This window comes from Scyliorhinus torazame, chromosome 24 (genome assembly GCF_047496885.1).
Source record: "Scyliorhinus torazame isolate Kashiwa2021f chromosome 24, sScyTor2.1, whole genome shotgun sequence".
NCBI lineage: Eukaryota > Metazoa > Chordata > Chondrichthyes > Carcharhiniformes > Scyliorhinidae > Scyliorhinus > Scyliorhinus torazame.
Window position 1 is genome coordinate 6,916,682 of NC_092730.1, and position 119,304 is coordinate 7,035,985.

The window sequence follows — 119,304 nt, forward strand, 5'->3', positions numbered from 1 at the left end:
AAGCCGGGAATCGAACCTGGGACCCTGGAGCTGTGAAGCAACAGTGCCAACCACTGTGCTACTCACATTTATAGTGGGAACTAGTGGTGCCTCTAGTGGTTGTGTTACACGGAGATGTAATAATTCACCCTTTACTTGTCGACATATATACATATTACAGAGGCTATTCAAACACTGGGGGCATTGGACGAGCTTCACCCTGCCTCACCTGACACGTAAATGCCGTGGGTTACTGGATAGCGATTGGGAACCAAAGGCGTTGGCCAATTTCACCCTTCCCAATCCTGCAGAACCGAGGGGTACTCGTCACGGTGCCTCCGTCATAGAACTAACTCAGTGCAGATTGGGAACAGTAATTGGCACACTTCTGGTCTGTGTCTGCAGTTATGAAGTGTCAGCCAACTGAGCCTTAGGAACATTGGCTCAGGAGCAAGAATTTCAGCCCCACATTCCACTATTCAGTTAGATCATGCCTGATCTATAACTTACCTCCATCTCCCCACCTTGGTCCTGTAACCCTTAACAACCTTGCCCAACAAAAATCTATGTCAATCTCAGCTTTGACATTTTCAATTCACCCTCAACCTCGACAACTTTTACACTTGGGGGGGGGGGGGGGGGGGTTGTTCCAGATTTCCACCCCCTCCCCCTTTATGAGAGGAAGAGCTTCCTGAAATCCACTCCCCCAGACGGTCTGCACCATTTTTGAAGGTTCTGCACCCCTCCCTCCCCCCCAGAGGAACCAGTTTCTGTCGAGCCTGATCGAATCCGTTAGCCATCATTAAAACCCTGATTAGACCACCTTGGTCTCGTTCACGCAAGGGACCAGAGAAACCAAAATTGCACAATTTAATAGAACACAAGAATCGAACAACTTAAAATGACTCTGATAATCTCTTCACCCGTTGCACATTAAAAACCACTGCAGCCCTCCCGTCGTCGCAGGTTCCTGAACCACTTTTGGATGCTGTTGGACGAGACCTCCTGTGGGATCTCCATCTTCAATATTCCCAGTGACCTGGCAGGGTAACAGGTGGCTGCACACTGTGCTTTAGGCTGTAACGCAACCTCAACATCCAGATGGCCTTTTGTAAAATGTTCGAGGGACAGAGCCCGCAGTCTGTAACGTTCCATCTCAATCCATTTGCCTGCGCCGCAGAGTCCGTTGATAATACTTTCCGCCACATGCTTGGTATGAGACGCAGACACGGGGAGAACATGCAGACTCTGCACAGACAGTGACCCAAGCCGGGAATCGAACCTGGGACCCTGGGGCTGTGAAGCAACAGCGCAGGTAGAGGAGCCTCTGACCATTAAAGCAGCACGGTGGCGCAAGTGGTTAGTGTTGCTGCCTCACGGCGCCGAGGTCCCAGGTTCGATCCCCGCTCTGGGACACTGTCCGTGTGGAGTTTGCACATTCTCCCGTTGTTTGCGTGGGGTTCGCCCCCACAACCCAAAAGATGTGCAGGTTAGGTGGATTGGCCACGCTAAATTGCCCCTTAATTGGAAAAAATGAATTGGGTACTCTAAATTTGTTTTAAAAAAAGAAACCCCCCCCCGTGTATCCAGCATCCCCCCCCCCCCCCCTCAGGACGTCCAAAGTGTCAGTACGGTCACACGGCGGTTAGTATATTAGTATATTAATATACTTAGTATATTTTTGAGTCCGATGTCTCTTTGTCAAAGACAGAGAAAGTGGGGAATATTTATACTGTAGTGTGAGAGAATGAAAGATGAGTCAGAGCCACAGAAATCTTTTATTCGTGTTGGTTGAGGGACAAATATTGGTCCCCAGGGAGAATTCTTCACGCTGCTTTATTTTATGGGACGTGGGCTTCGCTGGCTAGGCCAGTATTTATTTATTTAGATATTTCCGATTCAGGGGCAATCCGCCAAGCCTGCACATCTCTTTGGGTTCTGGGGGTGAGACGTGGGTAGAATGTGTAAACTGCACACGGATAGTGACCCGGGTCCTCGGCGCCATGAGGCAGCAGTACTAACCACTGCGCCACCGTTCCGCCCCTCCAGACCAGTATTTATTGCGGCCATCCCTAATTCCCCTTGAGGGGGCAGGTAAGAGTCAACCACATTGCTGTGGGTCTGGAGTCACATGTAGGCCAGACGGGGTAAGATTGACAAGATTTCCTTCCCTAAAGGACATCAGTGAAACAGATGGGTTTTTACAACAATCGATAATGGTTTCATGGTCATCGCTTGACTTTTAATTCCAGATTTTTATTGAATTCAATTTTCACCATCTGCAGTGGCGGGGTTTGAACCGGGGTCCTCGCGGTCTCTGGTTTACCAGTCCAGTGACAATACCACTATGCCACTGCCTCCCCCACTTGAGAAGGTGGTGGTGAGCTGCCTTCTTGAACCGCTGCAGTCCATGTGGTGTAGGTACACCCACCGTGCTGTTAGGGAGGGAGCTCCAGGAATGCTTCCCCCACAACCAGCTAAGAGCAAAGCCTCAGCCATAGTAGGGTGCGCGGGGGAAAGATGGGTATTGGATTCACGGCCTGAAAGCCTGAGGCAAAAGCTGTGTCTCATTCCTCCCTCCAACCTCGCTCAGTCCCAGGTTGCGCTCGCTCCCGCCGTGGCCGAGGTGCGAGGGAAGGGACGCTGCTTTCTTTTCGCTGGACGAGAAATTTAAAACACCGGAAGTTTGGAAATTAAGTCAAATTTTCCAAACGCTTGGAAAAAAAATCGCCCGAGGGAGTTGCGAAATATTCTGCAAAGAGTTAGATTTAAAAAATTCCAGATGGCAACTATCTGAGACCATAAAGCATTAATTTAGAACATAGCACAGATTCTCAGTAAACTCCCTAGTGGTTGAATTCCACATTTGTTCAGATTATATTTTTATAATTGACTGGTCTCCTTTCGAGTAACACCCCCCGCCCCCCCGATAGTTTTCCACTTCCTTTTTGAAAGCCAAACTCTCAGGCAGCGTGGCAAAGTCTCCCCCCTCGCTGCTTTTGCCGATCAACTCAAACCCGGTTCCCTCGCCTTCCCGATCCTCCCACGGCCGAGTGCAGCTTCTCCCGCTCTCCCCTGCCCAGACCCCTCAAGGTTTTGAATCTCTCCTTCAAATCCCCTCTCGAATCTCTCTCTTCTCCGTGGCGGACAGCCCTAGCTTCTCCAATCTGCCACGCAACCAAACTTCCTCATCCCCAGGACCGTTCTCATGAATCGCCTCTCCTAAACTGTTGATCCCAGAACTGGACACGATTTGAGGCGGAATCAGTGTTTTATAAACTTTACCACAACTTCCTCGTTTTTGTACTCCATGCCTCAATTTGACAATCCCAGGATCCCATATACTTTGTGAAACACTTTCTCAACCGGTCCAACCAGCGTGTGCAGATGTAACTCCAAGGCATTCTACACTTATGTGAGAAATAAGAGGATGATCAGAGTGAGAGTAGGGCCGATCAGGGATAGTGGAGGGAACTTGTGCCTAGAGTCTGAAGAGGTGGGAGAGGTCCTAAATGAATATTTTGCTTCAGTATTCACTAGAGAGGGACCTTGTTGCTCGGGAGAACGGTGTGAACCAGGTTAATAGACTCAAACAGGTTGATATTAAGGAGGATGTGTTGGAAACTTTGAAAAGCATCAGGATAGGTAAGTCCCCTGGGCCTGACAGGATATACCCAAGGTTACTATGGGAAGCGAGGGAGGAGATTGCTGCTCCGTTGGCGAAGATCTTTGCGTCCCCACTCTCCACTGGAGTAGTACCGGATGATTGGAGGGAGGCGAATGTTGTTCCCCTGTTCAAGAAAGGAAATAGGGAAATTCCTGGGAATTACAGGCCAGTCAGTCTTGCATCCATGGTGAGCAAAATACTAGAAAGGATTCTGAGATAGGATTTATGATTATTTAGAAAAACATAGTCTGATTAAAGATAGTCACCTTGGCTTTGTGAGGGGCAGGTCATGCCTCATAAGCCTCATTGAATTCTTTGAGGATGTGACGAGACACATTGATGAAGGTCGAGCAGTGGATGTGGTGTATATGGATTTCAGTAAGGCATTTGATAAGGTTCCCCATGGTAGGCTCATTCAGAAAGTCAGGGGGCATGGGATACAGGGGAATTTGGCTGTCTGGATACAGAATTGGCTGGCCGAAAGAAGACAGCGAGTGGTAGTGGATGGAAAGTATTCCACCTGGAGGTCGGTGACCAGTGGTGTCCCGCAGGGATCTGTTCTGGGACCTCTGCCCTTTGTGGTTTTTATAAATGACTTGGATGAGTAAGTGGAAGGGTGGGTTAGTAAGTTTGCCGATGACATGAAGGTTGGTGGAGTTGTAGATAGTGTTGAGGGTTGTTGCAGGTTACAACAGGACATTGACAGGATGCAGAGCTGGGCTGAGAAGTGGCAGATGAAGTTCAACCTAGATAAACGTGACGTGATTCATTTTGGAAGGTCGAATTTGAATGCTGGATTCTTGGAAGTGTGGAGAAACAGAGGGATCTTGGGGTCCACGTACATAGATCCCTCAGGTTGCCACCCAGGTTGATAGGTTGTTAAGAAGGCGTATAGTGTGTTGGCTTTCATTAACAGGGGGATTGAGTTTAAGAGGTTTTGCTGCAACTTTATAAAACCCTGGTTAGATCACACTTAGAATATTGTGTCTAGTTATGGTCACCTCATTATAGGAAGGATGTGGATGCTTTGAAGAGGGTGCAGAGGAGATTTAACCAGGATGCTGCCTGGACTGGAGGGCAGGTCTTATGAAGAAAGGTTGAGGGAGCGAGGGTTTTTCTCACTGGAGCGAAGAAGGAAGAGAGGTGACTTGATAGAGGTGTACAAGGTGATGAGAGGCATGGATAGAGTGGACAGCCAGGGCGGAAATGGCTGTCACGAGGGGACATAATTCTAAGGTGATTGGAGGAAGGTATAGGGGAGATGTCAGAGGTTCTTTACACAGAGAGCGGTGGGTGTGTAGAATGCACTGCCAGCAGAGGTGGTGGAGTCAGAGTCATTAGGGACATTTAGGCAATGCTTGGACACATGGACAGCAGTAAATTGAAGGGGTGGAGGTTAGGTTGATTTTAGATTAGGATAAATGGTCGGCACAACACGTGGGTCAAAGGGCCTGGACTGTATTGTACTGGTCTATGTTCTAAGTACTCCCCTCATCCTTCTAAACTCCAAAGAGTACAGACCCAGAATCCTCAACTATTCCTCATATGACAAGCTCTCCATTCCAGGGATCATTCTTATGAACCTCCTCTGGACCCTTTCCAAGGCCAGCACATCGTTCCTTAGATACGGGGCCCAAAACTGCTCCCAATACTACAAGTGGGGTCTGACCAGAGCCTTATACAGCCTCAGAACATCCCTGCTCTTGTATTCTAGCCCTCTCGACGTGAATGCTAACATTACATTTGCCTTCTTAACTGCCGACTGAACCTGCACGTTAACCTGAAGAGAATCGTGAACAAGGACTCCGGGGGACTTATACATCCACCAGCACCAATCGGAGGAGCACAGAATTCTCCTGGAGTCCAGGCCAACATTCATCCCTTCACTGACATCACCACAAACCTACTGACGAATCACTGCTCATGTTCCGATCGTCACCATGTTTCCCGATGTGGTAGTAACTTACTTCGAAGTGATCCATGTGCCTTGGGATGTCCTGCAGACGTGATAAAGACTTCTGAAAGGAATGCTGTGTGAATACAGTGCTGGGCTATCAATGGGATTTAACTGAGGGACCCTCGCATGCCAGTTAATCATTCAAGGGTATCACCCTGTCATACACTTTCCGCAAAGCAGAAAGTTGGTTCATGTACCAATTGCTTGATCCAATAGCATTGCTCCCACCCCCTCTCTCCTGGACAGAGGGGATGGTCACTCTGAAGCTGGGTTATTACTCTGGGACATGGCGGAGAGCCAACAGTCTGAGCTTCTGTTTATTTGTTCACAGATTCCTACAGCAGTAATAATAATAATAATCACTTATTTTCACAAGGAGGCTTCAATGAAGTTACTGTGGAAAGCCCCTGGTTGCCACATTCCGGCCCCTGTTCGGGGAGGCTGGTCCGGGAATTGAACCCGCGCTGCTGGCCTTGTTCTGCCCACTGTGCTAAACCAGGCCCAGTAATTACAGAGCGCACCCCAGAGCGCGCGTCTCTGGGTGGTGAATTTTGTCCGACGACGAGGTCAAAGGCGCTGTACAAATTCAGGTTACCGGTTTCGCTCGTCCCAACATGCCCGCCACCTGACAGGAGCTGCATGTCGCGAGCAGCGGTTTCTCCTGCTCCCTGGGACCTGACAGCAAGCTGTCCCGCCCCAGGAGACATGAGCTCACCCTTTGACTCACAGAGAAATTAAAACGCAAGCCCTCCTGGAACCAGCGGCAGAGAAACGGGAACAATCAAATCATTTTATTTACATGAACAAAACTCTGCAGGAGGAAGAGGAAGAACAAAAAGTGAGACAGACAGAGAGATCGGGACTGAGGTGGGTCTTGTTTCAACAAGTACTTTGCATCAGGCAATGGGCGTGTCTGTTTGATGGTGAATGAATTTCCGCTGTGTTGGCTGAAGGGCCCACAGAGGAACGCCAAGAACAACCTCCAGCCGAGTCCGCTGCCTTTCAGGAAGGCCTGGCCCATGCCGCCCACATTCTGACCCAGGGGAGGCAAGGGTCCACGTGCCTGGTGAGGATCAGATTTTCACCACTTGGACAGCCCGGCAGGGAGTCTGCCGATGAGTCTCGTCGCTATTCTGTTTCTGTACAAACAGGCGGCCGTAGGTCCCACCAACCTGACCCTTGGTTAACCTGCCGGGGTTGATGCAGATGCAGCCCAGCACATCCTGATGTCGGGAGAAAACACAAAGTGGCCGCCAGAGATTAACACAGTGCGTTCTCAGATAGCACCTCCCCCCCAGCCCAGCGTATCCATGTAAACCCAGCAGATGGCACTCCCTCCATTCCTTCCAGACAGTCGAGGGAGAGCAAACGCAAAACCAGTCCCCTTGCAAAACGCCAAGCGATGATTCCTGGAGCAGAGGTGATCTTCCGAGGATGATCCGGCCCATAGTGGGGCTGTACCTTCGCGGTTGCCTCTACACTGACAGCTGTTACACTCAACACGTCAACCTAAACAATGCCCCCCCCACCCACCAGTCAGCAATCGTTACAGGGGGCGCCACAGTGCCGGTACCCAGGGAGCGCTGCACTGCCGGAATCCAGGGAGCGTCGCACTGCCGGTACCCCGGGAGCGTCGCACTGTCAGAGGGGCGGTACCCAGGGAGCGCTGCACTGCCGGAATCCAGGGAGCGGCGCACTGCCGGTACCCCGGGAGCGTCGCACTGTCAGAGGGGCGGTACCCAGGGAGCGCTGCACTGCCGGAATCCAGGGAGCGTCGCCCTGCCGGTACCCAGGGAGCGCCGCACTGCCGGAATCCAGGGAGCGTCGCACTGCCGGTACCCAGGGAGCGTCGCACTGCCGGTACCCAGGGAGCGCCGCACTGTCGGAATCCAGGGAGCGTCGCACTGCCGGTACCCAGGGAGCGCCGCACTGTCGGAGGGGCGGTACCCAGGGAGCGTTGCACTGCCGGAATCCAGGGAGCGTCGCACTGCCGGTACCCAGGGAGCGCCGTACTGTTGGAGGGGCAGTACCCAGGGAGCGCCGCACTGTCGGAGGGGCGGTACACAGGGAGCGCGCACTGCCGGAGGGGCAGTACCCAGGGAGCGCCGCACTGTCGGAGGGTCGGTACACAGGGAGCGCCGCACTGCCGGAGGGGCAGTACCCAGGGAGCGCCACACTGCCGGTACCCAGGGAGCGCCGCACTGTCGGAGGGTCGGTACCCAGGGAGCGCCGCACTGTCGGAGGGGCAGTACCCAGGGAGCGCGCACTGCCGGAGGGGCGGCACCCAGGGAGCGCCGCCCTGTCGGAGGGGCAGTACCCAGGGAGCGCGCACTGCCGGAGGGGCGGTACCCAGGGAGTGCCGCACTGCCGGTGCCCAGCGAGTGCCGCACTGCCGGAGGGGCGGTACCCAGGGAGCGCCGCACTGCCGGAGGGGCGGTACCCAGGGAGCGCCGCCCTGTCGGAGAGGCGGTACCCAGGGAGCGCCGCACTGTCGGAGGGGCAGTACCCAGGGAGCGCGCACTGCCGGTACCCAGGGAGCGCCGCACTGCCCGAGGGGCAGTACACAGGGAGTGCCGCGCTGTCGGAGTGGCGGTACCCAGGGAGCGCCGCACTGTCGGAGGGGCGGTACACAGGGAGTGCCGCACTGCCCAACGGGCAGTACACAGGGAGTGCCGCGCTGTCGGAGTGGCGGTACCCAGGGAGCGCCGCACTGTCGGAGGGGCGGTACACAGGGAGCGCCGCACTGCCGGTACCCAGGGAGCGCTGCACTGCCGGAGGGGCGGTACCCAGGGAGCGCCGCACTGTCGGAGGGGCGGTACCCAGGGAGCGCCGCACTGCCGGAGGGGCGGTACCCAGGGAGCGCCGCACTGTCGGAGGGGCGGTACCCAGGGAGCGCCGCACTGTCAGAGGGGCGGTACCCAGGGAGTGCCGCACTGTCGGAGGGGCGGTACACAGGGAGCGCCGCCCTGTCGGACGGGCGGTACCCAGGGAGTGCCGCACTGTCGGAGGGGCGGTACACAGGGAGTGCCGCACTGCCGGAGGGACTGCTTATCGAATGAAACATTCACCCAGAGGTCTTACCTGCCATCTCAGATCAACTAAATAGGCGCTGCAGCCACTATTTGAAAAAGAGCAGAGGGCCTCTCCAGTGGGACCTTTGCAGACGGATTGAGGGCCGAGTCCCTGACAAAACTGAATACACAGCCTGAAAGTACCTCAATTGTTTTGAAGGTCTTTGGGGTACTTCAGGGTGGTGAACTGCACTGTCGAAATACGACGTTTCTTTGTTTTCTAAGGTTTTATGAGATATGGGCAGCCACCCAGGGCATTAAGGACCGATGTTGTGTTGCCAAAGTGGCCTATGTCGTTAGCCACAGCTCTGAATAGGCACAGCTTGGTAATTGCTGTTTTACTGAGTTGTAATCTCAACTTGCAAAGTGAGATGAGATGCAGGGAGGGACTTCCAAACCTATTGAAGCTTCTTTATCGGAACCACAATGGCTCCTGCTGTACCTGTGCGACATCCGTTGCGGCACCAGACAATAGTCTAGGCTGTAGGATCGTTTCTGTTAGGGGCATTGCTCTGCTGTGTACACTTGTCTGCTGGGACCTTGCTAAAACTGACAACGTCACGCCGCGTGCAGCCAGTACTGGAGAATACCAGGGTATCTCTGAACTAAGGGACACGGTCAGTATCCACCGAAACGTACCACCCTCCAGCTTTCACTTTAGCTGTGGTTTAAAGATCAAACCGCACCACCCACAGCCCACCGAGCCAATACCGAGTCGACAAGCAGTCAGACGCCAAGGGTTACCGGTTACTCAGGCAGTTAGTGCTCACCTTAATGAAGTAGCGCAGTTCAGAGGGCACAATTAAAACATCAGGGGTGACGGGGGTCTGTGCGTACAATTGGAAACACTCGTAATCTATGTTCATCTCCTCTGCAGGTGGGTAGAGGGGATAGTAACTGTGGGGTGGGGGTGGGGAAAGAGAATAAAAAGTTGTTAACCAAACATCCAGCACCCTTCAATAAACATACATTCAAACTTCCAGCATGTTCGTCAATCAGAATGAAAGATATTTGGCAAAATCCTCAGTCTTGCGTGCTATTCATTCTCGGGAAGGCACTTACTGCCAAGCAGCAGCCCCCCCCACCCACCCGGCCACTGCTCGACAAGATGGCGGTGAGCATTCCGCAGTCTGTGTGGGTGAAGTCGTTCCCACTTCGCTGTCCGATCACGGGTCCCAGGATTTGGATCCGGTGGCAATGAAGGAAAGGCTGATGTATGCCCGAGCTGGGGAAGTGTGTACGTGACTCGGAGGGGATCTTGGGGGTTGATGCTGTTCCCACATCCTGGCGCGGAATTAGCAATTCCTCGGCAAGGCAAAATGCGCCACGTAGCGGGACATCCTCCCAAAAACTCAACTCACAGATGACATGGAAATTGGTGGTTTGATAAGTAGCAAGGAGGACAGCGTTAGATTACAGGACTGTATAGACGGGCTGAACGGCGGCAAATGGAATTTAACCTGAAAAAGTGTGAGGTGACGGATTTTGGGAGGTCTAACAAGGTAGGACAGTCGGAAATACAAGGGACCAGAGGGACCTTGGGGTGCAGGTTCACAGGTCCCTGAAGGCAGCATGACAGGTAAGGTGGTTCAGAAGGCCTATAGGATTCCCGCCTTTATTAGTCGAGGTAAAATATACAAGAGAGGGAGGTTATGCTGGAGCTGTATAAAACACTGGTTAGCCACAGCGGGAGCACTGTGTGCAGTTCTGGTCACCGCACTACAGGAAGGGTGTGATTGCACTGGAGGGGGTGCAGAGGAGATTCACCAGGATGTTGCCTGGGCTGGAGCGTTTCAGCTACGAAGAGAGGCTGGTTAGACTGGGATTGTTTTCCTTAAAGCAGAGAAGACTGAGGCAGGAGCCTCATCGAGGCGCACTAAATGATGAGGGACAAGGATAGGGTAAATAATAAGGAACGTTTCTTGGTACTAGAGGGATCAATGACCAGGGGGCACAGATTGAAGGTGAGGGGCAGGAGGGTTAGAGGGGGTGTGAGGGAAAACCTTTTCACCCAGAGGGGGGTGGGAGCCTGGAACTCGCTGCCTGAAAGGGTGGTGGAGGCAGAGACCCTCTTAATGTTTAGGAAGTATGTAGATGTGCACTGCTGGAAAATGGGGTTAGGATAGGTGCAGTCGCGATGGGCCAAAAGGCCTCCTTTTGTGCTGTAAAACTTTGACTGTGACTCACAAGGGGCAGAGTGGAAGAGGACAATGGTTATCTCATTAGGGCCCGAGGTCACATCCTTACAGATTAACAGCTCCCTTTCCCTGCATCATCAGCCACACTGACAGTGAAGGGGATACAACTGAACTAATTCATACACGATTCTCGCTCTCCTGGTAGTCTGTGACCCCTATGATAGATGGTGGGGCCTGTGGAACAGGAGGAGCCCACACTCTCTAGGAATTGGCATCTGGTAATTTTTTTCATTCATTCATGGGCTTTGGGCTCTGCTGGCCAGGCCACCATCCCCAAATACCCCTCGAGAAGGTGGAGGTGAGTTAGTCGCCACAGGATTCCCAGCCTCTGACCTGCCCTGGTAGCCACAGTATTAATGTGGCTGGGTCCAGTTCAGTTTCTGATCAATGGTAACCGCCAGGGTGTTGATTGTGGGGGGATTCAGCGATGGTAATGCCATCGAATGTCATGGGGCGATGGTTAGATCCTCTCTTGTAGGAGATGGTCATTCGTGCCACACAAGTGCCAGGCAATGTAACTTGCCACTTGTCAGCCCAAACCTGGATATTGTCCAGGTCTTGCTGCATTTGGACATACATAGAACATACAGCGCAGAAGGAGGCCATTCGGCCCATCGAGTCTGCACTGACCTACTTAAGCCCTCACTTCCACCCTATCCCCGTAACCCAATAACCCCTCCTAACCTTTTTGGACACTAAGGACAATTTATCATGACCAATCCACCTAACCTGCACATCTTTGGACTGTGGGAGGAAACCGGAGCCCCCGGAGGAAACCCACGCAGACACGGGGAGAACGTGCAGACTCCGCACCTACAGTCACCCAGCAGGGAATCGAACCTGGGACCCTGGCGGTGTGAAGCCACAGTGCTAACCACTTGTGCTACCGTGCTGCCCTAAATGGACTGCTTCATTATCGGAGGAGTCGCGAATGGTGCTGAACATTGTGCAGTCATCCGCAAACAGCCCCACTTCTGACCTTATGATGGAAGGGAGGTCATTGATGAAGCAGCTGAAGGTGGTCGGGGCCGAGGACACGACCCTGGGGAACTCCTGCAGTGATGTCCTGGAGCTGAGATGATTGACCTCCAACCACCACAACCATCTTCCTTTGTGCCGGGTCTGACTCCAACCAGCGGAGAGTTTTCCCCCTGATTCCCACTGACTCCAGTTTCGCTCGGGCTCCTTGATGCCACACTCGGTCAAACGCTGCCTTGATGTCGAGGGCAGTCACTCCCACCTCACTAGGTGGGCAGGGGGCCCCGAAACAAAGCATCTTCACCAGATTTGGAGGGGCAACGGGAAGGAGGAGAGGAGAGACTGAAAATTATTCCCTCACCTTCGCTGGGTCAGAATGTGCTTGAGGATTCTGGTAAATCGATCCGATCCCCCCGGGGGACTGTGGATAGAAAGATGCACAATATTACTGGGTTAACGGAGACGGTGGCACTGCAGGTTTATAAACACAACTTAATCTTGGGGCAGCACTGTGGCGCAGTGGTTAGCACTGCGGCCTCACGGCGCCGAGGTCCCGGGTTCGATCCCGGCTCTGGGTCACTGTCCGTGTGGAGTTTGCACGTTCTCCCCGTGTCAGCGTGGGTTTCGCCCACACAACCCAAAGATGTGCAGGGTAGGTGGATTGGCCACGCTAAACTGCCCCTTTATTAAAAAAAAAACAGAATTGGGGTACTCTAAAATTATGTTAAAAAACTCAACTTTCAAAAAAAAATTTAGAGTACCCAATTAATTTTTTTGAATTAAGGGGCAATTTAGCGCGGCCAATCCACCTCCCCTGCACATCTTTGGGTTGTGGGGGCGAAACCCACGCAGACACGGGGAGAATGAGCAAACTCCACACGGACAGTGACCCAGAGCCGGGATCGAAGCTGGGACCTCGGCGCCGTGAGACTGCGGTGCTAACCACTGCGCCCCCGTGTTGCCCTCAAAAAAACACAGAACAAACGAAGGGCCAGGAATGCCCTCCAAATTAAAGGACACCCAATGCCAGCTCTTCAATGGAGCTGCCAACTCGGAATCCTATTTTCTGTGTCTTCGCACATTCTGACAAATACATTTTAAGTGATGTTTCTAGGAGCTTGTAAAATATTCTGCGCTTTCGCTCTCAGTGTGAAACACATTCTCCTGCCTTATATCGATGGCCGCCTACGTTCTGGCCGTCCGCACTGCAGCCCCCACCCCTGGAAACATCATCTTCTACGCCGACCCTATTGAAACCCCCCTTCATCCTCTTAAAGACCTGAATTGGGTCACCCGCTCTCCTTTCGAGCCTTCTCAATCTTTCTGTGCAACAGGTCCCTGCGCCCAAAGTGAATTGATTAGATTGTGAAGCGTTCACGGATCCAGCACAGTCGGTGCTTTGGCACCTGAAGCTGCCGCAGGAACTCGGCCGATCCTCGGCCTAGATACAGGAAGCAGCTGTTTGAGGATGGATGGGGGTCGCCTCTCCAGGAACAGCGACTCCGGAAGCTTGTGACTGCAGATAACCTCTCCCAGAAACGTCAGGAGATTCTCCAGCTTTTCCGAATGGACCGATTCCAGCACATGCCAGGGTTTCCAGCTGTGCGAGAGAGACCCAAAAATGGGAAATCTAACTTTCCTGGCTTCAGCTGTGAAGTGGAGCTGCACAGATGGCTGTGAATAAAAGGGCGTTACCCTCATCAATGCTGACCACAGGATCCCAGGAGCTATTCCTGGTTTTCCAAGCCAATGGCAGGCATGAAGGAGGCTGCCATGCCTGTCAGCTGGGTGAAAGAAGTGAGGGGAGAGAAAGAGAGAGAAGGAGAGAGAGAGAGAGCGAGCGAGTGAGCGCAAGCGGATTTAATCAAGGTTACTGAGCCCACCATGGCGCACTGGGTTGGAAAGTCGCGAGTTACAGCCTTTCTCGAGAGACTTGAATCACATAGCCCAGATTGACACTCCCGGCGCAGTGCTGAGGGATGCGCAGTGCTGAGGGAGTGCTGCACTGCGGGAGGCGCAGTGCTGAGGGAGTGCTGCACTGCGGGAGGCGCAATGCTGAGGGAGTGCTGCACTGCGGGAGGTGCAGTGCTGAGGGAATGCTGCACTGCGGGGAGGTGCAGTGCTGAGGGAGTGCTGCACTGCGGGAGGTGCAGTGCTGAGGGAGTGCTGCACTACGGGAGGTGCAGTGCTGAGGGAGTGCTGCACTGCGGGAAGCGCAGTGCTGAGGGAGTGCTGCACTGCGGGAGGCGCAGTGCTGAGGGAGTGCTGCACTGTGGGAGGCGCAGTGTTGAGGGAGTGCTGCACTGCGGGAGGCGCAGTACTGAGGGAGTGCCGCACTGTCAGAGGGTCAGTGCTGAGGGAGTGCTGCACTGTCAGATGGTCAGTACTGAGGGAGTGCCGCACTGTCAGAGGGTCAGTACTGAGGGAGTGCCGCACTGTCAGAGGGTCAGTACTGAGGGAGTGACGCACTGTCAGAGGGTCAGTACTGAGGGAGTGCTGCACTGTCAGAGGGTCAGTACTGAGGGAGTGCCGCACTGTCAGTGGGTCAGTACTGAGGGAGTGCCGCACTATCACAGGGTCAGTACTGAGTGAGTGCCGCACTGTCAGAGGGTCAGTACTGAGGGAGTGCCGCACTGTCAGAGGGTCAGTACTGAGGGAGTGCCGCACTGTCAGAGGGTCAGTACTGAGGGAGTGCCGCACTGTGGGAGGCGCAGTGCTGAGGGAGTGCTGCACTGCGGGAGGTGCAGGGCTGAGGGAGTGCCGCACTGTCAGTGGGTCAGTACTGAGGGAGTGCTGCACTGCGGGAGGTGCAGTGCTGAGGGAGTGCTGCACTGCGGGAGGCGCAGTGCTGAGGGAATGCTGCACTGCGGGAGGTGCAGTGCTGAGGGAGTGCTGCACTGCGGGAGGTGCAGTGCTGAGGGAGTGCTGCACTGCGGGAGGTGCAGTGCTGAGGGAGTGCTGCACTGTGGGAGGCGCAGTGTTGAGGGAGCGCTGCACTGCGGGAGGCACAGTGCTGAGGGAGTGCCGCACTGTCAGAGGGTCAGTGCTGAGGGAGTGCTGCACTGTCAGAGGGTCAGTACTGAGGGAGTGCCGCACTGCGGGAGGCACAGTGCTGAGGGAGTGCTGCACTGTCAGAGGGTCAGTACTGAGGGAGTGCCGCACTGTCAGAGGGTCAGTACTGAGGGAGTGCTGCACTGTCAGAGGGTCAGTACTGAGGGAGTGCTGCACTGCGGGAGGCACAGTGCTGAGGGAGTGCTGCACTGTCAGAGGGTCAGTACTGAGGGAGTGCTGCACTGTCAGAGGGTCAGTACTGAGGGAGTGCCGCACTGTCAGAGGGTCAGTACTGAGGAAGTGCCACTCTGCCAGAGGGTCAGTACTGAGGGAGTGCTGCACTGTCAGAGGGTCAGTACTGAGGGAGTGCCACACTATCACAGGGTCAGTACTGAGGGAGTGCCGCACTGTCAGAGGGTCAGTACTGAGGGAGTGCTGCACTGTCAGAGGGTCAGTACTGAGGGAGTGCCGCACTGTCAGAGGGTCAGTACTGAGGGAGAGCTGCACTGTCAGAGGGTCAGTACTGAGGGAGTGCCACACTGTCAGAGAGTCAGTACTGAGGGAGTGCTGCACTGTCAGAGGGTCAGTACTGAGGGAGTGCTGCACTGTCAGAGGGTCAGTACTGAGGGAGTGCCGCACTGTCAGAGGGTCAGTACTGAGGAAGTGTCACTCTGCCAGAGGGTCAGTACTGAGGGAGTGCTGCACTGTCAGAGGGTCAGTACTGAGGGAGTGCCACACTATCACAGGGTCAGTACTGAGGGAGTGCTGCACTGCGGGAGGCGCAGTGCTGAGGGAGTGCTGCACTGCGGGAGGCGCAGTGCTGAGGGAGTGCCGCACTGTCAGTGGGTCAGTACTGAGGGAGTGCTGCACTGCTGGAGGTGCAGTGCTGAGGGAGTGCTGCACTGCGGGGAGTGCTGCACTGCGGGAGGTGCAGTGTTGAGGGAGTGCTGCACTGCGGGGAGGTGCTGTGCTGAGGGAGTGCTGCACTGCGGGAGGTGCAGTGCTGAGGGAGTGCTGCACTGCGGGAGGTGCAGTACTGAGGGAGTGCTGCACTGCGGGAGGTGCAGTGGTGAGGGAGTGCTGCACTGCGGGGAGGTGCAGTGCTGAGGGAGTGCTGCACTGCGGGAGGTGCAGTGCTGAGGGAGTGCTGCACTGCGGGGAGGTGCAGTGCTGAGGGAGTGCTGCACTGCGGGAGGTGCAGTGCTGAGGGAGTGCTGCACTGCGGGGAGGTGCAGTGCTGAGGGAGTGCTGCACTGCGGGAGGTGCAGTGCTGAGGGAGTGCTGCACTGCGGGAGGTGCAGTGCTGAAGGAGTGCTGCACTGCGGGAGGTGCAGTGCTGAGGGAGTGCTGCACTGCGGGGAGGTGCAGTGCTGAGGGAGTGCTGCACTGCGGGAGGCGCAGTCTTCGTTTACGCTGAGGTGCTTAGCCAAGGCTCTGCCTGTCCTCCCGGGTAAAAGATCGTACTATTAGAAGAGGAGATTTATCCGACTCCCCGCCCTCCTCCTCACCAACACCAATAAAAGCAGATGATCTGGGTCATTATCGCATTGCTGCCGGTGGGATCTTCCTGTGGACTGGCTGGCTGCTGCGTTTCCTACGTTATAGCAGTGACCGCACTGCAAACGTAGAGAGATCGAGAATGATCCCTCACCCTGTGTCCATACAGACAGTATTCCAGCTAATAGCACGGTGGTTAGCACTGTTGCTTCACAGCTCCGGGGTCCCGAGTTCGATTCCCGGCTTGGGTCACTGTCTGTGCGGAGTCTGCATGTTCTCCCCGTGTCTACGTGGGTTTCCTCCGGGCGCTCCGGTTTCCTCCCACAAGCCCCGAAAGACGTGCTGTTGGGTGAATTGGACATTCTGAATTCTCCCTCTGTGTACCCGAACAGGCGCCGGAATGTGGCGACTAGGGGATTTTCACAGTAACTTCATTGCAGCGTTAATGTAAGCTTACTTGTGACAATAATTTATTTATGTATTTATTTTATAAATTTAGAATACCCAATTAATTTTCTTCCAATTAAGGGGCAATTTAGCGCGGCCAATCCACCTACCCTGCACATCTTTGGGTTGTGGGGACGAAACCCACGCAGATACGGGGAGAATGTGCAAACTCCCCACACGGACAGTGACCCAGGGCCGGGATCGAACCTGGGACCTCAGCGCCGCAGTCCCAGTGCTAACCACTGCGCCACATGCCGCCCTGTACTTGTGACAATAATAAAGATTATTATTCAAATCTAGGATCACAAGGTGGTGAGGAGGGGGATTTGAACAATCACACAAGGGCTCTGCATTGTGCATCTGACCCTCCTTTCAGAGTTTCCCAGCCTGAACAGTTATACATTCTGGTGAAGAGCTTGCTGCCCCCCCCACCTGAATAGAAAGCTGCGCTCTGCGGGGAGACCCCACCATGGGTGGGCCGAGAGCTCCTCATTAGGCTGCGTTCCCTTACTGAGGGGAGTTTCTCAGTGGGATTCTATCCAGCGAGTTCACTTGGGAGAAGTACAGGAATAGTATTCCTTCCCCTTCCTGCTCCTCCCTTGGTAAATATAACCTGAACTCTGACCAGTTGGAACGATGAAGAAAGGGAAATTGCTCCCCCCAAGCTACAGGGCCCAGTTTCGTGGCGACTTTTGTTGAGCTGACCGCGGCAGTAAAGACACCAGGAACAGCAGCGGGGACCCTCGGCTGCAGGCAGGTTAACGAGGCCGTGGTAAACTGCGAAGTGGGGGGGTGCTGAAAAAAACGCCTGGATTCCCACGACCGGTCGCCAGTGCAGTCGCCCACGTTGGAAGCTGCACATCTGTCGAGGACAGGCTCAGCTCGACGACCTCGTGCTTTCAGGTGTCACCCTTCTCCGTGGGGAGAGCACGAGCACCAAAGGAATCAGTCATTTCTCTGCAGCCAATCGGAGGTCCGTTTCTACGGTTGCCGACGGGAGCTGGAGCTGAAGATTTACGAGCACTCGGCCTAACATCGGCGACGATTAACCTGCCCCCCCCCCCCCCCCCCCCCCCCCCCGGACCAAGCCGAGGCCACCCTCCCCGCCCGGAAAAGGCAGCTGAACTCAATCCCTGAGGCGTGGATGCTGGACAATCCGGGAGGTCAGCGAGCAGATACTCCCGCCCCCACCGTCTCACCACAACAGCACCGGCTTGTCTGGAAGGCCAGTCACAGACTCCTCTGTGAACCTCTACTCGCGAATGGATCATCCCATTGCTCATCCCTGCTTTCTTTCATCAACATTAAACTGTCAATAGGAGGCTGGAAACAAACAAGCTCGACCAAAAGTTCTGTTAATGCAATGTATTTACCACACTCCTCACACCATCAATTATCAGCTTAGTGCAGATTGGGAAGGACAGGCTGGAACTGGCAGCCTCTCAACATTAGTCATATTGTGGTGGCAGCTCAGCCCTTTCTGCATCTGTTTCCGATCAGATCCTTCTTCCTTTCCCCATGATTTCTTTTGTTAATTAGGGACAGTTTGACATTGCAACATCAGCCACTTTACCCAAACACCGGAGAGGGGAGGCAAACAAGGAGGCTTCGCAGACTCCATTATTTCACACCCAGAACTGTGACGATTTCGCCAGCCGCTCCCCGTGAAGCTTGAGGTTGGGTCATCGACACCAGCTGTTTGCAAAGTCAGGGTCGTCGGGAGGGTGGCGGGGCCATCGGTCACGACGTTCCCAATCGCGGGAAGAAGTGCCCAATGGCCGCGACTGGCTTTCAGAATGCCGGCCATCCTGCACGTACATGCCCCCTCAGCAGTGCGCAGGCCCGGAGCCCAGCGGGGCAGACATGCCCCCTCAGCAGTGCGCAGGCCCGGAGCCCAGCGAGGCAGACATGCCCCCTCAGCAGTGCGCAGGCCCGGAGCCCAGCGAGGCAGACATGCCCCCTCAGCAGTGCGCAGGCCCGGAGCCCAGCGACACAGACATGCCCCCTCAGCAGTGCGCAGGCCCGGAGCCCAGCGAGGCAGACATGCCCGCTCAGCAGTGCGCAGGCCCGGAGCCCAGCGAGGCAGACATGCCCGCTCAGCAGTGCGCAGGCCCGGAGCCCAGCGACGCAGACATGCCCGCTCAGCAGTGTGCAGGCCCGGAGCCCAGCGAGGCAGACATGCCCGCTCAGCAGTGCGCAGGCTCGGAGCCCAGCGAGGCAGACATGCCCGCTCAGCAGTGCGCAGGCCCGGAGCCCAGCGAGGCAGACATGCCCCCTCAGCAGTGCGCAGGCCCGGAGCCCAGCGACGCAGACATGCCCGCTCAGCAGTGCGCAGGCTCGGAGCCCAGCGAGGCAGACAGACCGTCTCTTCCTGACAATCAGCGCGCTGACCCACGAGCAGATTCTTTTAAAAAATCAATGGTGTCTCCTCTCCAGAAGCGGCAGCAAGGAGCAGGTGACGTGCCCCGTACACTGGCGTCAAGTGCTCTGGGGGCGAGAGATTTATCCATTTTGTAGCTACCAGCAGTGCTGGTGAGAGCTCCAGGGCCTCAAGTGATCAACCCATGAAGAAGCAGCAGAAATCAGGAACAAAGCAGCATAAAGATGATTTCTGGGGGTATGGCTGTATTAATTGCGCTGATGCAAATCAGGAGGTATGTGTTACATGCAGGGAAGTGTTGGCAAATGAAAGATTAAAACCCTCAAAAACTTCAAAAGGCTGAAGTTGGACTGCGAACACCATGGGGGAGGGGGGAGAGAGAGGGAGAGACAGACAGAGAGAGAGAGAGAGAGAGAGGAGAGGTCCCAGGTTCAGTCTCTGGTTAACTACAGTTAGCCGGGGCGGCAGTTGATCTCTGCCCATTTCCTAGTCCGTGCTGCCATCAGGCAGGACCTTCTCTCATCACCAAGCAACCCCAGCTGCAAAGCATGTCTGAATGGACCCGGCATGCTGGCAAGAAGGAGCTCGTCTGGTCACACCCCCTGGCTCACGGTTTAGGCACTCACAGTGGAGACAGCCGACAAACTGTAAATCCCACCACTGACAGCACCTTTAGGAGAGGCACACAGTAACTGAAGGGTGTCGGGAGTCGAGCATCTTCCGCTGTCCATTAAATATTAGGACTGGGAACAGATTGTTCCCATCTAATCTCAGGAATTTAGATGGCGTCACTGCCTTGTAATTTATTAATGGCGACTTGTTTATCTTCTCTGTGTTGAGCTGAAGATTAAACCTGATAACAAGGAGCTTGCTCACAGCACAAGAGGCATCGTTTAATCACGGGGCCCTGGAGGTTTGCGGGAGTTAGGGTTTGTTGCCCCGAGTTTGAAGACTGAACCCAGATCTCTAATCCCGACAGCAGAATCCGGGACCCGTTGAAAACCCGAGGTGTGGGCGGGGAGTATCGATCAGCCACGTCACTGCTCCGACACATTCTTCACAGGCCTCAGATTGAAGGACAAATTACTCCACCTGAATTGTTGCTCTCCCTCAAGAAACCTGCGTTAATAATACTCATTTGTTTATTTAGATATAATCCGGGCCCGGTGGCACAAACTGCAAGGTTAACCATCCCCTCCGAGCACCAGTAAACCAGATATTAAACAGCTGCAATATCCACGTTGCATCTCTATAAAGAGATGAAGGCAGGGAGCAGGAATGTGGTAAACAGGACAGGGATGCACAGCCAGAGTGCCCTCCAGCAGCGTCACAGGCATTGGAAAACACAGCTGCCAAAATGGCTACTTCCCCAAAATACTGGAGCCAATTCTGGCTTATTGACGGTCAGGATTTACCCAGATGTTAAAGAGAGGGAGAGGGAGAGAGGGGCCCCGAATAGTAAACTGCAGCCAACATGGACTCATAAGGAAAGAATCCTGCCTGACCAGCCTTCGTCATTACTCAGAGTTCGATACTGGAACACATATGGGATCTGACTAAATTAGATGCTTTTTCCTGTATTCTGAAACACACACATTGAATTTTTTGCACATAAGGGCTTCTCATTTACTTTTCCCCGATTTTCAAATCACAATACCGTGCCGAACTTTACCACATTAACTTGCTATGTCAACAACGGCCATTCAATTTTGTCACGTCAAGTGTCACAAAGCAACTTCAGGCTCTCGCCACAAGGTGGCAGCATGGAATGGCTTTCTGGCGGGTTCCCGCAACACCATCGCCGCCCTGGTCCACAAAAGGTCTTACACTCACTGACAAGAGTTTACCAGATTGCTCATATTGATTGACTTTTAATTAGATTTCTATTGGATTCATATCATCTGCCGTGATGGGATTCGAACCCCGGGTCCCTGTATTGTCTGGTGACAATACCACGAGACCACCACCACCTCCCCTATTTATGCAGCAGCTTTAACGTAGCAGAAGCTCTTCCAATGAGCGACATGGGACAAAATGTGACACCAAGTCAAAGAACGTGACAGAGAGAAAGACAGGGGGAGAGAGAGAGAGACAGAGAAAGAGACGGAGAGAGAGAGAGAGAGACGGAGAGAGAGAGAGAGAGACGGAGAGAGAGAGAGAGAGACGGAGAGAGAGAGACAGAGACAGAGAGAGAGACAGAGAGAGAGAGAGACAGAGAGAGAACGAGAGAGACAGTCAGAGAGAGACAGAGAGAGAGAGAGAGAGAGAGAGAGACAGAGAGAGAGAGAGAGAACGAGAGAGAGAGAGACAGAGAAGAGAGAGAGAGACAGAGAGAAAGAGAGCGCCTCCAGTGGTGGAGTGACGACAATAAGGACACGCAAGAGATTGGAATTAGTGCAGAGATCCCTCAGGGTTGTGGGACCGGTGGAGATGGGGAGAGGGCGAGAGCGAGATGGGAAACAAGAATGAGAATTTGAAAACGGAGGTGTTGCTGGACTGGGAACACAGGAGGGCGACGAGGGGGGAACGCGACTCTGTGCAAGTTGGGGACAAGCTTCAGGAATGGCTTAAATTTGTTTACGTTGCAAGACGAGGAGCTAAGCAAGAGCGAGTGTTGGGAGGGTCAAATCTGGGGGGGGGGAACACAACGACATAAACAATTTGCCTCGACCATTGAAGGGAAATTCCATGGGATTCAGTGTTACATTTCCAGCTTCTCTTTGTAACGTAACGCGCTGGCCACATACCTGTTAATCTCCTCTGCGCCCATATGAAAGAGAACATCAGTCGATGTCACTCCAAAGACCACCCCATTGATGATCAGCGTGCAGGGATCAGAAACAAAATGGACACGCTGTCGAAAAAAGCAAATGCACAAGTTGGATCCAGACCTTGGTTGCTCCTCTCCCCATCTCATTATTCTCCCCTCCTGTCCAGGTACCGGCTCCTAACAGGGGTTACAGTTACTCAGGCACAAAGCTCCCTCTGGCACCTTCAGGTACCTTCTCTCAGAAAGGAAGAATTTGCGGGGGCGGTGGGCAGCACGGACAGGATGGGGCGAATGGCTTATTTTCTGCTTTTAATCTAAGTGGGGTGGGGAAGGAGTGCGAGAAAGGAAGGACTATGTATCTACATACGGGAACTCACGACGACCAAGAATTGGGTCTGGATCCAGGCTGCCCAAGTAAATCACCACAGGTGGGTTTCCGGGAAGTGGCCAGGAGGTCACTACCTAATTTGGGATTACAGCGGGAATGGGAAAACCTTCTGAGGCAGGAGGAAGGAACTGGTCACGTCCCCCTGACCAGCAGCCGGTCAGGAATGCCAGCTGGCACAGGAATAACAACAGCTCACGCTGAATAGCAGCTGGGGTCAGCCTGCAAATAAATCTTTCCAATGAGAGTCCGCTGGAACAGAAAGCTTGGCTTCCACTGATGAGCTGCTGCAGTTTATGGAGTTCAATGGCCCCCATACTCCCCCCTGTGTTACTGTGAGTGAATCTCCAGGGAGCACAGCTGGGAGGGAGGCTGGGCAATGGGTCAGACTCGGACCTTGTACCTCTGGACGCAGGTTCCAGCCTCACTGGAGCTGGAGGTGTCCGCGCTTTGCTGATGACACAGCGAGAGGTCACAATGAATGAAATTCAGCTGGGAAAAGCTTCAGTTCCCACTGGATTTGGGAATGTGGGTTGAAGCTGCACTGTTGCAGAGCTGGGCGTAAGTGGAAGTTCGTGACATGCTCAACCCAGCCTGAACGAAGCAGCAAGGGATTACATTTTCCACGTTTAATTCCAGAATTTTTACTTGTTGCCTGAGAAGGTAGAAGGAGCCTCTAAGTAGGAGAGAGAAAATGTAAAAGGAGAAATAATTCAGGCACGCTGACTTTCACCCCACCCCCAAAGCACGAGGGTAATAAATCAGGTCTGGGTTCCATCACAACTGCAGGAACGCGAGCACGAAAGACAGCGCCACCACTCCATGCACGGAGGGCCGAGGGAGCCCCGCCCTGCTGGAGGGAGCGCCGCCCTGTCGGAGGGAGCGCCGCCCTGTCGGAGGGAGCGCCGCCCTGTCGGAGGGAGCGCCGCCCTGCCGGAGGGAGCCCCGCCCTGCCGGAGGGAGCCCCGCCCAGTCGGAGGGAGCCCCGCCCAGTCGGAGGGAGCCCCGCCCAGCAGGAGGGAGCCCCGCCCAGCAGAAGGGAGCCCCGCCCAGCAGAAGGGAGCCCCGCCCTGCCGGAGGTAGCGCCGCCCTGCCGGAGGGAGGGAGCCCCACCCTGTCGGAGGGAGGGAGCCCCGCCCAGTCGGAGGGGGGAGCCCCGCCCTGCCGGAGGGGGAGCCCCGCCCTGCCGGAGGGGGGGAGCCCCGCCCTGCCGGAGGGGGGGGGAGCCCCGCCCTGCCGGAGGGGAGGGGGGGAGCCCCGCCCTGCCGGAGGGGAGGGGGGGAGCCCCGCCCTGCCGGAGGGGGGGGGGAGCCCCGCCCTGCCGGAGGGGGGGGAAGCCCCGCCCTTCCAGAGGGGGGGAGCCCCGCCCTGTCGGAGGGGGGGGGAGCCCCGCTCTGCCGGAGGGAGCCCCGCCCTGTCGGAGGGAGCGCCGCCCTGTCGGAGGGAGCGCCGCCCTGCCGGAGGGAGCCCCGCCCTGTCGGAGGGAGCCCCGCCCAGTCGGAGGGAGCCCGCCCAGTCGGAGGGAGCCCCGCCCAGTCGGAGGGAGCCCCGCCCAGTCGGAGGGAGCCCCGCCCTGCCGGAGGGAGCCCCGCCCTGTCGGAGGGAGCCCCGCCCTGTCGGAGGGAGCCCCGCCCAGTCGGAGGGAGCCCCGCCCAGTCGGAGGGAGCCCCGCCCAGTCGGAGGGAGCCCCGCCCAGTCGGAGGGAGCCCCGCCCTGTCGGAGGGAGCCCCGCCCTGCCGGAGGGAGCCCCGCCCTGCCGGAGGGAACGCCGCCCTGTCGGAGGGAGCCCCGCCCTGTCGGAGGGAGCCCCGCCCTGTCGGAGGGAGCGCCGCCCTGTCGGAGGGAGCGCCGCCCTGCCGGAGGGAGCCCCGCCCTGCCGGAGGGAGCCCCGCCCTGTCGGAGGGAGCGCCGCCCTGCCGGAGGGAGCCCCGCCCAGTCGGAGGGAGCCCCGCCCAGTCGGAGGGAGCGCCGCCCTGCCGGAGGGAGCCCCGCCCAGTCGGAGGGAGCCCCGCCCAGTCGGAGGGAGCCCCGCCCTGCCGGAGGGAGCGCCGCCCTGTCGGAGGGAGCGCCGCCCTGTCGGAGGGAGCGCCGCCCTGTCGGAGGGAGCGCCGCCCTGCCGGAGGGAGCCCCGCCCTGCCGGAGGGAGCCCCGCCCTGTCGGAGGGAGCCCCGCCCTGCCGGAGGGCGTGAGGGAGCGCCGCCCTGTCGCAAGGAAGGGAGCCCCGCCCTGTCGCAAGGAGCCCCGCCCTGTCGCAAGGAGCCCCGCCCTGTCGGAGGGAGCCCCGCCCTGTCGCAAGGAGCCCCGCCCTGTCGCAAGGAGCCCCGCCCTGTCGGAGGGAGCGCCGCCCAGTCGGAGGGAGCGCCGCCCAGTCGGAGGGAGCCCCGCCCTGTCGCAAGGAGCCCCGCCCTGTCGCAAGGAGCCCCGCCCTGTCGCAAGGAGCCCCGCCCTGTCGCAAGGAGCCCCGCCCTGTCGCAAGGAGCCCCGCCCTGTCGCAAGGAGCCCCGCCCTGTCGCAAGGAGCCCCGCCCTGTCGCAAGGAGCCCCGCCCTGTCAGAGGGAGCCCCCGCCCTGTCGGAGGGAACGCCGCCCTGTCGGAGGGAGGGAGCCCCGCCCTGTCAGAGGGAGCCCCCGCCCTGTCAGAGGGAGCCCCCGCCCTGTCAGAGGGAGCCCCCGCCCTGTCGGAGGGAGCACCGCCCTGTCGGAGGGAGCGCCGCCCTGTCGGAGGGAGCGCCGCCCAGTCGGAGGGAGCGCCGCCCTGTCGGAGGGAGCGCCGCCCAGTCGGAGGGAGCACCGCCCAGTCGGAGGGAGCCCCGCCCAGTCGGAGGGAGCGCCGCCCTGTCGGAGGGAGCGCCGCCCTGTCGGAGGGAGCGCCGCCCTGTCGGAGGGAGCGCCGCCCAGTCGGAGGGAGCGCCGCCCTGTCGGAGGGAGCGCCGCCCTGCCGGAGGGAGCCCCGCCCAGTCGGAGGGAGCCCCGCCCAGTCGGAGGGAGCCCCGCCCTGCCGGAGGGAGCCCCGCCCTGTCGGAGGGAGCCCCGCCCTGCCGGAGGGAGCCCCGCCCTGTCGGAGGGAGCCCCGCCCTGCCGGAGGGCGTGAGGGAGCGCCGCCCTGTCGCAAGGAAGGGAGCGCCGCCCTGTCGCAAGGAAGGGAGCCCCGCCCTGTCGCAAGGAGCCCCGCCCTGTCGGAGGGAGCCCCGCCCTGTCGCAAGGAGCCCCGCCCTGTCGCAAGGAGCCCCGCCCTGTCGCAAGGAGCCCCGCCCTGTCGCAAGGAGCCCCGCCCTGTCGCAAGGAGCCCCGCCCTGTCGCAAGGAGCCCCGCCCTGTCAGAGGGAGCCCCCGCCCTGTCGGAGGGAACGCCGCCCTGTCGGAGGGAGGGAGCCCCCGCCCTGTCGGAGGGAGCACCGCCCTGTCGGACGGAGCACCGCCCTGTCGGAGGGAGCGCCGCCCTGTCGGAGGGAGCGCCGCCCAGTCGGAGGGAGCGCCGCCCTGTCGGAGGGAGCGCCGCCCAGTCGGAGGGAGCACCGCCCAGTCGGAGGGAGCACCGCCCTGTCGGAGGGAGCCCCGCCCTGTCGGAGGGAGCGCCGCCCTGTCGGAGGGAGCGCCGCCCAGTCGGAGGGAGCGCCGCCCTGTCGGAGGGAGCGCCGCCCAGTCGGAGGGAGCCCCGCCCTGTCGGAGGGAGCCCCGCCCTGTCGGAGGGAGCCCCGCCCTGCCGGAGGGAGCCCCGCCCTGTCGGAGGGAGCCCCGCCCAGTCGGAGGGAGCCCCGCCCTGCCGGAGGGAGGGAGCCCCGCCCTGTCGGAGGGAGCCCCGCCCTGTCGGAGGGAACGCCGCCCTGTCGGAGGGAACGCCGCCCTGTCGGAGGGAGGGAGCCCCGCCCTGTCAGAGGGAACGCCGCCCTGTCGGAGGGAGCGCCGCCCTGTCAGAGGGAACGCCGCCCTGTCGGAGGGAACGCCGCCCTGTCGGAGGGAGGGAGCCCCGCCCTGTCGGAGGGAGCCCCGCCCTGTCGGAGGGAGCCCCGCCCTGTCGGAGGGAGCCCCGCCCAGTCGGAGGGAGCCCCGCCCAGTCGGAGGGAGCCCCGCCCAGTCGGAGGGAGCCCCGCCCAGTCGGAGGGAGCCCCGCCCTGTCGGAGGGAGCCCCGCCCTGCCGGAGGGAGCCCCGCCCTGCCGGAGGGAACGCCGCCCTGTCGGAGGGAGCCCCGCCCTGTCGGAGGGAGCCCCGCCCTGTCGGAGGGAGCGCCGCCCTGTCGGAGGGAGCGCCGCCCTGCCGGAGGGAGCCCCGCCCTGCCGGAGGGAGCCCCGCCCTGTCGGAGGGAGCGCCGCCCTGCCGGAGGGAGCCCCGCCCAGTCGGAGGGAGCCCCGCCCAGTCGGAGGGAGCGCCGCCCTGCCGGAGGGAGCCCCGCCCAGTCGGAGGGAGCCCCGCCCAGTCGGAGGGAGCCCCGCCCTGCCGGAGGGAGCGCCGCCCTGTCGGAGGGAGCGCCGCCCTGTCGGAGGGAGCGCCGCCCTGTCGGAGGGAGCGCCGCCCTGCCGGAGGGAGCCCCGCCCTGCCGGAGGGAGCCCCGCCCTGTCGGAGGGAGCCCCGCCCTGCCGGAGGGCGTGAGGGAGCGCCGCCCTGTCGCAAGGAAGGGAGCCCCGCCCTGTCGCAAGGAGCCCCGCCCTGTCGCAAGGAGCCCCGCCCTGTCGGAGGGAGCCCCGCCCTGTCGCAAGGAGCCCCGCCCTGTCGCAAGGAGCCCCGCCCTGTCGGAGGGAGCGCCGCCCAGTCGGAGGGAGCGCCGCCCAGTCGGAGGGAGCCCCGCCCTGTCGCAAGGAGCCCCGCCCTGTCGCAAGGAGCCCCGCCCTGTCGCAAGGAGCCCCGCCCTGTCGCAAGGAGCCCCGCCCTGTCGCAAGGAGCCCCGCCCTGTCGCAAGGAGCCCCGCCCTGTCGCAAGGAGCCCCGCCCTGTCGCAAGGAGCCCCGCCCTGTCAGAGGGAGCCCCCGCCCTGTCGGAGGGAACGCCGCCCTGTCGGAGGGAGGGAGCCCCGCCCTGTCAGAGGGAGCCCCCGCCCTGTCAGAGGGAGCCCCCGCCCTGTCAGAGGGAGCCCCCGCCCTGTCGGAGGGAGCACCGCCCTGTCGGAGGGAGCGCCGCCCTGTCGGAGGGAGCGCCGCCCAGTCGGAGGGAGCGCCGCCCTGTCGGAGGGAGCGCCGCCCAGTCGGAGGGAGCACCGCCCAGTCGGAGGGAGCCCCGCCCAGTCGGAGGGAGCGCCGCCCTGTCGGAGGGAGCGCCGCCCTGTCGGAGGGAGCGCCGCCCTGTCGGAGGGAGCGCCGCCCAGTCGGAGGGAGCGCCGCCCTGTCGGAGGGAGCGCCGCCCTGCCGGAGGGAGCCCCGCCCAGTCGGAGGGAGCCCCGCCCAGTCGGAGGGAGCCCCGCCCTGCCGGAGGGAGCCCCGCCCTGTCGGAGGGAGCCCCGCCCTGCCGGAGGGAGCCCCGCCCTGTCGGAGGGAGCCCCGCCCTGCCGGAGGGCGTGAGGGAGCGCCGCCCTGTCGCAAGGAAGGGAGCGCCGCCCTGTCGCAAGGAAGGGAGCGCCGCCCTGTCGCAAGGAGCCCCGCCCTGTCGGAGGGAGCCCCGCCCTGTCGCAAGGAGCCCCGCCCTGTCGCAAGGAGCCCCGCCCTGTCGCAAGGAGCCCCGCCCTGTCGCAAGGAGCCCCGCCCTGTCGCAAGGAGCCCCGCCCTGTCGCAAGGAGCCCCGCCCTGTCGCAAGGAGCCCCGCCCTGTCAGAGGGAGCCCCCGCCCTGTCGGAGGGAACGCCGCCCTGTCGGAGGGAGGGAGCCCCCGCCCTGTCGGAGGGAGCACCGCCCTGTCGGACGGAGCACCGCCCTGTCGGAGGGAGCGCCGCCCTGTCGGAGGGAGCGCCGCCCAGTCGGAGGGAGCGCCGCCCTGTCGGAGGGAGCGCCGCCCAGTCGGAGGGAGCACCGCCCAGTCGGAGGGAGCACCGCCCTGTCGGAGGGAGCCCCGCCCTGTCGGAGGGAGCGCCGCCCTGTCGGAGGGAGCGCCGCCCAGTCGGAGGGAGCGCCGCCCTGTCGGAGGGAGCGCCGCCCAGTCGGAGGGAGCCCCGCCCTGTCGGAGGGAGCCCCGCCCTGTCGGAGGGAGCCCCGCCCTGCCGGAGGGAGCCCCGCCCTGTCGGAGGGAGCCCCGCCCAGTCGGAGGGAGCCCCGCCCTGCCGGAGGGAGCCCCGCCCTGTCGGAGGGAGGGAGCCCCGCCCTGTCGGAGGGAGCCCCGCCCTGTCGGAGGGAACGCCGCCCTGTCGGAGGGAACGCCGCCCTGTCGGAGGGAGGGAGCCCCGCCCTGTCAGAGGGAACGCCGCCCTGTCGGAGGGAGCCCCGCCCTGTCGGAGGGAGCCCCGCCCTGTCGGAGGGAGCCCCGCCCTGTCGGAGGGAACGCCGCCCTGTCAGAGGGAACGCCGCCCTGTCAGAGGGAGCCCCGCCCTGCCGGAGGGAGCCCCGCCCTGTCGGAGGGAGGGAGCCCCGCCCTGTCGGAGGGAGCCCCGCCCTGTCGGAGGGAACGCCGCCCTGTCGGAGGGAACGCCGCCCTGTCGGAGGGAGGGAGCCCCGCCCTGTCAGAGGGAACGCCGCCCTGTCGGAGGGAGCGCCGCCCTGTCAGAGGGAACGCCGCCCTGTCGGAGGGAACGCCGCCCTGTCGGAGGGAGGGAGCCCCGCCCTGTCGGAGGGAGCCCCGCCCTGCCGGAGGGAGCCCCGCCCTGTCGGAGGGAGCCCCGCCCTGTCGGAGGGAGCCCCGCCCTGTCGGAGGGAGCCCCGCCCTGTCGGAGGGAGCCCCGCCCTGTCGGAGGGAGCCCCGCCCTGTCGGAGGGAGCCCCGCCCAGTCGGAGGGAGCGCCGCCCTGTCGGAGGGAGGGAGCCCCGCCCTGTCGGAGGGAGGGAGCCCCGCCCTGTCGGAGGGAGCCCCGCCCTGTCGGAGGGAACCCCGCCCTGTCGCAGGGAGCCCCGCCCTGTCGCAGGGAGCCCCGCCCTGTCGCAGGGAGCCCCGCCCTGTCGCAGGGAGGGAGCCCCGCCCTGTCGGAGGGAGCCCCGCCCTGTCGGAGGGAACGCCGCCCTGCCGCAGGGAACCCCGCCCTGTCGCAGGGAGCCCCGCCCTGTCGCAGGGAGCCCCGCCCTGTCGCAGGGAGCCCCGCCCTATCGCAGGGAGCCCCGCCCTGTCGCAGGGAGCCCCGCCCTGTCGCAGGGAGCCCCGCCCTGTCGGTGGTGGAAGTAAAAGACTTTGAAAAAGAGCAGGCGGGAAATGTCCACAATGTCCTTGGGTCAATATTGCTCCCTCAGAAAGCTGAGGGAAACACATGAACTGGTCATTATCACACTGCTGCTCAATGGGCCTCGCTGGGCAGGCACTAACGCCAGTTATTCTGGATGCATCTTTAAAGCTGCTTCTGAATCACTCCCTGAGGAAATCGAGTTAAATGTACCGGAACCCCCTGTGGGGCAAGGAAACCACTAAATCAAGTGCAACTTCCAAGCCAGAATGTTAAATGCTGTTTATTTATAGTAATTGGGGTTTAGTCATCTAAAAGAGAAAGAGCAAGTATATAGCACGGTTAATGTAGCAAAGGACATCCGATCGGAGCAGAATAACGCTCGGAGAGAAAGATGGATCAGTCACAGGTGCAGTGGTGTGTGGAGCGGACACTGTAACTGGTGCACACACTCACTATCAACAGCCCATCACCCTGTTGTGCATCTACTTTGAAGAATAAAACTGAGCTGAGCAGCCAAGCTGGACCTCTGGGTGGGCGGGAGGGCGAGGGCGAGGGGCTGAGGGCGAGAGGCCGAGGGAGAGAGGCAGAGGTCGAGGGCGAGGGGCCGAGGGCGAGGGAGAGAGGCAGAGGTCGAGGGCGAGGGGCCGAGGGCGCGAGGGAGAGAGGCAGAGGTCGAGGGCGAGGGGCCGAGGGCGAGGGAGAGAGGCAGAGGTCGAGGGCGAGGGAGAGAGGCAGAGGTCGAGGGAGAGAGGCCGAGGGAGGGAGGCCGAGGGCGAGAGGCCGAGGGCGAGAGGCCGAGGGAGAGAGGCCGAGGGAGAGAGGCCGAGGGAGACCGAGGGAGAGAGGCCGAGGGAGAGAGGCCGAGGGAGAGAGGCCGAGGGAGAGAGGCCGAGGGAGAGAGGCCGAGGGAGAGAGGCCGAGGGAGAGAGGCCGAGGGAGAGAGGCCGAGGGAGAGAGGCAGAGGGAGAGAGGCAGAGGGAGAGAGGCAGAGGGAGAGAGGCAGAGGGAGAGAGGCAGAGGGAGAGAGGCAGAGGGAGAGAGGCAGAGGGAGAGAGGCAGAGAGAGAGAGGCAGAGGGAGTGAGGCAGAGGGAGTGAGGCAGAGGGCGAGAGGCCGAGGGAGAGAGGCAGAGGGCGAGAGGCAGAGGGAGTGAGGCAGAGGGAGAGAGGCAGAGGGAGAGAGGCAGAGGGAGAGAGGCAGAGGGAGAGAGGCAGAGGGAGAGAGGCAGAGGGAGAGAGGCAGAGGGCGAGAGGCAGAGGGCGAGAGGCAGAGGGCGAGAGGCAGAGGGCGAGAGGCAGAGGGCGAGAGGCAGAGGGCGAGAGGCAGAGGGCGAGAGGCAGAGGGCGAGAGGCAGAGGGCGAGAGGCAGAGGGCGAGAGGCAGAGGGCGAGAGGCAGAGGGCGAGAGGCAGAGGGCGAGAGGCAGAGGGCGAGAGGCAGAGGGAGAGAGGCAGAGGGAGAGAGGCAGAGGGAGAGAGGCAGAGGGAGAGAGGCAGAGGGAGAGGGGCAGAGGGAGAGGGGCAGAGGGAGAGAGGCAGAGGGAGAGGGGCAGAGGGAGAGAGGCAGAGGGAGAGAGGCAGAGGGAGAGAGGCAGAGGGAGAGAGGCAGAGGGAGAGAGGCCGAGGGAGAGAGGCAGAGGGAGAGAGGTCGAGGGAGAGAGGCCGAGGGAGAGAGGCCGAGGGAGAGAGGCCGAGGGAGAGAGGCCGAGGGAGAGAGGCAGAGGGTGAGAGGCAGAGGGTGAGAGGCAGAGGGTGAGAGGCAGAGGGTGAGAGGCAGAGGGAGAGAGGCAGAGGGTGAGAGGCAGAGGGTGAGAGGCAGAGGGTGAGAGGCAGAGGGTGAGAGGCAGAGGGTGAGAGGCAGAGGGAGAGAGGCAGAGGGAGAGAGGCAGAGGGAGAGAGGGAGAGAGGCCGAGGGAGAGAGGCAGAGGGAGTGAGGCAGAGGGCGAGAGGCAGAGGGCGAGAGGCAGAGGGTGAGAGACAGAGGGTGAGAGACAGAGGGTGAGAGGCAGAGGGAGAGAGGCAGAGGGAGAGAGGCCGAGGGAGAGAGGCCGAGGGAGAGAGGCAGAGGGAGAGAGGCAGAGGGAGAGAGGCCGAGGGAGAGAGGCCGAGGGAGAGAGGCAGAGGGAGAGAGGCCGAGGGAGAGAGGCCGAGGGAGAGAGGTCGAGGGAGAGAGGCCGAGGGAGATACAAAATGATCAGGGGGTTGGATAGGGTGGACAGTGAGAGCCTTCTCCCGCGGATGGATATGGCTGGCACGAGGGGACATAACTTTAAACTGAGGGGTAATAGATATAGGACAGAGGTCAGAGGTAGGTTCTTTACGCAAAGAGTAGTGAGGCCGTGGAATGCCCTACCTGCTACAGTAGTGAACTCGCCAACATTCAGGGCATTTAAAAGTTTATTGGATAAACATATGGATGATAATGGCATAGCGTAGGTTAGATGGCTTTTGTTTCGGTGCAACATCGTGGGCCGAAGGGCTTGTCCTGCGCTGAGAGGCAGAGGGCGAGAGGCCGAGGGAGAGAGGCCGAGGGCGAGAGGCAGAGGGCGAGAGGCAGAGGGCGAGAGGCCGAGGGCGAGAGGCCGAGGGAGAGAGGCCGAGGGAGAGAGGCCGAGGGAGAGAGGCCGAGGGAGAGAGGCCGAGGGAGAGAGGCCGAGGGCGAGAGGCCGAGGGAGAGAGGCCGAGGGAGAGAGGCCGAGGGAGAGAGGCCGAGGGAGAGAGGCCGAGGGAGAGAGGCCGAGGGAGAGAGGCCGAGGGAGAGAGGCCGAGGGAGAGAGGCCGAGGGAGAGAGGCAGAGGGAGTGAGGCAGAGGGAGTGAGGCAGAGGGAGTGAGGCAGAGGGAGAGAGGCAGAGGGAGAGAGGCAGAGGGAGAGAGGCAGAGGGAGAGAGGCCGAGGGAGAGAGGCAGAGGGCGAGAGGTAGAGGGCGAGAGGCAGAGGGCGAGAGGCAGAGGGCGAGAGGCAGAGGGCGAGAGGCAGAGGGCGAGAGGCAGAGGGCGAGAGGCAGAGGGCGAGAGGCAGAGGGAGTGAGGCAGAGGGAGAGAGGTCGAGGGAGAGAGGCAGAGGGCGAGAGGCAGAGGGAGAGAGGCCGAGGGAGAGAGGCAGAGGGTGAGACGCAGAGGGAGCTACAACGGGCCAGAGGAAAATACAGCCCGGATCCTCGCGCTTTGGAAGGCCGGTAAAACATTGCCCCGTGTATTATCAACGGTTGGGGTTTTTGACCTCCCCTGCCCACACCAATCACTCCCGCACCAACCCGACTGCCCTCTGAAACTGCTTTCCGGGTCACGGGGAGTGTCGCTAAACGTCAGCCTCGGCAGCAACACTCCACACCCCGGGAATGAGTCAGGTCCGAAGGCTCTGCGTCGATGCTGAAGCAATGGCGTTCCGGACAGACAGACTGACACAGAGGAGGGTAAACAAAAGGTTAAAATACCTCCTTGTCTTCTTTCAGTGGCTCAAAGCAGTGGAACGGTGCCTGAGGATACACAAAGTCGTGATGGACATCCCTCAGTGACGGCACGAACACGAGACGTGACCCTGAGCTGCACAGGAAACCGGAGAGTTAGAGAGGGGCACAGCCGCCTGTGACAGAGTTTGTCACCGGGCCGTTGTACAAGGGGAGGGAGGTTCTTCAGCGTTGCAAGTGGAAAGAGAATTCTCCAGACATAGCAAGAACACAAAGCTGAAGAAAGTGGATTTCCCACAGCACCAATGAAGAGAGAACAATTAGCATTTATGCAGCAATGTTTAATATCATGTATTCAGCCTGAAACCGGTGCACAAGTAAAGGTGGAGACACCAAGAGTTACGAGGAGAGTCTAAGGCGACCCTGAGGCTGGTACGGGAGAGATGGGTTTCTGGCCCAGATCACAGCAGGTGGCAGGAACAGGCCATTTGCCTTCTCGAGGCTGCAGCACGGTAGCACAGTGGTTAGCACAATTGCTTCACAGCTCCAGGGACCCGGGTTCGATTCCCAGCTTGGGTCACTGTCTGTGCGGAGTCTGCACATCCTCCCCGTGTGTGCGTGGGTTTCCTCCGGGTGCTCCGGTTTCCTCCCACAGTCCAAAGATGTGCGGGTTAGGTGAATTGGCCGCGATAAATTGCTCTTAGTGACCAAAGTTGCCCTTAGTGTTGGGTGGGGTTACGGGGATAGGGTGGAGGTGTTGACCTTGGGTAGGACGCTCTTTCCAAGAGCCGGTGCAGACTCGATGGGCCGAATGGCCTCATTCTGCTCTGTAAATTCTCTGAAATACGATGAGGGCTGATCTCCATTTTCCTGCCCGTTTTCTCTCTCTCAGCCCGAGGTCCATTCAACGGAGGAGTAGAGAATTCTGGGGTACAGAAGTCCCAAGATTCACAACCCTTTCAAGTAAAATTTCTCCTCATCTCAGTCCTAAACGCTCGGCCCCCTTACCCCGAGACTGCGCCCCCGGCCATGCCACTGAATGACCAGTCAGAGGCACTGAGTGAGGGCCAGCGTTCATAAAGTGCGGGATACACGGAAATCTGATAAAGGAATAAAGGGAGGAGGATCAGAACCAGAAAGTATGATAAACGGGGAGGAGGCAGGGAGAGAGAAACAGAGATAAACAGAGAAGGAGAGAGAGGAGAGAGAGAGAGGGAGGGAGAGAGAGAGAGGGAAAGGAGAGAGCGGGGAGAGAGCGAGAGGGAGAGAGAGAGGGAGAGGAGAGAGCGGGGAGAGAGCGAGAGGGAGAGAGAGAGAGAGAGAGGGAGGGAGAGACAGAGAGGGAGAGACAGAGAGGGAGAGAGAGAGGGAGAGAGAGAGGGAGAGAGAGAGGGGGAGAGAGAGGGGGAGAGAGAGGGGGAGAGAGAGAGGGAGAGAGAAACAGAGACAGAGAGAGAGAAACAGTGATAGAGACAGAGAGAGAGTGAGACAGAGAGAAACAGAAACAGAGAGAGAGAAACAGAGAGAGAGAGAGAGAGAGAGAGAGAGACATACAGAGAGAGAGAGAGAGAGAGACAGAGACATAGAGAGAGAGAGCTCACAGCGCCCCGAACTGGTCACTGTATCATTGATTTTTTTTGCAGTTGAATATACAAGCGCAAACTCCAAATTCAACCCTGATCCTACTGACTGCAAACACAGCGGGGGCACCCTTACAGCCGGGGAGGAGGGGGGACCCTTACAGCCGGGGAGGAGGGGGGCACACTTACAGCCGGGGAGGAGGGGGCACCCTTACAGCCGGGGAGGAGGGGGCACCCTTACAGCCGGGGAGGAGGGGGGACCCTTACAGCCGGGGAGGAGGGGGGGGCCGGGGAGGAGGGGGCACCCTTACAGCCGGGGAAGAGGGGGAACCCTTACAGCCGGTGAGGAGGGGGGCCGGGTAGGAGGGGGCACCCTTACAGCTGGGAGGAGGGGGGCTGGGGAGGAGGGGCCACCCTTACAGCCGGGGAGGAGGGGGGCTGGGGTGGAGGGGAGTCCCTTTCAGCCGGGGAGGAGGGGGGGGACCCTTTCAGCAGGGGGGGAAGGGGGGCTGGGGAGGTGGGGGGCTAGGGAGGAGGGGGACTGGGGAGGAGGGGGGACCCTTACAGCCGGGGAGGAGGGGGGTCCCTTACAGCCGGGGAGGAGGGGGGGGTCCCTTCCAGCCGGGGAGGAGGGGGGACCCTTACAGCCGGGTTGGAGGGGGAACCCTTTCAGCCGGGGGGGGGGGGGGGGGGGGTTCCCTTACAGCCGGGGAGGAGGGGGGGTCCCTTACAGCCGGGGAGGAGAGGGGGGGTCCCTTACAGCCGGGGAGGAGGGCGGTGTCCCTTACAGCCGGGGAGGAGGGGGGACCCTTACAGCCGGGGAGGAGGGGGGGTCCCTTACAGCCGGGGAGGAGAGGGGGGGTCCCTTACAGCCGGGGAGGAGGGGGGACCCTTACAGCCGGGGAGGAGGGGGGGTCCCTTACAGCCCGGGAGGAGGGGGGGTCCCTTACAGCCCGGGAGGAGGGGGGATCCCTTACAGCCCGGGAGGAGGGGGGGTCCCTTACAGCCGAGGAGGAGGGGGGGGGGGACCCTTACAGCCGGGGAGGAGAGGGGGGGTCCCTTACAGCCGGGGAGGAGAGGGGGGATCCCTTACAGCCGGGGAGGAGGGGGGTGTCCCTTACAGCCGGGGAGGAGGGGGGGTCCCTTACAGCCGGGGAGGAGGGGGGGTCCCTTCCAGCCGGGAAGGAGGGGGGGTCCCTTCCAGCCGGGGAGGAGAGGGGGGGTCCCTTACAGCCAGGGAGGAGGGGGGGGGGGGTCCCTTACAGCCGGGGAGGAGAGGGGGTCCCTTACAGCCGGGGAGGAGAGGGGGGGTCCCTTACAGCCGCTGAGCCCGACAACTCAGTCGATTTCTGCCGGGAAAATCCAAACTCTGAGCCAGGCAGCTGCACAGCTGCCCCGGTGGCCCATCGCCTGGTTGAGTGACTGGAAGCTACACTGCCGCAGGAGGCTTTGCAGTTCCTTCTCCCTGGGGACAGAGAGCCCTGTGGGCCCCAACAGCAAGCCCACAGTTTTAGCAACAATAGCAAAGATGCTGCCCACCCCTCAATCTGCCATCACAGAACCTGCACTGTTGCCCCGGCTACTGCAGTCCCTGCTTTCAACCCAAAAAAGCATGCTGAATACACAAGAGGAGGTCAGCACGGAAACATACCCCCTGGTTCCTTCGATGATTCCCTTCATGCATTGTTTAAAAACCTCCTGGAAGGTCACAGTCAGCTGGCAAGTCTAGGAGGAAAGAGGTGAAAAACAATGAGAATGGGGCAGCACGGTAGCATGGTGATTAGCACAATTGCTTCACAGCTCCAGGGTCCCGGGTTCGATTCCAGCTCGGGTCACTGTCTGTGCGGAGTCTGCACGTTCTTCCTGTGTGTGCGTGGGTTTCCTCCGGGTGCTCCGGTTTCCTCCCACAGTCCAAAGATGTGCAGGTTAGGTGGATTGGCCCTGATAAATTGCCCTTAGTGTTGGGTGGGGTTACTGGGTTATGGGGATAGGGTGGAGGTGTTGACCTTGGGTAGGGTGCTCTTTCCAAGAGCCGGTGCAGACTCGATGGGCTGAATGGCCTCCTTCTGCACTGTAAATTCTATGATACTATGAAGTGTGTCAGCTTAGCGAGTTCCCAGGCGAGCTGGCTTCTTACCTCGACTCTCATTTCAGCCGCGGATTTGGTGGTGACATCCTGGCGTTGGGAGGGACACTCCGCGGGCGCCGCTGACAGTGCGGCACTCTAACCGTCGCAGACTGGAGGTGCTGACCTAGATGCTGTGCTTGCATCTCTGAGGTGGAACCTGAACCCAGAGCCACCTGGCTCACAGATAAAGAGAGGCGGCCTGACGTCCTGTCAGGGCTGACACTCCAGCAACAGGGGGAGCGTAACTGGCGAAACCCACGCAGACACGGGGAGAATGTGCAAACTCCACACGGACAGTGACCCAGAGCCGGGATTGAACCCGGGACCTCGGCGCCGTGAGGCAGCAGTGCTAACCCACTGCGCCACCGTGCTGCCCCTGTCTTACGACATTCATAGAATGAAGCCATTCAGCCCATCCTCTCTGTGCTAGTTCTTTGGAAGATGTATCCAATCAGTCCCCCCGCTCTTTCCCCCACAGCTCTGCAGATTCCTCCTTTCCCAGTATTTCCCCAATCCCCCCTTTTGGAAGTTCCTGTTCAATCTGCTTCCGCCGCCCTTTCAGGCAGAACCTTCCCGATCACAACAACTCGCCGCGTCAAAAATACACATCCTCCTCACGCCCCCCCCCCCGCCCCCCCCCCCTCCCGGGTTCTTTTATTGATGACCTTAAATAAAAATGAGATTTATCGTTAAACAATATCTTACCTCAATCTGCTCGTGTCTGCTGTCCACAAACGGACCCAACTAAAAAGGGGGGGGGGGGGGGGGGGGTGGAGAAGGGAGGGAAAAATAGAATATTGAAAATGAATGTGATTTTCCGTACAAAACGACAAACGCCCAGGAGAGAGCGAGCGAGAGACACATGCAGGCTGGGATCTAATCGAAAGCTCAGTGGAGTGCGGAGCCCACACAGGCAATCCTTGGACTTATGACACAACCGTTCCTGAAAACCCCAGTCTCAACAGATTCAAACGTCATAATTCCTGAAACAAACCCGGATTCCCGGACTGTATCAAAATAACCCGGAACACGGTACTCAATCAATTATAAAAAACTAAATAAAGCAATAAATTAGCACGACAAAACATGAATTTTAAGAAAACGTTTGGACACACAAAGATTCATCGAATAAAAATGCGCGGGGTCAGCAGTGTCTGGAGTCAGGGAGATGCAGGATAATGGAGCGGAGGCTATCGGCAAATTGTGACAGAGTGACCGCAGAGAGAATCGAGAGTGATAAGAAGCAAGCACACCTCAGAGAGTAACTTGACGTTAATAGACAGGTTTCTAAAGGGTAGTAGTACACACCAGTATGCAGATGTCTGGTTGGTCCCGGTTGATAACATCTATCAGATCCATCATGGGGTCATAGGTGATGCTGTCCGAGGTGGTGTAGGGTCCACAGGCCACAAGAACCATCTGCTGCTCCAGCCCTAGGTACATCATTCACAGTCCATTAAAGTCCATATGACAGGAGCCTGTCCTCCCCTCTCCCCATGACCTCAATAAAGAATTACAGTGAAGCTGTCAAACGCTGCAGTGAATGAGAAAAGGAACACACACCGCATCAGGTCCACATTCACTGCAGAGGCCACGCCTCAGTCTGAGGACACGGTTCTATATGGAGAGGAACCTAATCCCACATAACGTGTAGAAGCACTCAACTGCTCGTGTTAAAGTCAAGGCGGGACTCCCTGCTCCCACGGGGAGTGGGGAGAATGTGGGCCTCGCTCCCACGGGGAGTGGGGAGAATGTGGGACTCGCTCTCACGGGGAGTGGGGAGAATGTGGGACCCGCTCTCACGGGGAGTGGGGAGAATGTGGGACTCCCTCCCATGGGGAGTGGGGAGAATGTGGGCCTCGCTCCCACGGGGAGTGGGGAGAATGTGGGACTCACTCCCACGGGGAGTGGGGAGAATGTGGGACTCACTCCCACGGGGAGTGGGGAGAATGTGGGCCTCGCTCCCACGGGGAGTGGGGAGAATGTGGGACTCGCTCCCACGGGGGATGGGGAGAATGTGGGACTCGCTCCAACGGGGAGTGGGGAGAATGTGGGACTCGCTCCCACGGGGAGTGGGGAGAGTGTGGGACTCGCTCCCACGGGGAGTGGGGAGAATGTGGGACTCGCTCCCACAGGGAGTGGGGAGAATGTGGGACTTGCTCCCACAGGGAGTGGGGGAAGAGTGTGGGACTCGCTCTCACGGGGAGTGGGGAGAATATGGGACTCGCTCCCACGGGGAGTGGGGAGAATGTGGGCCTCGCTCCCACGGGGAGTGGGGAGAATATGGGACTCGCTCCCACGGGGAGTGGGGAGAATGTGGGACTCGCTCCCACGGGGAGTGGGGAGAATGTGGGACTCGCTCCCACGGGGAGTGGGGAGAATGTGGGACCCGCTCCCACGGGGAGTGGGGAGAATGTGGGACTCGCTCCCACGGGGAGTGGGGAGAATGTGGGACTCGCTCCCACGGGGAGTGGGGAGAATGTGGGACTCGCTCCCACGGGGAGTGGGGAGAATGTGGGACTCGCTCCCACGGGGAGTGGGGAGAATGTGGGACTCGCTCCAACGGGGAGTGGGGAGAATGTGGGACTCGCTCCCACGGGGAGTGGGGAGAATGTGGGACTCGCTCCCAAGGGGAGTGGGGAGAATGTGGGACTCGCTCCCACAGGGAGTGGGGGAAGAGTGTGGGACTTGCTCCCACAGGGAGTGGGGGAAGAGTGTGGGACTCGCTCTCACGGGGAGTGGGGAGAATATGGGACTCGCTCCCACGGGGAGTGGGGGAATGTGGGCCTCGCTCCCATGGGGAGCGGGTAGAATGTGGGACTCGCTCCCACGGGGAGTGGGGAGAATGTGGGACTCGCTCCCACGGGGAGTGGGGAGAATGTGGGACTCGCTCCCACGGGGAGTGGGGAGAATATGGGACTCGTTCCCACGGGGAGTGGGGAGAATGTGGGACTCGCTCCCACGGGGAGTGGGGAGAATGTGGGACTCGCTCCCACGGGGAGTGGGGAGAATGTGGGACCCGCTCCCACGGGGAGTGGGGAGAATGTGGGACTCGCTCCCACGGGGAGTGGGGAGAATGTGGGACTCGCTCTCACGGAGAGTGGGGAGAATGTGGGACTCGCTCTCACCGGGAGTGGGGAGAATGTGGGCGGCACAGTGGTTAGCACAGTTGCTTCACAGCTCCAGGGTCCCAGGTTCGATTCCCCGCTGGGTCACTGACTGTGCGGAGTCTGCACGTTCTCCCCGTGTCTGCGTGGGTTACCTCCGGGTGCTCCAGTTTCCTCCCACAAGTCCCAAGATGTGCAGGTTAGGTGGATTGGCCGTGATCAATTGCTCTTAGTGTCCAAAAATGTTGGGTAGGGTTACGGTGCTAAAGGGGATAGTGTTACGGTGTGGGCTTGTGTGGGGTGCTCTTTCCAAGGGCTGGTGCAGACTCGATGGGCCAAATGACCTCCATCTGCACTGTAAATCGAATGAGAAATTATCTATCTATGAGTGTGCAAGGTGAACATAGAACATAGAACGATACAGCGCAGTACAGGCCCTTCGGCCCACGATGTTGCACCAAAACAAAAGCCTTCTAACCTACACTATGCCATTATCATCCATATGCTTATCCAATAAACTTTTAAATGCCCTCAATGTTGGCGAGTTCACTACTGTAGCAGGTAGGGCATTCCACGGCCTCACCACTCTTTGCGTAAAGAACCTACCTCTGACCTCTGTCCTATATCTATTACCCCTCAGTTTAAGGCTATGTCCCCTCGTGCTAGCCATTTCCATCCGCGGGAGAAGGCTCTCACTGTCCACCCTATCTAACCCCCTGATCATTTTGTATGCCTCTATTAAGTCTCCTCTTAACCTTCTTCTCTCCAACGAAAACAACCTCAAGTCCATCAGCCTTTCCTCATAAGATTTTCCCTCCATACCAGGCAACATCCTGGTAAATCTCCTCTGCACCCTCTCCAAAGCCTCCACGTCCTTCCGATAATGCGGTGACCAGAACTGTACGCAATACTCCAAATGCGGCCGTACCAGAGTTTTGTACAGCTGCAACATGACCTCATGACTCCGGAACTCAATCCCTCTACCAATAAAGGCCAACACTCCATAGGCCTTCTTCACAACCCTATCAACCTGGGTGGCAACTTTCAGGGATCTATGTACATGGACACCTAGATCCCTCTGCTCATCCACACTTCCAAGAACTTTACCATTAGCCAAATATTCCGCATTCCTGTTATTCCTTCCAAAGTGAATCACCTCATACTTCTCTACATTAAACTCCATTTGCCACCTCTCAGCCCAGCTCTGCAGCTTTACGTCCCTCTGTAACCTGCTACATCCTTCCACACTGTTGACAACACCACCGACTTTAGTGTCATCTGCAAATTTACTCACCCACCCTTCTGCGCCTTCCTCTAGGTCATTGATAAAAATGACAAACAGCAACGGCCCCAGAACAGATCCTTGTGGTACGCCACTTGTAACTGAACTCCATTCTGAACATTTCCCATCAACCACCACCCTCTGTCTTCTTTCAGCTAGTCAATTTCTGATCCATATCTCTAAATCACCCTCAATCCCCAGCCTCCGTATTTTCTGCAATAGCCTACCGTGGGGAACCTTATCAAACGCTTTACTGAAATCCATATACACCACATCAACTGCTCTACCCTCGTCTACCTGTTCAGTCACCTTCTCAAAGAACAGTGTCGATATATTTAAAATGATGTGGAGATGCTGGCGTTGGACTGGGGTGACCACAGTAAGAAGTCTTACAACACCAGGTTAAAGTCCAACAGGTTTGTTTCAAACACTAGCTTACGGAGCACTGCTCCTTCCTCAGGTCCTGAAGTGTGACCGGCGAGGTGTGACAGTCAAGACCGGAGGAAGGAGCAGTGCTCCGAAAGCTAGTGATTCAAAACAAACCTGTTGGACTTTAACCTGGTGTTGTAAGACTTCTTACTGATATATGTAAAAGAAGGTGGAAGCTGGATAAAGACACGGAGGAGTAACTGAAAGGATGTGTGTGATGAGTGAGGTGTAGGGGGGTGGGAGATGTTGGCTTGAGTTGATCAGAATCACCAGTCTGCACGACTGGGCCAAACGGCCAGACTCAGTGTCTGTAAATATTTCTGCCAGCAATAGACACAAGGTGAGTGAAAGACTTGCATTTACATACCGCCTGTCACACTCTCAGGGCATCCCAAAGTGCTTTCCAGTTAATTAGGTTGTCTGAAGTGTGGTGATAATTGTAAATCGGGAGACGGAGCAGCCACTTGTGTGCCTAGTTGGCCGTAACTGTTTGACACATTATTGACTGACCTTCAAAGGCCTCCTCCTCCTCCTCAGGGCATTTCTCAGCTTTGTAGAAAGGCAGTGGCACTCCCTGCAAAACAGGCAGGGGGCAAACTCACTCATCATCAAGAACGCACCCACCCCCCCCCCCCCGCACAAACACCAATAACTCAGAGAACCCACCGAATGGAACAATGTGCACAAGGTGTCGTATCACACAGCACAGGGGTGACTGTGTGGTGACTGCACCAACACCCAGCTGGCTCCATCATTCGACACGCCCAATGCAAACTAAAGTTGGGGGGGGGGGCAGAGAGACACACAGGGGTCAGGCAATACAGCGGGTGACGGAGCAGAGGTAAGTCAACTGAAGAGAACACAGAGGATCAGGGCGAGAGAGACAGCGCATATATATAATCAGGAGAGGCAGATGATCACCAGAGCCCCATGGTGGGGGAGCCTTTGTTTCCCCCCTCCCCACCACATCCCCACCAAGCCCACTGCTCAATTACTGACCTCGTACAACCGGGAAGCCACCATGCGCTGGCCAGTGCTGTTTGTCCCCTCCAGAGCCACCACCTGGGGAAAGCAGAGAGCAACGCAGTCAGGTCCAACGCTCCGGCGTATGTGGCATAATTAATCACAGGCGTCATCATCTCGAGGCAATGCTCTTCTCCTCAACAATATCCAGGATGATGTAAATCAGGAGACGGCCACCAACATGGGATTACTGATGGCAGCCCAGAAATACCGGTGCCAAGTCCAAACAACCCGTGTGCTGTTTGAATACAGGTGTTTTAATCATCACCGGGCTAACACTTCTGCTAACACAGTGCTGTGGGTGTATTGACACCACATGGACTGCAGTGGCTGAGGGCAGCGGTTCACCTGCACCCTCGAGAGCAATAGAAATGTAGCTGATCCAGCAATGCCCCCGACCCAGGAACAGATATAACAATGACAGCAGGGGGACTATCTAACAATTACGGTCATTTTGTCCAGTGAAGCTCTTGATTAATTTGTAGGTTTATGGGGGGAGATGGTGGCATGGCGATGTCCCACGGGTTCGAACCCCACCACCACAGCCAGTGGAACTTGAATTCAATGAATAAATCTGGAATTCAATGCTAGTCTCAGTAATGGTGACTATGAAGGTATCATCTGGAACTCATCTGGTTCCCTGCCCGGGGAAGAGGGAGCGCTCCTTCAGCCCTGACAGATCCACCATCACTGCCCCACTCACCTGCCCGGGGAAGAGGCAGTGCTCCTTCAGCCCTGACAGATCCACCATCACGGCCGCACTCACCTGCCCGGGGAAGAGGGAGTAATCCTCCAGCCCTGACAGATCCACCGTCACTGCCCCACTCACCTGCCCGGGGAAGAGGGAGTAATCCTTCAGCCCTGACAGATCCACCATCACGGCCGCACTCACCTGCCCGGGGAAGAGGGAGTAATCCTTCAGCCCTGACAGATCCACCGTCACTGCCCCACTCACCTGCCCGGGGAAGAGGGAGTAATCCTTCAGCCCTGACAGATCCACCATCACTGCCCCACTCACCTCCCCGGGGAAGAGGGAGTAATCCTTCAGCCCTGACAGATCCACCATCACTGCCCCACTCACCTGCCCGGGGAAGAGGGAGTAATCCTTCAGCTCCGACAGATCCACCATCACTGCCCCACTCACCTGCCCGGGGAAGAGGGAGTGCTCCTTCAGCCCCGGCAGATCCACCGTCACTGCCCCACTCACCTGCCCGTGGAAGAGGGAGTAATCCTTCAGCTCCGACAGATCCACTGTCACTGCCCCACTCACCTGCCCGGGGAAGAGGGAGTAATCCTTCAGCCCTGACAGATCCACCATCACTGCCCCACTCACCTCCCCGGGGAAGAGGGAGTGATCCTTCAGCCCTGACAGATCCACCGTCACTGCCTCACTCACCTGCCCATGGAAGAGGGAGTAATCCTTCAGCCCTGACAGATCCACCATCACTGCCCCACTCACCTGCCCGGGGAAGAGGGAGTGCTCCTTCAGCCCTGACAGATTCACTGTCACTGCCCCACTCACCTGCCCGGGGAAGAGGGAGTGATCCTTCAGCCCTGACAGATCCACTGTCACTGCCCCACTCACCTGCCCGGGGAAGAGGGAGTAATCCTTCAGCCCTGACAGATCCACCGTCACTGCTCCACTCACCTGCCCTGGGAAGAGGGAGTAATCCTTCAGCTCCGACAAATCCACTGTCACTGCCCCACTCACCTGCTCGGTGAAGAGGCAGTGCTCCTTCAGCCCGGACAGATCCACCGTCACTGCCCCACTCACCTGCCCGGGGAAGAGGGAGTAATCCTTCAGCCCTGACAGATTCACCATCACTGCTCCACTCACCTGCCCGGGGAAGAGGGAGTAATCCTTCAGCTCCGACAGATCCACCGTCACTGCCCCACTCACCTGCCCGGGGGAGAAGAAGTGCTCCTTCAGCCCCGACAGATCCACCGTCACTGCCCCACTTACCTGCCCGGGGAAGAGTGAGTAATCCTTCAGCCCTGACAGATGACCGTCACTGCCCCACTCACCTCCCCGGGGAAGAGGGAGTAATCCTTCAGCCCTGACAGATCCACCGTCACTGCCCCACTCACCTGCCCGGGGAAGAGGGAGTAATCCTTCAGCCCTGACAGATCCACCATCACGGCCCCACTCACCTGCCCGGGGAAGAGGGAGTAATCCTTCAGCTCCGGCAGATCCACCGTCACTGCCCCACTCACCTCCCCGGGGAAGAGGGAGTAATCCTTCAGCCCTGACAGATCCACCGTCACTGCCCCACTCACCTGCCCGGGGAAGAGGGAGTAATCCTTCAGCCCTGACAGATCGACCGTCACTGCCCCACTCACCTCCCCGGGGAAGTGGGAGTAATCCTTCAGCCCTGACAGATCCACCATCACTGCCCCACTCACCTCCCCGGGGAAGAGGGTGTAATCCTTCAGCCCTGACAGATCCACCGTCACTGCCCCACTCACCTGCCCGGGGAAGAGGGAGTAATCCTTCAGCCCTGACAGATCCACCATCACTGCCCCACTCACCTGCCGGGGAAGAGGGAGTAATCCTTCAGCTCCGACAGATCCACTGTCACTGCCTCACTCACCTGCCCGGGGAAGAGGGAGTAATCCTTCAGCCCCGACAGATCCACCGTCACTGCCCCACTCACCTCCCCGGGGAAGAGGGAGTAATCCTTCAGCCCTGACAGATCCACCATCACTGCCCCACTCACCTGCCCGGGGAAGAGGGAGTAATCCTTCAGCTCCGACAGATCCACTGTCACTGCCTCACTCACCTGCCCGGGGAAGAGGGAGTAATCCTTCAGCCCTGACAGATCGACCGGCACTGCCCCACTCACCTGCCCGTGGAAGAGGGAGTAATCCTTCAGCCCTGACAGATCGACCGGCACTGCCCCACTCACCTGCCTGGGGAAGAGGGAGTGCTCCTTCAGCCCTGACAGATCCACCATCACTGCCCCACTCACCTGCCCGGGGAAGAGGGAGTGCTCCTTCAGCCCTGACAGATTCACCGTCACTGCTCCACTCAACTGCCCGGGGTAGAGGGAGTGCTCCTTCAGCTCCGACAGATCCACTGTCACTGCCTCACTCACCTGCCCGGGGAAGAGGGAGTAATCCTTCAGCTCCGACAGATCCACCGTCACTGCCCCACTCACCTGCCCGGGGAAGAGGGAGTAATCCTTCAGCTCTGACAGATCCACCGGCACTTGCAATCCTGCAGAATGCTTCAGGTCTCCCTGCAATATCACCGACTTTGCGTTTAGTTTTCCATTGCTGTCGCACGCAATTTGCCCCAGAAACGTGACCGGCTCCTGCAATGAACCAAAAGAAACGACCGATTAATAAGGGCAACAGGCAAAGCAAATGAACAAAAGTTCGACCTTTTGGTTAATTCTGGTAGGTGGACAGGAAGCCAACACATCCAGTTCAGTTCCCTTTTGATCTCGTGATCACCGACTGACACTCTCTCCCTGGATATCCTTGTTTTTCAATCTCTCTGCAGTAATGTCCTCTCCCTAGCAACAGATACCGCTGCACTGTAACGCTCTCCCCCGCTCTGTATACACCTACAACAGATACCGCTGCACTGTAACGCTCTACCCCACTCTGTATACACCTACAACAGATACCGCTGCACTGTAACGCACTACCCCGCTCTGTATACACCTACAACAGATACCGCTGCACTGTAACACTCTCCCCCGCTCTGTATACACCTACAACAGATACCGCTGCACTGTAACGCTCTACCCCACTCTGTATACACCTACAACAGATACCGCTGCACTGTAACGCTCTACCCCGCTCTGTATACACCTACAACAGATACCGCTGCACTGTAACGCTCTACCCCGCTCTGTATACACCTACAACAGATACCGCTGCACTGTAACGCTCTACCCCGCTCTGTATACACCTACAACTGATACCGCTGCACTGTAACGCTCTACCCCGCTCTGTATACACCTACAGCTGGTACCGCTGCACTGTAACGCTCTCCCCCACTCTGTATACACCTACAACAGATACCGCTGCACTGTAACGCTCTACCCCACTCTGTATACACCTACAACAGATACCGCTGCACTGTAACGCTCTCACCCACTCTGTATACACCTACAACAGATACCGCTGCACTGTAACGCTCTACCCCGCTCTGTATACACCTACAACTGATACCGCTGCACTGTAACGCTCTACCTGCTCTGTATACACCTACAACAGACACCGCTGCACTGTAACACTCTCCCCCGCTCTGTATACACCTACAACAGATACCGCTGCACTGTAACGCTCTACCTGCTCTGTATACACCTACAACAGACACCGCTGCACTGTAACACTCTCCCCCGCTCTGTATACACCTACAACAGATACCGCTGCACTGTAAAGCTCTCCCCCGCTCTGTATACACCCACAACAGGTACTGCTGCACTGAACGTTCTACCCCGCTCTGTATACACCTACAACAGATACCGCTGCACTGTAACGCTCTCCCGCGCTCTGGATACACCTACAACAGATACCGCTGCACTGTAACGCTCTCCCCCGCTCTGTATACACCTACAACAGATACCGCTGCACTGTAACGCACTACCCCGCTCTGTATACACCTACAACAGATACCGCTGCGCTGTAACACTCTACCTGCTCTGTATACACCTACAACAGATACCGCTGCACTGTAACACTCTCCCCGCTCTGTATACACCTACAACAGATACCGCTGCACTGTAACGCTCTACCCCACTCTGTATACACCTACAACAGATACCGCTGCACTGTAACGCTCTACCCCGCTCTGTATAGACCTACAACAGATACCGCTGCACTGTAACGCTCTACCCCGCTCTGTATACACCTACAACAGATACCGCTGCACTGTAACACTCTCCCCCGCTCTGTATACACCTACAACAGATACCACTGCACTGTAACGCTCTCCCCGCTCTGTATACATCTACAACAGATACCGCTGCACTGTAACGCTCTACCCCGCTCTGTATACACCTACAACAGATACCGCTGCACTGTAACACTTCCCCCGCTCTGTATACACCTACAACAGATACCGCTGCACTGTAACGCTCGACCCCACTCTGTATACACCTACAACAGATACCGCTGCACTGTAACGCTCTCCCCCACTCTGTATACACCTACAACAGATACCGCTGCACTGTAACACTCTCCCCCGCTCTGTATACACCTACAACAGATACCGCTGCACTGTAACGCTCTACCCCGCTCTGTATACACCTACAACAGATACCGCTGCACTGTAACGCTCTACCCCGCTCTGTATACACCTACAACAGATACCGCTGCACTGTAACGCTCTACCCCGCTCTGTATACACCTACAACAGATACCGCTGCACTGTAACGCTCTACCCCACTCTGTATACACCTACAACAGATACCGCTGCACTGTAACGCTCTACCCCACTCTGTATACACCTACAACAGATACCGCTGCACTGTTACGCTCTATCCCGCTCTGTATACACCTACAATAGATACCGCTGCACTGTAACACTCTCCCCCGCTCTGTATACACCTACAACAGATACCGCTGCACTGTAACACTCTACCCCTGCCTCTCCCCCGCTCTGTATACACCTACAACAGATACCGCTGCACTGTAACGCTCTCCCCCGCTCTGTATACACCTACAACAGATACCGCTGCACTGTAACGCTCTACCCCGCTCTGTATACACCTACAACAGATACCGCTGCACTGTAACGCTCTACCCCGCTCTGTATACACCTACAACAGATACCGCTGCACTGTAACGCTCTACCCCGCTCTGTATACACCTACAACAGATACCGCTGCACTGTAACGCTCTACCCCGCTCTGTATACACCTACAACAGATACCGCTGCACTGTAACGCTCTACCCCGCTCTGTATACACCTACAACAGATACCGCTGCACTGTAACGCTCTACCCCGCTCTGTATACACCTACAACAGATACCGCTGCACTGTAACGCTCTACCCCGCTCTGTATACACCTACAACAGATACCGCTGCACTGTAACGCTCTACCCCGCTCTGTATACACCTACAACAGATACCGCTGCACTGTAACGCTCTCCCCCACTCTGTATACAGCTACAACAGATACCGCTGCACTGTAACGCTCTACCCCGCTCTGTATACACCTACAACAGATACCGCTGCACTGTAACGCTCTACCCCACTCTGTATACACCTACAAGATACCGCTGCACTGTAACGCTCTACCCCGCTCTGTATACACCTACAACTGATACCGCTGCACTGTAACGCTCTACCCCGCTCTGTATACACCTACAACAGATACCGCTGCACTGTAACGCTCTACCCCGCTCTGTATACACCTACAACAGATACCGCTGCACTGTAACGCTCTACCCCGCTCTGTATACACCTACAACAGATACCGCTGCACTGTAACGCTCTCCCCCACTCTGTATACAGCTACAACAGATACCGCAGCACTGTAACGCTCTACCCCGCTCTGTATACACCTACAACAGATACCGCTGCACTGTAACGCTCTACCCCACTCTGTATACACCTACAAGATACCGCTGCACTGTAACGCTCTACCCCACTCTGTATACACCTACAAGATACCGCTGCACTGTAACGCTCTACCCCACTCTGTATACACCTACAACAGATACCGCTGCACTGTAACGCTCTACCCCGCTCTGTATACACCTACAACAGATACCGCTGCACTGTAACGCTCTCCCCCGCTCTGTATACACCTACAACAGATACCGCTGCACTGTAACGCTCTACCCCGCTCTGTATACACCTACAACAGATACCGCTGCACTGTAACGCTCTACCCCGCTCTGTATACACCTACAACAGACACCGCTGCACTGTAACGCTCTACCCCACTCTGTATACACCTACAACAGATACCGCTGCACTGTAACGCTCTACCCCGCTCTGTATACACCTACAACAGATACCGCTGCACTGTAACGCTCTACCCCGCTCTGTATACACCTACAACAGATACCGCTGCACTGTAACGCTCTACCCCGCTCTGTATACACCTACAACAGATACCGCTGCACTGTAACGCTCTACCCCTCTGTATACACCTACAACAGATACCGCTGCACTGTAACACTCTCCCCCGCTCTGAAAACACCTACAACAGATACCGCTGCACTGTAACGCTCTACCCCACTCTGTATACACCTACAACAGATACCGCTGCACTGTAACACTCTCCCCCGCTCTGTATACACCTACAACAGATACCGCTGCACTGTAACGCTCTCCCCCGCTCTGTATACACCTACAACAGATACCGCTGCACTGTAACGCTCTCCCCCGCTCTGTATACACCTACAACAGATACCGCTGCACTGTAACGCTCTACCCCGCTCTGTATACATCTACAACAGATACCGCTGCACTGTAACGCTCTACCCCGCTCTGTATACACCTACAACAGATACCGCTGCACTGTAACGCTCTACCCCACTCTGTATACACCTACAACAGATACCGCTGCACTGTAACGCTCTACCCCGCTCTGTATACACCTACAACAGATACCGCTGCACTGTAACGCTCTACCCCACTCTGTATACACCTACAACAGATACCGCTGCACTGTAACGCTCTACCCCGCTCTGTATACACCTACAAGATACCGCTGCACTGTAACACTCTCCCCCGCTCTGTATACACCTACAACAGATACCGCTGCACTGTAACACTCTCCCCCGCTCTGTATACACCTACAACAGATACCGCTGCACTGTAACGCTCTACCCCACTCTGTATACACCTACAACAGATACCGCTGCACTGTAACGCTCTACCCCGCTCTGTATACACCTACAACAGATACCGCTGCACTGTAACGCTCTACCCCGCTCTGTATACACCTACAACAGATACCGCTGCACTGTAACGCTCTACCCCGCTCTGTATACACCTACAACTGATACCGCTGCACTGTAACGCTCTACCCCGCTCTGTATACACCTACAGCTGGTACCGCTGCACTGTAACGCTCTCCCCCACTCTGTATACACCTACAACAGATACCGCTGCACTGTAACGCTCTACCCCACTCTGTATACACCTACAACAGATACCGCTGCACTGTAACGCTCTCACCCACTCTGTATACACCTACAACAGATACCGCTGCACTGTAACGCTCTACCCCGCTCTGTATACACCTACAACTGATACCGCTGCACTGTAACGCTCTACCCCACTCTGTATACACCTACAACAGATACCGCTGCACTGTAACGCTCTACCCCGCTCTGTATACACCTACAACAGATACCGCTGCACTGTAACGCTCTACCCCGCTCTGTATACACCTACAACAGATACCGCTGCACTGTAACGCTCTACCCCGCTCTGTATACACCTACAACAGATACCGCTGCACTGTAACGCTCTCCCCCACTCTGTATACACCTACAACAGATACCGCTGCACTGTAACGCTCTACCCCGCTCTGTATACACCTACAACAGATACCGCTGCACTGTAACGCTCTACCCCGCTCTGTATACACCTACAACAGATACCGTTGCACTGTAACACTCTCCCCCGCTCTGTATACACCTACAACAGATACCACTGCACTGTAACGCTCTACCCCTGCCTCTCCCCTGCTCTGTAAACACCTACAATAGAAAGCGCTGCAGTCCTCGAACTCCGGCCTCTTGTACATTTCCGATTCCCATCGCTCCACCATTGGCGGCAGTGCCTTCAGCTGTCTTGGGGGCCCTGAGCTCTGGAATCCCCTCCTCAAATTTTTCCTTCTCCACCTTTAAGATGTTACTTAAAACCAACCTTTTAGACTAGGCCTTCGGTCGATTTTGTCCCTCATGCCGCCCCTACGTGGCTCAGGGTTAGATTCCATTTGCGAATGTTCCTGTCAAGCGCCTGGGGACATTCTACTATCTTTAAGGCTTTAGATAAATGCTGGTTTTGGCTGAGCTTTATACGCTTCTAAAGCAATCAAATACCATCCAGTACCTCCCGTCTCTGAGCGCCTCTTACTGGTCACTAACAAATCCTGCAGGGAGTGGCGAAGAGGGAGCGCCTCTTACTGGTCATAACGTATCCTGCAGGGACTGGCGGAGAGGGAGCGCCTCTTACTGGTCACTAACGAATCCTGCAGGGGCTGCCGGAGAGGGAGCGCCTCTTACTGGTCACTAACGAATCCTGCAGGGGCTGACGGAGAGGGAGCGCCTCTTACTGGTCACTAACGAATCCTGCAGAGACTGGCGGAGAGGGAGCGCTTCTTACTGGTCACTAACGAATCCTGCAGAGACTGGCGGAGAGGGAGCGCTTCTTACTGGTCACTAACGAATCCTGCAGGGAGTGGCGAAGAGGGAGCGCCTCTTACTGGTCACTAACGAATCCTGCAGGGAGTGGCGAAGAGGGAGCGCCTCTTACTGGTCACTAACGAATCCTGCAGGGAGTGGCGAAGAGGGAGCGCCTCTTACTGGTCACTAACGAATCCTGCAGGGAGTGGCGAAGAGGGAGCGCCTCTTACTGGTCACTAACGAATCCTGCAGTGAGTGGCGAAGAGGGAGCGCCTCTTATGGTCACTAACGAATCCTGCAGAGACTGGCGAAGAGGGAGCGCCTCTTACTGGTCACTAACGAATCCTGCAGTGAGTGGCGAAGAGGGAGCGCCTCTTACTGGTCACTAACGAATCCTGCAGGGACTGGCGAAGAGGGAGCGCCTCTTACTGGTCACTAACGAATCCTGCAGGGACTGGCGGAGAGGGAGCGCTTCTTACTGGTCACTAATGAATCCTGCAGAGACTGCCGGAGAGGGAGCGCCTCTTACTGGTCACTAACGAATCCTGCAGGGACTGCCGGAGAGGGAGCGCCTCTTACTGGTCACTAACGAATCCTGCAGAGACTGGCGGAGAGGGAGCGCCTCTTACTGGTCACTAACGAATCCTGCAGGGAGTGGCGAAGAGGGAGCGCCTCTTACTGGTCACTAACGAATCCTGCAGGGACTGGCGAAGAGGGAGCGCCTCTTACTGGTCACTAACGAATCCTGCAGGGACTGGCGGAGAGGGCGCGCTTCTTACTGGTCACTAACGAATCCTGCAGGGACTGGCGAAGAGGGAGCGTCTCTTACTGGTCACTAACGAATCCTGCAGAGACTGAGAGAGGGAGAGCGCCTCTTACTGGTCACTAACGAATCCTGCAGTGAGTGGCGAAGAGGGAGCACCTCTTACTGGTCACTAACGAGTCCTGCAGAGACTGAGAGAGGGAGAGCGCCTCTTACTGGTCACTAACGAATCCTGCAGTGAGTGGCGAAGAGGGAGCACCTCTTACTGGTCACTAACGAGTCCTGCAGAGACTGGCGAAGAGGGAGCGTCTCTTACTGGTCACTAACGAATCCTGCAGGGACTGGCGGAGAGGGAGCGTCTCTTACTGGTCACTAACGAATCCTGCAGGGACTGCCGGAGAGGGAGCGTCTCTTACTGGTCACTAACGAATCCTGCAGGAATTGGCAGAGAGGGAGCGCCTGTTACTGGTCACTAACGCATCCTGCAGGGACTGAGAGAGAGGGAGCGCCTCTTACTGGGCACTAACGAATCCTGCAGGGACTGGCGGAGAGGGACGCCTCTTACTGGTCACTAACGAATCCTGCAGAGAGTGGGGGAGAGGGAGCGCCTCTTACTGGTCACTAATGAATCCTGCAGGGACTGAGAGAGAGGGAGCGCCTCTCACTGGTCACAAACGAATCCTGCAGGGTCTGAGAGAGAGGGAGCGCCTCTTACTGGGCACTAACGAATCCTGCAGGGACTGGCGGAGAGGGAGTGCCTCTTACTGGTCACTAACGAATCCTGCAGGGACTGAGAGAGAGGGACGCCTCTTACTGGTCACTAACGAGTCCTGCAGGGGCTGCCGGAGAGGGAGCGCCTCTTACTGGTCACTAACGAATCCTGCAGGGAGTGGGGGGGAGGGAGCGCCTCTTACTGGTCACTAACGAATCCTGCAGGGACTGGCGAAGAGAGAGCGCCTCTTACTGGTCACTAACGAATCCTGCAGGGAGTGGGGGGGGGAGGGAGCGCCTCTTACTGGTCACTAACGAATCCTGCAGGGACTGGCGAAGAGGGAGCGTCTCTTACTGGTCACTAATGAATCCTGCAGGGACTGGCGGAGAGGGAGCACCTCTTACTGGTCACTAACGAATCCTGCAGGGACTGGCGAAGAGGGAGCGTCTCTTACTGGTCACTAACGAATCCTGCAGGGACTGGCGAAGAGGGAGCGTCTCTTACTGGTCACTAACGAATCCTGCAGAGAGTGGCGGAGAGGGAGCGCCTCTTACTGGTCACTAGCGAATCTTGCAGGGATTGAGAGAGAGGGAGCGCCTCTTACTGGTCACTAACGAGTCCTGCAGGGACTGGCGGAGAGGGAGTGCCTCTTACTGGTCACTAACGAATCCTGCAGGGACTGAGAGAGAGGGACGCCTCTTACTGGTCACTAACGAGTCCTGCAGGGGCTGCCGGAGAGGGAGCGCCTCTTACTGGTCACTAACGAATCCTGCAGGGAGTGGGGGGGGAGGGAGCGCCTCTTACTGGTCACTAACGAATCCTGCAGGGAGTGGGGGGGTAGGGAGCGCCTCTTACTGGTCACTAACGAATACTGCAGGGAGGGGGGGGGGGGCGGGGGGGGGGGGAAGAGAATGCCTCTTACTGGTCACTAACGAATCTTGCAGGGACTGCCGGAGATGGAGTGCCTCTTACTGGTCACTAACGAATCCTGCAGAGACTGGCGGAGAGGGAGCGCCTCTTACTGGTCACTAATGAATCCTACAGAGACTGAGAGAGAGGGAGCGCATCTTACTGGTCACTAACGAATCCTACAGAGACTGAGAGAGAGGGAGCGCCTCTTACTGGTCACTAACGAATCCTGCAGGGAGTGGCGGAGAGGGAGCGCCTCTTACTGGTCACTAACGAGTCCTGCAGGGGCTGAGAGAGAGGGAGCGTCTCTTACTGGTCACTAACGAATCCTGCAGAGTTGGGGAGAGGGAGCGCCTCTTACTGGTCACTAACGAATCCTGCAGGGAGTGGGGGGGAGGGAGCGCCTCTTACTGGTCACTAACGAATCCTGCAGAGACTGGCGGAGAGGGAGTGTCTCTTACTGGTCACTAACGAATCCTGCAGAGAGTGGCGGAGAGGGAGCGCCTCTTACTGGTCACAAACGAATCCTGCAGGGAGTGGGGGAGAGGGAGCGCCTCTTACTGGTCACTACCGAATCCTGCAGGGACTGGCGGAGAGGGAGCGCCTCTTACTGGTCACTAACGAATCCTGCAGAGACTGGCGGAGAGGGAGCGCCTCTTCCTGGTCACTAACGAGTCCTGCAGGGACTGGCGGAGAGGGAGCGTCTCTTACTGGTCACTAACGAATCCTGCAGAGACTGAGAGAGAGGGAGCGCCTCTTACTGGTCACTAACGAATCCTGCAGGGAGTGGCGGAGAGGGAGCGCCTCTTACTGGTCACTAACGAGTCCTGCAGGGGCTGAGAGAGAGGGAGCGTCTCTTACTGGTCACTAACGAATCCTGCAGAGTGGCGGAGAGGGAGCGCCTCTTACTGGTCACAAACGAATCCTGCAGAGAGTGGCGGAGAGGGAGCGCCTCTTACTGGCCACAAACGAATCCTGCAGGGAGTGGGGGAGAGGGAGCGCCTCTTACTGGTCACTACCGAATCCTGCAGGGACTGGCGGAGAGGGAGCGCCTCTTACTGGTCACTAACGAATCCTGCAGAGACTGGCGGAGAGGGAGCGCCTCTTACTGGTCACTAACGAGTCCTGCAGGGACTGGCGGAGAGGGAGTGCCTCTTACTGGTCACTAACGAATCCTGCAGGGAGTGGCGGAGAGGGAGCGCCTCTTACTGGTCACTAACGAGTCCTGCAGGGGCTGAGAGAGAGGGAGCGTCTCTTACTGGTCACTAACGAATCCTGCAGAGTGGCGGAGAGGGAGCGCCTCTTACTGGTCACAAACGAATCCTGCAGAGAGTGGCGGAGAGGGAGCGCCTCTTACTGGCCACAAACGAATCCTGCAGGGAGTGGGGGAGAGGGAGCGCCTCTTACTGGTCACTACCGAATCCTGCAGGGACTGGCGGAGAGGGAGCGCCTCTTACTGGTCACTAACGAATCCTGCAGAGACTGGCGGAGAGGGAGCGCCTCTTACTGGTCACTAACGAGTCCTGCAGGGACTGGCGGAGAGGGAGTGCCTCTTACTGGTCACTAACGAATCCTGCAGGGACTGCCGGAGAGGGAGCGCCTCTTACTGGTCACTAACGAGTCCTGCAGGGACTGGCGGAGAGGGAGCGCCTCTTACTGGTCACTAACGAATCCTGCAGGGACTGGCGGAGAGGGAGCGCTTCTTACTGGTCACTAACGAATCCTGCAGAGACTGGCGGAGAGGGAGCGCCTCTTACTGGTCACTAACGAGTCCTGCAGGGGCTGAGAGAGAGGGAGCGCCTCTTACTGGTCACTAACGAATCCTGCAGGGACTGAGAGAGAGGGAGCGCCTCTTACTGGTCACTAACGAATCCTGCAGAGAGTGGGGGAGAGGGAGCGCCTCTTACTGGTCACTAACGAAACCTGCAGAGAGTGGGGGAGAGGGTGCGCCTCTTACTGGTCTCTAACGAATCCTGCAGGGACTGAGAGAGAGGGAGCGCCTCTTACTGGTCACTAACGAATCCTGCAGAGACTAGCGGGGAGAGGGAGCGCCTCTTACTGGTCACTGGGTTGTCGGGGCTGGAGGAGATTACAGAGATAGGGAGGGTTGTAGGGACTGGAGGAGGTTACAGAGATAGGGAGGGTTGTAGGGGCTGGAGGAGTTTACAGAGATAGGGAGGGTTGGTGGGGCTGGAGGAGGTTACAGAGATCGGGAGGGTTGTTGGGGCTGGAGGAGATTACAGATATAGGGAGGGTTGTAGGGACTGGAGGAGGTTACAGAGATAGGGAGGGTTGTAGGGGCTGGAGGAGGTTACAGAGATAGGGAGGGTTGTGGGGGCTGGAGGAGGTTACAGAGATCGGGAGGGTTGTAGGGACTGGAGGAGGTTACAGAGATAGGGAGGGTTGTAGGGACTGGAGGAGGTTACAGAGATAGGGAGGGTTGTAGGAGCTGGAGGAGGTTAGAGATCGGGAGGGTTGTCGGGGCTGGAGGAGGTTAGAGATCGGGAGGGTTGTCGGGGCTATTGTATCGGGAGCCAGTGTAGATCATTGTGGAGATGGGTGAACGGGGTCTGAGTGCATGTTCGGATATCAATACGGAACAAACTGAGCCCACTGCTCTGTGACCATGGGCCGTTTACAGCAAGGTCCAGGTGGTTAGGACAACAAAGAGACTGTTCCTCACCTGAGCTGGCATTGCCACTGATCTGAAATCCTCCATTTTGTAATGATCCTTCAACACCTGAATCAGCTCCTCAATCCTGTCGTTTAGAACTGAAATGGATGAACGAACGGTGGGTTAGAACGATTCAATCCCTGATCAATTTCCCCCCCCCACCCCCAAAAGGCTGAGGCATGGGGTCTCCCACAACCCACGCCGTCTCGCAGGTCACCCCGGGCCAACGTGATAAAGGTCCGTCGGCTGTACATCCTGGGAGAACATCAGAGCTGAGCCGGGCCCACGCAAGAAGCAGTGTAACCAACGTAGGCGAGAAACCTGGCTGATTTCTCCCCCCTTTCTGCCGTAACCCCACTTACTGGCTCAGTCTAATAACCTTTAATCCTCCCCACCCGAGGAAATAGTCTCTCTCTTATCGACCCTATCGAATCCTTTAATCTTCTTAAACTCCTCCATTAGATCCCCCTCTAATCGCCTACACTCGAGTACAAGCCTGGTTTGTGCGACCGGCCCTCATACTTTAACCCTTTAAGCCCTGGATAAGCTTATCCCACAGCCAGGTCAGAGCCGGAGTGCTGCTTCGGGAGGATCACAAAGCTGCAGCCAAACGATAATTACCAGCTCGCACGTCGCGAAGCTTCTGGAACATGTACTTGAACCGTTTGGTGATGGAGTCCTCGGGCGCCAGCAGCAGCTGTACGCTGGCATTCCTGCCACCCAGGCCTCGCCAGCTGGCTCCTCGCGCCATGCCAAAGGAGACGACAACTTCGCCGCGGTTAACCCTGGAACTGTACTTCTGAGAGGGGGTGGCACTGCGGAGAGCAAGACGGAAAATAACTCATTCAACCAACGAGCAGCCATTGTCACAAAGGGTTCAAGGTTGGAAATTACAACTGACAACAACAACTTGTCTTTGTCAAGCACCATTAACATCCCCACGGTGGGGGTGGCATGGTTGCACACTGCTGCCTCACAGCTCCAGGGACCCGGGTTCGATTCCCGGCTTGGGTCACCGTCTGTGCGGAGTCTGCGCGTCCTCCCCGTGTCTGCGTGGGTTTCCTCCGGGTGCTCCGGTTTCCTCCCACAGTCCAAAGATGTGCAGGTCAGGTGGGTTGGTTATGATCAATGTGCGGGGTTACGGCGGGGGTTTGGGCCTAGGTAGGGTGCTCCTTCAGAGGGTTGGTGCAGACTAGATGGGCCGAATGCCTACTTGCACAGTAGGAATTCTATGAAGGTGCCTCAGACAGAATCTGACCCCGAGCCACGTACAGTGATATTAGGGATGGAGAGAGAGAGAGAGGGTGGGACAGAGAGAGAGAGAGAGGGAGACAGAGAGAGAGACACACAGAGAGGGAGACAGAGCGAGGGAGAGAGTGAGAGACAGAGAGAGTGAGAGACAGAGAGAGTGAGAGACAGAGAGAGAGAGACACAGAGAGAGAGACAGAGAGGGAGAGAGACAGAGAGAGAGAGAGACAGAGAGAGAGAGACAGAGAGGGAGAGACAGAGGGAGGGAGAGACAGAGAGAGAGGGAGAGACAGAGAGGGAGAGACAGAGAGACAGGGAGAGTGACAGAGGGAGAGAGACAGAGAGGGAGAGAGACAGAGGCAGAGAGAGGGACAGAGAGAGGGACAGAGAGAGGGCGAGGGACAGAGAGAGGGCGAGGGACAGAGAGAGAGAGACAGAGAGAGGGGGAGAGAGAGAGGGAGAGAGAGAGAGAGAGGCGAAGGGGGTTTGGGGAGGGAATTCCAAAGCTCAGACCCGCCATGCAGCTGAAGGCAAGGACGCCAATGGTGGAGCGATGGGAACCGTTGGATGCTTGAGAGGCTGTAATTGGAGGATGGCAGAGATCCCGGAGGGTGGAATGGAGGACGCCATGTAAGGATTTGAAAACAAGGATGAGAATTTTGAAATCAAGGTGTTACTGGAGCAGGAGTCAGTGTAAGTCAGCTAGCACAGGACGAGTGAGTGAAAGGGATCTGCTGCACATTTGGATATGGGCAGCAGTTTTAAATGCAGTCTAAATTATCCAGACTTTTCAAACAGACACTTAATGGGTTGGTGCATCAGCTGTAGCTCACTGGGTAACACTCTCACCACAGAGTCAGAGGTTGTGAGTTTAAACCCTCACTCCAGAGATTTGAGCTCCACAATCCAGCCCAACATTCCCCAAGAACACTGGGAGAGTGGTTGTTTTCTTAATCTCTCAATGGGATGTGGGATAGGGCTGCCTAAGCCGGCAGTTATTGTCCATCCCTCAGTGCCCTTCAGAAGGAGGCAGCGAGCTGCTTTCTTGGACCTCTGCAAAACGGCGAGAGAGAAATGGGCAGGTCGAGGGCAGGAGCCTCACTGTTAGCACTGTTCACAAGCAGTGGGTTCAATACTTGTCACAGGCTGTAACTCTCCAGACGCGGTTGTGTCTTTCCAGGGTCACCCACTGCCCGTTACCTCGGAGAAAAGGAGGCCGGAGAGAAGAGGAGACGGGGGCTGCGGGAAACGGACACCTTCTTAGGCTGTGGCTGCTCTGGGGTCGTCAGCACTCGCTTCTGTGAACCCGCCTACGGAGCAACAAAAATCATTCAGTTAGAAACGTGAACTGGGAACAAGCAACCCCCCAAATACACACATCCCACCCCCCCAAATACACACAGCCCACCCCCCAAATACACACAGCCCACCCCCCAAATACACACAGCCCACCCCCCAAACCCCCCAAATACACACAGCCCACCCCCCAAACCCACACAGCCCACCCCCCCAAATACACACAGCCCACCCCCCCAAATAGACACAGCCCATCCCCAAACCCTCCACCAAATACACAGCCCACCCCCCAACCCTCCAAATAAACACAGCACACCCCCCAACCCTCCGCCAAATACACAGCCCACCCCTAAACCCTCCATCACACACAGCCCACCCCCCAACCCTCCGCCAAATACACAGCCCACCCCTAAACCCTCCATCACACACAGCCCACCCCCCAACCCTCCACCAAATACACAGCCCACCCCCCAAACCCTCCATCACACAGCCAACCCCTAAACCCTCCATCACACACAGCCCACCCCCCAACCCTCCACCAAATACACAGCCCCCCCCCCCCAAACCCTCCATCACACAGCCCACCCCCAAACCCTCCAAAAGGAACAGCCATTCCCTCCCACCTCGGACAGTGTCATTACATCGCAGGAAATAGTCATTCCCAAGCCACCATTTCCCAGAGGGGCACTGAGCGGGAGCGGAATATCTCCCCAGGGGAGGAAGAAGAACTCACCGAGGGAAAAAAACCTCATCACTGGAAATCCCACCCAGTCTCTGCTCTGGGCCACCTCGCGGTGAGTCACGCGGCAGCAATGGCAAAGGCTGGGGACCGGACTGGGGCTGCGCGGTGGAGAAAGGCTATCAGATCCAGAGCTATGGGGGGGGGGCAGGCGGGAGGTTTAACTGGGACCCTCCAGAGGGATAAGGTCCTGGGTGTAAGATACCTTAGCCGGTGTGGTGTAGGAATCCAGAAGGTTCTCCTCCTCGGTCTCTGCTTGGACACTGCCGAGAGTTAAAGGAAATGCACAGGCCGCACGCTAACCCTCCCCTTCCCAGCGATTCGTCACATAGAATTTACAGCACAGGAACGTACAGTATTAATACTCTGTGTGAGCTCTCAGTTACAGACCCACTCATTCACTGCCTGCTACAGAGACTAGGGGCATTGCTGAAGAGATTAACCTGCCCGCACCTCAATGTGTTCAAATAAACTCTCTGCGCGGTCCTCGAATCAAACCCCGATATTGCGTGCACCGCTCGAAATCTGCTCCGCCGGATTATCTGGTGGCACTCCCGCCTTGGACATTCCGAGTCTCGCTCCAGGATTCAGGACTGAGGGAATGCCGCAGAATCGAAGGGGCCCGCCTTTCAGACGTTCAGAGCATGTACAGATCCTGTGGCTGCTCTCGGAGAGCTCTCCAGCTGTCCGGGTCAACACCTATCCCCCAGCTCACAGCAAGACCGGTCAGTTTATGGGATCCCGCTGTGTGTGAATGGGTTGTCAGGGTTTGACAGTGGAACGATTAATCAACATCAAACGTAACTGGCTGTGTGTCGCGCTTCAGGTCAACCCTTCTGAATGCTCCAATTGGACCAGTCTCCACAACACTCTCGGGCAGTGCCTTCCCGACCCTAACCACTTGCTGAGTGAAAATGTTTTTTTCCCTGTTTCTTTTACCAATTGCTTTAAACCCGTTTCCTCGCGTTCTCAATCCTTCCACCAACAGGAACAGACTCTCCCTCTCTACTTGAGAGCAGATCCCTCAGGGTTTTGAACGCCTCTACCAAGTCAGCTCTCATCCGCCCTCTCTCCGAGGAAAACAAACCCAGCTTTTCCAATCTATCTTCACCGCTGATGTTCCACATCCCAGCAGCGCATTCTGGTCAATCTTCCCCGCAGCCTCTCTAAAGCCGTCAGGTCCTCCCTAAAGTGCGGAGTCCGGAGTTCGCCGCAATCGCCCGCTGAGGCTGAAATACCGACTCACACAAGTTCAGCAGCACCTCCTTGCTCCTGTACTCTTGAGTTATAAAGCCCAGAACACGGCGTGTTTTATCAACCGATCTCTCACCCTTGTCCCGCCACCTTCACTTATTGATACACATGTTCACCCAGGTCCCTCTGCTCCTCCACCCTCCATTGTATATTGTCTCTCCGTGTCCTTCCTACCCAAATAAATCACATCACATTCCTCTGCATTAAACTTCATCCGCCGCCTGCCTGCCCACCCCAACAAGTTGTTTACATCCTTGTAAAGTTCTACACTGTGTTCAGCTCACAACGCTTCCAAGGTTTATCCTGCACGGAAGTTTTGAAACGGTTCCTCATATACCAAAGCCCAATAACAATAATAATTATTAGATTACTAATAATAATGTAATTGATACACATCTCGGAAAATCAAGGGTCCCGACACTGGGCCCCTGGAGAACTCCATTATGGGCCCCTGGGGAACTCCATTATAAACCTTCCCCCAGCTTAAAAAATATCTGTTAACCGTTACTCCCTGTTCACTGTCCCTCAGCTAATTCCGTATCCACCTTGCCAGACCCTTTTATCCCAGGAGCTATAGCTTTTCTCACAAGCCTGTTGTGTGGCACTGTGTCAAATGCCTTTTGGAAGTCCGTGTGCACCACATCAACAGCATTACCCTCATCGACACTCTCTGTTACCATTTCAAACAACGCAAAGTTACTTAAACATGAACTTCCCTTTCCTCAATCGACCTGCATTTATCCAGTATCCCGAGTTCTAGAAGCTTCCCCACCACTGAAGTCAAGAAAGGAGTTATATAAAGTTATTACAATCACTATCCGCCCCCGAGATGGTCTCCCGAGAACACTGCACACATTTTGTGTTTGTTTGAAAGGATACAGCTCTTCAAGTGTGTTCAGGTCGTGCATGGCTGGCCGGTTGTTCTGCCTGGCTGTTGCCGGGCGAGTCTTATTGGTTCTTTTGCTAAGGATCTGCCAAAAGAAAACATTTCTAGGGTGAGGTGGAGGCAGAATTGAGAATAATACCCAGCTGGCTGTCTTAATGGATGAAATTCCAAGCAAAATTACTTCGATTCTCTGTTAACCACTCTGGAGATGGTGATCTGTGACCTGCGAGTGTCTTTGGGGCACGATTCAGGAGCGTTTATAACAACGACGACGCCCGGTTAAGGGAACAAACGTGAATATTTAACCTCACGCTGGCCACGTGGTTCAAAGGTCATGGAGAGCAACCTCACCTCTATGCCCCGACATATCTCCCATGCCATCATTGCTGAGCGGTCAGTGCTCCGACATCCACACCACTAGGCTGCACAAGTGACCATGCGACCGGCACAGATCCCAGCCCCGGGTCACAGTCCGAGTGGAGTTTGCACATTCTCCCCACTCCCCGTGGGAGCGAGTCCCACATTCTCCCCACTCCCCGTGGGAACGAGTAACACATTCTCCCCACTCCCCGTGGGAGCGAGTCCCACATTCTCCCCACTCCCCGTGGGAGCGAGTCCCACATTCTCCCCACTCCCCGTGGGAGCGAGTCCCACATTCTCCCCACTCCCCGTGGGAGCGAGTCCCACATTCTCCCCACTCCCCGTGGGAGCGAGTAACACATTCTCCCCACTCCCCGTGGGAGCGAGTCCCACATTCTCCCCACTCCCCGTGGGAGCGAGTCCCACATTCTCCCCACTCCCCGTGGGAGCGAGTCCCACATTCTCCCCACTCCCCGTGGGAGCGAGTCCCACATTCTCCCCACTCCCCGTGGGAGCGAGTCCCACATTCTCCCCACTCCCCGTGGGAGCGAGTCCCACATTCTCCCCACTCCCCGTGGGAGCGAGTCCCAACATTCTCCCCACTCCCCGTGGGAGCGAGTCCCACATTCTCCCCACTCCCCGTGGGAGCGAGTCCCACATTCTCCCCACTCCCCATGGGAGCGAGTCCCACATTCTCCCCACTCCCCGTGGGAAGCGAGTCCCACATTCTCCCCACTCCCCGTGGGAGCGAGTCCCATATTCTCCCCACTCCCCGTGGGAGGGAGTCCCACATTCTCCCCACTCCCCGTGGGAGGGAGTCCCACATTCTCCCCCACTCCCCGTGGGAGCGAGTCCCACATTCTCCCCACTCCCCGTGGGAGCGAGTCCCACATTCTCCCCACTCCCCGTGGAAGCGAGTCCCACATTCTCCCCACTCCCCGTGGGAGCGAGTCCCACATTCTCCCCACTCCCCGTGGGAGCGAGTCCCACATTCTCCCCACTCCCCGTGGGAGCGAGTCCCACATTCTCCCCACTCCCCGTGGGAGCGAGTCCCACATTCTCCCCACTCCCCGTGGGAGCGAGTCCCACATTCCCCCCACTCCCCGTGGGAACGAGTCCCACATTCTCCCCACTCCCCGTGGGAGCGAGTCCCACATTCTCCCCACTCCCCGTGGGAGCGAGTCCCACATTCTCCCCACTCCCCGTGGGAGCGAGTCCCACATTCTCCCCACTCCCCGTGGGAGCGAGTAACACATTCTCCCCACTCCCCGTGGGAGCGAGTCCCACATTCTCCCCACTCCCCGTGGGAGCGAGTCCCACATTCTCCCCACTCCCCGTGGGAGCGAGTCCCACATTCTCCCCACTCCCCGTGGGAGCGAGTCCCACATTCTCCCCACTCCCCGTGGGAGCGAGTCCCACATTCTCCCCACTCCCCGTGGGAGCGAGTCCCACATTCTCCCCACTCCCCGTGGGAGCGAGTCCCACATTCTCCCCACTCCCCGTGGGAGCGAGTCCCACATTCTCCCCACTCCCCGTGGGAGCGAGTCCCACATTCTCCCCACTCCCCATGGGAGCGAGTCCCACATTCTCCCCACTCCCCGTGGGAAGCGAGTCCCACATTCTCCCCACTCCCCGTGGGAGCGAGTCCCATATTCTCCCCACTCCCCGTGGGACGGAGTCCCACATTCTCCCCACTCCCCGTGGGAGCGAGTCCCACATTCTCCCCACTCCCCGTGGGAGCGAGTCCCACATTCTCCCCACTCCCCGTGGGAGCGAGTCCCACATTCTCCCCACTCCCCGTGGGAGCGAGTCCCACATTCTCCCCACTCCCCGTGGGAGCGAGTCCCACATTCTCCCCACTCCCCGTGGGAGCGAGTCCCACATTCTCCCCACTCCCCGTGGGAGCGAGTCCCACATTCTCCCCACTCCCCGTGGGAAGCGAGTCCCACATTCTCCCCACTCCCCGTGGGAGCGAGTCCCATATTCTCCCCACTCCCCGTGGGAGGGAGTCCCACATTCTCCCCACTCCCCGTGGGAGCGAGTCCCACATTCTCCCCCACTCCCCGTGGGAGCGAGTCCCACATTCTCCCCACTCCCCGTGGGAGCGAGTCCCACATTCTCCCCACTCCCCGTGGAAGCGAGTCCCACATTCTCCCCACTCCCCGTGGGAGCGAGTCCCACATTCTCCCCACTCCCCGTGGGAGCGAGTCCCACATTCTCCCCACTCCCTGTGGGAGCGAGTCCCACATTCTCCCCACTCCCCGTGGGAGCGAGTCCCACATTCTCCCCACTCCCCGTGGGAGCGAGTCCCACATTCTCCCCACTCCCGGTGGGAGCGAGTCCCACATTCTCCCCACACCCCGTGGGAAGCGAGTCCCACATTCTCTCCACTCCCCGTGGGAGCGAGTCCCACATTCTCTCCACTCCCCGTGGGAGCGAGTCCCACATTCCCCCCACTCCCCGTGGGAACGAGTCCCACATTCTCCCCACTCCCCATGGGAGCGAGTCCCACATTCTCCCCACTCCCCGTGGGAGCGAGTCCCACATTCCCCCCACTCCCCGTGGGAGCGAGTCCCACATTCTCCCCACTCCCCGTGGGAGCGAGTCCCACATTCTCCCCACTCCCCGTGGGAGCTTGTCCCACATTCTCCCCACTCCCCGTGGGAGCGAGTCCCACATTCCCCCCACTCCCCGTGGGAGCGAGTCCCACATTCTCCCCACTCCCCGTGGGAGCGAGTCCCACATTCTCCCCACTCCCCGTGGGAGCGAGTCCCACATTCTCCCCACTCCCCGTGGGAGCGAGTCCCACATTCTCCCCACTCCCCGTGGGAGCGAGTCCCACATTCTCCCCACTCCCCATGACAGCGAGTCCCACATTCCCCCCACTCCCCATGACAGCGAGTCCCACATTCTCCCCACTCCCCATGGGAGCGAGTCCCACATTCTCCCCACTCCCCATGGGAGCGAGTCCCACATTCCCTTCCCCACTCTCTGGGTTAAATAAGGTTCTCCTGAAATCCCGACTGGATTTAATAGTCACCATCTTATTTTGTTGGGATCCTAGTTCTGTTCAAAGTGGGGGAGAATGTTGACCCTATCGATACCCCCTTCATCATTTTGAAGACCTCAGTCAGGGTCACATTGAATCCCAAAAGTACCATTCGGCCCATCGAGACAGCACCGACCCTCGGCACCCGAACCAGGCATCCACCCGATCCCTGTGACCCCTTTTAACCTGCACATCATTGGACAGCGGGAGGAAACCGGAGCACCCGGAGGAGACCCACGCAGACTCCGCACAGACGGACACCCGAGGCTGGAATTGAACCCGTTTCCCTGGCTCGCTGAGGCAGCAGTGCTAACCACTGTGCCATCCCTTCATCCTTCTCTTTTGAGAGAGCAGAGGCCTGGACTCTTCAACGTTTCCTATTTTTGTTTACTTTAAAAAAAATTTTTTTTAGAGTACCCAATTCATTTTTTTCCCAATTAAGGGGCAATTTAGCGTGTTCAATCCTCCTGCCCTGCACATCTTTGGGCTGTGGGGGTGAAACCCACGCAGACACGGGGAGACTGTGCAAACTCCACACAGACAGTGACCCAGAGCCGGGATCGAACCTGTAACCTCGGCGCCGTGAGGCATCAGGGCTAACCCACTGCGCCACCGTGCTGCCCCTCTTCAACCTTTCCTGATCGTTACAAGCTCTCAGTTATGGTAAATCCTATTTGCCCTCTCTCCAGTGCTTCTATGTTCACAGAGCTCCGGGTGTCAGACTTTCCAACCACATTACCTCATGTTCAAAAATCTCCACATTGTCCGTATTAAGGCCAATGCCACCTCGTGTTGAGCTGAATGCAAACCACTCGTTCACAATGACTTCTTCCTTCAAACGATACGCTATGCAGTGCTCCAACACTACAAAAAAAAAGTACAGCTTGTTTCAAACACAGGAACAGCACAACTTGGCAAAGTCCCCAACCCCATCTCCCCTCCACACAAATGCCAGAGTGCTCAGTAACCACCCTCAACCCCACAAACGCAGCTATTCAACCATACAGGCCTCACCACAAAGGCCAGACCTCCCCGCCCAACAAACGGGGACAGGGAACCTGATCAAAGTCGGGGAGGGCTGCACTATCAGAGAGTCAGTACTGAGGGAGTGCCGCACTGTCAGAGGGTCAGTACTGAGGGAGAGCCGCACTGTCAGAGGGTCAGTACTGAGGGAGTGCTGCACTGTCAGAGGGTCAGTACTGATGGACTGCCGCACTGTCAGAGGGTCAGTACTGAGGGAGTGCTGCACTGTCAGAGAGTCAGTACTGAGGGAGTGCTGCACTGTCAGAGGGTCAGTACTGAGGGAGTGCCGCACTGTCAGAGGGTCAGTACTGAGGGAGTGCTGCACTGTCAGAGAGTCAGTACTGAGGGAGTGCCGCACTGTCAGAGGGTCAGTACTGAGGGAGTGCTGCACTATCAGAGAGTCAGTACTGAGGGAGTGCTGCACTGTCAGAGAGTCAGTACTGAGGGAGTGCTGCACTGTCAGAGAGTCAGTACTGAGGGAGTGCTGCACTGTCTGAGAGTCAGTACTGAGGGAGTGCTGCACTGTCAGAGGGTCAGTACTGAGGGAGTGCTGCACTATCAGAGAGTCAGTACTGAGGGAGTGCTGCACTGTCAGAGAGTCAGTACTGAGGGAGTGCTGCACTGTCAGAGAGTCAGTACTGAGGGAGTGCTGCACTGTCAGAGAGTCAGTACTGAGGGAGTGCCGCACTGTCAGAGGTTCACTACTGAGGGAGTGCCGCACTGTCAGAGGGTCAGTACTGAGGGAGTGCCGCACTGTCAGAGGGTCAGTACTGAGGGAGTGCCGCACTGTCAGAGGGTTAGTACTGAGGGAGTGCCGCACTGTCAGAGGGTCTGTACTGAGGGAGTGCCACACTGTCAAAGGGTCAGGACTGAGGGAGTGCCGCATCGTCAGAGGGTCTGTACTGAGGGAGTGCCACACTGTCAGAGCGTCAGTGCTGAGGGATTGCCGCACTGTCAGAGGGTCAGTACTGAGGGAGCGCCGCACCGTCAGAGGGTCAGTGCTGAGGGAGTGCTGCACTGTCAGAGGGTCAGTACTGAGGGAGTGCCGCACTGTCAGAGGGTCAGTACTGAGGGAGTGCCGCACTGTCAGAGGGTCAGTACTGAGGGAGTGCCGCACTGTCAGAGGGTCAGTACTGAGGGATTGCTGCACTGTCAGAGGGTCAGTACTGAGGGAGCGCCGCACTGTCAGAGGGTCAGTACTGAGGGAGTGCTGCACTGTCAGAGGGTCAGTACTGAGGGAGCGCCGCACTGTCAGTGGGTCAGTACTGAGGGAGTGCCGCACTGTCAGAGTCAGTACTAAGGGAGTGCTGCACTGTCAGAGCGTCAGTACTGCACTGTCAGAGGGTCAGTACTGAGGGAGCGCCGCACTGTCAGAGGGTCAGTACTGAGGTAGTGCTGCACTGTCTGAGGGTCAGTACTGAGGGAGGGCCGACTGTCAGAGGGTCAGTACTGAGGGAGTGCTGCACTGTCAGAGTGTCAGTGCTGAGGGATTGCCGCACTGTCAGAGGGTCAGTACTGAGGGAGTGCCGCACTGTCAGAGGGTCAGAACTGAGGGAGTGCCGCACAGTCAGAGGGTCAGTACTGAGGGAGTGCTGCACTGTCAGAGGGTCAGTACTGAGGGAGCGCCGCACTGTCAGAGGGTCAGTACTGAGGGAGTGCTGCACTGTCAGAGGGTCATTACTGAGGGAGTGCTGCACTGTCAAGAGGGTCAGTACTGAGGGAGCGCTGCACTGTCAAGAGGGTCAGTACTGAGGGAGTGTCGCACTGTCAGAGGGTCAGTATTGAGGGAGTGCTGCACTGTCAGAGGGTCAGTACTGAGGGAGTGCTGCACTGTCAGAGGGTCAGTACTGAGGGAGCGCCACACTGTCAGAGGGTCAGTACTGAGGGAGTGCCGCACTGTCAGAGGGTCAGTACTGAGGGAGTGCCGCACTGTCAGAGGGTCAGTACTGAGGGAGTGCCGCACTGTCAGAGGGTCAGTACTGAGGGAGTGCCGCACTGTAAGAGGGTCAGTACTGAGGGAGTGCTGCACTGTGGGAAGTGCCGTATTTTAGGGATCGAGGCTCCATCTGCCCTCTCGAGAGGGTGTAAGAGATTCCACGGCCATCATTGGAAGATGGAGTTGAGGGGGGGGGGGGGGGGGGGGGGGGGGGGAAGGGGTCTCGTCGGTGTCCTGAGGACAATGTTTGTCCCTCGATCAACATTACTGAAAACAGGTGATCTGGGCCATTGTCACATTGCTGTGTGTGGGATCCTGCTGTGCTTTTGCCCAATGCTCTTCACGATCTAGTCCTCATGTAGTTGCTGGATGATGTAGGCGCGATATAAATGTTATTTCTATATGGAGATTAGTGAATGAGGTGGGGCAGGAATTGAAAATCCCCCCCACCCAAACACACAGACTCCCTGTACCAGGGTCAGTGAGTTTGTCACTGAGTTAACAGTCACTAAGTTAATGGTTAAATGTCACGGAGTTACAGTCTGATGATGAGTTACTGAGTTCCAGTGTAGTTAATGCATTATCAGTCGGTTAAATGAGTTAGTATAGTTAATGGGTTTACAGTCTGGTTGATGTGTTACAGTCTAGTTAATGAGTCAACTGTCTAGTTAATGAGTTACAGTCTAGTTAATGGGCTAACAGTCTGTTTAATGAGATAACAGTCTAGTTAATGAGTTACAGTCTAGTTAATGGTTCACAGTCTGGTTAATGAGATAACTGTCTAGTTACTGGTTAACAGTTTAGTTAATGAGTTACAGTCTAGTTAATGGTTCACAGTCTGGTTAATGAGAAAACTGTCTAGTTAATGGTTAACGGTCTGGTTAGTGTGTTAACAGTATGGTTAGTGTCTCCCCGGGACTCACGTTTCTCCAGGACACTCTGATCCTCAACAACCAGGTCGAACGTTTCCAGCTCGGAGACGATATTCTCCACACTCGCCGGCATCTCCCAGCCGGATCCCCTCAGGGAGCTCGTCCCTCAACTCACTCTGATCCCTCAACTCACTGATCCCTCAACTCACTCTGATCCCTCAACTCACTGATCCCTCAACTCACTCTGGTCCCTCAACACACCGGTCCCTCAACTCACTGGTCCCTCAACTCACTGATCCCTCAACTCACTCTGGTCCCTCAACTCACTGATCCCTCAACTCACTGATCCCTCAACTCACTCTGGTCCCTCAACTCACTGATCCCTCAACTCACTGATCCCTCAACTCACTGATCCCTCAACTCACCGGTCCCTCAACTCACTCTGATCCCTCAACTCACTGGTCCCTCAACTCACTGGTCCCACAACTCACTGGTCCCTCAACTCACTGATCCCTCAACTCACTCTGGTCCCTCAACTCACTGGTCCCTCAACTCACTGATCCCTCAACTCACTCTGGTCCCTCAACTCACTCTGATCCCTCAACTCACTGATCCCTCAACTCACTCTGGTCCCTCAACTCACTGATCCCTCAACTCACTGATCCCTCAACTCACTGATCCCTCAACTCACCGATCCCTCAACTCACTGATCCCTCAACTCACTGATCCCTCAACTCACCGGTCCCTCAACTCACTCTGATCCCTCAACTCACTGGTCCCTCAACTCACTGGTCCCACAACTCACTGGTCCCTCAACTCACTGATCCCTCAACTCACTCTGGTCCCTCAACTCACTGGTCCCTCAACTCACTGATCCCTCAACTCACTCTGATCCCTCAACTCACTCTGATCCCTCAACTCACTGGTCCCTCAACTCACTGATCCCTCAACTCACTCTCATCCCTCAACTCACTCTGATCCCTCAACTCACTGGTCCCTCAACTCACTGAACCCTCAACTCCCTCTGATCCCTCAACTCACTGATCCCTCAACTCACTGATCCCTCAACTCACTGGTCCCTCAACTCACTGATCCCTCAACTCACTGAACCCTCAACTCACTGATCCCTCAACTCACTCTGATCCCTCAACTCACTCTGATCCCTCAACTCACTGGTCCCTCAACTCACTGATCCCTCAACTCACTCTGATCCCTCAACTCACTGATCCCTCAACTCACTCTGATCCCTCAACTCACTCTGATCCCTCAACTCACTCTGATCCCTCAACTCACTGATCCCTCAACTCACTCTGATCCCTCAACTCACTGATCCCTCAACTCCCTCTGATCCCTCAACTCACTGATCCCTCAACTCCCTCTGATCCCTCAACTCACTGGTCCCTCAACTCACTGAACCCTCAACTCCCTCTGATCCCTCAACTCACTGATCCCTCAACTCACTGATCCCTCAACTCACTGGTCCCTCAACTCACTGATCCCTCAACTCACTGAACCCTCAACTCACTGATCCCTCAACTCACTCTGATCCCTCAACTCACTCTGATCCCTCAACTCACTGGTCCCTCAACTCACTGATCCCTCAACTCACTCTGATCCCTCAACTCACTGATCCCTCAACTCACTCTGATCCCTCAACTCACTCTGATCCCTCAACTCACTCTGATCCCTCAACTCACTGATCCCTCAACTCACTCTGATCCCTCAACTCACTGATCCCTCAACTCCCTCTGATCCCTCAACTCACTGATCCCTCAACTCACTGAACCCTCAACTCACTGGTCCCTCAACTCACTGATCCCTCAACTCACTGAACCCTCAACTCACTGGTCCCTCAACTCACTCTCATCCCTCAACTCCCTCTGATCCCTCAACTCACTGGTCCCTCAACTCACTGATCCCTCAACTCACTGAACCCTCAACTCACTGGTCCCTCAATTGATTTAGACCCTCAATCACTCTGAACCCTCAACTCCCTCTGATCCCTCAACTCCCTCTGATCCCTCAACTCACTGGTCCCTCAACTCACTGATCCCTCAACTCACTGAACCCTCAACTCACTGGTCCCTCAATTGATTTAGACCCTCAATCACTCTGAACCCTCAACTCACTCTGATCCCTCAACTCACTGATCCCTCAACTCACTCTGATCCCTCAACTCACTGATCCCTCAACTCACTGAACCCTCAACTCCCTGGTCCCTCAATTGATTTAGACCCTCAATCACTCTGAACCCTCAACCTGCTGCCCGCTGGGGACGGGCGAACGATCCAATTCTCCCGCGCCAGCAACCTCCCTCCCACCAGCCGCTCCTCCTATAGCCCGGCGGCCATCGCGCCGCTGGTCCTCCAAGAGACCGGCGTCCATCGCGCCGTTGGTCCTCCGACCAGTTCGCTCTGCGAGCCGCTGGTCCTCCGGCAGACAGGCGTCCATCGCGCCTCTGGTCCTCCGGCCGGCTCGCTCCGACCGCCCCTACCGGCCGGGAGGGGCAGCGACAGCCTGACCATCAATTCGGACAGAATGCCCACAGCGCAGGCCATCCGGCCCCTCCAGTCCGCGCCCGCCCCTGGGATGAGCAACCCACTTCATTGTCTTCAAAGGTCTCAATGCAAACTCCCAAGAGATTAATGAAGAACTTTGATTCCAACAGTGACCAATAGAAACTTTGATAATGAACCAATAAAAAAAAGTTAAATGGAGTGGCCATGAAAACTGTCCCTTAGTGTCCAAAGATGTACAGGTCAGGTGGACTGGCCATGCTAAATTGTCCCTTAGTGTCCAAAGATGTACAGGTCAGGTGGACTGGCCATGCTAAATTGTCCCTTAGTGTCCAAAGATGTACAGGTCAGGTGGACTGGCCGTGCTAAATTGCCCTTAGTGTCCAAAGATGTACAGGTCAGGTGGACTGGCCGTGCTAAATTGTCCCTTAGTGTCCAAAGATGTACAGGTCAGGTGGACTGGCCGTGCTAAATTGTCCCTTAGTGTCCAAAGATGTACAGGTCAGGTGGACTGGCCGTGCTAAATTGTCCCTTAGAGTCCAAAGATGTACAGGTTAGGTGGACTGGCCGTGCTAAATTGTCCCTTAGTGTCCAAAGATGTGCAGGTTGGGTGGACTGGTCGTGCTAAATTGTCCCTTAGTGTCCAAAGATGTGCGGGTTGGGTGGATGGCCGTGTTAAATTGTCCCTTCGTGTCCAAAGATGTGCGGGTTAGGTGGATTGGCCGTGTTAAATTGTCCCTTCGTGTCCAAAGATGTGCGGGTTAGGTGGATGGCCGTGTTAAATTGTCCCTTCGTGTCCAAAGATGTGTGGGTTGGGTGGATTGGCCGTGTTAAATTGTCCCTTTGTGTCCAAAGATGTGCGGGTTGGGTGGATTGGCCATGTTAAATTGTCCCTTCGTGTGCAAAGATGTGCGGGTTAGGTGGATTGGCCGTGTTAAATTGTCCCTTTGTGTCCAAAGATGTGCGGGTTGGGTGGATTGGCCATGTTAAATTGTCCCTTCGTGTCCAAAGATGTACACGTTGGGTGAGGTTCCGGGGATGGGGCGGGGGTGGTCTTTCAGAGGGTGGGTGTGGACTCGATGGGCTGAATGGCCTCCTGCTCTGTATGGATTCCCCTCATAACCTGATGAGCAATGAGCTAATTGAGTGAATTTTAGGGGCTCAATGGCCTCTTCCCATATCCAATAATTCACTGAGTCTCCATGATACTGGCGAGTAAGGTATGACGCCCCAATATCCTCCCTCATTATTGTAACCATACATTGTAACTGTCCAACTGTCCGGGGAGACGAGGAACCGCACTCAGTTCTGGGTCGAACATCGTCCATTGCGGCAGTCCCTCGACGGCTGGCACAGACGAATCGCGCTGACCCAAGGTCGACTGATTTCCTCCACTGGGATCTCGTCACCCATCTGCTCATCTCCTTTGTCCTCGGTCTTTTCCTCGCCCTGGACCTGACTGCTTGTCCCCAGGCACCCCGGCGAGAAATTCCCAAGCATGGAATCAAATCCCGGTCAGCTTGAGGTCTCACTTGCACACGTCCATGTTCGGCAGAAGAACTATACAATGGAGAACTAAAAACTGTTTCAGGGAAGGGGCCGGAGGTTTGGAGGGGGTGTGAGGAAAACCTTTTTCACCCAGAGTGTGGCTGGAGTCTGGAACTCGCTGCCTGAAAGGTTGGTGGAGGGGTGGGGGGGCGGACTCTCACATTTAACAAGTATTTAGGTGAGCATTTGAAATGCCAGAGCGTACAAGGATTCGGATCGAGTGCTGGAAAATGGGATTACAAAAGATAGGTGCTTGATGGCCAGCAGAGAGCCCATGGGCCAAAGGACCTCTTTCTACGCTGTAAAATTCAACGACTCTATGGGTATCTACCCTAAAACTCCAGCCAGAATCCCTGTACCCTCTTGTTTGAGTTGCACTTGCCAGCTCTCCTCATGGCACAGATACTTCCACTGACCCAGATGGCTGTGTGTTTGAGTCTCAGAGTCAGAGTTGTTCAGGTGAGATGGTGAGCTGTCCTCTCGCGTGGATGTAACAGTTGTAATGACTGCTATCACCGGTGTCCCTCAGACTAACCATCATTGAAAAAGCTGATGATCTGATTATCAGATTGCTGTTCCTGGGATCCTGCTGTGCACAAACTGGATGCCACTCTTCCACCAGTGACTGCTTCACTTCAAACTGGACGCCGTTGGCTGCAAAGACCCGTGCTGAGGTGGTGGAAGGGGCTGGCGAAATGGCAGTGCCTGCTTTCCCGGCTGCCTGCAGTGGGAGCTCACCCTTCCCAAACACAGACTGGGATCTGAGGAGCAGGTGGTGGGAATTCGGAAGCCCGAAGATATGGGATGTGACTGATAAACCCGTCACCGGGGGGGAGGGGGACTGAGAACGATGACTCCAAGCGTGGAATAGTCGTAGCCACTGACACCCGGAAAACATCATGGCTATGAGAGTTGTCCGCAAGAGGACTGGGAGGGTCTTGGACCATCTGGAGGACAGGGAGGTCGCAATGAGTGTATAATGAGGTCCTCATACGTTCCCTATTTCCTCCACAGAAACCTATCCTTTGCAACTGAGTTCTGTCTGCTCCTTGACCGTATCTCCCTCTCAACTGATGCTGAGTAGATCCAGTGTTTCCTGCTTTTAAACCCAGCTGGATGCCAGCCCACCTGCCCAGTCCACGAACTGGGGCCCAGCAACGTTGGGGATCCCACAGGCTGGGGGAGTGGGGGCTGGCAGGCGCTGAAAGCAGCAGCGTGTGTGTGAATGAGGAGAGACTGTAAATGGAGATGAAGCTGGAGCCTGGAATGTGTGTTCCCATGGAGATCCCCAGGCGGATTTTCAGCGTCATGCTCCTGATTTCCTTCTCGCTCTCTCAGCTTCACGGCTATGTGAGAGAGACAGAGAGAGAGAGAGAGAGGGAGGGAGAGGATTCATCTGCAGGTAAGAATGGGGGGAGGTGGGGAGGGGCGAATGAAAAGCTGAAAGCCTTCAGGAGAAAGAGTCAGAGTTTTACTGAGAAGGGGTTTAGAGGATCAGCTGGAATTTCAATCACCCTGTGTGAGTCTGCAATGGAGCCAGTTCACGGGGAGAGCAGGCTGTCTCCAGGTAAGGACCCATTTCAGTGAGGAAAGCCCTGACTCCCACAGCAATCGCAATCCCATTTTCTAACATCCCCTCTCTTGTGAAAAGCCATGTGTCAAAGGCTGCCCTCAAATAATGCAGCACTGGGATTGTAACCTTCCCTTCAATGTGATTCCAGATCCCATTCTGGATAAATCCCCCCCCCCCCCCCTTCTCCGTATTGGGAAGGGGGATTGTTCTTCACGTGTCCTCACCGGTATTTGTTAAGGTCATGGGTTCACAGTTCACCTGCTGACAGAGCCGAAAGGAGATGAAAATTCCTTGCATTTTTCTATAATCCCTATCACTGGATCTTGGAGGTGACCCTGGAGATGGGCTGGGAGAGCATCGTGCAACCTGCTAACTGGCCCATATCGAACCAAGAATAAATAATCATTGTCACTTACTTATTGCTATGTGGACTGCCCTTTACAGCTGAAAGCACGTTCAGTTCAAAACAACACCATTTATCCAGCATCTTTAAGGTCACAAAACCTCCCCAAGGGGCTTCTGGGGGACGTCAGACAGCCAGACTGTGACCCCGAGCCACTTGGGGAGATATTAGGGTCAGGAGACCAAAAACTCAGTCAAAGAGAGAGAGAGAGAGAGACAGAGAGAGACAGAGACAGACACAGAGAGAGACAGAGACAGACAGAGAGAGAGAGACAGAGAGAGAGACAGAGACAGAGACAGACACAGAGAGAGACAGAGACAGAGACAGAAAGAGAGAGAGAGACAAAGAGAGAGACAGAGAAAGAGAGAGAGACAGAGAGAGAGACAGAGAGAGAGACAGAGACAGAGAAAGAGAGACCGGGACAGAGAGAGAGAGACAGAGAGAGAGGCGAAGGGGTTTAGGGAGGGGATTCCGGAGCTCAGGCCCCCCCCAGGGAGCTGAAGACACGGCCGCCAACGGCGGAGGGATGGGAATGGGGGGGATGGTCAAGAGGCCGGAATTGGAGGAGCGCAGAGATCTCGGAGGGTTGTAGGGGCTGGAGGAGGTTAGAGAGATAGGGAGGGGTGTAGGGGCTGGAGGTGGTTACAGAGATAGGGAGGGGTGTAGGGGCTGGAGGAGGTTACAGAGATAGGGAGGGTTTAGGGGCTGGAGGAGGTTACAGAGATAGGGAGGGTTGTAGGGGCTGGAGGAGGTTACAGAGATAGGGAGGGTTTAGGGGCTGAAGGATGTTACAGAGATAGGGAGAGTTGTAGGGGCTGGAGAAGGTTACAGAGATAGGTAGGGTGTAGGGGCTGGGGGAGGTTACAGAGATAGGGAGGGTTGTCGGGGTTGGAGGAGGTTACAGAGATAGGGAGGGTTGTAGGGACTGGAGGAGGTTACAGAGAAAGGGAGGGTTGTAGGGACTGGAGGAGGTTACAGAGATAGGGGGGGTTGTAGGGACTGGAGGAGGTTACAGAGATAGGGAGGGTTGTAGGGGCTGGAGGAGGTTACAGAGATAGGGAGGGTGTAGGGGCTGGGGGAGGTTACAGAGATAGGGAGGGTTGTCGGGGTTGGAGGAGGTTACAGAGATAGGGGGGGTTGTAGGGACTGGAGGAGGTTACAGAGATAGGGAGGGTTGTAGGGACTGGAGGAGGTTACAGAGTAGGGGGGGTTGTAGGGACTGGAGGAGGTTACAGAGAGAGGGGGGTTGTAGGGGCTGGAAGAGGTTACAGAGATGGGGAGGGTTGTCGGGGCTGGGGAGGTTACAGAGATAGGGAGGGTTGTAGGGACTGGAGGAGGTTACAGAGATAGGGAGGGTTGTAGGGACTGGAGGAGGTTACAGAGATAGGGAGGGTTGTAGGGACTGGAGGAGGTTACAGAGATAGGGAGGGTTGTAGGGACTGGAGGAGGTTACAGAGATAGGGAGGGTTGTAGGGGCTGGAGGAGGTTACAGAGATAGGGAGGGTTGTAGGGACTGGAGGAGGTTACAGAGATAGGGAGGGTTGTAGGGACTGGAGGAGGTTACAGAGATAGGGAGGGTTGTAGGGACTGGAGGAGGTTACAGAGATAGGGAGGGTTGTAGGGACTGGAGGAGGTTACAGAGATGGGGAGGGTTGTAGGGGCTGGAGGAGGTTACAGAGATAGGGAGGGGTGTAGGGACTGGAGGAGGTTACAGAGATAGGGAGGGTTGTAGGGACTGGAGGAGGTTACAGAGATATGAAATTAAATGATAAATGAAAATCACTTATTGTCACAAGTCGGCTTCAAATGAAGTTACTGTGAAAAGCCCCTAGTCACCACATTCCGCCGCCTGTTCAGGGAGCCTGGTACGGGAAGATAGGAAGGGTTATAGGGGCTGGGGGAGGATACAGGGATAGGGAGGGGTGTATATTAACAGACTGTACACGATGGGGTGATATATGACAAGACTGTATATAATGGGGTGATATATGATGAGACTGTATATAATGGGGTGATATATGACCAGACTATATATGATGGGGTGATATGGAGTCACAGAGGTTTACAGCATGGAAACAGGCCGCTCGACCCAACCTGTCCACCCCGCCCAGTTTCTACCACTAAGCCAGTCCCAAATACCCACATGTATGACCACACTGTATATAATGGTGTGACATATGAACACACTATATAATGGGGTGATAGATGATGACACTGTATATAATGGAATTATATATGATGACACTGTATATAATGGGGTGATATATGATGACACTGTATATAATGGGGTGATATATGATGACACTGTATATAATGGGGTGACATATGAACACACTTTATATAATAGGGTCATATATGACCATACTATATAATGGGTAATATATGATCACACTGTATATAATGGGGTGACATATGAACACACTATATAATGGGGTGATATATGATGACACTGTATATAATGGAATGATATATGACCACACTGTATAGAATGGGGTGATATAAGATCACACTGTATATAATGGGGTGATATATGATGACACTGTATATAATGGGGTGATATATGAACACACTGTATATAATAGGGTCATATATGACCATACTATATAATCGGTAATATATGATCACACTGTATATAATGGGGTGATATATGACCACACTGTATATAATGGGGCGATGAATGATGACACAGTATATAATGGGGTGATATATGACGACACTATATAATGGGGTGATATATGACCACACTGTTTATAATGGGGTGATATATGACCACACTGTATATAATGGGTTGATAAATGACCACACTGTATATAATGGGGTGATATATGACCACACTGTTTATAATGGGGTGATACATGACCATACTGTTTATAATGGAATGATATATGACCACACTGTATATAATGGGGTGATATATGATGACACTGTATATAATGGGGTGATATATGACCACACTGTTTATAATGGGGTGATATATGACCACACTGTTTATAATGAGGTGATATATGACCACACTATATAATGGGGTGATATATGACCACACTGTATATAATGGGTCGATAAATGACCACACTGTTTATAATGGGGTGATATATGACCACACTATATATAATGGGGTGATGTATGACCACACTGTATATAATGGGTCGATAAATGACCACACTGTATATAATGGGTTGATAAATGACCACACTGTTTATAATGGGTCGATAAATGACCACAGTTTATAATGGGGTGATATATGACCACACTATATAATGGGGTGATAGGTGACCACTGTTTATAATGGGTTGATATATGACCACACTGTTTATAATGGGGTGATAGATGACCACTGTATATAATGGGGTGATATATGACCACACTGTTTATAATGGGGTGATATATGACCACACTGTTTATAATGGGGTGATAGATGACCACTGTATATAATGGGGTGATATATGACCACACTGTATATAATGGGGTGATATATGACCACACTGTATATAATAGGCTGATATATGACCACACTGTATATACTGGGGTGATATATGACCACACTGTATATACTGGGGTGATATATGACCACACTGTTTATAATGGGGTGATAGATGACCACTGTATATAATGGGGTGATATATGACCACACTGTTTATAATGGGGTGATATATGACCACACTGTTTATAATGGGGTGATATATGACCACACTATATAATGGAGTGATAGATGACCACTGTTTATAATGGGTTGATATATGACCACACTGTTTATAATAGGGTGATAGATGACCACTGTATATAATGGGGTGATATATGACCACACTGTTTATAATGGGGTGATATATGACCACAGTTTATAATGGGGTGATAGATGACCACTGTATATAATGGGGTGATATATGACCACACTGTTTATAATGGAGTGATATATGACCACACTGTATATAATGGGGTGATATATGACCACACTGTATATAATGAGTCGATATATGACCACACTGTTTATAATGGGGTGATATATGACCACACTGTATATAATGGGTCGATATATGACCACACTGTATATAATGGGGTGATATATTACCACACTGTATATACTGGGGTGATATATGACCACACTGTATATAATGGGGTGATATATGACCACACTGTATATAATGGGTCGATATATGACCACACTGTATATAATGGGTCGATGTATGAACACACTGTATATAATGGGGTGATATATGACCACACTGTATATACTGGGGTGATATATGACCACACTGTATATAATTGGGTGATATATGACCACACTGTATATAATGGGTCGATATATGACCACACTGTATATAATGGGTCGATATATGACCACACTGTTTATAATGGGTCGATATATGACCACACTGTATATAATGGGGTGATATATGACCACACTGTATATAATGGGGTGATATATGACCACACTGTATATAATGGGGTGATATATGACCACACTGTATATAATGGGTCGATATATGACCACACTGTATATAATGGGTCAATATATGACCACACTGTATATAATGGGTCGATATATGACCACACTGTTTATAATGGGGTGATATATGACCACACTGTATATAATGGGGTGATATATGACCACACTGTATATAATGGGTCAATATATGACCACACTGTATATAATGGGTCGATATATGACCACACTGTATATAATGGGGTGATATATGACCACACTGTATATACTGGGGTGATATATGACCACACTGTATATAATGGGGTGATATATGACCACACTGTATATAATGGGTCGATATATGACCACACTGTATATAATGGGTCGATATATGACCACACTGTATATAATGGGTCGATATATGACCACACTGTATATAATGGGGTGATATATGACCACACTGTATATACTGGGGTGATATATGACCACACTGTATATAATGGGGTGATAGATGACCACTGTATATAATGGGGTGATAGATGACCACTGTATATACTGGGGTGATATATGACCACACTGTTTATAATGGGGTGATATATGACCACACTGTATATAATGGGTCGATATATGACCACACTGTATATAATGGGTCGATATATGACCACACTGTATATAATGGGGTGATATATGACCACACTGTATATAATGGGTTGATAAATGACCACACTGTATATAATGGGGTGATATATGACCACACTGTTTATAATGAGGTGATATATGACCACACTGTTTATAATGGGGTGATGTATGACCACACTGTATATAATGGGTCGATATATGACCACACTGTATATAATGGGTCGATATATGACCACACTGTATATAATGGGTCGATATATGACCACACTGTATATAATGGGTCGATATATGACCACACTGTATATAATGGGGTGATATATGACCACACTGTATATAATGGGTTGATAAATGACCACACTGTATATAATGGGGTGATATATGACCACACTGTTTATAATGAGGTGATATATGACCACACTGTTTATAATGGGGTGATGTATGACCACACTGTATATAATGGGTCGATATATGACCACACTGTATATAATGGGTCGATATATGACCACACTGTATATAATATTGTGGATTTAGGTGAATGTGGGTGGAATCCCGCTCTCTGTCCTTCAGTCTGATTTGTGATCTGCCCCAGGATTTGCCCCTAGTTGTCTCGGACTGTGTCCTACTCCTGATCAGACTGTCTTTCCCTCATTATGCTATGTGTCTGATTGACAGAGGTGCTGTGTGATTGTACCTTTGGGTTTATTAAGAGCAGTGTGCAGTGGTTGAATCTCTAATTAGGCTATAATTCTGAGCTATTCCTGGAGACTTGGTGACCCTAGGTCCCGCACAGGCCCAGATGGTGACACTGTGAGAAAGCTTGGTGCTTTACCTTGCGAGCTGTGATTCAGGAACAGACGGCCTGGGGTCAGGGGAGGTGTTGAGTTACCAGCTATTGACGTTTTGGCAGTGGGGTGGCGTTCTGCTCCTGGGGCGAGCTGGGGGCTGGGTGAATCTGACTGTACGCACCTCTCATACCAAACAATTAAACCCAGCCACCTGCTCAAATTCTAACTGTGCCGCATCCCACAGCGGGAGCGCCACAGAAGAGAATTGTAAAATCTCTCTTCAGCGTTCAAATAAAATTGCAATGAATGGCCGTAACGTGGAGCAGCTGGAGAAGCTGAGATTATTCTCCTTACAGCAGAGGAGGTGAGGAGGGAGATTACGGTCTTGACTTCTTCCTAAAACGACATCACTAAAAACAGATGATCTGGGTCAGTCTCACATTCCTGTGTGTGGGATCTTGCTGTGCGTCAATTGGCATCACAACAGTGACCTCACTTCAAAAATAACTCCCTCATTGTGAGTGAGACACTTTGGAACGTCCCGAGGGGTGGGGTGAGAGATGGTTTATGAACACTTGTCTCTTTGTTTTCCTTAGGGGCTGACTCGTGACCTTCAGCCGCCTGGCCCGCTGAGGAAAATGGAGGGAAGGTGGCTCCAGATGGGACAGAGGGCCGGGAGCCCAGCCCCCTGCCCGGGGAATGAGTCGGACTGCAGCTGCTGTAAACACCAGGCGAGGGGGGATGAGGAGCTCACAAACCTCAACTGGCTTCATGAGAATAAGAACCTGCTGACGGCCATGAGCTTGGCAGGGCAGGCCCCGGCGGCTTCACAGGCCCCTCAGGTCAAAGAGACCCCACTCTCCCCCTCACAGACTCCCCACGAGCCTCAGGAAGTAGCCAAGCCCCCCTACTCCTTCAACTGCCTGATCTTCATGGCCATCGAGGGCTCGCCTGCCCAATGTCTGCCAGTGAAGGAGATTTACAAATGGATTCTGGAACATTACCCATACTTCCAGCAGGCGCCCGTGGGCTGGAAGAACTCGGTGAGGCACAACTTGTCCCTCAACAGGTGCTTCAAGAGAGTGGAGAAAGACGGGAGGGAGGTGAGGAACATGGCCTGTGGGAAATCAAAGGAGCGAGCGACTGGAGGTGGCTGACGGAGGATTGGGGGGGAGTGAGAGAGGATTGGAGGGGAGTGAGGGAGGATGGGGGGGAGTGAGGGAGGATTGGAGGGGGAATGAGAGAGGATTGGAGGGGACTGAGGGAGGGTTGGGGGGGAGTGAGGGAGGATTGGAGGGGAGTGAGGGAGGATGGGGGGGAGTGAGGGAGGATTGGAGGGGGAATGAGAGAGGATTGGAGGGGAGTGAGGGAGGATTGGAGTGTAGTGAGGGAGGATTGGAGGGGAGTGAGGGAGGATTGGAGGGGACTGAGGGAGGGTTGGGGGGGAGTGAGGGAGGATTGGAGGGGAGTGAGGGAGGATGGGGGGGAGTGAGGGAGGATTGGAGGGGGAATGAGAGAGGATTGGAGGGGAGTGAGGGAGGATTGGAGTGTAGTGAGGGAGGATTGGAGGGGAGTGAGGGAGGATTGGAGGGGAGTGAGGGAGGATTGGAGGGGAGTGAGAGAGGATTGGGGGGAGTGAGGGAGGATTGGAGGGGAGTGAGGGAGGATTGTGGGAGAGTGAGAGAGGATTGGAGAGGAGTGTGGGAGGATTGGAGGGGACTGAGGGAGGGTTGGGGGGGAGTGAGGGAGGATTGGAGGGGAGTGAGGGAGGATGTGGGGGAGTGAGGGAGGATTGGAGGGGGAATGAGAGAGGATTGGAGGGGAGTGAGGGAGGATTGGAGGGGAGTGAGAGAGGATTGGGGGGAGTGAGGGAGGATTGGAGGGGAGTGAGGGAGGATTGGAGAGGAGTGAGGGAGGATTGGGGGGAGTGAGGGAGGATTGGAGGGGAGTGAGGGTGGATTGTGGGAGAGTGAAAGAGGATTGGAGAGGAGTGTGGGAGGATTGGAGGGGACTGAGGGAGGGTTGGGGGGGAGTGAGGGAGGATTGGAGGGGAGTGAGGGAGGATGGGGGGGAGTGAGGGAGGATTGGAGGGGGAATGAGACAGGATTGGAGGGGAGTGATTGAGGATTGGAGGGGAGTGAGAGAGGATTGGGGGGAGTGAGGGAGGATTGGAGGGGAGTGAGGGAGGATTGGAGAGGAGTGAGGGAGGATTGGAGGGGAGTGAGGGAGGATTGGAGGGGAGTGAGAGAGGATTGGGGGGAGTGAGGGAGGATTGGAGGGGAGTGAGGGAGGATTGGAGAGGAGTGAGGGAGGATTGGAGGGGAGTGAGGGAGGGTTGGGGGGGAGTGAGGGAGGATTGGAGGGGAGTGAGGGAGGATGGGGGGGAGTGAGGGAGGATTGGAGGGGGAATGAGAGAGGATTGGAGGGGAGTGAGGGAGGATTGGAGGGGAGTGAGGGAGGATTGGAGGGGAGTGTGGGAGGATTGGAGGGCAGTGAGGGAGGATTGGAGGGGAGTGAGGGAGGATTGGAGGGGAACGAGGGAGGATTGGAGGGGAGTGAGGGAGGATTGGAGGGGAGTGACAGAGGATTGGGGGGAGTGAGGGAGGATTGGAGGGGAGTGAGGGAGGATTGGAGAGGAGTGAGGGAGGATTGGAGGGGAGTGAGGGAGGATTGGGGGGGAGTGAGGGAGGATTGGAGGGGAGTGAGGGAGGATTGGGGGGAGTGAGGGAGGATTGGAGGGGAGTGAGGGAGGATTGGAGGGGAGTGAGAGAGGATTGGAGGGGAGATAGGGAGGATTGGAGGGGAGTGAGGGAGGATTGGAGGGGAGTGAGGGAGGATTGGAGGGGAGTGAGGGAGGATTGGAGGGGGGTGAGAGAGGATTGGGGGGAGTGAGGGAGGATTGGGGGGGAGTGAGGGAGGATTGGAGGGGAGTGAGGGAGGATTGGAGTGGAGTGAGGGAGGATTGGAGGAGAATGAGGGAGGATTGGAGGGGGGAAGGGAGGATTGTGAGGGAGGATTGGAGGGAGTGAGGGTGGATTGGAGGGGAGTGAGGGAGGATTGGAGGGGAATGAGGGAGGATTGGAGGGGTATGAGGGAGGATTAGGTGGGAATGAGGTAGGATTGGAGGGAAGTGAGGGAGGATTGGAGGGGACTGAGGGAGGATTGGAGGGGAGTGAGGGAGGATTGGGGGGAGTGAGGGAGGATTGGAGGGGAGGAAGGGAGGATTGGAGGGAAATGAGGGAGGATTGGAGGGGAATGAGGGATGATTGGGTGGGAATGAGGGAGGATTGGAGGGGAGTGAGGGAGGATTGGAGGGGACTGAGGGAGGATTGGAGGGGAATGAGGGCGGATTGGAGGGGAGTGAGGGAGGATTGGAGGGGAGTGTGGGAGGATTGGAGGGCAGTGAGGGAGGATTGGAGGAGAGTGAGGGAGGATTGGAGGGGAGTGAGGGAGGATTGGAGGGGAGTGAGGGAGGATTGGAGGGGAGTGAGGGAGGATTGAGGGGAGTGAGGGAGGATTGAGGGGAGTGAGGGAGGATTGGAGGGGAGTGAGGGAGGATTGGAGAGGAGTGTGGGAGGATTGGAGGGGAGTGAGGGAGGATTGGGGGGAGTGAGGGAGGATTGGAGGGGAGTGAGGGAGGATTGGAGGGGAGTGAGGGAGGATTGGAGGGGAGTGAGAGAGGATTGGAGGGGAGATAGGGAGGATTGGAGGGGAGTGAGGGAGGATTGGTGGGGAGTGAGGGAGGATTGGAGGGGAGTGAGGGAGGATTGGAGGGGAGTGAGGGAGGATTGGAGGGGGGTGAGAGAGGATTGGGGGGGAGTGAGGAAGAATTGGGGGGGAGTGAGGGAGGATTGGAGGGGAGTGAGGGAGGATTGGAGTGGAGTGAGGGAGGATTGGAGGGGAATGAGGGAGGATTGGAGGGGAGTGAGGGAGGATTGGGGGGGAGTGAGAGAGTATTGGAGGGGGGAAGGGAGGATTGTGGGGGAGTGAGGGAGGATTGAAGGGAGTGAGGGCGGATTGGAGGGGAGTGAGGGAGGATTGGAGGGGAATGAGGGAGGATTGGAGGGGAATGAGGGAGGATTAGGTGGGAATGAGGGAGGATTGGAGAGAAGTGAGGGAGGATTGGAGGGGACTGGGGGAGGATTGGAGGGGAGTGAGGGAGGATTGGGGGGGGAGTGAGGGAGGATTGGAGGGGAGGATTGGAGGGGAATGAGGGAGGATTGGAGGGGAATGAGGGAGGATTGGGTGGGAATGAGGGAGGATTGGAGGGGAGTGAGGGAGGGTTGGAGGGGACTGAGGGAGGATTGGAGGGGAATGAGGGAGGATTGGAGGGGAATGAGGGAGGATTGGAGGGGAGTGAGGGAGGATTGGAGTAGAGTAAGGGAGGATTGGAGGGGAATGAGGGAGGATTGGAGGGGAGTGAGGGAGGATTGGAGGGGAGTGAGGGAGGATTGGGGGGAGTGAGGGAGGATTGGAGGGGGGAAGGGAGGATTGTGGGGGAGTGAGGGAGGATTGGAGGGAGTGAGGGTGGTTGGAGGGGAGTGAGGGAGGATTGGAGGGGAATGAGGGAGGATTGGAGGGGAATGAGGGAGGATTAGGTGGGAATGAGGGAGGATTGGAGGGAAGTGAGGGAGGATTGGTGGGGACTGAGGGAGGATTGGAGGGGAGTGAGGGAGGATTGGGGGGGAGTGAGGGAGGATTGGAGGCGAGGAAGGGAGGATTGGAGGGGAATGAGGGAGGATTGGAGGGGAATGAGGGAGGATTGGGTGGGAATGAGGGAGGATTGGGTGGGAATGAGGGAGGATTGGAGGGGAGTGAGGGTGGATTGGAGGGGCGTGAGGGAGGATTGGAGGGGAATGAGGGAGGATTGGAGGGGAATAAGGGAGGATAGGAGTGGAGTGAGGGAGGATTGGAGGGGAGTGAGGGAGGATTGGGGGGGAATGAGCGAGGATTGGAGGGGAGTGAGGGAGGATTGGAGGGGAATGAGGGAGGATTAGAGGGGAGTGTGGGAGGATTGGAGGGGAGTGAGGGAGGATTGGAGGGGAGTGAGGGAGGATTGGAGGGGAGTGTGGGAGGATTGGAGGGGAGTGAGGGAGGATTGGAGGAGAGTGAGCGAGGATTGGAGGGGAACGAGGGAGGATTGGAGGGGAGTGAGGGAGGATTGGGAGTGAATGAGGGAGGATTGGAGGGGAGTGAGGGAGGATTGGAGGGGAGTGAGGGAGGATTGGAGGGGAGTGAGGGAGGATTGGAGGGGAATGAGGGAGGATTGGGGGGTAGTGAGGGAGGATTGGAGGGCAGTGAGGGAGGATTGGGGGGGAGTGAGGGAGGATTGGAGGGGAGTGAGGGAGGATTGGAGGGGAGTGAGAGAGGATTGGAGGGAGTGAGGGAGGATTGGGGGGGAGTGAGGGAGGATTGGAGGGGAATGAGGGAGGATTGGAGGGGAGTGAGGGAGGATTCGGGGGGAGTGAGGGAGGATTGGAGGGGAGGAAGTGAGGATTGGGGGGGAGTGAGGGAGGATTGGAGGAAGTGAGGGAGGATTGGAGGGAAGTGAGGGAGGATTGGAGGGGAATGAGGGAGGATTGGAGGGGAATGAGGGAGGTTTGGAGGGGAATGAGGGAGGATTGGGTGGGAATGAGGGAGGATTGGAGGGGAGTGAGGGAGGATTGGAGGGGACTGAGGGAGGATTGGAGGGGACTGAGGGAGGATTGGAGGGGAATGAATGGAGGATTGGAGGGGAATGAGGGAGGATTGGAGGGAGTGAGGGAGGATTGGAGTGCAGTGAGGGAGGATTGGAGGGGAATGAGGGAGGATTGGAAGGGAGTGAGGGCGGATTGGAGGGGAGTGAGGGAGGATTGGAGGGGAATGAGGGAGGATTGGAGGGGAATGAGGGAGGATTGGAGAGGAGTGAGGGAGGATTGGAGGGAGTGAGGGAGGATTGGGGGAATGAGCGAGGATTGGAGGGGAGTGAGGGAGGATTGGAGGGGAGTGAGGGAGGATTGGAGGGGAGTGAGGGAGGATTGGAGAGGAGTGAGGGAGGATTGGAGGGGAGTGTGGGAGGATTGGAGGGGAGTGAGGGAGGATTGGAGGGGAGTGAGGGAGGATTGGAGGGGAACGAGGGAGGATTGGAGGGAAGTGAGGGAGGATTGGGGGTGAATGAGGGAGGATTGGAGGGGAGTGAGTAAGGATTGGAGGGGAGTGAGGGAGGATTGGAGGGGAGTGAGGGAGGATTGGGGGAATGAGGGAGGATTGGAGGGGAGTGAGGGCGGATTGGAGGGGAGTGAAGGAGGATTGGAGGGGAATGACGGAGGATTGGAGGGGAGTGAGGGAGGATTGGAGGGGAGTGAGGGAGGATTGGAGAGGAGTGAGGGAGGATTGGAGGGGAGTGAGGGAGGATTGGAGGGATGTGAGGGATGATTGGGGGGAATGAGGGAGGATTGGGGGGAATGTGGGAGAATTGGAAGGGAGGGAGGGAGGGTTGGAGGGGAGTGAGGGAGGATTGGGGGGGAATGAGGGAGGATTGGAGGAGAGAGAGGGAGGATTGGAGGAGAATGAGGGAGGATTAGAGGGGAGTGAGGTGAGGATTGTGGAGTGAGGTGAGGATTGGGGAGTGAGGTGAGGATTGAGGGAGTGACGTGAGCATTGGGGGAGTGACGTGAGCATTGGGGGGGTGAGGTAAGGATTGGGGGAGTGAGGTGAGGATTGGGGGATGGGGTGAGGATTGGGGGATGGGGTGAGGATTGGGGGAGTGAGGTGAGGATTGGGGGAGTGAGGTGAGGATTGGGGGATGGGGTGAGGATTGGGGAGTGAGGTGAGGATGGGGGGAGTGAGGTGAGGATTGGGGGAGTGAGGTGAGGATTGGGGGATGGGGTGAGGATTGGGGGATGGGGTGAGGATTGGGGGATGGGGTGAGGATTGGGGGAGTGAGGTGAGGATTGGGGAGTGAGGTGAGGATTGGGGGAGTGAGGTGAGGATTGGGGGAGTGAGGTGAGGATTGGGGGATGGGGTGAGGATTGGGGAGTGAGGTGAGGATGGGGGGAGTGAGGTGAGGATTGGGGGAGTGAGGTGAGGATTGGGGGAGTGAGGTGAGGATGGGGGGAGTGAGGTGAGGATTGGGGGAGTGAGGTGAGGATTGGGGGAGTGAGGTGAGGATTGGGGGAGTGAGGTGAGGATTGGGGGAGTGAGGTGAGGATTGGGGGAGTGAGGTGAGGATTGGGGGATGGGGTGAGGATTGGGGAGTGAGGTGAGGATGGGGGGAGTGAGGTAAGGATTGGGGGAGTGAGGTGAGGATTGGGGGAGTGAGGTGAGGATTGGGGGATGGGGTGAGGATTGGGGAGTGAGGTGAGGATGGGGGGAGTGAGGTGAGGATTGGGGGAGTGAGGTGAGGATGGGGGGAGTGAGGTGAGGATGGGGGGAGTGAGGTGAGGATTGGGGGAGTGAGGTGAGGATGGGGGGAGTGAGGTGAGGATGGGGGGAGTGAGGTGAGGATGGGGGGAGTGAGGTGAGGATGGGGGGAGTGAGGTGAGGATTGGGGGAGTGAGGTGAGGATTGGGGGAGTGAGGTGAGGATTGGGGGAGTGAGGTGAGGATTGGGGGGTGAGGTGAGGATTGGGGGAGTGAGGTGAGGATTGGGGGAGTGAGGTGAGGATTGGGGGAGTGAGGTGAGGATGGGGGGAGTGAGGTGAGGATGGGGGGAGTGAGGTGAGGATTGGGGGAGTGAGGTGAGGATGGGGGGAGTGAGGTGAGGATTGGGGGAGTGAGGTGAGGATGGGGGGAGTGAGGTGAGGATTGGGGAGTGAGGTGAGGATTGGGGGAGTGAGGTGAGGATTGGGGGAGTGAGTGAGGATTGGGGGATTGAGGTGAGGATTGGGGGAGTGAGGTGAGGATTGGGGGAGTGAGGTGAGGATTGGGGGAGTGAGGTGAGGATGGGGGGAGTGAGGTGAGGATTGGGGGAGTGAGGTGAGGATGGGGGGAGTGAGGTGAGGATTGGGGGAGTGAGGTGAGGATGGGGGGAGTGAGGTGAGGATTGGGGAGTGAGGTGAGGATTGGGGGAGTGAGGTGAGGATTGGGGGAGTGAGTGAGGATTGGGGGATTGAGGTGAGGATTGGGGGAGTGAGGTGAGGATTGGGGGAGTGAGGTGAGGATGGGGGGAGTGAGGTGAGGATTGGGGGAGTGAGGTGAGGATGGGGGGAGTGAGGTGAGGATTGGGGGAGTGAGGTGAGGATTGGGGGAGTGAGGTGAGGATTGGGGGAGTGAGGTGAGGATGGGGGGAGTGAGGTGAGGATTGGGGGAGTGAGGTGAGGATGGGGGGAGTGAGGTGAGGATTGGGGGAGTGAGGTGAGGATGGGGGGAGTGAGGTGAGGATTGGGGGAGTGAGGTGAGGATTGGGGGAGTGAGGTGAGGATTGGGGGAGTGAGGTGAGGATGGGGGGAGTGAGGTGAGGATGGGGGGAGTGAGGTGAGGATTGGGGGAGTGAGGTGAGGATTGGGGGAGTGAGGTGAGGATTGGGGGAGTGAGGTGAGGATTGGGGGAGTGAGGTGAGGATTGGGGGAGTGAGGTGAGGATGGGGGAGTGAGGTGAGGATTGGGGGAGTGAGGTGAGGATTGGGGGAATGGTTTTGTTGAGCTACAATGAGGTGATGTACGCCTCTGGTTTGAGGAGGTGCTGGAGTAACTGTAGGTCTTTCTACCAGAATGTTAGAGATGAAAATTGTGTTTGATAGTGGGGAAAGAAATGTCTGACAGGCTCAGGTTAAATACACTATCTTCACTACCTCACCAACAGGCAGTAACTAGAGGAAAGAGCATTAATATCACTAAAAGATTGCAGGGTCTCTGTTTGGAGCAATGTTTTCTGCTTGGTGGGTCTGAGGGTGATATTCTGTCTCAAGCAATTCCTTCAACTCTGTTACTGTCCTCAGGCTCTGGGTAAAGGATCCTTTTGGTGTATCGATGAGGAATCCAGACCAAACCTCCTTCAGGCCGTCAGGAAAAGGACTCTATATATACACAGTGCCCCTCTCGGGTAAGTGTGTCGGAGAGCCAACCTGTGTTTGAGAAGTCTCTACAGCAGCTGGGTGGGGCTGGAGCTGGGGACGGGGAGGGGAGGGAGTTTTAGGGTTTGGTTAGGATCAGGGCTGAAGTTGGGAATAGGGTTAGATTTAGCATTGGGATTAGGGTTACAGTTGGAGTTGGGATTAGCATTGGGGATAGGGTTGGTGTTAGCATTGGGGTTTGGGATGGGGTTAGCATTGGGGTTTGGGATGGGGTTAGCATTGGGGTTAGGGATGGGGTTAAGATTGGGGTTAGGGATGGGGTTAGCATTGGGGTTAGGGATGGGATTAGCATTGGGGTTAGGGATGGGGTTAGCATTGGGGTTAGCATTGGGGTTAGCATTGGGGTTAGGGAAGGGGTTAGCATTGGGGTTAGGGATGGGGTTAGCATTGGGGTTAGGGATGGGGTTAGCATTGGGGTTAGGGATGGGATTAGCATTGGGGTTAGGGATGGGGTTAGCATTGGGGTTAGCATTGGGGTTAGCATTGGGGTTAGGGAAGGGGTTAGCATTGGGGTTAGGGATGGGGTTAGCATTGGGGTTAGGGATGGGGTTAGCATTGGGGTTAGGGATGGGGTTAGCATTGGGGTTAGGGATGGGGTTAGCATTGGGGTTAGGGATGGGATTAGCATTGGGGTTAGGGATGGGATTAGCATTGGGGTTAGGGATGGGGTTAGCTTTGGGGTTAGGGATGGGGTTAGCATTGGGGTTAGGGATGGGGTTAGCATTGGGGTTAGGGATGGGGTTAGCATTGGGGTTAGGGATGGGGTTAGCATTGGGGTTAGGGATGGGGTTAGCATTGGGGTTAGGGATGGGGTTAGCATTGGGGTTAGGGATGGGATTAGCATTGGGGTTAGGGATGGGGTTAGCATTGGGGTTAGCATTGGGGTTAGCATTGGGGTTAGGGAAGGGGTTAGCATTGGGGTTAGGGATGGGGTTAGCATTGGGGTTAGGGATGGGGTTAGCATTGGGGTTAGGGATGGGGTTAGCATTGGGGTTAGGGATGGGGTTAGCATTGGGGTTAGGGATGGGGTTAGCATTGGGGTTAGGGTTATGGTGGGGGTCGGTCTTAAGGGAAACTCATTCCCATATGGCCTCCTGGAGCTGCAACAGGTTCCAGAATCGGGAGCCTTGTCCTGCTTTCAGGATCTCCCCGAACATCCACTATTGGGGTGTGAGAGATTTCCGTTTGGCTTAACGCATCAATGATGACCATCATTAACACAAGTTAGTAACTCACTGCCAAGCAAATCAGACATCAGGGGTAATTCCTGACGTACACAATTGAGAATCAGGGAATTGATGTTAAACCTGAGTAGAACCTTGGTTCGACCACACTCAGAGCACTGTTCTGGTCTCCATATTATAAAAAAGAATACAGAGGCCCTGGGGAAGGTGCAAAGGAGATTGACAAGGACGAGAGGTTATCAGCACCAGGAAAGATTGAACAGGCTTGGGTTCTTTTCTCTTGAAAAGAGGAGGCTGAGGGGGTGACCTGATTGAGGTCTTTACAATGATGGGGGTTTCAAAAGGGTCGAAGTAGAGAAGATGTTTACTTGTTGGGAAGACCAGAACTCGGGGCCATCAATACAGACAGTGATTAATCAGTCCAGTGGGGAAGTCAGGAGAAACTTTTTTATCCAGAGAGCGGGGCGAATGTGGGACTCGCTCCCACGGGGAGTGGGGAGAATGTGGGACTCGCTCCCACGGGGAGTGGGGTGAATGTGGGACTCGCTCCCACGGGGAGTGGGGAGAATGTGGGACTCTATCCCACGGGGAGCGGGGAGAATGTGGGACTCGCTCTCACGGGGAGTGGGGAGAATGCGGGACTCGCTCTCACGGGGAGTGGGGCGAATGTGGGACTCGCTCCCACGGGGAGTGGGGAGAATGCGGGACTCGCTCCCACGGGGAGTGGGGCGATTGTGGGACTCGCTCCCACGGGGAGTGGGGCGAATGTGGGACTCGCTCCCACGGGGAGTGGGGCGAATGTGGGACTCGCTCCCACGGGGAGTGGGGCGATTGTGGGACTCGCTCCCACGGGGAGTGGGGAGAATGTGGGACTCGCTCCCACGGGGAGAATGTGGGACTCGCTCCCACTGGGAGTGGGGAGAATGTGGGACTCGCTCCCACGGGGAGTGGGGCGAATGTGGGACTCGCTCCCACGGGGAGTGGGGTGAATGTGGAACTCGCTCCCACGGGGAGTGGGGAGAATGTGGGACTCGCTCCCACGGGGAGTGGGGGAGAATGTGGGACTCGCTCCCACGGGGAGTGGGGGAGAATGTGGGACTCGCTCCCACAGGGAGTGGGGGGAATGTGGAACTCGCTCCCACGGGGAGTGGGGGAATGTGGGACTCGCTACCACGGGGAGTGGGGAGAATGTGGGACTCGCTCCCACGGGGAGTGTGGAGAATGTGGAACTCGCTCTCACGGGGAGTGGAGAGAATGTGGGACCCGCTCCCACGGGGAGTGGGGAGAATGTGGGACTCGCTCCCACGGGGAGTGGTGAGAATGTGGGACTCGCTCTCATGGGGAGTGGGGAGAATGTGGGACTCACTCCCCACGGGGAGTGGGGAGAATGTGGGACTCGCTCCCACGGGGAGTGGGGAGAATGTGGGACTCGCTCCCACGGGGAGTGGGGGAGAATGTGGGACTCGCTCCCACGGGGAGTGGGGAGAATGTGGGACTCGCTCCCACGGGGAGTGGGGAGAATGTGGGACTCACTCCCACGGGGAGTGGGGAGAATGTGGGACTCCCTCCCACGGGGAGTGGGGAGAATGTGGGACTCGCTCCCACGGGGAGTGGGGAGAATGTGGGACTCGCTCCCACGGGGAGTGGGGGAGAATGTGGGACTCGCTCCCACGGGGAGTGGGGAGAATGTGGAACTCGCTCTCACGGGGAGTGGAGAGAATGTGGGACTCGCTACCACGGGGAGTGGGCAGAATGTGGGACCCGCTCCCACGGGGAGTGGGGAGAATGTGGGACTCGCTCCCATGGGGAGTGGGGAGAATGTGGGACTCGCTCCCACGGGGAGTGGGGAGAATGTGGGACTCGCTCCCACGGGGAGTGGGGAGAATGTGGCATTCGCTCCCACGGGGAGTGGGGAGAATGTGGGACTCGCTCCCAAGGGGAGTGGGGAGAATGTGGGACTCGCTCCCACGGGGAGTGGGGAGAATGTGGGACCCGCTCCCACGGGGAGTGGGGAGAATGTGGGACTCGCTCCCGTGGGGAGAATGTGGGACTCGTTCCCGTGAGGAGAATATGGGTCTCGCTCCAACGGGGAGTGGGAGAGAATGTGGGACTCGCTCCCACGGGGAGTGTGGAGAATGTGGGACTCGCTCCCATGGGGAGAATGTCGGACTCGCTCCCACGGGGAGTGGGGAGCATGTGGGACTCGCTCTCACAGGGAGTGGGGAGAATGTGGGACTCGCTCCCACGGGGAGTGGGGGAGAATGTGGGACTCGCTCCCACAGGGAGTGGGGAGAATGTGGGACTCGCTCCCACGGGGAGTGGGGAGAATGTGGGACTCGCTCCCACGGGGAGTGGGGAGAATGTGGGACTCGCTCCCACGGGGAGTGGGGAGAATGTGGGACTCGCTCCCACGGGGAGTGGGGGAGAATGTGGGACTCGCTCCCACGGGGTGTGGGGAGAATGTGGAACTCGCTCTCACGGGGAGTGGAGAGAATGTGGGACTCGCTACCACGGGGAGTGGGCAGAATGTGGGACCCGCTCCCACGGGGAGTGGGGAGAATGTGGGACTCGCTCCCACGGGGAGTGGGGAGAATGTGGCACTCGCTCCCACGGGGAGTGGGGAGAATGTGGGACTCGCTCCCATGGGGAGTGGGGAGAATGTGGGACCCGCTCCCACGGGGAGTGGGGAGAATGTGGGACTCGCTCCCGTGGGGAGAATGTGGGACTTGTTCCCGTGAGGAGAATATGGGTCTCGCTCCAACGGGGAGTGGGAGAGAATGTGGGACTCGCTCCCACGGGGAGTGGGGAGAATGTGGGACTCGCTCCCATGGGGAGAATGTCGGACTCGCTCCCACGGGGAGTGGGGAGAATGTGGGACTCGCTCCCACGGGGAGTGGGGAGAATGTGGCACTCGCTCCCACGGGGAGTGGGGAGAATGTGGGACTCGCTCCCAAGGGGAGTGGGGAGAATGTGGGACTCGCTCCCACGGGGAGTGGGGAGAATGTGGGACCCGCTCCCACGGGGAGTGGGGAGAATGTGGGACTCGCTCCCGTGGGGAGAATGTGGGACTCGTTCCCGTGAGGAGAATATGGGTCTCGCTCCAACGGGGAGTGGGAGAGAATGTGGGACTCGCACCCATGGGGAGAATGTCGGACTCGCTCCCACGGGGAGTGGGGAGCATGTGGGACTCGCTCTCACAGGGAGTGGGGAGAATGTGGGACTCGCTCCCACGGGGAGTGGGGGAGAATGTGGGACTCGCTCCCACAGGGAGTGGGGAGAATGTGGGACTCGCTCTCATGGGGAGTGGGGAGAATGTGGGACTCGCTCCCACGGGGAGTGGGGAGAATGTGGGACTCCCTCCCACGGGGAGTGGGGAGAATGTGGGACTCGCTCCCACGGGTAGTGGGGAGAATGTGGGACTCGCTCCCACGGGGAGTGGGGGAGAATGTGGGACTCTCTCCCACGGGGTGTGGGGAGAATGTGGAACTCGCTCTCACGGGGAGTGGAGAGAATGTGGGACTCGCTCCCACGGGGAGTGGGGAGAATGTGGGACTCGCTCCCACGGGGAGTGGGGGAGAATGTGGGACTCGCTCCCACGGGGAGTGGGGAGAATGTGGGACTCGCTCCCACGGGGAGTGGGGAGAATGTGGGACTCACTCCCACGGGGAGTGGGGAGAATGTGGGACTCCCTCCCACGGGGAGTGGGGAGAATGTGGGACTCGCTCCCACGGGGAGTGGGGAGAATGTGGGACTCGCTCCCACGGGGAGTGGGGGAGAATGTGGGACTCGCTCCCACGGGGAGTGGGGAGAATGTGGGACTCACTCCCACGGGGGGCGAAATTCTCCTACCCGCCCCGCCACATTTCTGCGCTGACCGGCCGGCGGGAGTCTCCGTAACGCCGGCCGGTCAATGGGGTTTCCCATTGTGGGGCAGCCCCACGCCGTCGGGAAACCCCCGGGCGCCGGCAGAACGGAGACTCCCGCCGGCGGAGAATGACGCCCGGGGAGTGGGGAGAATGTGGGACTCCCTCCCACGGGGAGTGGGGAGAATGTGGGACTCGCTCCCACGGGGAGTGGGGAGAATGTGGGACTCGCTCCCACGGGGAGTGGGGGAGAATGTGGGACTCGCTCCCACGGGGAGTGGGGAGAATGTGGAACTCGCTCTCACGGGGAGTGGAGAGAATGTGGGACTCGCTACCACGGGGAGTGGGCAGAATGTGGGACCCGCTCCCACGGGGAGTGGGGAGAATGTGGGACTCGCTCCCATGGGGAGTGGGGAGAATGTGGGACTCGCTCCCACGGGGAGTGGGGAGAATGTGGGACTCGCTCCCACGGGGAGTGGGGAGAATGTGGCATTCGCTCCCACGGGGAGTGGGGAGAATGTGGGACTCGCTCCCAAGGGGAGTGGGGAGAATGTGGGACTCGCTCCCACGGGGAGTGGGGAGAATGTGGGACCCGCTCCCACGGGGAACATAGAACATAGAACATAGAAAATACAGCACAGAACAGGCCCTTCGGCCCACGATGTTGTGCCGAACCTTTGTCCTAGATTAATCATAGATTATCATTGAATTTACAGTGCAGAAGGAGGCCATTCGGCCCTTTGAGTCTGCACCGGCTCTTGGAAAGAGCACCCTACCCAAACTCAACACCTTCACCCAACACCAAGGTCAATTTGGACATTAAGGGCAATTTATCATTGGCCAATTCACCTAACCTGCACATCTTTGGATTGTGGGAGGAAACCGGAGCACCCGGAGGAAACCCACGCAGACACGGGGAGGACGTGCAGACTCCGCACAGTCAGTGACCCAAGCCGGAATCGAACCTGGGACCCTGGAGCTGTGAAGCAATTGTGCTATCCACAATGCTACCGTGCTGCCCTTGAGAACAAATAAATCTACACTATATCATTTAACCGTAATCCATGTACCTATCCAATAGCTGCTTGAAGGTCCCTAATGTTTCCGACTCAACTACTTCCACAGGCAGTGCATTCCATGCCCCCACTACTCTCTGGGTAAAGAACCTACCTCTGATATCCCTCCTATATCTTCCACCTTTCACCTTAAATTTATGTCCCCTTGTAATGGTTTGTTCCACCCGGGGAAAAAGTCTCTGACTGTCTACTCTATCTATTCCCCTGATCATCTTATAAACCTCTATCAAGTCGCCCCTCATCCTTCTCCGTTCTAATGAGAAAAGGCCTAGCACCCTCAACCTTTCCTCGTAAGACCTACTCTCCATTCCAGGCAACATCCTGGTAAATCTTCTTTGCACCTTTTCCAAAGCTTCCACATCCTTCCTAAAATGAGGCGACCAGAACTGTACACAGTACTCCAAATGTGGCCTTACCAAAGTTTTGTACAGCTGCATCATCACCTCACGGCTCTTAAATTCAATCCCTCTGTTAATGAACGCGAGCACACCATAGGCCTTCTTCACAGCTCTATCCACTTGAGTGGCAACTTTCAAAGATGTATGAACATAGACCCCAAGATCTCTCTGCTCCTCCACATTGCCAAGAACTCTACCGTTAACCCTGTATTCCGCATTCATATTTGTCCTTCCAAAATGGACAACCTCACACTTTTCAGGGTTAAACTCCATCTGCCACTTCTCAGCCCAGCTCTGCATCCTATCTATGTCTCTTTGCAGCCGACAACAGCCCTCCTTACTATCCACAACTCCACCAATCTTCGTATCATCTGCAAATTTACTGACCCACCCTTCAACTCCCTCATCCAAGTCATTAATGAAAATCACAAACAGCAGAGGACCCAGAACTGATCCCTGCGGTACGCCACTGGTAACTGGGATCCAGGCTGAATATTTGCCATCCACCACCACTCTCTGACTTCTATCGGTTAGCCAGTTCGTTATCCAACTGGCCAAATTTCCCACTATCCCATGCCTCCTTACTTTCTGCATAAGCCTACCATGGGGAACTTTATCAAATGCCTTACTAAAATCCATGTACACTACATCCACTGCTTTACCTTCATCCACATGCTTGGTCACCTCCTCAAAGAATTCAATAAGATTTGTAAGGCAAGACCTACCCCTCACAAATCCGTGCTGACTATCCCTAATCAAGCAGTGTCTTTCCAGATGCTCAGAAATCCTATCCTTCAGTACCCTTTCCATTACTTTGCCTACCACCGAAGTAAGACTAACTGGCCTGTAATTCCCAGGGTTATCCCTAGTCCCTTTTTTGAACAGGGGCACGACATTCGCCACTCTCCAATCCCCTGGTACCACCCCTGTTGACAGTGAGGACGAAAAGATCATTGCCAACGGCTCTGCAATTTCATCTCTTGCTTCCCATAGAATCCTTGGATATATCCCGTCAGGCCCGGGGGACTTGTCTATCCTCAAGTTTTTCAAAATGCCCAACACATCTTCCTTCCTAACAAGTATTTCCTCGAGCTTACCAATCTGTTTCACACTGTCCTCTCCAACAATATCACCCCTCTCATTTGTAAATACAGAAGAAAAGTACTCGTTCAAGACCTCTCCTATCTCTTCAGACTCAATACACAATCTCCCGCTACTGTCCTTGATCGGACCTACCCTCGCTCTAGTCATTCTCATATTTCTCACATATGTGTAAAAGGCCTTGGGGTTTTCCTTGATCCTACCCGCCAAAGATTGTTCATGCCCTCTCTTAGCTCTCCTAATCCCTTTCTTCAGTTCCCTCCTGGCTATCTTGTATCCCTCCAATGCCTTGTCTGAACCTTGTTTCCTCAGCCTTACATAAGTCACCTTTTTCCTCTTAACAAGACATTCAACCTCTCTTGTCAACCATGGTTCCCTCACTCGACCATCTCTTCCCTGCCTGACAGGGACATACATATCAAGGACACGTAGCACCTGTTCCTTGAACAAGTTCCACATTTCATTTGTGTCCTTCCCTGCCAGCCTATGTTCCCAACTTATGCACTTCAATTCTTGTCTGACAACATCGTATTTACCCTTCCCCCAATTGTAAACCTTGCCCTGTTGCACGTACCTATCCCTCTCCATTACTAAAGTGAAAGTCACAGAATTGTGGTCACTATCTCCAAAATGCTCCCCCACTAACAAATCTATCACTTGCCCTGGCTCATTACCCAGTACTAAATCCAATATTGCCCCTCCTCTGGTCGGACAATCTACATACTGCGTTAGAAAAGCTTCCTGGACACACTGCACAAACACCACCCCATCCAAACTATTTGATCTAAAGAGTTTCCACTCAATATTTGGGAAGTTAAAGTCGCCCATGACTACTACCCTATGACTTCTGCACCTTTCCAAAATCTGTTTCCCAATCTGTTCCTCCACATCTCTGCTACTATTGGGGGGCCTATAGAAAACTCCTAACAAGGTGACTGCTCCTTTCCTATTTCTGACTTCAACCCATACTACCTCAGTAGGCTGATACTCCTCGAACTGCCTTTCTGCAGCTGTTATACTATCTCTAATTAATAATGCCACCCCCCCACCTCTTTTACCACCCTCCCTAATCTTATTGAAACATCTATAACCAGGGACCTCCAACAACCATTTCTGCCCCTCTTCTATCCAGGTTTCCGTGATGGCCACCACATCGTAGTCCCAAGTACCGATCCATGCCTTAAGTTCACCCACCTTATTCCTGATGCTTCTTGCGTTGAAGTATACACACTTCAACCCCTCTCCGTGCCTGCAAGTACTCTCCTTTGTCAGTGTTCCCTTCCCCACTGCCTCATTACACGCTTTGGCGTCCTGAATATCAGCTACCTTAGTTGCTGGACTACAAATCCGGTTCCCATTCCCCTGCCAAATTAGTTTAAACCCGCCCGAAGAGTACTAGAAAACCTCCCTCCCAGGATATTGGTGCCCCTCTGGTTCAGATGCAACCCGTCCTGCTTGTACAGGTCCCACCTTCCCCAGAATGCGCTCCAATTATCCAAATACCTGAAGCCCTCCCTCCTACACCATTCCTGCAGCCACGTGTTCAACTGCACTCTCTCCCTATTCCTAGCCTCGCTATCACGTGGCACCGGCAACAAACCAGAGATGACAACTCTGTCTGTCCTGGCTTTTAACTTCCAGCCTAACTCCCTAAACTTGTTTATTACCTCCACACCCCTTTTCCTACCTATGTCGTTGGTACCAATGTGCACCACGACTTCTGGCTGCTCACCCTCCCCCTTAAGGATCCTGAAGACACGATCCGAGACATCCCTGGCCCTGGCACCCGGGAGGCAACATACCTTCCGGGAGTCTCGCTCGCGACCACAGAATCTCCTATCTATTCCCCTAACCATTGAATCTCCTACAACTATTGCTTTACTATTCTCCCCCCTTCCCTTCTGAGCCCCAGAGCCAGACTCAGTGCCAGAGACCTGGCCGCTAGGGCCTTCCCCCGGTAGGTCATCCCCCCCAACAGCATCCAAAATGGTATACTTGTTTTGAAGGGGAACGGCCACGAGGGATCCCTGCACTTTCTGCCTGTTTGTTTTTTTCCCCCTGACTGTAACCCAGCTATTCTTGTCCTGTACCTTGGGTGTGGTTACCTCCTTGTAACTCTTCTCAATCACCCCCTCTGCCTCCCGGATGATCCGAAGTTCATCCAGCTTCAGCTCCAGTTCCCTAACACGGTCTTTGAGGAGCTGAAGTTGGGTGCACTTCCCGCAGGTATAGTCAGTGGGGACACCGGTGGTATCCCTCACCACCCACATCCTACAGGAGGAGCATGTAACTGGCCTAGCCTCCATCCCCTCTTACCTGACAGAATATAGCTGCCCTGTGGACTAACTAGATCTCCGCCCACCGACCCTGCTCCCAGTCAGCTACACTTTCTGTAAACTCCTGGCTCTCTTCGCACTCTTTGCGGAAATGTCGGAAACAAAATGAAAGGAGCACCTTACTCCCTCCTCACCTAACTCCCTCGGTCACCAAACTCTCACTATCGCACTCAAATGGACCAAATTCAGCACTCAGTGCAAACAAAGTCTGCACTGTAGGGGATCACTTTTATACTGTGAATCTAGCCTCTGAAAACTGGCCTAATCCAATTAACTAATTAACAAGCTCCAGCTGCAAGTGCCTACAAGTAGAAGCCGGTTTAAAGCTTATTGAAAATTCACCTTCTTCTAAACCAAACAGCAACTTTTAAGTTAATTAACTAAATAAAAGAAAGACTAAACTTTAGATAAAAATGAAGCCTTATACTCCCTCGGTCACCAAACTCTCACTATCACTATCGGGGAGTGGGGAGAATGTGGGACTCGCTCCCGTGGGGAGAATGTGGGACTCGTTCCCGTGAGGAGAATATGGGTCTCGCTCCAACGGGGAGTGGGAGAGAATGTGGGACTCGCTCCCACGGGGAGTGTGGAGAATGTGGGACTCGCTCCCATGGGGAGAATGTCGGACTCGCTCCCACGGGGAGTGGGGAGCATGTGGGACTCGCTCTCACAGGGAGTGGGGAGAATGTGGGACTCGCTCCCACGGGGAGTGGGGGAGAATGTGGGACTCGCTCCCACAGGGAGTGGGGAGAATGTGGGACTCGCTCTCACGGGGAGTGGGGAGAATGTGGGACTCGCTCCCACGGGGAGTGGGGAGAATGTGGGACTCGCTCCCACGGGGAGTGGGGAGAATGTGGGACTCGCTCCCACGGGGAGTGGGGGAGAATGTGGGACTCGCTCCCACGGGGTGTGGGGAGAATGTGGAACTCGCTCTCACGGGGAGTGGAGAGAATGTGGGACTCGCTACCACGGGGAGTGGGCAGAATGTGGGACCCGCTCCCACGGGGAGTGGGGAGAATGTGGGACTCGCTCCCACGGGGAGTGGGGAGAATGTGGGACTCGCTCCCACGGGGAGTGGGGAGAATGTGGCACTCGCTCCCACGGGGAGTGGGGAGAATGTGGGACTCGCTCCCATGGGGAGTGGGGAGAATGTGGGACCCGCTCCCACGGGGAGTGGGGAGAATGTGGGACTCGCTCCCGTGGGGAGAATGTGGGACTTGTTCCCGTGAGGAGAATATGGGTCTCGCTCCAACGGGGAGTGGGAGAGAATGTGGGACTCGCTCCCACGGGGAGTGGGGAGAATGTGGGACTCGCTCCCATGGGGAGAATGTCGGACTCGCTCCCACGGGGAGTGGGGAGAATGTGGGACTCGCTCCCACGGGGAGTGGGGAGAATGTGGCACTCGCTCCCACGGGGAGTGGGGAGAATGTGGGACTCGCTCCCAAGGGGAGTGGGGAGAATGTGGGACTCGCTCCCACGGGGAGTGGGGAGAATGTGGGACCCACTCCCACGGGGAGTGGGGAGAATGTGGGACTCGCTCCCGTGGGGAGAATGTGGGACTCGTTCCCGTGAGGAGAATATGGGTCTCGCTCCAACGGGGAGTGGGAGAGAATGTGGGACTCGCTCCCACGGGGAGTGTGGAGAATGTGGGACTCGCTCCCATGGGAAGAATGTCGGACTCGCTCCCACGGGGAGTGGGGAGCATGTGGGACTCGCTCTCACAGGGAGTGGGGAGAATGTGGGACTCGCTCCCACGGGGAGTGGGGGAGAATGTGGGACTCGCTCCCACAGGGAGTGGGGAGAATGTGGGACTCGCTCTCATGGGGAGTGGGGAGAATGTGGGACTCGCTCCCACGGGGAGTGGGGAGAATGTGGGACTCCCTCCCACGGGGAGTGGGGAGAATGTGGGACTCGCTCCCACGGGTAGTGGGGAGAATGTGGGACTCGTTCCCACGGGGAGTGGGGGAGAATGTGGGACTCGCTCCCACGGGGTGTGGGGAGAATGTGGAACTCGCTCTCACGGGGAGTGGAGAGAATGTGGGACTCGCTACCACGGGGAGTGGGGAGAATGTGGGACTCGCTCCCACGGGGAGTGGGGAGAATGTGGGACTCGCTCACCCTCTGACGGTAACTCTCTCTCTGTTTCTGTCCCAGCTCCAGTGCCCCAGTTCTGCCAAACACACCCGACACACAGGACACAGGTGAGAACAAGCAGCTGGCTCTTGAACTACTCAGCCAATCCAGCAATGGGGCAGACTGCCGTCCCTGAGCAACTAGGGTCCATCTGCATTCACAGCCACTGAGCTTGTCCAGCAGAGTTAGGGTTAGGGTCAGCATTAAGGGTATGGTTAGGGTTAACATGGGGGTTAGGTTTAGGGTTAAGGATTCAGATTAGGTTTCGGGTTAGACTCTATGGTTCGGTTTAGGTTTTAGGGTTTGTGTTAGGTTTAGGATTATGATTAGGGTTAGGGTTAAGGGCTAGTATTTAGATTTATGGTTAGTCCTGCTATCTTGCAACTCCCTTTTCTGATCATCCAAGAAACAAGTTTGTGACCAGAAAGGAATGAGTGATGGCGAGAGTGAGGGTTTGGGTGAGGGTGAGGGTTTGGGTGAGGGTTAGGGTTTGGGTGAGGGTTAGGGTTAGGGTGAGGGTTTGGGTGAGGGTTTGTGTGATGGTGAGGGTTTGGGTGAGGGTTAGGGTTAGGGTTTGGGTGAGGGTTTGGGTGAGGGTTAGGGTGAGGGTTAGGGTGAGGGTTTGGGTGAGGGTTAGTGTGATGGTGAGGGTGAGGGTTTGGGTGAGGGTTTGGGTGAGGGTTAGGGTTTGGGTGATGGTTAGGGTTTGGGTGAGGGTTAGCATCAGTGTTAAGGTTAAGATTAAGGTGAGGGTCAGGGTGATAGTTAGGTTTCAGGGTTAGGATTTTGGGTTAGGTTTTAGAGTTTGGGTTAGGGTAAGGATTAGGGTTAGGGTTAGGGTTAGGGTTAGGGTTAGGGTTAGGGTAAGGATTAGGGTTAGGTTTAGGGTTGGGTTTAGGATTTTCGTAAGCCCTGCCCACTTTGCAAATCCCCCTTTCCGATAGACCAAGAAATAAAATGAAAATCGCTTATTGTCACAAGTAGGTTTCAAATGAAGTTACTGTGAAAAGCCCCTCGTCGCCACATTCCGGCGCCTGTTCGGGGAGGCTGGTACGGGAATTGAACCGTGCTGCTGGCCTGCCTTAAAAGCCAGTGATTTAGCCATGTGCTAAACAGACCCTGAGACAAGTTAATCACCAGAAAGAAGTATGTAAGGGCGAAGGTGAGAATCAGGGTTAAGGTTATGGTCAGAGTTAGGGTGGGAGTTAGTGTGAGGGTAGAGTGAGGGTTACGATCAAGGGTAGGGCAAGGGTTATGATCAGTGTTGGGTGAAGGTTAGGGTTTGGGTGACGTATTAGAGTTAGGGTTAGAATTAGGGTTAGGGCCTGGGTTCGGGCTGGAATGAGGGTAGAGTTAAGTTTAGTCTTATGATCAGGGTTACAGTAAGAGTTAGGGTTAGGGTTAAGTTTAGTCTTATGATCAGGGTTACAGTAAGGGTAAGGGTTAGGGTTAGGGCAAGGGTGAGAGTTAGGGTTAGGGTTAAGTTTAGTCTTATGATCAGGGTTACAGTAAGGGTTAGGGTTAGGGCAAGGGTGAGAGTTAGGGTTAGGGTTAAGTTTAGGCTTATGATCAGGGTTACAGTAAGGGTGAGCAATAGGGGTAAGGATTGGGTTAAAATCAGGGTTAGGCTTTTGATCAGGGTTAGGGCAAGGGTGAGAGTTACGGTTAGGTTTGGGGGGGTGGCATGGTGACACAGTGGTTAGCACTGCTGCCTACAGCGCTGAGGACTCCGGTTCGATCCCCGGGTCACTGTCGTGTGGAGTTCGCACATTTTCCCCGTGTCTGCGTGGGTCTCTGCTTGGCCAGACCCTCGTGGTATGATTTGTAGTGTTGATCCAAAGAACAACGAGTCTTGTTGACAAACAAAACTATTTTATTAACACTACTTATCTGGGTTCGGCACTTATCCCTAAGAAACAAACAGTTGACTAATAAGACATAGACTATTCTTCTCTACAAATAACTCACTACCAGATTAAACTATTATCTCTCTCTCTATCCTCAGTCTCTGGCTAATTCCTCACTCCTGCTCCTACCACCTTCTGTCCCACAAGGCTCAGCATCATCACTTATATACTTATGGGATTAGCTCCCTCTAGTGGCTGTCTGTATCCATATGTATGATAATACCACATGTTTCATCCCCACAACCCAGAGATGTGCAGGGTAGGTGGATTGGCCACGCTAAAGTGCCCCTTAATTGGAAAAAAATGAATTGGGCACTCTAAATTTATCCCCCAAAAAAGAAAAAAAAAAGATTTATGATCAGAGTTTGGGTATGTTTTAGGGTTAAGTTTTCTATGGTTGTGGGTTTGCGTTATGTTTTAGTGTTCAGTTTAGTCTTAGGGTTTAACATTAGGGTTAGATTTAAGGTTCCAGGTTAGGTTTAGGGGTAGGTTAGGGTTTAGGTTAGGGTTAGGGCTTAGGGTTAGGAGTATGTTTTAGGGTTAGGTTTAGGATTCGGGGCTAGGGTGATGTTTTAGGGTTAGGTTTAGGAGTTGGGATTAAGGTTTCGGGTTAGGGTTACAGGCCAGATCAGAGTTAGGGTTAGGGTTAGTGTTTAGGGTTAGGAGTATGTTTTAGGGTTGGGAGTTGGGATGAAGGGTTTGGGTTAGGTTTAGGAGTTGGGATTAAGGTTTAGGGTTAGGGTTACAGGACAGACCAGAGTTAGGGTTAGGGTTTTGGGTTAGGGTTAGTAGTTGGGATTAAGGTTTAGGGTTAGGGTTACAGGACAGCTCAGAGTTAGGGCTAGGGGTTAGTGTTAGGGTTGGGTTTAGGGTTATGTTTTAGGGTTAGGTTTAGGAGTTGGGATTAAGGTTTAGGGTTAGGGTTACAGGACAGATCAGAGTTAGGGTTAGGGTTTAGGGTTCGGGTGATGTTTTAGGGTTAGGGTTAGGAGTTGGGATTAAGGTTTAGGGTTAGGGTTACAGGACAGATCAGAGTTAGGGGTTAGGGTTAATGTTGGGTTTAGGGTTAGGGTTAGGGTTTAGGGTTAGGTTTAGGAGTTGGGATTAAGGTTTAGGGTTAGGGTTACAGGACAGATCAGAGTTAGGGTTAGGGGTTAGGGTTAGGGTTGGGTTTAGGGTTAGGGTTTAGGGTTAGGTTTAGGAGTTGGGATTAAGGTTTAGGGTTAGGGTTACAGGACAGATCAGAGTTAGGGTTAGGGTTAGTGTTTAGGGTTAGGAGTATGTTTTAGGGTTGGGAGTTGGGATGAAGGGTTTGGGTTAGGTTTAGGAGTTGGGATTAAGGTTTAGGGTTAGGGTTACAGGACAGACCAGAGTTAGGGTTAGGGTTTAGGGTTAGGGTTAGTAGTTGGGATTAAGGTTTAGGGTTAGGGTTACAGGACAGCTCAGAGTTAGGGTTAGGGGTTAGTGTTAGGGTTGGGTTTAGGGTTATGTTTTAGGGTTAGGTTTAGGAGTTGGGATTAAGGTTTAGGGTTAGGGTTACAGGACAGATCAGAGTTAGGGTTAGGGTTTAGGGTTCGGGTGATGTTTTAGGGTTAGGGTTAGGAGTTGGGATTAAGGTTTAGGGTTAGGGTTACAGGACAGATCAGAGTTAGGGGTTAGGGTTAATGTTGGGTTTAGGGTTAGGGTTAGGGTTTAGGGTTAGGTTTAGGAGTTGGGATTAAGGTTTAGGGTTAGGGTTACAGGACAGATCAGAGTTAGGGTTAGGGGTTAGGGTTAGGGTTGGGTTTAGGGTTAGGGTTTAGGGTTAGGTTTAGGAGTTGGGATTAAGGTTTAGGGTTAGGGTTACAGGACAGATCAGAGTTAGGGTTAGGGTTACAGGATTCGGGTTAGGGTTAGGATTCCGGGTTACGGATAGATGGGTGGTTTCCCTTTTTTCTGCACCCAATAAGGGATACAGCGCCGAAGCGTCTGCCACTTTACTGGCGCACGTTCAACATTCTTTTCCGCATAGGATTTTACGTCCTCTTGTTTCACGGAACTGAGCACGTATTTAGAAATTTAAGATAAATGAAAGTTGGAAAATAGTGCGTGAGCAGCAAAGATTAGATTGTAGTTGTATAAGAAGAAGGTTGGATGAATAATGTATTTAAAAATTGTAGGTATTGTTGTGTTGGGGTTATGGATTTAGGTTATGTCTAATATCTTAAGTGAAAAACCGTATGTAGGTCCTACATCCAATAATATCTATTAAGTTATATGATTTTTTTGAACAGATTCAATGTCCGAACGTGTAGTAAAGAAGGTGTGCAGAAAAGAGGTCACCCTTTATGGGGTTAGGGTTAGGGTTACGGTTAGGGTTAGGGTTGCGGACTGTATGGGATTTTACGTTTTCTTTTTGACTCCAGTTTATTAAGGAAAAGGTGAGAAACCAAGTGTATTATAAATGTGTAAGGGTCTTGGGTTAAGGTTTTGGAGAAGAGTTAGGACTAATATCCCAAGAAAAATCTGTTTCAATGAATTTAAATATTTATTAAGTTCCATGATTTTTTTGAACCGCTTAAATGTCCAAGTATGTAGGTGGGAAGGCTTTGCAGCGAGGAGACTACCCTTGTTGGGGTTGAAGTACAACCAAGAACGCGTGTCTTACACCAGCTTACCCGACCATTTGTCGTTTGTACAGAAATATCTGTTAATTTATTCAATTTAGAGAATGATTTTTCTAATATGGGATAGTAGTGGGTTGGTTAGGGTTAAGTTGTAGTGTTATTGGTTTCTGAGGGTTAAGGGTTGTTGGATAAGGGTTAAAACTTGTATCCCAAGGAAAAATATGCTTCATTTACTTAAAATATATATTAAGTTTTATAATTTTTCTAAATAGCTTAAATGTCTGAGCGTGTGGCTGGGAAGGCTTTGCAGCGAGGAGACCACCCTTGTTGGGGTTGAAGTAGCACCAAGAACGCGTGTCTTACACCAGTTCACCCTACACAATGCCGTAGATTGACAGAAATGTCTGTTAATTTATTAAATTTAGAGGATGATTTTTCTAATTTGATGGTCTAAGGATTATTGTAATTGTAACCTAGGGTTTGGATCTGAATAATGTAGCCATAAAAGGACTTAAGGTTAGGTTTTAGAGTGTGTGGAGGTGATGTAAGGGTGATAGTTGTAACTTAGGGTAGGTGTTTGGATATAAGTGTCGCTTAGGGGTGCTTAGGATTAGGTATTTCGGTGTGGATAGGTAATGTGAAAGTTGTTTGTATTAGTGTTAGGGTAAGCCATATACTATATGAATGAATATACATACTGGTGTAATGAAAAAAAATCATAATTAATTTTTATTTTTGTTCCCTACCCCCTACCTGTAGCTACAATTCAAGCCAACAGGTTTCTTTGGGTTTTTTTGGGGGATAGATTTGTGTTTATTGTACCCTAGTTAGGGTTAGGATCAAGGATAGAGTTAGGGTTAAGATCCAGATGAGGCCATAGGCTAACCTTAGGGTTAGGGTTACAGGACAGATCAGACACTCCGCTCTAACTCCAGCTCTCTATCCATTCTGCAGATGGAGAGATTGAGGGTTAGGGTTAGGGTTAGGGTTAGGATTCCGGGTTAGGGTTACAGGACTAGGGTTAGGGTTAGGGTTTGGGTTAGGGTTAGGGTTCGGGTTACAGACGGATCAGACATTCCGCTCTAACACCAGCTCTCTATCCATTCGGCAGATGGAGAGATTGAGGGTTAGGGTTAGGGTTACGGTTACAGGACTAGGGTTAGGGTTACAGGACAGATCAGACACTCCGCTCTAACTCCAGCTCTCTATCCATTCTGCAGATGGAGAGATTGAGGGTTAGGGTTAGGGTTACAGGACGGATTAGACACTCCGCTCTAACTCCAGCTCTCTATCCATTCTGCAGATGGAGAGATTGAGGGTTAGGGTTAGGGTTACAGGATTAGGGTTAGGGTTAGGGCTACAGGACGGATTAGACACTCCGCTCTAACTCCAGCTCTCTATCCATTCTGCAGATGGAGAGATAGAGGAGCAGCCTCACAATGTTAATCAGGAACCTGGTGTAACTGCCACACGTTCTCACAATGGGACCAATGTAACGATTAATCAAAAAAACACCCTGACAAACAGGTACAGTCCAGGGGCAGGGGTGGAGAAGTATTGGGAGGGGAGGAGATGGAGGAGTAGGGGAGGAGATGGAGTGGGAGTGGGGGTGAGGAGATGGAGGAGAGAGGAGGTGATGGAGGGGGAGAGGGAGGTGATGGAGGGGGAGGTGATGGAGGGGGAGGTGATGGAGTGGGAGGTGATGGAGGGGGAGGGGGAGGGTGATGGAGTGGGAGGTGATGGAGGGGGAGGGGGAGGTGATGGAAGGGGAGGTGATGGAGGGGGAGGGGAGGAGATGGGTGGGGAGGGGGAGGTCATTGAGTGTGAGGGGGAGGTGATTGAGGGGGAGGTGATGGAGGGGGAGGTGATGGAGGGGGAGGTGATGGAGAGGGAGGGGAGGAGATGGGTGGGGAGGGGGAGGTGATTGAGTGGGAGGGGGAGGTGATGGTGGGGGAGGGGGAGGTAATGGAGGGTGAGGTGATGGAGGGGGAGGTGATGGATGGGGAGGTGATGGAGGGGGAGGTGATGGAGGGGGAGGGGATGGAGGGGGAGGTGATGGAGGGGGAGGGGAGGTGATGGAGGGGGAGGTGATGGAGGGGGAGGTGATGGAGGGGGAGGTGATGGAGGGGGAGGTGATGGAGGGGGAGGGGGAGGTGATGGAGGGGGAGGTGATGGAGGGGGAGGTGATGGAGGTGGAGGTGATGGAGGGGGAGGTGATGGAGGGGGAGGGGATGGATGGGGAGGGTGAGGTGATGGAGAGGGAGGTGATGGAGGGGGAGGTGATGGAGGGGAGGGGATGGAGGGGGAGGTGATGGAGGGGGAGGTGATGGAGGGGGAGGTGATGGAGGGGGAGGGGAGGTGATGGAAGGGGAGGTGATGGAAGGGGAGGTGATGGAGGGGGAGGTGATGGAGGGGGAGGGGATGGAGGGGGAGGGGATGGAGGGGGAGGGGGAGGTGATGGAGGGGGAGGTGATGGAGGGGGAGGGTATAGAGGGGGAGGGTATGGAGGGGGAGGTGATGGAGGGGGAGGGGATGGAGGGGGAGGTGATTGAGGGGGAGGTGATGGAGTGGGAGGTGATGGAGGGGGAGGGGGAGGTGATGGAGGGGGAGGTGATGGAGGGGGAGGGGGAGGTGATGGAGGGGGAGGTGATGGAGGGGGAGGGGAGGAGATGGGTGGGGAGGGGGAGGTCTTTGAGTGGGAGGGGGAAGTGATTGAGGGGGAGGTGATGGAGGGGGAGGTGATGGAGGGGAGGTGATGGAGAGGGAGGGGAGGAGATGGGTGGGGAGGGGGAGGTGATTGAGTGGGAGGGGGAGGTGATGGTGGGGGAGGGGGAGGTAATGGAGGGGGGAGGTGATGGAGGGGGAGGGGGAGGTGATAGATGGGGAGGGGGAGGTGATGGAGGGGGAGGTGATGGAGGGGGAGGGTATGGAGGGGGAGGTGATGGAGGGGGAGGGGAGGTGATGGAGGGGGAGGTGATGGAGGCGGAGGTGATGGAGGGGGAGGGGAGGTGATGGAGGGGGAGGTGATGGAGGGGGAGGTGATGGAGGGGGAGGGGATGGAGGGGGAGGTGATCGAGGTGGAGGTGATGGAGGGGGAGGTGATGGAGGGGGAAGGGGAGGGGGAGGTGATGGAGGGGGAGGTGATGGAGGGGGAGGTGATGGAGGGGGAGGGGAGGTGATGGAAGGGGAGGTGATGGAGGGGAGGTGATGGAGGGGGAGGTGATGGAAGGGGAGGTGATGGAGGGGGAGGTGATGGAGGGGGAGGTGATGGAGGGGGAGGTGATGGAGGGGGAGGTGATGGAGGGGGAGGGGAGGTGATGGAAGGGGAGGTGATGGAGGGGAGGTGATGGAGGGGGAGGTGATGGAGGGGGAGGGTATGGAGGGGGAGGGGATGGAGGGGGAGGTGATGGAGGGGGAGGTGATGGAGGGGAGGGGATGGAGGGGGAGGGGATGGATGGGGAGGGTATGGAGGGGGAGGTGATGGAGGGGGAGGGGATGGAGGGGGAGGTGATGGAGGGGGAGGGGAGGAGATGGGTGGGGAGGGGGAGGTGATTGAGTGGGAGGGGGAGGTGATGGTGGGGGAGGGGGAGGTAATGGAGGGGGAGGGGGAGGTGATGGAGGGGGAGGTGATGGATGGGGAGGGGGAGGTGATGGAGGGGGAGGTGATGGAGGGGGAGGTGATGGAGGGGGAGGTGATGGAGGGGGAGGTGGTGGAGGGGGAGGTGATGGAGGGGGAGGTGATGGAGGGGGAGGTGATGGAGGGGAGGGGATGGATGGGGAGGGGGAGGTGATGGAGGGGGAGGTGATGGAGGGGGAGGTGATGGAGGGGGAGGTGATGGAGGGAAGGGGGAGGTGATGGAGGGGGAGGGGATGGATGGGGAGGGGGAGGTGATGGAGGGGAGGTGATGGAGGGGGAGGTGATGGAGGGGGAGGGGAGGTGATGGAAGGGGAGGTGATGGAGGGGAGGTGATGGAGGGGAGGTGATGGAGGGGGAGGTGATGGAGAGGGAGGGGGAGGTGATGGAGGGGGAGGTGATGGAGGGGGAGGGGGAGGTGATGGAGGGGGAGGGGATGGATGGGGAGGGGGAGGTGATGGAGGGGGAGGTGATGGAGGGGAGGGGAGGTGATGGAAGGGGAGGTGATGGAAGGGGAGGTGATGGAGGGGAGATGATGGAGGGGGAGGTGATGGAGGGGAGGTGATGGAGGGGGAGGTGATGGAGGGGGAGGTGATGGAGGGAGGTGATGGAGGGGGAGGGGATGGAGGGGGAGGGGATGGGGGGGAGGGGGAGGTGATGGAGGGGGAGGGGATGGAGGGGGAGGGATGGAGGGGGAGGGGATGGAGGGGGAGGTGATGGAGGGGGAGGGTATGGAGGGGGAGAGCGGAGGATTGATGGAGGGGGAGGGGAGGACCCCAGTCTGGATGTGTCTGTTCCCCTCACATTCTGCTTTCTCCTCTCCAGCTCTGGGCTCCCGTTTCTTCCACTCCGGAGAGAATCCTGTCTGAAGAGATGCCACAACAGCTCCCCCTGCTGTTCCCAGTGGGGATCATAACTACAGCCTGGTGTGGGCAGAGGGCTGGCAGCTGTGCCCAGCGGACCCCGGTGACCAGGAGGGACACGGGAAAGTCTCAGTGGAAGCTGCCTCCGATAACGGTGATGGTGATAGTCAGGGTTTCCTGAGTGCTGATGAGTGGGAGATGGAGGACAGTTCAGAGGATGAGGAGGTCGAGGACTCGCTCGCAGACAGCGGATACGTTCCGCTGAATCTCCGGGATGCCCCAGCTGCGGAGGGGTCAGAGGGCAGCCCAGGTCACAGGAGTCTGGAAGAGCTGGGATTCTCGGACATTGATGATGAGCTGAAGGAGGTGGTGGGGTCCCTGCTCCACCTGGCTGGAATCGGCAGCTGAGGGGAGAGGGGACTTCCCGTCAGGGACAGAGGTGCAGTGACTGGAATACCCTCCCTCCCACCCCCCAGCTTTCCCTCGGGGTTCACTCTTCTATCTGGGGTTTTACCCCATCCCTTGGTGCTCCCTCTACCACCCCCGCCCCTGCCAAGGGTGCACCCTCTCCCGGGAGATTACCCTGCCACCCTCACCCCTGCCAAGGGCACACCCTCTCCCGGGAGATTACCCTGCCACCCTCGCCCCTGCCAAGGGTGCACCCTCTCCCGGGAGATTACCCTGCCACCCCCGCCCCTGCCAAGGGTGCACCCTCTCCCGGGAGATTACCCTGCCACCCTCGCCCCTGCCAAGGGCACACCCTCTCCCGGGAGATTATCCTGCCACCCCCGCCCCTGCCAAGGGTGCACCCTCTCCCGGGAGATTATCCTGCCACCCCCGCCCCTGCCAAGGGCACACCCTCTCCCGGGAGATTACCCTGCCACCCTCGCCCCTGCCAAGGGCACACCCTCTCCCGGGAGATTATCCTGCCACCCCCGCCCCTGCCAAGGGGCACCTTCTCCCGGGAGATTACCCTGCCACCCCCGCCCCTGCCAAGGGTGCACCCTCTCCGGGGAGATTATCCGGCCACCCCCACCCCTGCCAAGGGCACACCCTCTCCCGGGAGATTACCCTGCCACCCCCGCCCCTGCCAAGGGTGCACCCTCTCCCGGGAGATTATCCTGCCACCCCCGCCCCTGCCAAGGGCACACCCTCTCCCGGGAGATTACCCTGCCACCCCCGCCCCTGCCAAGGGTGCACCCTCTCCCGGGAGATTATCCTGCCACCCCCGCCCCTGCCAAGGGCACACCCTCTCCCGGGAGATTACCCTGCCATCCCCGCCCCTGCCAAGGGTGCACCCTCTCCCGGGAGATTATCCGGCCACCCCCACCCCTGCCAAGGGCACACCCTCTCCCGGGAGATTACCCTGCCACCCCCGCCCCTGCCAAGGGTGCACCCTCTCCCGGGAGATTACCCTGCCACCCCCGCCCCTGCCAAGGGTGCACCCTCTCCCGGGAGATTACCCTGCCACCCTCACCCCTGCCAAGGGCACACCCTCTCCCGGGAGATTACCCTGCCACCCTCGCCCCTGCTAAGGGTGCACCCTCTCCCAGGAGATTACCCTGCCACCCAAACGCCCCTGCCAAGGGCACACCCTGTCCCGGGGAGAGTACCCTTCCACCCAAACGCCCCTGCCAAGGGCACACCCTGTCCCGGGGAGATTACCCTGCCACCCAAACGCCCCTGCCAAGGGTGCACCCTCTCCCGGGAGATTACCCTGCCACCCTCGCCCCTGCCAAGGGTGCACCCTCTCCCGGGAGATTACCCTGCCACCCAAACGTCCCTGCCAAGGGCACACCCTCTCCCGGGAGATTACCCTGCCACCCTCGCCCCTGCCAAGGGTGCACCCTCTCCCGGGAGATTACCCTGCCACCCAAACGCCCCTGCCAAGGGCACACCCTGTCCCGGGGAGAGTACCCTTCCACCCAAACGCCCCCCAGCAAGGGCACACCCTCTCCCGGGGGGGGGGGGGCTAACCACTCACACGGCCACCGTGCCCTCCCGCTCATCATTCCCCCTGGGGCCTCACATCGACACACCCTCTTCCCCTCCCCCCAGTCCACTCCCTGTCTCAGTCGCTGTCTGTAACTGGATCCGGAACATTCTGAACCATACGGGGCACTGCACTCACGCACGGAGCTGTCCAGCTCACACTACTCTGTAATGTCTCGGTGTGAAGTGAATCACAGACACATGAATCCAGCAACACTTCCTAAACTGAAAATCAATGATTTACCTGCTTTTCCAAACCCTCCTCTCTCCTCATTGTGGCCCCTCTCTGAGGGGCACAGGGAACGAGTGGAACAAAACACTGAATATACAGGCTGCCACGTACAGATACATGTACACACACACATGTTGACATGTGTGTATACCACATACACATGAACAGAGTAACGTGTACACATTTAGAAACATATACCATTGTGTGAGCATTCAGTATATACATGTGTGAGGCTCAATAATGGAAGCAGTCACAGACAGACACCACCAGATGTCGTTCACAGTTTAATGTACAGAAATACTGAACGGGCAACATGTGCTTTGAAAGTCTTCATGTTCCTGAACCGAATGAAAGATTTGTAACTGAAATCTCCTTGTGTGTGTGTTAGTAAGTGAGGCAGCGAATCCAGGAGCGCTCCTCACGTGTGTTCTGGAATCAGGGGAGAGGGGACTGGAGGACAGAGTGCTGTGATGTCATAGATTATCATAGAATTTACAGTGCAGAAGGAGGCCATTCGGCCCATCGAGTCTGCACCGGCTCTTGGAAAGAGCACCCTGCCCAAGGTCAACACCTCCACCCTATCCCCATAACCCAGTAACCCCACCCAACACTAGGGGCAATTTTGGACACTAAGGGCAATTTATCGCGGCCAATCCACCTAACCTGCACATCTTTGGACTGTGGGAGGAAACCGGAGGAAACCCACGCAGACACACTGGGAGGACGTGCAGACTCCGCACAGACAGTGACCCAAGCCGGGAATCGAACCTGGGACCCTGGAGCTATCCACAATGCTACCGTGCTGCCCCCGGTGTGAAGCCAGGGGAGTTACCATTGCAAATCAGGATGATCATGGAATAGTCAGCACTTTCAGCAGAGGAGAGCAGGACCCGATGATGCTTAATGTGGTCCAGGCAGACCTGCTGAGAAACAGCTCAACCAGCTGTCCACCATATTGGTTTCAGTCTGCATCCTTTCATCTTAAGTCAGATCAGGGTCATTCCGGGGAAGTGTGACCAGGATGAGAGGGTTTTTAACAGGGACCAGGGGGTATCGGAGAAGGAGGTGAGGATGTGATTGAGCCTGTTCATTGGGTCCAGAAATGTGACTGTGAATGAAGAGCTGAAAACTAGACTGATCCATTTTAATTACTATATTTGTAGTCATCCCAGGAACTCTAGTTTTTGAAGCCAGTCCTTTGCCTCTCACTGTAACGTGTCTGCTCTGTAGCTGAACAGTCTCTTATTTCCAAGACACCCTTTGCTGATTTACTGACATGGTCAATGTCAGATTACAATCCGCTTGGGCCAGCTCTCTGTTCAGCTCACCGAAGTTAACTCTGCTCCAGTTTGCTTGTTCCTTGTCCTTTACTATAACCACGTCCTCCCCGTGTGTGCGTGGGTTTCCTCCGGGTGCTCCGGTTTCCTCCCACAGTCCAAAGATGTGCAGGTTAGGTGGATTGATAGTGATCAATTGCCCCTTCGTGTCCAACGGGTAGGTGGAGCAATGGTTTACAGCGATAGAGTGGGGGTGTGAACCAGGGTTTACTTCTCTTTCAGAAGATCGGTGCAGACTCAATGGGCCGAATGGCCTCCTTCTGTACTGTAGGGATTCGATGATGTGACCACGATTAAATCACAATCACACCAGGGGGCCGGGGTTCTCTGCCGGCATGATTCTCCATTTTGCTGGCAGCCCGGGGGTTTCCTGACGGTGTGGGGCTGCCCCACACCGGCCGGCGTAACGGAGAATCCTGCCGGTGGGTCAGGGCACAAATGTGGTGCGGCGGGGTGGAGAATTCAGCCCAGTATCTTTGATTAAAACTGTCATCACCCCCACCCCTTCTCCTTGCCCAGCACTCCGGAATTATCTTGGAAGAAGGAATGTTCCAATCCTATTGCTGCCCATGTTTGATCCAGGTCTCCGTTATTGAGCTGACATCTCACCCTGGAGTTAACCAACTGTGAACCTGCCATTCCTGTAAGTGGTTTTCTCATTGAGAGAATCCACAGTTATTCCCTCAGAGAGACCTCCACGTTGAACACCACTTGGAGGAAGCACTGACGGTGGCAAGGACGCAGGATACTCTGGGGGAGGAACGTCAATGTCCATCACCGAGAGTGGCTCGGGAGCACCGCCATGAGGTGTCGACCTGGTGAAGCTACAACTCAGGACCACTTGTGTGCCAAACAGCAAAAGCAGCAAGTAATGGACAGAGCTGAGCGATTCCGCAACCAACCAATCAGATCTAAGCTCCGCAGTCCTGCCACATCCAGCTGTGAATGGTGGGGGACAATTAAACAATTCACTGGAGGTGGAAGCTTCACAAATATCCCCATCCTCAATGATGGAGGAGCCCAGCACAGCAGTGCACAAGACAAGGCTGAGGCATTCGCAACAATCTTCAGCCAGAAGTGCCGAGTGGATGGCCATCTCGGTCTCCTCCGGAGGTCATAGATACATAGACGATAGGAGCAGGAGGAGGCCTTTCGGCCCTTCGAGCCCGCTCCGCCATTCATCACCATCATGGCTGATCATCCAACTCAATAGCCCAATCCTGCTTTCTCCCCATAGCCTTTGATCCCATTCTCCCCGAGTGTATATCCAGCCGCTTCTTGAATATATTCAATGTTTTAGCATCAACCACTTCCTGTGGGAATGAATTCCACAGGCTCACCACTCTTTGGGTGAAGAAATGTCTCCTCATCTCTGTCTGAAATGGTTTACCCTGAATCTCCAGCATCACAGAGGTCAGCCTGCAGCCGATACGATTCACTCTGCGTGAGATCAAGAAACGGCTGTAGGCGCTGGACACTGCAAAGGCTATGGGGCCCTGACAATATCCCGGCAATAGTTCTGAAGACTTGTGCTCCAGGACTTGCCGCACCCCTAGCCAAGCTGTTCCAGCACAGCTACAACACCGGCAGCTACCTGACAATGTGGAAAGTTGCCCGGGTGTGTCCCGTACACAAGAGACAGGACAAATCCAACCCAGCCAATTCCCGCCCTGTCAGTCTCCTCTCCATCATCAGCAAAGTGATGGAAGGAGTCATCCAGAACTTAGGGGCCAAGGCAGCTGAAGGTACGCTCTTCCTCAAATCCCCCCTAAACCTCCCACTCCTTGAACCTGATCAGCTCTTAGTGACTCTGGGCCGAACCCCTGAAACCTTCTCACAGACCCCAGACCCTGGGGGAAACAGGGGGCCCCGATTGAGGGCCGCTGTCCTATTACATACACCAATCACCATGGGGTCTTTCCTGAATGAAAGGTGTCTGTTTAATGCAGAAACCCGTTTGAAGCAGGAGCCATTCGATTATGCTGGGAGTTTGCTTTGGGAATGTAAAGTGGTTTGGAATTCTCCTGGAATAGGTGGAACTGTTGCCTGTCTTGGGTTACAGGAAGATACAGACGGGATGGTCAAATCGGCGGATACGTGGCAGGTGGAATTTAATCCTGAAAAATGTGAGGTGATACACTTTGGAAGGAGTCATTTAACAAGAAAGTATTGAATGAATGGCACCACACTGGGAAGTTCGGAGAAACAAAGAGACCTCGGCATGTTTGTCCATAGATCTTTGAGGGCAGAAGGGCAGGTTAATAGGGTGGTGAAAAACATAGGAGCAGAATTAGGCCACTCGGCCCATCGAGTCTGCTCCGCCATTCAATCACGGCTGATATTTTCTCATCCCCATTCTCCTGCCTTCTCCCCATAACCCCTGATCCCCTTATTAATCAAGAACCTATCTGTCTCTGTCTTAAAGACACTCAGTGATTTGGCCTCCACAGCCTTCTGCGGCAAAGAGTTCCGCAGAGTCACCACCCTCTGGCTGAAGAAATTCCTCCTCATCTCTGTTTTAAAGGATCGTCCCTTCAGTCTGAGATGGTGTCCTCTGGTTCTAGTTTTTCCGACAAATCCTCTCCACGTCCACTCTATCCAGGCCTCGCAGTATCCTGTAAGTTTCAATAAAATCCACTGCCCAAGTGGCACTGCCAAGCTGGCATTTTGCACACAGTGGTGATTAGGTCAGGGGTGCACTGTGTGGGTACGGTGGTGGTGGAGGGGGCGAAACCCTTAACAGTGGGTTGGAGTTTGGGGAGGTTCGGGGTCGCATCAGGGGCTCGAGAGATTGGATTTTTTTTTTAAGGCAGTACGGTAGCACAAGTGGATAGCACTGTGGCTTCACAGCACCAGGGTTCCAGGTTTGATTCCCCGCTGGGTCACTGTCTGTGCGGAGTCTGCACCTTCTCCCCGTGTCTGCGTGGGTTTCCTCCAGGTGCTCCGGTTTCCTCCCACAGTCCAAAGACGTGCAGGTTAGGTGGATTGGCCGTGATAAATTGCCCTTGGTGACCCAAAAAGGTTAGAAGGGGTTATTGGGTTACGGGGATAGGGTGGAAGTGAGGGCTTAAGTGGGTCGGTGCAGACTCAATGGGCCGAATGGCCTCCTTCTGCACTGTATGTTCTATGTTCTATCCCCCCTCATCCTTCTAAACTCCAACGAGTGCAGACCCAGAGTCCTCAACCGTTCCTCATACGATAAGCCCTTCATTCCTGGGATCATTCTTGTTAACCTCCTCTGGACCCTTTATAAGGCCAGCACATCCTCCCTTAGGTACAGGGCCCAAAACTGCTCACAATACTCCAAATGGGGTCTGACCAGAGCCTTATGCAGCCTCAGAAGTACATCCCTGGTCTTGAATTCTAGCCCTCTCGACATGAATGCTAACATTGATTTGCCTTCTGTTATAGGCCAGGGTTTAGAGAACCCCAAAGTGTATCATGGAGTTCACCTGACCCACAACATTTACTAGATTGTGGTATGGGGAGCACACGGCCCACTCTACAGGTGTGGGACAGCAGAAATGGAAAAGTATTTTTAAAAACAAAACAATGTTTATTCTGTGAACTCTTAAGTTCATCTTTTTAAAACACAGTGAACATCTTAGCAACCATCAATTCAAATACAACCCCCAAAGAATACAACACTAAGTAATCCTTTAAGTTTTTGTCATGTGAGAGTACCTTTAAGAAATGGGTGTTTATAAATGGGTGCGTATATAAATATCTGTAGTGAGAGTACCTTTAAGAAATGGGTGTTTAGAAATGGGTGTGTATGGACTTCCGGGTGCGGCGATGACCAGCTAGGTCGCATGTTTCGGCACCTCCCGTTCGAACGGACTTTTGGGCTCTCATTGGGAGCCCCAAAGGCAATTTTTGACGGCTAAACCCATTGTGCGGTGAAACAGAAGGGAATCCCCCCCGATGTACATGGAGAAAGGAGATAATAGTGGCCGGATTGCAGAGGATCCTCTGGAGCAGCGGCAAGGAAGGGAAGCACGAAGCAAGATGGCGGCGGAGGGAGGCCGTTTGGTATGGGGCCCGGAGCAACAAGAGTTCCTTCGGAGATGTGTTGAGGAGCTAAAGAAGGAGGTGCTGGCCCCGAT

At 56.0% G+C, this 119,304-nt stretch overlaps 2 protein-coding genes across 5 annotated transcripts; one reads left to right on the forward strand and one right to left on the reverse strand.

The window, feature by feature from the left end:
- Positions 1–6,379: 6,379 nt before the first annotated feature.
- On the reverse strand, positions 6,380–73,739 carry pola2 (polymerase (DNA directed), alpha 2). Of its 2 annotated transcripts, none has more exons than XM_072489301.1 (18): positions 73,379–73,739; positions 66,510–66,634; positions 62,355–62,446; positions 60,427–60,484; positions 59,387–59,496; positions 57,560–57,753; positions 56,948–57,036; positions 45,715–45,870; positions 42,533–42,595; positions 42,044–42,107; positions 38,024–38,148; positions 37,421–37,459; positions 36,239–36,312; positions 33,035–33,143; positions 21,973–22,079; positions 12,212–12,271; positions 9,445–9,571; positions 6,380–6,826 (listed from the first exon to the last, which is right to left on the reverse strand). In XM_072489301.1, the coding sequence occupies exons 1-18, from the start codon at positions 73,536–73,538 to the stop codon at positions 6,677–6,679; spliced, it is 1,902 nt and encodes a 633-aa protein (XP_072345402.1). In that variant the 5' UTR covers positions 73,539–73,739; the 3' UTR covers positions 6,380–6,676. The 2 variants fall into 2 exon arrangements, with proteins under 2 accessions (XP_072345402.1, XP_072345403.1); XM_072489302.1 differs by lacking the exon at positions 73,379–73,739 and adding an exon at positions 69,653–71,931.
- Positions 73,740–74,726: 987 nt separating this feature from the next.
- On the forward strand, positions 74,727–114,229 carry LOC140399845 (forkhead box protein N3-like). Of its 3 annotated transcripts, none has more exons than XM_072489305.1 (6): positions 74,727–75,067; positions 82,082–82,528; positions 90,402–90,505; positions 102,649–102,695; positions 108,553–108,667; positions 111,600–114,229. In XM_072489305.1, exons 2-6 carry the CDS (start codon positions 82,124–82,126, stop codon positions 111,688–111,690), a joined length of 762 nt encoding a protein of 253 aa, XP_072345406.1. In that variant the 5' UTR covers positions 74,727–75,067; positions 82,082–82,123; the 3' UTR covers positions 111,691–114,229. The 3 variants fall into 3 exon arrangements, with proteins under 3 accessions (XP_072345406.1, XP_072345404.1, XP_072345405.1); XM_072489303.1 differs by having other exon boundaries at positions 74,734–75,067; positions 82,082–82,588; XM_072489304.1 differs by lacking the exon at positions 74,727–75,067 and adding an exon at positions 75,083–75,232 and having other exon boundaries at positions 82,082–82,588.
- Positions 114,230–119,304: the final 5,075 nt, after the last annotated feature.

Coding starts and splice junctions, on each gene's coding strand:
- pola2 (XM_072489301.1), bottom strand. CDS start 73,538: ATGAGCAGATGGGTGACGAGATCCCAGTGGAGGAAATCAGTCGACCTT. Junction 37,460..38,023: donor AACCAGACATCTGCATACTG/GTGTGTACTACT, acceptor CCCCCTTTTTAG/TTGGGTCCGTTTGTGGACAG. Junction 6,827..9,444: donor AACTGCGCTACTTCATTAAG/GTGAGCACTAAC, acceptor TCCCGACATCAG/GATGTGCTGGGCTGCATCTG.
- LOC140399845 (XM_072489303.1), top strand. CDS start 82,124: ATGGAGGGAAGGTGGCTCCAGATGGGACAGAGGGCCGGGAGCCCAGCC. Junction 90,506..102,648: donor ATACACAGTGCCCCTCTCGG/GTAAGTGTGTCG, acceptor TTTCTGTCCCAG/CTCCAGTGCCCCAGTTCTGC. Junction 108,668..111,599: donor AAAAACACCCTGACAAACAG/GTACAGTCCAGG, acceptor TCTCCTCTCCAG/CTCTGGGCTCCCGTTTCTTC.